The 105,574-nt window shown below is 48.5% G+C and overlaps 2 protein-coding genes and 1 pseudogene across 4 annotated transcripts; 2 read left to right on the forward strand and 1 right to left on the reverse strand.

Moving 5' to 3' along the window:
* The first annotated feature begins 1,458 nt into the window (after positions 1-1,458).
* On the forward strand, positions 1,459-28,072 carry LOC144142675 (uncharacterized). 2 transcript variants are annotated; one of them, XM_077674333.1, is made up of 4 exons: positions 1,462-2,237; positions 23,713-23,906; positions 25,349-25,620; positions 27,776-28,072. In XM_077674333.1, the coding sequence occupies exons 1-3, from the start codon at positions 1,520-1,522 to the stop codon at positions 25,586-25,588; spliced, it is 1,152 nt and encodes a 383-aa protein (XP_077530459.1). In that variant the 5' UTR covers positions 1,462-1,519; the 3' UTR covers positions 25,589-25,620; positions 27,776-28,072. The 2 variants fall into 2 exon arrangements, with proteins under 2 accessions (XP_077530458.1, XP_077530459.1); XM_077674332.1 differs by lacking the exons at positions 23,713-23,906; positions 25,349-25,620; positions 27,776-28,072 and adding an exon at positions 10,052-11,328 and having other exon boundaries at positions 1,459-2,237.
* A 3,201-nt stretch (positions 28,073-31,273) lies between these two features.
* Positions 31,274-57,444, forward strand: LOC144143017 (uncharacterized; annotated as a pseudogene). Its single transcript, XR_013317076.1, has 4 exons — positions 31,274-31,285; positions 51,834-51,943; positions 55,102-55,191; positions 56,172-57,444. The product of XR_013317076.1 is annotated as an uncharacterized LOC144143017 (transcript).
* Positions 57,445-67,281: 9,837 nt separating this feature from the next.
* LOC144142676 (uncharacterized) lies at positions 67,282-103,216 on the reverse strand. Its single transcript, XM_077674334.1, has 5 exons — positions 101,659-103,216; positions 91,544-91,686; positions 83,734-83,996; positions 82,255-82,467; positions 67,282-67,611 (listed from the first exon to the last, which is right to left on the reverse strand). Exons 1-5 carry the CDS (start codon positions 103,199-103,201, stop codon positions 67,383-67,385), a joined length of 2,391 nt encoding a protein of 796 aa, XP_077530460.1. The 5' UTR covers positions 103,202-103,216; the 3' UTR covers positions 67,282-67,382.
* Positions 103,217-105,574: the final 2,358 nt, after the last annotated feature.

The raw sequence follows: 105,574 nt of genomic DNA on the forward strand, positions 1-105,574 counted from the left end.
GGTTAAACGTGTCCCTTTGTAGGAATTTTTTTAGAAAATTGGAATGACAGGGTACAAAATTTGTTCTCCCTGAGTGTCAATAGCCGTAACGAAAAAGGAGGGATACGCAGCCATTGACGCTACTGAAAGTAGGAAAACGAGACCACTTGGAGAGTTAGAGTGAAAAGCAGCAGCGCTGGGGCTCCTTTCAAGGGCCGTGCGAAAGCTGACATATTACAATCTAAAGCTGGACGGGGTGTGTATGCATAAGGCAGAGCCGCAAATTCACATGGGAGGGGTTGAGAGCTTTACGCATTCAAATTCCACCAGCGAAATATTGATTCTGTTTTATTCGTTGCAGGATGAAAGGTTTGCTTCATGCGTACTACCATTGCTACGTTTTTGGTTTGAAACAAATTATTAGACACTCGTCTTACGGCTTTCCTTGCGTGAACACAAAGTTGGATAGAGCTGCAGCCACCCGAAGCAGGGCACAAGCTGCACAAGCTTGGGCCACCTTGCACAAGCTTGGGTCATTCAACCTTCTTAACCGCAACAAACTCAATAAAGCCTCTCTCCCGCTCCCTCGCTCTCTTTCTCTATCTCTCTCTCACCATAAAACTATTGGCATCCTTCGAAATAACATCACCATAAAACTATTGGCGTAATTTCTAAAAATCATCTTGGCCGTTTGCTGGATATCGTTCTTACTTCTAGGAGAAAGGAAAACACTAAACACAGAAAATAATTTAGCACTTTCGTTAAAAATCATTCTGGCATAGTAATGTCTGGCTTCACCGCAGAAGCATGAGAAGTTGGGCGAGTTGGTGTTGTAACATTGTGTAAGTCATCAACCTCCTGTAAGTACGTCCCCGACTTGCCGCACCGTCATCAACATCAAGATAGTCATCATAGTTGCTCAGAACCCATCAAGCGCCGCCGTTTTGTCCGCAATCAGGGGCGGTATTCTCGTGTTCTCTCCGTTTTGTGTCCTTTTCAAACGTGTCCGTTTTGAGCAAGCCCTGATTGGCTAAAATCGAACACCCGGCTGTGACGCCATGCAAGCACGGCGGAGCAATGAGCCGCGGCTTCTCGGAGCAGACGATTTTTTCTCGCCTCATTGTTGGTTCGCTGGCGGAACAATAAACACATAAAAGATAGTTTGAAATATATTTAGTCGTTGAAGATGTGTTTACAAGAACAGCTGCGCAAAAGTCAACCCAAACCAACCCCGCCTACAACTGAAAGTACGTCACAGCAAAACGGACTCGAAACAGACGTTTTCAAAAAGGACAAACGCGAGAATACCACCCCAGGCTCTGCCGTTTCGCCTACGGGTTCAGCCGCCCTACTCCTATACGCATGGAGTCAGGATTGCCGCCTTCGAGATATATTTGAGTTGGAACTCAGCAGACGGCGGCACCCGTCAGCCCTGGCGACACTATTACGCAACCTCTCACTGCAACAGAGAGAGAGCGCGTCGCGCGCTCTTTCTGCTTGCGCGTTCCGCAGAAAGGCGGAGACAGCACTCTCGGAGAAGATGGCCGGTACCCTCGGCAAGCTGCCAGAGTTCAACCCCGACGGGGGAAACTTCGAGGTGTTCCTCGAACGCTTCGAGACGTTCGCATCGGTCAACGGTATCTCAGACGACCAGAAGCGGAAGCTCTTTTTGACGACAATAGGTGAAGACGTCTACGTGACGCTCAAGAGCCTGCTTTTTCCGAAGACGCCCATCGACGCATCGTTCCTAGAAGTCTCGAGCGCGCTAAAAAATCACTACTCACCGAGGCGCTCCGTGGTTTCCGAAAGGTACCGGTTCAACCAACGAAAGCAGGAGCCGGATGAGACCATTACGGACTTTATCGTCGCAATCAGGGAAATAGCTGCTCAATGCGAGTTCGGCGGTTTTCTCCAGGATGCCCTGCGAGACCGGCTCGTCGCTGGTCTTCGAACCGAAGCCATCCGGCGTCGCCTCTTGGCGATGCCCGACGAGGAAGCCTCCTGGGATCGAGCCTGTCGCGTAGCAAAAGAAATCGAAGCCGAAACTCAGGAAGACGTGAAATATGCGTCTCCGAAGAATGGTTCTGCGGGGCCTTCGACGAGTGGCGCCAACAGCCCGTGGAAACGCCCGGCAACCAGTGTCAAGGTTGAAACGCCTCGACCTCCCAACCCCAAAGTGCCAAAGACAGTACCACCAAAAGTAACTAAGCCAGCGACTCAAACTGGCGGAAGCCAACAGCAACGGGTGGGCGTTTCAGGTACGCCATCATGAAATTCCCCCTTTGCTTTACTAGGCGCAATGCCACTCTGAATCGCATTGAGCGTGTCTAGGGCATGCGATTTCGGTAATGCTAGAGTTTTAACGGGAATGCTGCGTTGTGCTGGAGTCAGTTTTTTAATCTCGCTTACACGCTGGTGTTGAGACAAATTAGGACGGCGCATGCGCGGGAGGGGGCGTGTCATGTAAACCACAGCTATGCCGGTGGTTCAGTGTGATAATCCTAAACAATACTAACAGCTAACTTTACAATATCTGGAACTCGGCATTCTTGGGCGAGTTCACCGTGCGCCTATAGTAGCATTCACTTAAACACCTACGTTAGTCCGAGTGGAAGTTTTGACTCCCCAAGTAGACTTTCTGACTGCTGTAGCTGTTTACAATTCGCGCACTGTCTGACCTTTGGAGAATCCAGTGGGATTGGCTGGAGAATCACGCATTACGCACGTGCTAGGGAGGCATTCTAAACCGAAACTATGCGGTTGCCTTGCGTTGCTAAATCGGAACTATACAACTGCGCTTCTTATTTTCCTGTTTTGCCATGCCCTCTAGGGTAGTTGGAAGGTCAGTGTAAAACACTAGCCTAGATTGCAACTAGGATTCTAACCCGAAAACCTCTATCTATGGAAGGCGGAACTAATGTTTCTTACGTGGTAATCCAGCACGGCTGAACCTGTCAGAGGCTTACGAAACTGAAACTGTGATGTCGCTTCTACGTACTTTAGCAAATAAATATGCGGTACTTTCAATGCCTGTTCCACTTTCAGAGTCCATCGCGAAGTGCGAATATTCGGAGTTCTCGAATGTATACGCAACACATATTGAAAGTCTATTCGCGTCCGATTCCACAACATGATATTTGCTATGCGGATATAAGCAGTTCCAGCTTAATAGCCAGCATAACACGGCTTTTAGTGATTGTGGTTTTGCGGAGCGAAAATCTCGAAGGCTCGCGGCAGATTCCGGGAAGCAATTAATGGCTGGAAATTTGATTGATTGTAGGGTTGAACGCGCCGACGCAACGCAGGCGATGAGGCGCGCCGTAGTCGAGGGCTCCGGATTAATTTTGACCACCTGGGGATCTTTAACGTGCGCCGAAATCTCGTACACACGGACGTTTTTGCTTTTCGCCTCCATCAGAAAAACGGCCGCCGCGGCCGGGAATCGAACCCGCGACCTCGTGCTCAGCAGCGCAATGCCTTAGCCACTGAGCCACCGCGGCGGGTAATGGCTGGAAATTTGCCCGTTCTGTTGCGCCAAAGTATCCGACTATGCTGCGGGCACTGTCCAGTTTTTTGTTAAACATATAGCGGTATTTTGCCGAAAAATATTGTGTATAGCCGGAATACTAAAACAAGTTCGAAGTTCGTAGGTGCCGTCGAAATATTATGGCGACCTAGAAGAATTTCCATTGAGCTCAATGACAATGGGAAACAGAGTCACATCTGAGTGTTGCTATGGCGTGGTAATACTGGCCCCAGAGAAACCCTAATGTATTACGAAGTGGCTTTGATAATGTTGAGACATTTTTTTTTTCGATCTGTTCACAGAGGAAACCAAAATTAAACTCAAATTAATGCAGCGAGGTCGATCGCTTTGCTAATAGTGAGGCTGTTGTGGGTCGTGTTCACAGACATGATCGCGTCGAGTGACGTGGACAACACCACACCATAAATAGTTGATCAACCAAGAAACAGTAAAACAGTCTCCAGTGGTAGCACAGATACCGCGAAATGTGTGTAACGTCAACACCTGCTTGATTAAAGTAGGATTTGCTTTTGGCGAAAGAAAAGCGCCAAGGGACGGGCAGAACGACAGAGAAGCTGACCAACACTGGTGGAGTCACGTAAGATTGTATGCTGCTGGTTAAATTAATGGTGTTCGCAGTAATGTTAGCTGTTTAGCATCTAAATAAAAAAATGTACCATGGAGATAACGTTTTGCTTCCTTGAAGATAACCCTGTGAAGTTGAATAAATTTGCAAGCATTACGTTTTCGACGAAATGCTAGGAGTGTGAAGTTAACCTAGCTCAATGAATTAGGTTTTTGACGAACTCGTAGTTGAATGGAGTTCTCCTTACCTTTTACCGTTTGTGTACGGGTCATCGTTAAGGACGTTTCGTCGAAAGTGAACGACAGAATCCTTGGAAGGATATTAGTACTGCATCTAAGGTATCTTTCAGCGCCCGTTAAAGATCCCCAGGTGGTCAAAATTAATCCGGAATCCTCCACTACGGCGCGCCTCATCGCCTGCGTTGCGTCGGCGCGTTAAGCCCTACAATCAATCAATAAAACCGCGTTGCGCTGCTGAGCACGAGGTCGCGGGTTCGATTTCCGGCCGCGGCGGCCGCTTTTCTGATGGAGGCGAAAAGCAAAAACGCCCGTGTGCACGAGATTTCGGCGCACGTTAAACATCCCCAGGTGGTCAAAATTAATCCGGAGCCTTCCACTACGGCGCGCCTCATCGCCTGCGTTGCGTCGGCGCGTTAATCCCCACAATCAATCAATCAATCAATCAATAAAACCTACAATCAATCATCTAAGGTATCTGAAAAAGGAGACGCCTACATAGCTATCGGTAAAGCCATAGAAATCTTTCTTTGTGCACTCGATACAATTCCATATAAGTATTGAGTGGGCTTGTCTCAAATTATATGTGATATCGCTCGGGTTACGCAAAAGAAAGTAATCCCGGTGATGGATATATGGGGTGTGTGCAAGTGTGCGGGCGTGACTATGTGCTTGCTTGCGTGCGCGCACGATTGTCCGGAAATAAGTGGCTGCTCGCTATCAGCGAACAAGTGCTTGTGCCGATAACTCGCGGTGATAACTTCTTAGCAACCGACCTTTATGTTTGAATATAGCGCCAGATCAAGGGCATATGTAGATAAGTTAGAAATGTTCTACGAGGCGCGCCGTAGTGGAGGGCTCGCGATAATTTTCTGCCTACCTCGCGTCTTCACCGGGCTCTTCGTTTCTCGCCTTTATATGAAAAGCGGTGGCCGCTTTTAGGTGGAGTGAAAAAGAAAGAATGCCCGTGTGTTGAGACTTCGGCGCCGTTGAGGATCCCAGGTAGTCAGATAATTATCCGGAGCCCTCCACTATGGCCTCGGCTCGCAGCCCTAGTTAAACCGATAAAAAAAATGTATTTCTGTTTTCTCAGTATACTGCCTACTCCTTTTAAGTCAGTCGCGTTGGCCTACACAATAAGGCGACTTATACATCGATACACGGTTCACTACTTTGACCTATTCATAGGTAAACGAGAAGTGCCCCATCTGAAGGAAGATTAAGTCCTTTCTGAGTAATGCAATGTCATATGTCCTAAGCCTCGTCAAGGATCTTCGCATCCGGGCTTCGTATCGGCACCTCACGGGCAAAGGAGGTCACACTTTTCTCTATCGTTGGCTCATGCCTTCACAACACGTTCTTCAAAACGTACCCTCGACAAGCAGCTTCTTGAAAATCTGTGCACTATTGCTACAATTGGTTGCCGTATACAAGGAACATGGCGGCGGGTGCTCCGCCATCCTTCGCAACATATTCTGACATTCTCGATACTTAGAAGAGACCCGATGTGCTGCCCATTGCGTTTTTTTGTGGGGTTAACCGACCGCTTAGCGCTGTTTCGCTCTGTGGAGTCTGGACTTCGCTGGCGTAAGTTGACTTCGAACTTGTCTTTGGATACCGTTGCTCTGCCCTACAGGTGTGAACACTAACTTTTTCGGCCCCGTGCTAACCGTCCCTAATCTTCTGGAGAGAGAGAGAGAGAGAGACTTGTAGCGGGCGAAAGTAGGTTAAAAGAGCGGGTTGGCTACCGACGCGAGTCTGGCGGCGACAGCAGCAGCTCTGCCCACGAGTGAGCCTTGGACACCCGGGTCAGAGCTACCCAGCGCTGCCTCCCACTGCTCGTCAGAGGTGATTGAAAGGAAAGGGTCAGGTGGTCAGACCCACAAGAGTGGGGGACTGTGGCACGGATACCACACGCGGGGAACCGTTAACTCCGCACGGTCTTGGCAGGATGTTACCAGGCCACGCCCCTGTCGACTACGGCCATGCTTCACACTCGTTATAAATCTGCGAAGCCACACCCCATGGTTACGTCGTCTTTAAAAGCGGGGGCCCGTTGGTGGCACAGGTCAATGTCCCCCAGTGAAGCTTACTCATCCCAGGAGTTTCAGGCGCCTCAACGGAAGCAATTTCTCGTTTCCCAACACCGACATCTAGACAAGCACTCCGTTGCGAAGTGGGCGTGCCACCGTCAACACGGGCGACCGCTTTCCACGCGTCGTCCTGACGCGATGCCAAGCAACACGCCGCCTCCGGCTGCTCACTCCGACGGGCCTTCTTAGACAGCGCCTTTTCGTTGCTGCACTTGGCACCTCCTATTGTACATCACTCGATGCTCCCGACAGGAGTCCCAACTCCTCCCATACGATAGCGGCACTGTCCTCGCACTGTCCTCTAGAACGCAGACACTCCTTGCGAGCGGGACTTTGCACCCGCGTTTCAGCAGCTTCAGAATTTTACCTTTCACCCCCGACTCCTGACTGAGGTTCACCGCCGCCGTCGTGGACTTATAAGGCTTTCTTCTGCACGCCTGAGCTAAGCCCGTCGCCGACGGCGTCGCCCACCGTCAGGACCAGCGTGTGCACTAATGCTTGGTGCAGTCATCTACTCCACTTCGAGGAAAGGAAAACGCTGGCGTAGAACAGCGTGGACGCGTCGCTGAACACCGCTCTTGATGCACCAGCCCGTCTACTTACCCCCTTAAGTCAGAATCGTCGCTGCTGCACGCCTCAGTTGGATGTAGGGGCCGTTCGTACGTCTGCCAGCACGTCCTCTCCACAGCTAGCCTACCGGGCTGTCCTTTCACGTGAAGCTACCACAAGCTCGAGGCACCCTCGTGTTCTTTACCTGGATTTCTTTACCCGGAGGCACCCTCGTGTCCTTTACCCGGCCCAGCGGGACTTTTTAAAGCATGTCCTCCACTCACGGGGACATAGTCGTCATCGTGGTCACACCCGCCGCGGTGGCTCAGTGGCTAAGGCGTTGCGCTGCTGAGCACGAGGTCGCGGGTTCGATTCCCGGCCGCGGCGGCCGCTTTTCTGATGGAGGCGAAAAGCAAAAACGCCCGTGTGTACGAGATTTCGGCGCACGATAAAGATCCCCAGGTGGTCAAAATTAATCCGGAGCCCTCCACTACGGCGCGCCTCATCGCCAGCGTTGCGTCGGCGCGTTAAATCCCACAATCAATCAATCAATCATCGTGGTCACCTGGCCAGGAAAAGGAGGATGTGCGGAATTGCAAGGAATTCAGTTTTTCCAATTGTGTTCTGCAGTCCGACGTAACAGCTGGCATTACGACGCCAGCACACAAACACACAATAAGGCATCGCCGTATATCTAGCATCATGAACACCTCCTCACTCGAGATTTGTAGAACCAGGAAATTCCACGTAATTTAATGAAAGTCCAACAAATTGCAAGGATTTATATGATGTCCCAAGTGATTTCAACTAGTCACAGGCAATTATGTGGGTAACTCTTTCAAGCCAAACAATATTTCGCTATAAACAATTATTGAATATTAGTTTCATCTGTTTTTTTAACAAAGTGGTGAAAATACCAGCAGAAATCGTAACGTGGCCGTTATTTTGAGAGAACGCTGTGGTTGGCGTTTTTTTAAAGATGGTAGTCTTTTTTTGGGCTATTAAAATGCAAACGTTCTTGTCGGTCACTCTGAGTTACTTTCGGTGTCTAACTCGGGAATGCTTGAACAAGAAGTTGCAAACTTGCAACTACTAAGACTGATGACGTGGCTCATTCATGTCAAGAGTGTTCAACAGAAAGCAAACACTAATCATATTTGAGGGTGAACGAAAAGCACATAATTTCAAGTTGCAGGGACTCTTTTAATCAAAAAGAGACGTGGTATTAGTTTTTAAGTTCGCAAAAACAACACGCTAAAAATGGTGCCGAAGTGAGGCTATATAGATAAACGTAAACACACACCAAAAAGTGTTTAATTCAACCGTTCTAAGGACAGTAGAAATGAAGGGCTCAAAAGAATGCGCATGCGCAGCGAGACAATTGAACATACTTCAGTTGGCTTTCATCCACTTTTCCGCGTGCTTTGTACGCCGCCCCGTGTTTCAGGGTGTCAGTGCTCCTCAAGCTGTTATGACAACTTTGGCCTGTCCTATTCGTAACATTTATTCGTTGCGTAAGAAATTTGAAATTCAAATTCTAATCATGGGAGGAGCACCTGAGGAGGGAGAGAGGTCGAAGGGAGAGAGGGGAAGAGAAGGAGGGAGTTACGTGGCAGGGGCGGCAGAAGACTCGTCTTTCGACGACATTCGCAGTGAAGGAAGCGGATATGCCACCGTTTTTAACACGAAAGTGTTTTATTCCCGGATACACGAAGATTTCGCTGACGTCATATCCGTCACGGAAGTGACGCCAGTACAGCGAAGCAAGCGGCGTGTAAAGGCTGCACCCCTGCGCACAGGGTATTCTCGCGGGGAAGCAACCAACCTTTAGTACCAAAGAGTACGTTATACTTAGGGTTGTTCGTTTTCGGGTTTTATATTTTAACATGAAAGTGTTTTCTGCCGGGATGCACCAAGATTTCTCTGACGTCATATCCGTAACAGAAATGACGCCAGTACACCTTTGCCGAAGCGACCCGCCAGCAAGACGTCGCTCGCCAAGCACACCCACAAAACAGCCGCCGACCCGCAAATCATGTTCATCTGCAGATTTCGCTGCACATTTCACTTTCGTGTTTTACTGATTCCTATGACAGAGGAGTCAACCACAGTTTTTTTTGGAGAGTGTCATAGCGAAGAGCCTTTGGGCACATTAGGTGGCTGGGTGCACATTAGCATAGTTCGCAGCACAGTAACCGTCCAGTAACTTCGGGGTTTCCTTCTCTTCCATGTTTCCGTGTTGCTTGTTAGGTGTACTTAATTTTATCTCACTCTTGCCTGCCGTATACCCCTCGTATCCTACGCATAAAATTTAGCTGTCTTAGCAAAAGCGGTGATTGTGTGTCGAATGCCTTAATTGCTCTTTCTGCTCCGTTTAGGAGTCCTCAACCCTTCATGTTCAAACAGCAGCGACGCAGCACAGGCTACCATATAATATTTTCCTTGCTGCATGCTTCCAGCAGTTGCATGTGTCTTCATGATTGCGGTGACTGGAACAGCTATGCTCGTTTCATAATCAGCGCCGTGTCAACTCAAATGCTTTGTTGACAAGCTTGTTTGCATACAACCGCGCACTCTTCAGCTTTTATCGTTTCAAAAACAAAAACGAGGTTTTCTCGAAGCTAGGAAATGCGGGATTGTTTTTGTTTGTCTAGCGTTAACATTTTAGCTGTCTTTTATTATAGGCCATGGTACGAGAAACTAAGCCTAAGCTGGTCATTCCAGCGATCGATCATCTTAGGTTATCACGGAAATATGGACCGTGTTTCTTTCGATCCATGGACGTAAGTGGACATCGTTGCGTACTGGGTACATCATCGGTAATTGGCCATGGCGTGTATTATGTATTTGGTATGCCAGTTTTTCATCCATCGCGTATCGTCAGGGTCGACACCTTCAGTTCTCTGACTGAGCGTCCGTTGGACAGCCTCTTGAGATTATTATGTGCTTTTTCTTTCATCTCGTAAAAGTCGGAATCGCGTCCGTTTCTTGTTGCTCGTTGAAATTTTTGATGGCGTTTCGTGAGTTTGGTGGCTTTCGCTAGTTCGGACACCGTGTAACAACATTATTGTTGCACTTCCAGGGCGGAATTGCTTCGGGACCACTGGATCTCTACCGTTGAACGGCAAAGTCGACACCCTTAACAGGAACAGTTCTGTGATCGCGCTCGCTCACGAGCCTCTGCCGCACAGCTCCCATAATAACGTGGACGGATTGCCCGGTAGCTGTTCGCGGTGCAACACATTCTACGAAACGTTTGTCAAGCTATCCGAAAGAGCTGCAGCATTCTTAGAACTGAACACCAGGAGCCAGAATAACGCCCTGTGGTCTGTGGCAAGGCGCTTGAGGGTTACCTCGTCCAATGTAAAAAGAATCCCGAAAAAGGACTCTACCCAGGGCGAAAATGCAGTGAATGCAATCATTAATCCAACCTTCGCGGGAACTGAAGCCACACGACATGGCCTAAATTACGAAGCAGTCGCTCGTGAGCAGTTCACGAAAAACACAGGACTCCGCGTGATGCCCTGCGGCATTTTTGTATCACCAGAAGCTCCTTGGTTGGCCGCATCACCCGACGGCATTCTAACCTCTGCTGACGCAATTTTAGAAGTGAAATGCCCACACGTGACGGACTGCCTGGAGCTCATCAGGGGAGGAAAGTACGACGTGAGGCTGGAAGCAGACAACTACGTTCTCTTGGAGAACGGTCCCAACGGCTACTATCACCAAGTGCAGTTCGCCATGTTTTGCGCGGGAAAGATGTTGTGCTATTTTTACGTCTGGAGCGCAAGAAATGACATCCTGGTGGAGGTGCCCTTCGCGCCAGACTTTGTAGCTGCCTGCATGCCCAGGCTACGAAAGTTCTACTTCACCGAACTCCTGCCGGCACTAGACCAACAGCACCGCGAAGGAGCATTGCAAATTTGTGAAGAGTACAAGGATCTTCCCAAGGTGTGAAGAATCCAACGGACTAAATGCATCGTGTTAGCTGGTATCTGCAGCAAGAACAAAACCGAGGGCTGCAATTTCAAAACGCCCCAAGGTCTTACTATGCATGACGAAGCAGTTCTACATTGCATGCGACTGAATGCCACCTGCACAAGACACTTGCTTTTCAAGCTACAACACACCACTTCCTCACTGTGTCTACTTTGTGACGTGCGCGAACCTCAGGCCATCTCATTTTTGACTGTGCGTGAATCCTTGCGCCCACAATGTATCTGAGTGTATATAGGAAGTGAGTGACATGTTCTGTCCCTGGTTGTGACCTAAGCGAGACCACCGTGTGGCCAAAGCTGTACTACTTTTCCTAAAATGTACAAGACCGGACCAGTGTATATAAATACCTTTCTGCAAGTATGCGGATTATCGTCATCACCGTCGACTTATTTTATATTATCATAGTTCTTTTAACCATCTGGCGTAGCAAGACACGCGTCCTCGCCAGGGTAACATCGCCAGTGATGCTAAAGGCACCGCTCTCTCTTCCACAACTGTAAGGTATAAAATAATATGCGATGCCAAAATACCAGGATGCTTGCTTGTGGTATTCGTTTTTCAGTGGCACATTTCGACGTAAAAAATTTATCATTAAATCTCGCGCTGTTTCCGAAGTTGCTTTTTTCGTACACTGTAAAATTATTTACACCTATTTTGTTCATAACCAACGCCCTTAAAGCCTACCAAAAAACAGAGAAAAAGTTGGAAAGGGTGTAATTTACGATAAAACTCCCTTTAAAAGGGTGTTTTCTTGTGTTTTTGCTAGGGTGTAAGGGTGCTTTAAATGACAAAACACCTTACAGGGTGTTTTCCTTTTTTTGCTAGGCTGTTATGGCCAGTGATTTACACTTTTAGGTGTGTAAATCTTGTTAAAGTTTACGGTTTTCCGGATTTATGCTCACCTGGATGAATGAACAACCAAGCAGCCCGATGTTAACAATTATTACTCGTAAATCACGTGATAATATCCGAAAAAAAAAATAAATGCTTCATAGCTAGAAATCAGCGTCGTCATCATCAGGTAATATTTGATGGAACATGACTAATTTTAGTACGATTGTAAGGCGGAGAAACGAACGCTGCTTAGAAAGGCACCAGAGTCTGTTGTGCGGAACGAAATATCTTTCTAATAAAACAACGAATGCGCAACGCTCTTAATTTCGAATTTGTCATTAAGTTAAGTGGGGCATCTGATACCTCATGTGGGATTGTGCGGTCCTCGGTGTCCGGAGCGCCAGGCGACTGCCCTCTTACGGCGAGTGGACAACGCCCGCGAATCCCAGTTATGCCAAGCAGATCGGTGTTCGGATACCGGGATCAGGGCACTAGATTCAGTTACCTTGGAAGTCGGAGCCATCCCACAGTAGGTGGACGGTAAGCTGGGTAGTTTTAGACTCGTGATGACAAAAATTAGCGGAGGCTTAGCTCGGCTATGCCAGGATATACGTAGCGTGAGCTAAGGTTCAGCTGGTTAATCTTAGCTTTCCTGGTGGTCTAGGATTAGCTTATCGTACTTCAATGACACACACACGGTATGAACATTACGTGAAACATGTGTATTTATTTTTGCTCAACGTCTGGTTGCTTCTCTTTTGCCACAAAGACGGCAGGCGGCTCCGGCGCAGCGTCGGACTTCGCTACTGCGCAACCGAGGCGCACAGCTGGGCACGCGCCGGCGCCAGTGCGCCTGGCGCGGCTATGACGTCACTCATCTGGAATGCGCAGACCGGCGAGGCGCGCGCAGCGGCTCCGGAGCGCCAGCTGTGCGCCCTGAGACGTCACTGCGCCTCGCGCATGCGCAGCAAGGCTCTGGAGGAGCAACGCGAAACTGCTCAGCCTCAGCCAGTGTAGCGCACGCTACAAAAACCGCGCAAAGTAAATAACGAGAGCAGAAACAGGAACGCCGCGCTGTCGTTCCTCTCTCTACTGTCGTTGCTTACTTTGTGCTGTTTTCGTCATCGTGAACCACAGATCCTCCACAGTAGGTGATCTGTAGTCTGCCTGACACTGGTCGTCCACCCTGGGTCCGGCTTTCCCATGTTTCGAACACCTGTTCTGGTGTTGGGCTCTCTTGCGCTCGTAGTTACGCCGTTTGAGACGTTTGAGATGACATCTTCCCCAAACGTTGCTCCAGTACGCCTCCTGTGTAGCGAAATTTCTAAGCATTCGGGCAATGGCACAAATTTGCGGGGTCTCAGTTGTCGCAACCAACGCCGATCTTGCGGTCTGCAAGCACCTTCTTGCCCAGTCAAGTGTGTTCAGATCCGGGGGCGCCAGAGGAACCGATATTTCCGGTTTGGATATTCCGGTGCATATTTCCGGTTTGGATATTGCGAATGGTTCCGTACCCAATATCGCCTAGGTTTTCCGGGAACCACTCAACGCGCGCATCGTCGAGTGTAGTCTTACTCAAATCAGAGCACACAGATTCGTGATGGTTTGGCAGACGGCGCCTTCAATGGTGATTTTTCTTGGACGAGCAGGTGCTTCTTCGCAGTCGATGCTGATGGCGGTGTGGCTGCTTATGCTGGCTACGCCGTGCGTGTACAAATAATCCGATAATTCTATTTTAATGCGAAAGCATTAGGCGCCGAATTGTGCCAAAAAGAAATTGTTTGATTATGGGGTTTAACGCGGTTATGGGGTTTTAAGGCGTTGAGGCGCGCCGCAGTGGAGGGCTCCGGTTTAATTTTGACCACCTGGGGATATTTAACGTGCGCCGAAATCTCGTACACAGGGGCGTTTTTGGGTTTAACGCGGTTATGGGGTTTTAAGGCGTTGAGGCGCGCCGCAGTGGAGGGCTCCGGTTTAATTTTGACCACCTGGGGATATTTAACGTGCGCCGAAATCTCGTACACAGGGGCGTTTTTGCTTTTCGTCTCCATTAGAAAAGCGGCCGCTGTGCCCGGGAATCGAACCCGCGACCTCGTGCTCAGCAGTGCAACGCCTTAGCCACTGAGCCACCGCGGCGGGTTGTGCGAAAAAGTGGCGTTGGCGCTGTTGTCCGGTGCAGAAAATCACCGACGCTGTGAAGAACAGAAGCGCGAAATGGGATTGGAAAAACATTTATTGTGCCTTCGGTTGAAGTCCAAGTTAAGACTTCCGGCTTGGCCAATGTCGTCCTCGCTGTCGCCACCAGGGTTAGAGGTCCCTCCCCCGTTACAGCGGCTGCGAAGACTTCTGCCTGGCCAACGCCACGATGACCCGCTGGACGGCCTCGAGTTGGAGGTCTTGGTTGTAAGATCACTTCGCCTCTTCAAAGGCGGGCGGAAGTCTTCCTGATGTAGAATCTTGTGGGAAGTTCAGACAGTCCCAGACGATGTGCTCAAGAGTCGCGGGGTCGTTGTGACACACCCTGCACGTACCGTCGGTGTGTGCCTCCGGGAAAATCTTGTGCATGAAACCGGGCTCATGACCGTTCGTGTTTGGAGCTGCCTATATGTGACTGCCTGCTCCCTGCTCAGCCCTTTACAGGGCGGCGGGAGCACGCGTCTGGCGAGCCGATAGGCCTTGGTGATCTCGTTGAAGCTGGTCATTCGGTTTGTGCTGAACCACAAGTGATCACCGCTCGACCCGGCGCAGTCAAAAAAAGTTGGGTATGTTGCAGTTCGTATGAGAAACGAACCCGGGTATCCAAAGAAGGAGCCACCATATCGCGTGACTGTTTAACGTGACGGCACGGGTACATGACGGCGTGTGAAGAGAACAACTGCATCCCGGCCACCTAGAGCCCCGATTCTGGGGAATTAGCGCTCGCATTAAGAGAAAGCGAACTGACTCCCGCCTTGTCAATGCTCTTGCAGCGCTCGTATGAGCGTGTGTAATGGATCCTGCAGCGTCCACTTCAGCGGCACCGGTTACATTCTTCAGCATTTACACACGTAACCAATCTTAAGTGTCTTTCTGAATGTTTTTTTTTTGCTTTTAAAATAAGAATCTCATGTAGCACAATTCAAAATCAGTGTACTTGAGACCAAAGTGAGTGAGTGATGTATTTTATTGCTGCGTGATCACACTAATGTGTATACAGCCTTGAAAGTCCCCTCCATTGCAGCGTCTGCGAGGGGTTACCATGTAATTCTAGGTGGTCGATACAAAAACCTGATGCGTGGCGTCTTCGATGCTATACCGAAATCCGTGATGATGACACCGTGGCGCGTTGCTAGTGGTACCGTATGCGCGGCAATACATCAATCCAACGCTGTCTCAAAGACAACTATGTTGCATGGAAACGAACGTCGCCCTGTCAAACATGCCTGTCTCAGGACGTGTAGAGCAGCGACACCGCGGAGCATATTTTCAGGACGCAGGTGAGAACGACTTAAATGATCGCCAAGGGAGATGCCTAGTAGTTAAGCCTAAGTCATACAAAAAACTTACAGCCGAGCACAGGCCTGGCTCGAGAGAGAGAGAGAGAGAGAGAGAGAGAGAGAGGGAGAGAGAGGGAGAGAGAGAGACAAACATTTATTGTACTGGTGAGCAGGAGGTTGTTCTTTGGGCCTCCACCCAGTGAGAGGCATCCTTATTCCAAGATGCCTTCGGAACTGGTCAGCTGCTCCACCCACTGCTCTCGAGCACCATATGCCGTTACAGAGTGGCATACCTCAAACATTCCGACGTAAAATGGTTCACACCAGTGTGGAGGACTTGAGTGCCACCTTTACGTTCTGTGCTCTGGAAAAGTTCCCGGAATAAATGACCTTACGCCAAGAATGCAGAGGGCGGAAAGTCCGGAAATCATATTTCCAGCTAAGACGGTGCACGACTGTACCACTAAAAGGGGCCGTGGTGGCTCTGTGGCTAAGGCGTTGTGCTGTGGAGCCCGAGGACGGCAGTTAAATTTTGGCCACGGTGTCTGCTTTTTAAATGGAAGTGAAAACGCCGGTGTGTCGAGATTTCGGCGCATGTTGAAGATCCCCGTGGGGTCAAAATTAATCCGCAGCCCTCTACTACGGAGCCCTGGTGTAGTTTCGGAGCATTAAACTCCCTAATTGAATTTTTTGGTGCCATGGTAACGGGTTTGGGAAGCTGGAGAGACAGCCGCGTCGCTTTTGTACTATCGTGGTCACACTTAGTGGGAACACGGGAGTGCGTGGCCCGAGCTACTACTTGAGCTTCCTAGCGGCGCCGCGCGGAAACATCACGCATGCGCGTTGTGAGAGTCTGGAGAATACAGGGCTCATCAGGCGCATCGCGTCACCGGGCGGCAGCGCGTCGTCTGCTATATGCAAGCTGCCGGCGCTAAACGAGCAGCAGACGTTGCCAGCGGCCGTCTGCTGGCACGAACTTTGTTTGAAGGTAAATACATTTTGTGTGCTTTTCAAGGCGAAAAGGTATCAGCGACGTGCTTATCGCTGACGCGAGCGCGCAAATTATTTGGCATGGTAATGCCAGTAACAAAGGTGCTGTAAAGTAAATGGCCTAGAGAAACACTTTTTTTCAAGCTTTTATAATGAAAGACGGTGGTCTGGGCAGTTAAAAAATAATAAGGAACTAGTTGAGACGCCCTTACTAGTGCGTCATGTCGTCGTTGACTTCGACGCCAGCAGACATTCTTGACGGAAGCGATTCGTAGAGCGCTGTCACAAGTGAGGTGTCGCTTGCCAGCAGCTGTCATTCAGCGAGCATTGCGGCCTACAGCTCGTCCTCAGTAGCCGAAGGCATGGGGTTCCGGTTCAGCGCCACTTTCATGCGACCCCGAACATTCTCGATGATGTTGTGGTCGGCTCCCTTCGGCACCCCCCATGCCAGCTGCTCGATGCCGGTCTGCTGAGGGTGTGCCTGCACCCAGCGGGCCGTATGGACGGGGGCCAGAGCCAACCCCCGGGCAGGGTGGCCTCGAGGTGCGTCCCGGATACGGCCTTCGTAGCGGTATGCTTGGACAATCCTATGCACCGTATGCAGCGGCCTACTCACGAGTTCCCTGATTTGTACCTGGGGGTAGCCCTTCTTCGACAATGCGACGATCCGGCGCCTGTCTTCTTCAGGAACTCTTGACATGTTGAGATGCTACGGCCCTTCCGTCACCGGCGCGATTTTGTGCGCATTTTATAGCGTCTCTTAGCCCAAAGAACTTCCGGAAAGCGGTGGTAGTTATATATATATGCATGGATCCTTACATCACTGGCGTAAAACGTATTTCAACATGACCGGCGTTTCGGGCATATTTACGCCCACAAAGATAAAACTTCCCTAAAAGATGACACCCCTACAGACGATGCGAGCAGTGGGCGCACATAGCCAGTGTGGTCACGCATCAAATATTCATGAGCTCGCGGTGACAATGTTTGCTTGTGAACGCCAAGGCGACAGAATAGCGGTGCGCATCTGAGGAACGAACCGCCATGTGATCTTGATTTCCAGCAACAAATTGCTGCGTATCTGCAAATGCGGTTCACGGCCGCTAGCAACGCCTGCTGCTCGTTTAGCGCCGGCAGCTCGCATGTAGCAGACGACGCGCTGCCGCCCGGTGACGCGATGCGCGAGATGAGCTCTGTACTCTCCGGACCCTCACAACGCGCATGCGTGCTGTTTCCGCGCGGCGCCGTTAGGAAGCTCAAGTAGTAGCTCGCGCCACGCGCTCCCGTGTTCCCACTAAGTGTGACCGCGATAGTACGCGCCAAGCGTTCTACGAGTGTCGTCTCAGCTTCTCAACATTTATCATTATATTTCGACTGCCTGATAATTTGCCTAGTGCCACACCTGATATGGTATGCCACTTGTTTGGTAGGGGGAGGATGGGCGTTCGTCTAGGTGACACGCCGAGTCGAACGACAGACACAGAATCCCCTCTCAGTCCAGTGTAGCTTCTCTGACTGGACACACTGTACAATCCGCCAAAAGTGTTCCGGGAAAGAGCTGGATCATTTTAAACTGCGATTTGGTTCTGCCTACACGTATGCTCACTAATAACTGCATGCAGAGAAGCAGACAAGTAGAAGTAAATTCGAAAAAAAATCGACGGTTTTGGGTGTCTGCAATGGTTCAGCCATCGATGTGTTGTTCGTTAACATGCATAGCTCAGCCTCACCTGAGGACGCATGGGTATTTTTCAAATAAATGTTGATCAAGACCCACTAAAATAATCTTTTCTCACCCCTCTCTAACGGCTTCTCAGCACGCAATGAACCCTACATTATAACCACCTCTCAAAGGTACCCTAGGGAACAATGCGTATTGTGGCTGAAAAAATACAGAACGCTGCAACGGGCGTGAGCGCAAGATAAGACGAGTGCTCACTCCCGGCCAATCTATCCGTAGGAGCCGCAAGGTAGGCCATATCGAAGGCGTGCGATATCAATGCGGTAAGCCACGTAGCCAACGGTTGATTCCCAAAGCCGTGTCGCACAGAGTGATAGCTGTGGGTGTTGCGAACAGATCGGCTGAACAAAAGGAATTCGCTAGTCCTTGAGGACACCTGTACGGATATTGCTAACACAATGTCTACCTCTACGCCTCTTATCTGAAAACCCACCAGAAGGCCCTGAGCTACGCTGTTGAAGCTTTTTTTTATCTGAACACATTTCTGGCACGCCTGGGGAAAGAGATTTTTGAGTAACTGTTTATTTTCCTGCCAATCGTGGTTCTTTGCGCCTGCCTTAGCTAGGAGGCCTACTTGCTGCGGTATAATCCGTACTATACTCGATTACAACTCAAGAACGGCTCCACCTCATGTAGTGTATCACTCCGCTAAAGCGCCGAACCCGTGACGTTAGTGCGCGCGCGTTTTGAAAGGGGTTTGCTATGAATGCGTGATATCGTCTGCCTTGTCTCACGCGGTTTGTTTGTCGTCACTAGAGTCGTTTATAAGCATATTAAGTCCAAACAATCACGGGAACGACTCACGCCATGTTCAAAATATTCTCAGTAACGCCCTACTTGCGCCGCGCGGAGAAACTCCGGCTACGGTGATAAGGCACAGCGGCATCTTCCGGTGCCGTTCTTAAGTTGTCACCGAGTATAGTGTCACTACATACGGTATAAGACTACCGCCACTCATGCACGCATGGCAGCAACGGCGGCCATTTTGGTGTTTATCAGTGTTGCGAGATCGCCGCCTCTATGGTCTCGCCGCTAACTTATACCGGGTCGTTTGTTAACAACACTGCCGAAGATGCAGCACAACGGCGTCTTCGAACACACTTCTCTGTCTGAAATGCTGCTACGCGCGTTATCATTGATTCGCGTTTGGAAGGACGTGAGTCGTGCGCAGCCGCAGAGTTGGAGAAACAACCTAAGTCTACCATACTTTACCTACTGAAAACGCGCAAGCAGCAAAATGGCAGTGCCCGTGCACCGTTGCACTGTAACGAATGTCACGTGATGCCAACTGACCACTGATCATGGCGGCTGCACGGAACAATAGGAGAAAAAAGTGCCGATACTCTGCAACCTTATGTAGTTACACTAATCCATACAGCATTGAGATATTGAGCGTATTCGTTTTATTTAGGAAAATGAGGGGAAATGTGTACTTTACAGAACGTCGCTGCTTAATTTTTCTGGCAGCTGCTGGAATTGAAAACACGGCTCATAAGACGAAGCACTAGTTAGGTTCATGAAAAAGCTGCTTTGGACCGATAACAATTACACAAATTTTAAAGCAAAACTTCAAATAAATAAGCTAGATATTAAAACAGATAATGGGTGGGCCCCGACGCTTCAGGGGGAAAGGTGTTGGTTTGCTGGTGCTTTGATCAGTAGTTTTCTTTAGATGTCGGTCATCAGGGCAACCCCAACCTGTATCACCCCACCGATCCCTTACCTACTCTTATCACACCACTGTATGCACAGGCACCTTCCAACACTATGAGCTCTTACGAGGGTACTGCTCGCCACCCCACCACATCGATGCCACCACCACAACAAAGACTGTATAGCCATCGAGAGAGTCTAAACAAGACTTCTGCAAATGTAACCAGTTTACATAAAATGACCCCATTCACTTTTCACACCACTGTGCAAATCCTGCAGACATTTTGCAACATGACGAACATCGTCTAAACTTTTCACACCACTGTGCAAATCCTGCAGACATTTTGCAACATTGACGCACATCGCCTAAATTTGAACTTCGTACCCACACTTGCCCCCTAGCCCTCTCATGAGCAGTGGGACAGGACACTGTCTAGCTATTAACCTCCTGCTAGGCCTGGCTAGAAGGGCTGCTTAGGCCCAATACTACTCGGACTAGGGCACTCGCCAGAGGAAGAAGACAACAATCTCTCCATCAAATGAAATTTATTCCTCTCACAAGCCTGTTGAAGCTATCTCATCGGAAGAATTCCCACACCTGCCGTCAAGATTCTAAAGCCTTAGCATTCCCACCTAACATGGGACCGCTGGTCAGGCTTCCCTCCCCGGAACGCCGCAGCACACTCTGCGGTTCCCAAAGTCTCGCACCGGGAACTCCCGACGTGACTGTACGACTCGCCCACCACGACAGGCTCGTTGAACCCATTGCCAGCAACCTACTCCAACATCTTGTCCCCTACCGACATACCCGCTGAGAATACCCTCCTCAACACCCCGCACTCACCAGCGAAGAAACGCACATCGTGCGACGTCTACCAACTAATAACCATCCTGTCCTACATCTCCCACAGCCGTTTCATCTATAACTGCCCTGAATGCAACACCCCAGCCACTGCCCTCCCGTCGTATTCCTTCACCCCCACCATCCCACCCTATGTTCCTCCCCTACTCCCCAGCTGTGGGAATGCACACCGATCAGCTCGCAACCGCAGGACTCCTGAAGCCTCATTGAGTTCCCCTACCCCTGAGAAGTGGGATCACGTGACTACCTGGAATAAGGAGGCCGCCCAGCTGCTCTAGATCTAGAACAAATAAATATTAATTATTCCTCCTCCTCCGGACACTGAAAATAATTTCTCGGCAATTACAATAACTTTGCATCATGTGCAAACAAAAATTTTAGCACTGGTTTCGCTTTTGGTTTGCACAAAAATGGCGTTTGACAATTGTTGCAAGCACCGAATCCACATCAGTTTCCGATTTTCAAAAACAATCCGACGGTATCCTTACCCACACCGGCACAGTCATTTTCAGAATTTCCGGGCGGAGATACGATTCCTCCAATAGCTACCTAGTGCGCCTACTTCTAACTAGGTTAGAACGCGTACTTTTTAAACTGAGGTTAGCCCACTCTAAACCTGTATTTTATATCATGGCGAGCACGTTGGTGCAATAGACTCCTGTATTTTATGGACTCCATATTTTTTAAATGTCCCTGGAGTTCGAGTTGTGGAAGCGTCCCAATCAGCAGAAAGTGCCAAGCGCGAGCATGGAAAATCGTCAGTGGCCAGTGTTTCCGAGCTTGCCACTACCTCGGCCGCCATTATTGGCTGGCGTGTTGGAAAGGTGACAAGCATCAACTTTCGGAAGCAATTACGTTACTTCCCAAAAACAAATGAGCAGCATAACACAGCAGATCTCTTTGATTATTTTTTATGATGCGCATCACATTTACAACGAGAAACCCGACTGAACAGTGGAAAGAATACGAAACACGTTTGTTCAAAACTTAAATAAGAAAGCAAAACACAGACGCAAAAGTAGACAAAAAAATGAAAAAGCTCATGAAGCGCGAACCGATCCCTGCTTCGTTTAGCTGTTTGAGGTGCCTACAAAACAGAAGCATCCAGGTAAACGAAAACAAGGCCATTGTCTTCGGTAATTCGCCGATCTGCCAAGATCACAATATGCAGTTCTACAGCGCTGTTGTAGAATAGTCCAGCTTGGAAGACTTGTTCTCTCTGCTGCATCCGCCACTTGTCCAACGGAAGCACTTTTACGTTGTAGCGCCTGAAATAAGTAAAAACATTCTTCGCCACAATGGTAAATGCACGCTCCTTACCAAATGCATCCCCTAGCACCATCGTTGTAACGCATGCACGCGTGAAAATATTCGGCCTAAGCTTTTAGCTTGTTAACAAGCGCTCTCATACATGATATGTAGTGCACTTACTGCTATTTATTTTTCAATACTGTGCCTTGTGATAGCAGTTGCTTGGCTCGTTTTTCAGAAAACAGTGCGCAATTTCAACGAAAAACTGCTTCAAACTGTGGCAGTTGCACAAGGGAAAAAAGTTTAAGAGACAGAGCAACACGCCAGCCGCTGCGGGAAATTTTGTTGTGCTTACCGTAGTCACACAAACAATCGCAACAGGCAGAAATGTCGTGCCGTCAATGTTTTATTAGCGCAAGTTTTGTTTCATGACAACGCGGGATCAGAGACTACAAGGAAACTCACTACACAATAGATTGAAAACGCACGAACTTTTGTTTTTTCGCGAGACATCTTTGCCAACCTAGAGCTAGATGAGGTGCCCTGTGACCTATTAATGAGTTGTGTTTATAAGGGGTAATCAAATAAAGCGACAATTCCAAGTGACGCTACAAACTTAACTGGATTGTTTATTAAACTGGTTACAATGTAGCTGTCGCCGTCGCTCACTTCTGCCTCGTCCGACGTGCCAGAAGTGAACGGAACCGGCGGAGAAGCCCAGCAGCAGTGCAAGTACTTTGTCGCATGGCAATATTTTTACGTGGCTCACGAAAACAATTTATAGCTAGTGTTTAGTGATGCAAGCTTAATACATCCGTAACTCTACACGAGTCTTGCTTCGACGCATGCTGGACGTCGTGAACTTGCAGTTGGATCACGGCTGCTTGTTCGATAAACAGAAAGCCGGAAAGGGGTAGCTAGAACTGGCGTCCCACAAATAGAAGCAGATGTACGTGACCGCCTAATTCTTCGCAAGAACCAACAACACTAAGCAGCACTCAAGGGCGTCAAGAGTTATAAACCACAGGTGAAGTTTAGGCAGGAACGAGCGCGAGCTCTCGCGTACCGCGCACTGAAAATTGAAATGGTGACTCAGGTTTCCAGCTGCCGGTCCCAATAGGCAAGCAGTGTTATTCTACCAGAGAGATATACTTCAAACACAGTCAACGGCACCAAAATACACCTCACAGACACCTACCTACATGAGTACTACGGCGTTTTGAATGCTACACAACATACACAACCATCACAGCGACGCGTCCGCCCGGTTCGAAGCCGTGGAAACAAAGGGTGCGCGCGGGAGCGCACATCGAAGTAGTCCACCGGGAACCGTTGCGTTAGGACACACAAATGACGCATTTCTACAAAACCTGAAGCACTATCTCGCACGCTATTTTGAATACGCTGCCCTCTAGTTTCAGTTGGCGTTGTTTCGTGACACGGTGCTGTGGATCTTTCGGTAATTACTTTGTGCTGTGTTGTTGCCTGTTCACCGCGCTAACCGCCATGTTTACACATGCCACGTACACGGCATGCGCCTGGCCGGGAACCGCTTTTATCGGTTTGCAAAAGCTTGACCGCCGGTAAGCTTTCCGTGTGACGCCGCTTCCGGTCGTCGTTAGCTTGGCGTTTGATCAATCTTTCATACGAGTTACCGATGGGTGGCCGATAGCTCGGGAGCCATCGGGTTTCCAAACATTGGCAATCGGCCACTGCCATTTGGGATGGCCTACGGCGACATTGAAATTTAAAACGTCACACATGGCTTGTTCCTGGGAATATTGCCAGGATCATTGGCGATGAATTGATTCAGTCTTACTTATTCACATACAACTTCAGCCCTAAATTGAACCTTGAAATACAAATCCAAGTCCTCGTAAGTGTCGTTCGCAGAAGTCCTGCTGGTAATTTTACATGTTCGCGTATTTTTCATGCAGCCTCCGATGTAGTGTTGGCCCTGATGTCCCCCACCGAAAAAAGCAAGTCACAGCCTCAACAAGGAAGGGATGTTCCTGACCAAACGGGTTTCTCGTGCGATCAGTGCAACTCCAGCTACAAACACGAGAGCAGCCTTCGGGCGCACGTCTGGTCATCACACAGTACCGATGGCCAGAATCCGTTCACGTGTCGGGTGAGTTTCTGTGGTTTCTTTAGGTGTGTGAAAGGAATACTTCTGAGTAGTGTAACTCATACATAAGGCGAATCGTCCGATGGCAGTAAATACTTTCGTTAATGCGGCCGCCCTATACAATCTTAAATAGCTACTGCTATACATTGACGTGTCTCAACCTTAGGCCCAACGTTTTCGAACGGCCGCGGACCACTTTGGTGTTTGCCATGCCACTGAACTACACGCAACAACTTTTCTACGCAGAATAAAGGGAATACGATCACGCAGTGCTTGACACCCAAAGGGCGCACGGTGTTTCTTCAGCGCACTGTGGGGATATTATAAGCGCACATTTAAGCGCACTGTGGGCACATAAATCCTAGACATATCGGCGCTCGCGTGCACATCAATCCTGAACATCTCTGCGCGCTGTGTCACATAAATCCCCCACATCTCAAAGAAATGTGTGCACATCAATTACAAGCATCTCGGCGTAGTGTGTGCACATCAAGTGTTTTATTTAGTAGCAATCGCCATCATCCCTTTCGTCGTCGTCTGCCGAAGTCACAGCCGTGTAGGGCAAACCCTCTTGTAGCGCGTCCTCGCCTCGATAGACCTTCACGTGTTCGTCAGCTGGTCCAGTGGCCGTCTCCACGTGTGTATTGTAAAGGATGGCTTGACAGAGTCGTCGTCATCGTCTGCGGAGTTTCGGACCCGTGGTGTGCGGTCGCTACACGACGATGACGATGAAGGCGGGAGATCCTCAGATCGCGCAAGCCCAGACGCAACCCCGGACGACGTTGAGCGGTCTCCCCGAGGCACGAACTCACGTGCGCTCGGTATTTTTTGCTGATCCACTGCACGAAGGTTGTTCCCGTCGCCTCGAGACGGGGGCACCGGGCAGCCGCCGCGAGGGATGGGCTCACGTCCTCTCGGGGTCTTCTGCCTACGCCGGACAGATTCGTGTCGGCCTAAACAGCATTGCCGTTAAAATATTTGCCATTGCTGGTGTTCGAACCCTGCGCGTTTGCTCAAAAACCCAGAATTGTATCCGTAGGCTAGTAAGGCAACAATGGCAGAGTGCTTTAAACGGTTGCTTAAAGGGATGGCAGGATTGTTGTAAGCGAACCAACAGATGGCGTTGGGTGCGGGCAGGAAGTACCCGACATGTACGAACATGGGAACCAAATCTCGCATATTGAAGGGAAATCTTGCACCAAGCAAAACGAAACTACCCCTCTGTTTCACTCGCATGCCAATGTATGTGTCAATTAACCACGCTGGGGATTGGCCGAAAATAAGATCAGCAGACATTGCCATGCCAGGAACACTAAGCTTGCATGTTTGCTTGCTTCTTCCATAGCTTTTTTGCTCAGCGAGAACCTTGCCCGACCACATGGTCCATGTCCGCGTATCATTAGCTTGGCAAGTGTCTCATGAAAGGACGTTTTCTCCTTTTACAGATTTGTCATCAAATGTGCGTTAATCTGGATAGGCTTTCGGCCCATATTCGGACCCACACCGGAGAACGTCCGTTCGAGTGTCCCCAGTGCGATGAAAGATTCGCGCACCAAAACACACTCAGGAATCACAGGCTTAACTTTCACCTGGATTCTTTTGGCTACATTTGCAAAAAGTGTAACAAGGGCTATGAAAGTGACAGGGCCCTGGAAAAGCATTTCCAGGCTGTTCACGGCTGTTGACAAATGGAACACGAGGTTCCCAAGTAGCCCGGGTAAGTGTAGTTCGGCTTTCTTGAGTGCACAATTATTGGTGTGATCGCGGGCTTAGGCTGGCAGGCGCTGCTTTTGTAAATACACGACTGCTGTGCTTTATTCTCCTTTGGAAGAACGGATACGAAGCATATTTCTGTTCACTTGGATGGACCTTTCTACCAGACAACATTGCAACGACTGAAAGACGTGGTTTAAGCGCAAAGAGATATCATTCAGAGCTTGATTACTCGGCTGTTGCAACATTAAGTGCAAGTTAAACCACTCTGTTGCAATCTTTAATTTACTTCTGTTCGCGGCCATCCTAACTATACCCTGGCTTATGTCAATTGTGAGCTGTGGGGCCGTTCAGATTTTCTGATCGATAAAGCCAAGTTAATTTTCACATTTTTCAACACAGGCTCTGCTTTTGAATTAAATTCATCTCTATGCCCCATTCCCAGCAACGTTATAGATAAGGAGATAACTTCCACAGAAATAGAGAGCTTCGAGGCCCGCTCTGTCGCTTTAATAAAAGAGAAAATCCCCTACTCAGACTACATCACGGCTAGAGGGCTGAACGACCCGAAAGCTAGAGAATCGTCTTTTCACCAGAGCCGCTGTATTTCACCATAGCCCGGTGTCGGTGATTAGTAGGGGTGAGTCACGTGAAAAAGGTAGAAGTGTTTTGAAGACGAAAGTATTTTTTAACTACTCAAACGCGACAATCTTGATGTCTGTCTGTCTGTCTGTCTGTCTGTCTGTCTGTCTGTCTGTCTGTCTGTCTGTCATACAGCCGGCCCAGCAGGGCTAGTCTGGACCGGCACTGAGCTTGGTCAGCGAGAAACGTGGCAGTCGTGGTGTCTGTGTAAGGCTCTTTGGCTTCGCCTTCCGACAATGCTGGACCCGCGTTATGCGTGACACCTTTTCGCGATGCAAGTGAACCAGGCCTTCACTGAAGACGCCGTGCATTACACGAGGCAGTCAATGGGTGTGAAGGAGGCCACATTTTGTTTCTCACCCCATCTCCTCTACAAAGGAGTGATGCAAATGATGATATCCATCTTGTCCGGACCGCACAACAGTCCCACTACGATCTCCGGCTTTAACGTGCGCGTGAAATGGTCAGTAACTGAGCGCAGAAATTTTGTGCTGCCCAACGTTCTGCAAAATAAAATAAAAGGGCAATTCAACTTTCCCAGCGTACAATATCCCTTCGTGACAGTGAAATTACTTTATCCAAAGATGCAATTACGTAAAAATTGTTGACGGCCCCAACAGCAGTGAAGAGATACAAATAACCATGCACCCTTTGAACGAAGTACTTCCTATAACGAAGTCGGTTTCCTTTCCGGGAGACTTCGCTATAACAAGGGATTAGTCTGTTACAAATATTAAAGCAACAGCAGGCCAACATTACCTATTTCGCCCAGCCTATTTCGCCCAATGGCCCAGCGTAGTCCATCCCATCGAGGTATTCGGTCGTACAAATAAATATCGTGAAGATGTCACCATTTTGCCCTAAATAGCCTTGAAATATAGGCTGCGTACGCAAGTTCTATGGGCGCAACTATTCCATCCGCCAGTACAGATTATGCACTGTTATGGAGCGGACGCCGATACAAATATGCGAGGCTGGAGCTCCCCCCGAAACCCACTTCTGTAGCAGCAAAACCGAAGGGGTAACCAAGTTAGGATTATATTTGGTCACTTGGCACAAATGGGAATTTTCGAAAAATAAAGCCCTATGGTGGAGGCTCAATTGTAGGTCTCTAACTTTCCATCTGAAATTTTTCTTGCTATATTACTTAGAGAAATGCTGTGTTAGCACCTTATACGTCAATCGTGGTCTTCCAACACGACCACATGCTTGCCTTTCAATTCTCCACTGAAAATAGACGTACATCATTTCTTGGCCATTCACTTCCAACGCATCAACCCAACACACCATGGAACTATATGGAATTCGTAGCCGTAGGCAGCATATACAAGTAACTGAACCTCTACAGAGTGTTGGCACATGTCTCAACCCGTTTGAAATTACTGTTTCTACTGGGTGCCTTCTAGTATTTCATGTTCATAGAATGTACGCACTTGATATCCTGCTGTAATTTGTAAGCGCGGTGACATCCACTTCTCATGAGCGGTTAAATAGATGCTTCTTGATTTATTTTTCAGCTGCGATGACGACTGGTGAAGGGTATCATAAATCAACTAGATGCGGAACAACAGCCACAATACTACGCAAACTGTGTCACAGAAGAATCCTGATGAGCGCATGCTCATCTCCAACTATCTTCGGCTGTGTAACATCTGGTCCACCGTAGCGGCCGGCAACGACGCTTACCTCACAAGAACTTTACTTTAACGGACACCCTTTTTCACCATGGTGGCCCCATTCGATCCTCTTAATGCCTTCATTCAAGCTCTTGGTTCTGACCAATAAATAGGTTGCGCAAAATGCTGCCAACTCTGCTTTGCTCCGTCTTCATACAGCCTGGCATCGCACTCGAAACGTGGTTTTTAAGCACTGTGAAAAATCTAATAATTGTCGTGGACCATTTTAAGGTTCACATGGCTGCACGTAGGACTTTTTATTTTTGTTGTTTTTTTACATTGCGATAGAATTTCCCTTAGCATAAAAACTAGCTATTTACAGGTTGAGATGGGCACCCGTCTCTAGGAGGAAGACAAGAAGGGAGCGGTGGTGCGGTCCCCAGAGCCACTGCTGAAGGTCTGGGAGTCTTCCAGGGTGGAGGCCTGTGCCCCTCAGGTGTCGCTTTCTGGCTGAGTTCAGTGCAGGACCCTCCCATATTAGGTGGTCCGCATCAGCTTGTGCGGCAGGAGCTGTGCAGAAGGGGCAGGTGTCATCAAACGGGGCATGGTAGCATGGTGGCCACGCCCGGGTCACCGCAGGTGAAAGCGCCACTCCAACGCAAAGCCTTCGCAGCAAAACCTCTTCCCAGCGAGCAAGCCTACCGGGGAGGTCTGCTCCACACGGCGGAATGAGGGCACGTGTGGCGTGACGCAGATCGTCCTTCCGTTGGAGAAAGTTTTCTATTGGACCGGTTGTTAACATTGGCAGCGGCCGAGGAATAGACGTAGGGTGACAAGCCCTATCCGCTGAAATGTGAGCGCGGAGGGTATTCCGCCGAACCCACAACAGCCGGATAGGGCAGGGGTACGTGTCTAGTAGTGTGTGGATGTTCGTTAAAATAGCGCGATTGTTGGATACTCGGCGTAAATCCCGTGTCGCCGCCGTGGAGTCCGTATAAAGATGCGGGATGGAACCCACTGGGGCACGCTGTAAGCCCGGCTTTAGTGCCTGGAGGCCATCCTGGATGGCTGTGAACTCTGCCAGTCGAGATGGCAGGGTGCGAATGGTTTGATAGAAGCAAGTTTGAAAGGCGTCAGGGTAGACTGGACATTGCATCACAGTGGATAAAACGCCATCCTGGGCCCCAGCGTCCAGGAAGGCCTCTACCGCCTCGTGCTGGGACTCCGCCGTCAGTAGTGATGCTCTCGCACATGCGTTTCCGGTAGATCGAGTGTGAAGTCGAGTCAGTGGTCGATTGTCGGTAACCTGGTGATACAGCCATGGCGGCGTGGTTACAGCTCGATCTAATGAAGCAGGTAGGGAACAGCCCATATAATTTGCTAAGGCCGCAGCTTCTGCAGCAGAAGTACGTTTGTGCATACGGGCTGAGCGACGTTCGACCAGTTCGTCAAGCGTGTTCAGCTGAGCCTCAGATTGGAGCGATGGTATCGGGGTCATTCTAGGGAGGCAGGTGATGGTACGCATTGCGGCTCTGTTATAGCCTCAAGTCGGGTCCACTCTGTCTGAGGCATGTACTGGAATCGGGCCTGATAAACCTGTCGAGGCTGCAGTTCTAACCTCACCAGGAGCCCAGACATCTCGGAGCAGGAGCCAGCAGACTTCTGCGAGATGCGTTATATCAGGTGAAGCATCTGGCCTGCTTTTTGTCGGGCAGATCGAAGCCACATGGCAGCCGACCCAGACGAAGAAATTTCAAACTCTAGCATGCAAAGAGATGTGGCAGTGCGTACGAGTTAGCCGAAAAGTTGGAGTGTGAGGGGAGAAATCGCCAGTTTGCGACGGCCCCAAGCATTGGCCGCAGGCATAACGGCTGTTTTATCCACTGAAAGTGCCAGTCCAGCGTATTAGCACAATGTCTGCGTGTTTGTCAGGGCTTGTTGAAGGCACACGCTTTGGCGATGCAGGTCTGGGTGGACGGTCCATACCGTTATGTCGTCCGCGTAGACGAGGAAATGCAGGTCTGGTATAGAGCCCAGATGCCAGGCAAGCGGCAACATAATATTAAAAAGGAGGGGCGAAATAACCGACCCCTGAGGTACTCCGCGAAGTGGTGTGAAGTGGCCATAGCTTGCCCTGCCGATTTGTATAGAAAAGATCTTTCAGTAAGATAGGTCTCGATGAAAGCGCACACCTTCTATGGTAGACAAAGGCTTCGGAAAGTTTCCAGGATTGCCCCGTGGCTGACGTTATCGTAGGCCTTGTGGATGTCCATGGCAAGGTCTGTCCGCACTTTGTGTGAACGACCGCCTACTAGCACCATTGACGACAAATGGCCTAGCCCATCCTCTGTACCCAGACGAGGTTTAAACCCGATCAGGGCTGGGTGGTGCCATTGGAAGGTGTCCAACCACCATTGAAGGCGGGCCGCCAGCATGCGCTCCAAGAGCTTGCAAATCATGGATGTCAAGGCGATTGGGCGCAAATTGAGAAGATGGTTGGGTGGCTTTCCTGGCTTTGGTGTAGGCACAATATCGGCGTGAAGCCACGACCCTGGTATTTCGACAGATAGCCAAACCTCGTTGATGTAGTCGAGGAGATGGATAAGCGCTGGTTCATCGAGGCTCTTGTACACCTCATATATAATGCCGTCCGGTCCCGGAGTCATCCGAAGTTTTGCGTGGTCAATCGCAGCTAGGAACTCAGCCGTGGTAAAAGCAGATTGAATTCCATGAGCCGCGTCGTCAGAGGGCGGTGAACCAACCTGGTATGACAGAGAAAACGGGCACGGGAGGATGTCACAGGCTGGAAGGATGTCATAGGCAGGGTACAAAGCGCGGGCAACATCCGTTACGAATTGGTCGGGAGTCTTGCCTGATGCCAGACATGCACTGGCTGCCGCATCCGGAGTGCGGCCTCCACTTTCCATCGCACGAAAGGTGCGCCAGATGAATGATGTAGCCGCCGATGGGCCGAGTGATTCACACCAGCTCATCCATCGCTGCCTTGACAGACGCTTCTCATGACGCCTGGCAGCCGCAGTCAAACGTAAGCGTATTCGAGCCTCCACAGACGAGGTATCTTGGGAGGCAGCCACTTCAGCTTGCTTGCGCTGGGCCCATAGCTGCAAAAGTCGGAGGTCAGGTTTTGGCCGGGACTCCTCTACCCACGTTTTCTGAGAGGCATCATTCAGGGCATGCCTAATAACAGCGATGAGATCAGGGCTGAGCGCCGTGAGGTTTGTGTTTGTTTTACCTCGCATGTCATCCCAATTGACCACCGTGCAGCTACGCCGAAGGCGACGCGTCGAGTTTGGGGTAATGCCAATCCTAATGGAGCGATGGTCACTGCCCCAGCAGTCAGCTCCTCGCTGCCATGATACCGGATCACCCTAAGCCACCATGTTAAGTCAGGTGAGTACGGTGGCATTCGAGGATGAATACATCGGAGCGTAGGGCACAAAATGTCATGTAAAATTAGCATCACTGAAGTGGTCTAGTAGCACACGCCCGCGTTCACTTGAGGTGGGGTGTCCCCAGTCAAAATGAGGAGCATTAAAGTCCCCAGTCACAACTATGGGACAGGCTGCGTTCGAACGGCGCAGAGAGGATAGCCAGCCCAACCGTAGCCGAGGTGCACGTCCGCTGTGTGGGCGCACATAACACGACACAAGAATCACAGCGCACCGGGACGGGGGAAAAGAGGAAAAAACTTTATTCAAACGCAACATTAAGCGTCGAGAATGTCTCGGGCCAGGTTCACCAACGCCAGCTGGTCCGAGAGCTGGTCCGAGTCTAGCCAAGTCCGCCACGTTGAAGGAGGTGGGTGAGGAAAATGTGGGGATTGAATTGCAATGGTGCAGGCGAAAATGCAGTGTTCTAAATTAGCGTATGGTTCGGGACAATTGGGACATGCTGGTGAGTGTCGGATACGGTAGAGGAAGGAACGAGCAGGTGTAAGGATGGTATTTAACTGTACGCGTCGAAGAATTCGTAGTTGCGTGGTTGTTAGAGATTTGTCTGGAACAGGAAGTGTACGAAGAGTTTCTCTGATGTTCTTGTAGTGAAGCTTTATTTCTTGTTTGTAGTGGAGAGTAGTGTCCCACGTCGGTGGATAAGGCCAGGGAATCCCAGGCGCCCGGTGCAGAAGTTCGCGGGCGAGGTTATGCACAACCTCATTGCCTGGGATTCCAGCGTGACCAGGAATCCACCTCAGTGTGACAGTGTGGGGACGTAGCTTTGTTAAGGCTTTGCGTAGATCATACTGCAGTTCTTTGGGAATCCTGCCCATGTGAATGGCGCGAATAGCTTGCATTGAATCAGTGTATATGGTATATCCTGAGGGGTTAGGGGGCCGTAATGAGAGGTCCTGGATACTGGTGATTATTGGGAGAGTCTCTAGAGTCGCTGTAGGTGGGGGATTAGTGAAAGGACCAAGGGTGTGTGTCACTACTTCATTGCCACTTGCGATGGAATATGCGGCTGCTCCGACGTGCGTCCGGGATGCATCCGAGTAGACTATCGTAGAATCAATTGGATGGACATGATTGACAACGCGAGCACATCGTCTCCCTGGATTGGTATCAGCTGCAACGTTTTTTGGGATGGGAGCTATCCTGAGGTTATCTGGGAGCGGCGCAGGAGGTGTGATGACAGGCAAGTCAATAGGCTTGAGAGCAACTTGGTGAAGGATCCAGTGTCCTTGTTTTGTGCTAGAAAGACGCGCCATTTGCCGGTCTTTATGTTGTTGTATAAGATCTCACAGAGGCAAGAACAGCCCCGTAGAGTATAGGCGCTGAGTGGACGTATTAATGGGAACGTTGAGGGCGGTCTTATACAGTATATAAAGTGCAACCTCAATCTGATGTCTTTGGTGACAAGTCAGAGAAAGATATGGAATTGTATAAAGACGTTTACTTAGAGCTAAGGCATGTACTAGCTGCCTAACTTGACCCTCATGTAGCCCCGCGTGCTTGTTGACAATGCGGCGCACTAAATGGGTAAGCTGATGGCAAACTTTAACTGTTGTAGCCACATTAGCCTGATTAGATGATTCATGGATATCAAGTCCAAGAATTCGGCAGGATATTACGCGAGGGATGGGGTGACCTACCATTGTGAAAGTGATCACGTGATTGTGTTCTCGCTGATAGCGAGCTTTCGAAATGAGCAGCAATTCGGACTTTTCAGGTGCGGGAGACAGGCCTACAGTGTCGAGATACCTAGTGACTGCATCGATACCTTGCTGCAAGGTGTCCTGCACTGACCCAGGAGACCCAGATGTGCACCAAAGAGTAAGGTCGTCTGCGTAGAATGTATGTTTGAGGTTCGGGATCGATGCTAAAATACGGGACAGGGGCGCCATTCCGAGGTTAAAAAGGGTGGGTGAGAGAATAGCACCCTGTGGAGTACCACGCGTGATGGGGAAAGGATCGGAGACTGAATCAGGGAGACGGAACTTGGCCGTGCGGTCGCGCAGAAATGCAGCAATGTAACCGTACATTTTCGGCCCACAGCCGGTAGAAGCAAGTATATTTAGGAGAGGATCATGGGCAAGGTTACCGAAGGCTTTGCGCACATCCAGGGTCACTATGGCTTGTATCTGGGAAGGAGGAGGAGGGTCAAAGTCATGAGCTAGGAGGAAAAAGAGGTCTTGGGTAGACACACCCTTGCGGAAACCAATTTGTTGAGGAGGAAAGAAATCTGTGGACTCAAAATAGGCCTCTCCCCCACCGGGACAGTTGCCCCTTAACGGCAACCACTTCTTGTCATGCCGTGCACCACGTGTGTAAGGGGATCGGTGTTTGCGGTAAAGACGTGAGTGCATAAATGGCGGCTTTGCCTGGCTCCTTCGGTTGCACAAGCTTTCAGTTTTTATTCTATATTTCCGCATTTCCAAAAGTATGATTTATTGGCAATAAAAAAATTAAAGACCTGCCTCATAATTTTGTTCCAACCAATTGGAAGAAATAAGATCTAATTTTTTATGCTGCAGACGTTATTGTGGTCATTTTTATGATTGCAACAAAATTCTTCCAATGGCGTCGAAGTGCCTTTCCTTGGAGCGCCGCAGTGAGGTACAGGTACGTTCCTCATCTAGCTTCTTTAAATATCGCCAATATAAATAATTGCAACGGTCACCACTGCTCACACGTTTTGGGTTCCTCGGTAAAGGCTACAATTGAACATGGGCTTACTTCTGAATATGTGACGTGAAAATAAGGACAAAGTCTGTATTCACGGGGCAACTAGTACTTACCTGCATGTATGCCATCACATGTTTCTTTCAAAACCATTTCCCTCCTTGCAGGTGAAACTCGCAACTCGATGATACCAGTATGCTCTCTATCGAGGAAATTCTATCCCCACTATAAAGTTCATATAATCAAGGGTTCGACGAAAGTCCGTCAGGTCAGACACCGCAGGAAGAGCGAGTAATGCGGTCACCGACCAGCTCAAAAGTTGAAAGAGGTTTTTGAACCCAAATGAGTGTTCTTTGAACAAGAAACCCGCGCGGGTTTCGAAACGCTTTTTAACTTTTTTGACTTACCTGTGACTACATTACTGTTTCTTCAAAATGAATATAAAATTGATGGGTTCAAGTGGGTGATTCCACGAGAGAACGAACATGCGTGTACGTGCGCATTTTTGTTTTTTCACATATTTTCATGAGTTATGCGCAAGCTAGAGATTAGCTTTAAACTGTAATACGTTTTTTTTTTTCTAGCGCGCGCACTTTGCGAGAAAACAGACTGCAAAGGTTACGCTGGCGATGCGCGATTTCCGGCGGCGGCAGTTTTTTCCAACATTGGGGCTTTGCACACGGCAACGTTTGATCGTTCGGACTAAAATTTGTTTTAAAACAAAAACTACGCCAAAATGACCAGCATTTCAAAACATGTTTTACGTTCTGCTGTAAACACAAAAATTAGAAGAAAAATTGTCGATTCGCGCCGACGCCAGATTGTCGGTAACTTTGACGCCCTCATCTCCGTATCTCTAGTTGTGACCCACTTGTAAGTCACTGGCAATGTCGACCAGATAAATATAAAGATGTCTGTAAAATATCGCTTGTCTATAGGAAAGAAATAAAAGCACACGCAGAAAAGCATTGACTGCTGTGCTTTTTTATAAAAATGTGTAACTTTACAGAAAAACCCGGTCTCTATTTCCTTTAAAATTCGAGGAAGGAGACTCAAGAGGGTCAACAGTACTGCTGAAATACAGGTCGCGTCATTTTGTTCGTTACGAAGTCATAAGCGGACGAAATCACACGTTCGAGACGCGTCTCTGTGGCGTGTGGTCCGCCGATCCCGCGGCTTTTCTGTCTTCGCGCTAGGATAAAAAATTAAAACCGTTCCACTCAACGTTGAAGCTGTCGGAAGTGCAGAGCAGTGATTCGCCATAATTGGCTGTGGCGCCGTTATCTGCTCACTGCTACCACCCATCACGCTCTTCGCCGCCCTGTCTCACTCCTCTCCTGATTAATTCAACGGAGGTTTGTCCAACGCATTGAAAATTCCCAGCCTTCGCCATGCTTGCATGCCCCCTGCCTGAAACTGCGCCAGCAGGAGTGTTCTTTTTGTGCTTGCTTTTTATTCCGCACGTGCAGGCGCCTTACTGCGCAGTTGGCAACGCGCCATTTTTTTCTTGCACTACCATTTTTTTTCCGCTTCACTGTAAAACCAACCCAACGAGCGTTCCTAACTAAATGAACTCGGGGGCTTCCGGTTAATTACATGTATTTTGCCTCAATTGGGCCTGCAGTTTTGTTTACGTGTAACAACGGGGATATGCATGACAAGCGCCAGCGGTTCACGAGTTTCGAATGGTTATGATTATATAAACCGCTTGTTTTTCGATGCTTGCGTGGAACGCCGTGATGACGGTACGCCGTGGGGCTAGCTACGATGACAAGGCGAGCCCCTAAAGTGCTCTGCACTTAAAAAATTCACGCATCTCCACGAAAAGAATCAAGACGAGTGGGTGAAGCACTGGGGATCGTTCTTAGCGTAAATGTCCCGTGGCATTGCCCACTCGCGCATGTAAATGACTGACAACGCATGTAAATGACTGACAACGTAGAGTATATACAATTCCAATCCAGTCCAATGCGATACAATTCAATTTAATCCAATCCAAATCCAATCCAGTCTAATCCAATGCTCCTCGCGCATGTGCAACACTGTGTACGCGGACGCCCTTGGACAAGCCACGGACAAAGGCAGGTCCTATAAGGTGTTTCGCCCCTAAATATGCCTGTTCGCATTCTGCGGCTACACCAGGGACTTTTCAATCTTTGACGTCCTTGTAAAGATAAATGCGGCTTTTTATTCTATTTCATTTGCCATTTTTTTCTGAATAGGCGCTGCACAGCTACGCCTTTGGCGAAGGCACGCCAAAATGTGTGCCTTTGCCGGCGGAACTTTTCTATTTGCAAGAAACAAAATAGCAATGTACTAAACAAAGAGTTCTCTCGGTGTAGCGACTGCCGTAACTGACCCCAAACCGGCCACTTGTTAAAAAGGGGGCCCTTGTTTAAAAAATATAGAACTTGTTTGAATAATGGGAAAATACAAAAAAAAACTGCAGTTGATTTTTATTTTTAGTTATGACATACTGCAGACCCCACAAGGGGTCCAAGCAGGAGGGGCAGAAAAACACCAACGTCTACCAGGACCCGCCTACAGCGTGCAAAAGCCTACTGTGCAATTTAGTTATAACAGTGTTTCGGTGACAGCACGAGTAAACTGACAGAAAAAGTTGTATGCGCGAGAGTTTTGGCACGATTAAAGGGAAATAACGCGGACGCCTGGTAATTCGCTGGATGACGTGGCTGTGATTCGAAAATTTTCGTTTCTATTTAAACATCTCAGAAGACATGATCATAACCATAAAATAAAGTGAAATGCTTATAACATTTTTGTTACAACTTCCACGTTCGCGCTTTCAAACACAGCACAGCGAAATTTCTTGTAAGGGGCATTTAAAATGTCCGCCTTGTTGTGGGGCTATGTAACCGAAAAAAAATTAACGAAAAATGTAACCGAAAAAATCACCCGTGAGTGGGCTTACTGCTGCTAAAGCGATTTCCAGTCCAATCCAATCCAATACAATTCAAATTAATCCAATTCTATCCATTCCATTTCAATTCAATCCAAATCCAATTCCATCCACTCCAATCCAATGCTCCTCGCGCATGTGCAGCACGGCTCTTCAGGAGCACTCTCTCCCTCCCTCTCTCTAAAACCTTTTGTGACTCTTCATTTTGTTGTTCACAGATGGTTCGATTTACACGGTGTCTGTGCCGTGAGCACGGACGCCGGTCAAGCCCCGGCCTTAAGGTGCTTCGCTCCTAAAATGGACAGGGCTGCATCCTGAAGACTACGAAACAAATTTTAGACAGCTGAACGTGTTAGGTCCTTTATTATAACCGACCCTTTACCTAGCCTCACAATAAGTTCACGCGCTCGCGGCCTCTCCTCCCAGTATCGGCGCGTAACAGCCTTAGAGTACTCTTCTTAGTAGGTATACTAGAGAGGAAACTTGATGTGGGAATCCATGGCGTCGTGGGGGGTTATAGGAAGACAACAGTTCTTGACATGGGCTTGGCAGGAAAATTGAATTCTTAAGCGGTTTTGGGGATTTGATTTCTTCACTATGCATTAACACGTCTACGAGGTAGCCGAAATCCTCCCTGTTCTGTGGTAGCTGTGAGCCGTGACAACTTTGTAGTCGGTAAAAGAGCCGGCAGTGCATGATCGTACCTAACGTTGGTGATGCCGGAGTCGAAGGAACGTATGACTGAGAGGGTAATATTCCGCCGGGGAAGTTGTAGCTGACAGAAAAAGGAACCAAATGCGCTTTGACGAAGACAAGATACGACAGATACGGGCGCCTTTATCCGTCCTATCTTGTCATCATCCACGACTGTTTAACGCCACGTTTTCTTTTTCCTTCAAGTATGAACCAACCCGCTCCGCAGCAAGTTTTTCTTAAACTGTAGCTGACGGTCGGTGCAGCGGTTCACCACTAAGGCGACGTTTCCATAGGCACGATCAAAAACAGTTGTAAGCTCTTCCAACAACTTATTATTTGAAATAATGGTAAAATTAATAAAATAAGCGTCTCTAAGGGGTTTCCCCCAAAATATTAACATTGTTGTTAACTTCCAACTTGGACTGCAGAATAGCAGGCACAACCGTTCCGGCGAAATTACGCTTTACTTCCTTTTTCCTTAATTTTAAAAGAACCTGTTCTATTTTCCACTTACCGTATTTACCCGATTCTAACGCGCCCCCGATTCTAACGCGCACCCGATTTTCCTGGCAAGAAAACCGAAAAAACTTTCACCTCGGATTGTAACGCGCACGGGACTTTGTGACCCAGACAAACGAATGCGAGAGAAACGGGCTATTTATTTCCTGAAGTAATCTCACTCATCTCACTCCTCGTCGCTCTCCGCTGACCACAACATCTCGGCCTGAGTGCCTTCAAGCGCGTTCGCGATGCCACACTTCTGAACGAACGTTCAACCATGGTCTATGGGATCGTGGCCCACGCCTCGCCAACACCACCTCGACTTTTTTTTTCAAGCAGTCTAGGTGGTGTTGGCCTCGCACGCCCATCCCGAGAGCCGACCGCTCGTTTTGAACGCGTGGGAGCCGATGCTGCCATTGCTGTTATCAAGCGCGCAAATGAAACGATTTGACGATTTAAGTGAAATCCGATAACAAAGCCTAGGCACCTAGGCTTGCTGCGTCCGAAAAATCGTTGCTAAAAGCTTTGGCGCCATCTTGAGATGGCGATGGCGATGGGTGGGACGAAATTTCTGCTGTTTCGGCAGTTACGGTTTTGTATCCGATTCTAACGCGCATGCGATTTTTCGGCCTATTTTTTCGGAAAAAAAGTGCGCGTTAGAATCGGGTAAATACGGTACATAATGACACACCATTCTTTGTCTGTTTTTGTGGGGCTGTGTTCGAATGTACGGTCACTAAGACGCTTCAGTACAAGTGAATGACGAAGCTAAGGCGCGCGCACGGTATAATGGCGGCCCATGACGACATAGACTGCCTTGATATGAGCCGCATAGACGCTACCGCCATGTTACTCTCTAGTGTGTATTATAAGAAACTTTATAGTCGCAGCCGCTGCTGGAATCATGGTTGTCCAAACGCAGAAGCTCGCTATCGTATCGGTTATTTCAATAGTCGGTATATTTGTACCCTTGGTGAAGAGAGATGTTATTGCTTTACTGGAGCGAATCCAACTTGCGTCGCCTGCGGAAATGCGCCCGTTGCGGAGAAGTGAGTTTTAAGTGCAGAGCACTTCAGGCGCTCGCCTTGTCATCGTAGCTCGCTCGCTGGACCCAAGTAGAGCAACAGGGCGTTGCGTCGTAACGCTGTCGTTCGCGGCGTATCCCAGAGGCGTCGAAAGACAAGCGGTTTATATAGTCATAAGTGTTCGAAACTCGTGAACCACAGGCGCTTGTCCTACATCTCCCCGTTGGTTAGGGCAAAAAAAACTACAGTAATACCTGGTTAACTCGAACTCGCATATCTCGAAAAATCGGCTAAGACGAAATTTTCCGGGGCACCGAACATTTTCCTATACGTCCCATGTATATTTTCCCCTTTATCTCGAAGAATTTTTGGGTCGGATTGCGGATAACTCGAAATATTGACTGGGAGTGGAACGAAAACTCCGCCGCCGGACCATTTCACAAGAATCGCGCGATGCTGCCACGCCTGAAGTCCGTCAATTTTTTTTCTTATTTAGCCGCGCTCAAACGGCTCAAACGGCCACTAAACGAGCGAGCTCAAAACGGCTCGTTTGAACGATCTCAAAACGGCTCGTTCAAACGGCCACTAACGTAGGGGACGGCGGAGACGACGGCGATGACGAACCACCTCGAGAGGTGCCGACATCTTCTGAGACGAGAAATTTGCTGCGCTTGCTTCGAAAAAAGGTCGAGTGCAGCGGCGGGGAAGATCGACTGATGCGATGCGTCAAGCAGCTGGAGGACGCCTTCCTAGGCCCGAGTACGACCGCAAAGCAGACGAGCATTAGGCAGTTTTTATCTGCTAAATAAAATGGCAGTGCGGCAAAAACCAATTCTCTTGTATGTTATTTTTTTTCTCTTTGTACGACCGCAAAGCAGACGAGCATTAGGCAGTTTTTATCTGCTAAATAAAATGGCAGTGCGGCAAAAACCCAAGTCTCTTGTATGTTATTTTTTTCTTTTTTAAACCTGCACGAGAAGAAAGATTAGAAACTGCCGCTGAAGAGCCGGTAAGTAGTAGTGATTTTTCTGAAGAGCGCTCATTTTTCCCGGCGATTAGCGCAACTTTGCTTATCTCGAAAATCCGTTTATCTCAAAATTTTCCCTGGTTTTTACGACTTCGAGTTAACGAGGTATTACTGTATATGTACATTTGAGGCGAAATATACGAAATCAACCAGCAGCACCCGTGTTCATTTAGTTAGGAACACTCGTTGGGTTGATTTTTAGAACCAAGCGGCCGCGCAAGCAAAGGCTCGTTCAAAATGACGCAGAAAGGCTCCACGCGCAAGAAGAAAATAGCGCGTTCGAAATGGCACAAAACAGTTTCCGCATAAATTAAAGCAAGCAGAAAAAGAACAAAACTCCCGCTGGGGCAAGTTGAGGCTGGGGCGCGCGAGCTCTGCAACGGCTGGAAATTTTAATTGCATGGGGTGGTAACAGTGAGCTAATAACGATGGTACAGCCCATTATGGTGAATCATTGCTCTGCACTTCCGACAGCTTTCACATTGAGTAGAAGTGCTTTAGTTGTTTTTTGTTTTTTTTCACTGTTGTTACCATTGGGAGATCAATGCGCCCCCTTTGTTGCCCTTCCCGGCCATGGGTCAGTTACGGCAGTCGTCAACCAAGAAAACTATGTTTTATGACCCTGCTTGTTGTTTTTTTGCTTAAAGAAAAATTACGCCGGCAAAGACGCGCTTTTTGGCGGGACTTTGCCACAGGCGTACCTGTGCTAACCCCTATACATAGCTTGCACTGATGCCGCGATCGCTGCCAGTTGGTGAACCGCGTGGACAGCGAAAGGCAGGGAACTTATCTGGCGCTCTTATCTCGAACGGCACTAAGCAAGCTGGGAGCAGCGCACAAGAAAGGGCGGTGGTGACGTCACGTGCAAGCTATGTATTCAGTAAAACATCCCAAATAACAAGATTAAAAAGTCGGATTTATCCTTAGAAGGACGTCAAAGGTTGAAAAGTCCTGGTGTAGCCGCAGAAGGTGAAAAGGCACTTCTTTATCAAAGCGCGAAGCAAGAAAAGAAGCGGGAGTAATCGATCTCACGGCGCGGAGGCGCGTCTCGACCGCGTGATTTCAGCCGCCTTGATTTTGTTCGTAGCGATTTCATCGCTACAAACAAAACGATGCAACATGTTTTCCAGCAGTATTGTAGATCCTCCTGAGGAGTATCTTTTGACCAATTTTGAAGACAATCGAGACCGGGATTTTGCAGCGTGAGCTACACTGGCCGAGGTTGAGCAGTTTTGCGTGGCTCCTGGAGAGCCGTGCTGCGCATGCGCGAGGAACAGCGACGTCTCACGGCGCTCAGAACGTTGCTCGCTGCCCGGCGTCTCTCACACACCCCCCGCGCACAGCGCCTTCGCCGACTTCCGTTGCGCACGTGGTGGTCCGGTCCACTTGATGATCATGCGAGGGGTGGCCGGGTGTGCAACCGATAGCTCGTGCGCCGCAACAATACAGGGCGCGCGCCTGTGGAGCCTGCTTAGCTCTGGGGCGATTGGTGACGCTGCGCCGGAGCCGCTTGATAAACATACATGTGTCACACAATTCGTATACCGTGTGTGCGTCATTGAAGCAGCAGTAAGCATGATAATCAAGCTAATCCTAGACAACGAGGAAAGCTAAGAATAACCAGCTGAACCTTGGCTCACGCTTCGTATATCCTGGCATAGCCGAGGTAAGCCACTGCTAATTTTTTTTTATTTTAAAGTTACGCTGTGTTAGAAAAAGCACAGCAGTCAATGTTTCTTTTTTGCGTGTGCTTGTATTTTTCCAAGACAGGCGATATTTACAGGTATGTTATACTTATCTGGTCGATATTACCTCTTACTTACAAGTTGGTCACAATTACAGATACGGAGATTGGGGGCGTCAAAGTTAGCGACAATCTGGCGTCTGGCGCTATTTCACAATTTTAGGTGCGGAGTACCTCAGGACCGCACAATGTCCGTCCACGTCCGTGCACATAGCATTTACAATCATGAAAAATTACACAGGCACCGGCAGGATTTGAGCATGTGTCTGGTAGACTAGACAGAGTTAGTGTCAGTCGACTTACCCATTGGGCTACGACCGTGAGTTAGAACCCGAGAGTCAAACGGCTTACTCCCTCGCCTGTAACGGTGTAGAGTACATTTGGACCTCCCAAACTCCGTCCGCGTCCGTGCGAGCACACACCACCATCACGCGAAAATCAAGCGAAATTCGATTTGAGCCTTGAGTTGCAGTTTCATTTAGGGAATAATCAAGGTGGAAGTCATGGCTCAAATCGAATGACGGCAAGGCGCAACTTGGATGTCATTTCGAGTCCCCGTACTCCGCACCCTCTCCATCATCCAGGGAGTGGAGATGCTGCCATTTTTTCTTCAAATTTGTTCACGCCAGAGCGTAAAATTTTTTTTCACCTGTTAGTAATTTTGGCGTAGTTTAAGTTTTAAAACAAATTTAAGTCAGAATGATCAAAACTTGCTGTGCGCAAAGCCCCAAGATTGGAAAAAATTGCAGCTGCTGGAAATCGCGCGCCGCCGGCCCACCTTTGCAATTCGTTTTCTCGAAAAGTGGGCATGGTGAAAAAAACGGATTGCAGTTTTACGCCATTCTCTAGCTTGTGCATAACTCACAGGAATATGCAATCGCCCATGGAATATGGAATCGCTCGTGGAATCACCCATGTGCTTTTGCATTTTTATTTATTTCCAATAGCATGCCCGTTGGCATAAAAATAACGCATTTTCAGTATAGTAAACCAGTTAAACTACGCGGTGTGCTCCAGTTTTTGAATTAATTTTGTTCTATCTGCATAGCCGTTCCTACAAGAGCCCTGAAAAAAGGCTGCAGTGTGTATAAATAAGATAAAGCGCTAAATCTTTCAGCTGACGGAGGCTACTAGAAGAAAAAAATGCACGCAACTCCACGAATTAAATCATGACGAGTGGACGAAGCACTGGGGATCGTTCTTACCGTAAATCACCCACGAGAGTGCTTACTGCTGCTAAAACGATTTCCAATCCAATCCCATTCAATACCATCCAATTTATAGTAATCCAATCCACTACAATCCAATCCATTTCAATCCAATCCAATCCAAGTCAATCCAATCCAACGCTCCTCGCGCATGCGCGGCCCGGCTCCCCAGAAGCGCTCTCTCTCTCCCTCTCTTACCTTTTGTCAACCGTATATTTTGTTCTTGTTCACCTTTTGTGAACCTTTTATTCACAAATGTTTCGATTTACATGGTACGGTGCTGTCTCTCTCTCTCCCTCCCTCCCTCTCTTTTTCTCTCACTCTCTAACCTTTTGTTAACCTTTTTATTTTGTTCTTGTTAACCTTTTGTCAACCTTTTGTTCACAGATGTTTCGATTTACACGGTGCTGAACGTCACTTTTTCCCTCTCTATCTTTCTCTCGCTCTAGCCTTTTGTGAACCTTTTACTTTGTGCTTGTCAACCTTTTGTGAACCTTTTATTTTGTTCTGGTTCACCTTTTGTGAACCTTTTCTCCCCAGATGTTTCGATTTACACGGTATGGTGCTTTCCCTCTTCCCCCTCTCTCTCTAACCTTTTGTGAACTTTCTTTGTTCTTGTTAACCATTTGTGAACCTTTTGTTCAGAGATGTTTCGATTTACACGGTGCTGTGCGTCTCGCTCACCCTCTCTCTAACCATTAGTGAATCTTTTATTTTGTTCTTGTTGACCTTTCGGGAACACTTTGTTCACAGATGTTTCGATTTACACGGTGCTGTGCACCTCTCTCTCCCTCTCTCTCTCTCTCTTTCCCTGTATCTCTCTCACTCTCTCTCTCTCTCTAACCTTTTTTGAACCTTATATTCTTGTTAACCTTTTGTGAACCTTTCGTTCCCAGATGTTTCGATTTACATGGTACGGAACTGTTTCTCTCTCTCTCCCTCTCTCTCACTCTCTCTAAGCTTTCGTGAACCTTTTTTTGTTCCTGTTAACCTTTTGTGAACCTTTTGTTCCCAGATGTTTCGATTTACATGGTGCAGTGATGTCTCTCTCTCTCGCTCTCTCTCTCTCTCTAACCTTTTGTGAACCTTTTATTTTGTTCTTGGGAACCTTTTGCTCACAGATGTTTCGATTTGCACGGTACGGTCTGGTCTCTCTCTCTCTCTCACTCTCTCTCTCTCTCTCTCTCCAACTTTTTGTGAACCTTTTATTTGGTTCTTATTTACCCTTTGTGAACCTTTTGTTCACAGATGTTTCGATGTACACGGTGCTGCGTCTCTCTCTCTCTCTCTCTCTCTGACCTTTTGTGAACCATTTATTTTGTTCTTGCTAACCTTTTGTTAACCTTTTGTTCACAGATGTTTCGATTTACACGGTATGGTGCTGTCTCTCTCTCTCCCCTCTCTCTCCCTTTCTAACCTTTTGTGAACATTTTTTGTTCTTGTTAACCTTCCGTGAACCTTTTGTTACAGATGTTTCGAGTTACACGGTGCTCTCTCTCTCTCTCTCTTTCTCTCTCTCTCTCTCTCTCTGTAACCTTTTGTGAACATTTTATTTTTTTCTTGTTAACCTTTTCTGAACCTTTTGGTCACAGATGTTTCAATTTACACAGTGCTGTGCCGTGAGCTCGGATGCCGGACGCCGGACAATCCTCGGCCTTAAGGTGCTTCTCCCCTAAAAGAAAATAGCTATGAGAGTTACACGAAGGCCTGAAGGGGGATAGTTGCAGAAGCTTCCGAGTGTCTCGAAAGGTCAAGGATCAGTTACTCATAAGCGTACCCACCCTGAATCTGGAAACTAGAACTGGTTTTAGTTCAGCTGCGCAGCATCTGATACGAGCCGGCCGCGTTTGCCAAAGCGACCGCCCGGCGCGTGCAAAATGCATGCAAGAAAGAATAACCTTGAGATAAAGCGATACAGCACGTAAGACGTGGCGGGAAGGAAAGCAAGCGAACGCCTGCGCTTCAAGTTTTTGTCTACTTTTTGTCTACTTGTCTTCCCATCCCGCCAAACGCGCTGTCGCTATCTGACGCAATGTCGCCGTTGTGAGGCAACCGGGACACCTCTACACTGTGTGGTTTAGTGTTGCTTGCACAGAGCTACTCCACCCGAAGGAGAAACGGCTCCAACAACCACTGCAGTAGCTTAATAAAATGTGTTCCTCCTCCCGCTTTAAAAAATGGTATATGAAGGCTTGTTAAAATAACGTGTAGAATGTACTGTCAGTCGTGAAAGCAAATGTCTAAGAAAGGACGTGCTTTCTGCTCGTGGCAGCGTGTCGCCGACATAAGTTTTGCTCATCTCGGTTTTCCGCTAAGCTGCGGAAAACTGCGTGCCACGCAGTCCGTGTGGCTAAGGTTGACCACGACATAAAAAAAAAGGAAGACGTTTCAAACTTCGTGGCGTATACACGCAGAGGTCCAGAGCCCGGAATATCGAAACATTTCCAGCCTACATTTTAATCCGTAGCATTCTTTGCAACGTATCCCCACAGCCGGGACCCTGTAACGCCCTGCATTTCCACAAAAGTGCATATTGGGTGGAAGTTCCACCCTCATTTGTTATAATTGCGCAAATGGAGATGATTGGTCGGACAAACTTCTGAAAAAGCAAAGAAACTAAGCAATAGTAGAAGTAAAATTTTAGGGAGAATGATCTTACAAAATAAAAAAATATTGATCTTATTTATCTTTCCCCAAACCCGAAGAATAAACGGAAAAAGTCTACAAAAAGCGTTCAAAACACGAAAATAAAATGGCGAAAGAGGCGAGAAACCGTGTAACGCCTTGCAGTGCCTCAAAAATGCAGAATAAGAAAAATAGAAAAACAAAGGTTTTAGCAAAATGATCTAACAAAATAAAAAATACCCACCTTTACATCTGACCCCAGAACCGAAGAATCAACGAGGAAAGTCCGAAAAATAACGTTGGAAATAGGAAATAAAAAATGGCATCAACGGACCCACTCTGCAGTATGCCTTGGACATGCGAAAAAAAAAACGTAATTAGCGAAGCAAAGACCTTGACCGCTGTAATGGTATAAATTTACATCATTGGCGAAATTAAACAAAAGAAAACTTTGAAGGACCTAAAATAATATGCCTTTCGATACTCGTAGCCGTATCTGGCTTAAAGAACTGAAACTCTAGACAAGCGGCATAAGAGTGCTACGCATTAGTAGACAATTCACTGAATTTCTGCAATTTTTTCTGTGTCAGCTGTGCAATAATAACGGCTCGAAAAGGCACAGGCCGGATTTTGGGAACGTACATATCGTACATTGTTGGAAACGCACGTTTCTCCATTAACGAGAGGTAAGTGTAGCCGAAATGTTTAGCCCCAATTAAAAGTGTGTAACTCTAAAGTATATACATTAAAGGGACGCCGAAGTGTAGTTGCCAAACTTCTGTTTTTGTATGCATTCCATGACTGGCTCAAATGAACACACTTATCATCGTTGGTCCAATTAATAGAGCAGTATTTAATCCATAAAGCCTGAAAGAAGAAACAAAACTATGCGACATTTGCGGCGGCGGCAACAACTAACAGTAGCGACGCGCATACGAGATACGAATGGGATTGGACGATGTCCCAGATGTCCGAAACCAGATTGGACGATGTCCGAAACTGAAGCCAGTTGCGGTTTCAATTCTGTGGAAAAACATGCTTGGCATTCGCGTTATCACTGGATGGAACTTCTTGATATCTCACTAATTGGCACACCGCGCTTTTGCATGTTGTCGGCTGTAAAATGCGTCAGATAAGCGCGACAGCACGGCTTGAAATCGTAACGATCGTACACAGTGGTATACACGCACAAGTCGTACACAGTGGATGAATGCCCTCCGCATCACCGGAGAGGCTCAAATGCGATGAAGTTTGTTACAACCTTTGGACCTTACCTGGGTCGTGTCTGTATCGCAAGAGGCGTGTTCGCACCAAGCAAAGGATCGGCTGATTCGGCACTGCACCCGCAAGCAGTCGGTGCTTAGAGCAACACCACGCCAAGGAGACGTCCCGAGCGCGTCAGCGTCAGTCTGCACGCGTTCTGCGAACTCACTCGTGGAGCAATAAACGTTACAGCACAAAATGGTGAATCTAGTATAGAAAACATTACCCCAAAACAAATAAATTAGCTTAGAAACATGCTCTTTTGGGGATTTCCAAAACAAATAAATTAGCTTAGAAACATGCTCTTTTGGGGATTTCAGCTTGCGAATCGCAAAATAATGCACTTCCTGCTCCGGACCACTCTACCATTATCCAGCGCTGTCACGAACGGAAATATAAGGCAGATATCGTATAGTACGTTTACATTTTTTAAGTTTTAGCATCCCAAGCTGCTTACTAGACAATTTCTCAAATAATGTTCGTGCTTGTTGGGCGGGAGAATGTTGAGACTTTCGATAGCGAAGACGACGACGCAGGCACCTAGTTAAACAGACGCATAGGAAGAAGACGAAGACGACCAGGTGAGGCGACGAGATGGCTGCATGAAAGACGGTTCCCTTCACATAGTGTAAATATATTTGCCTTTTCTATTGACGACGGCCTCCTCCTTCTCCTCCCTGGACATTTTCCACATGGTGCCAAAACCCGGGACGTCTAGCGACACGACGAGGTGAGCCATGCAGCGGAATTCAATTCTTCGACCGCCATGCTCACCCCGAAGCGAGGAGGAGGCGTCCAGACAGCGGAACCGGATCGGGATTGTTCAGAAAAACCTGCTCGACTTCAACCGGAAGCCCATCACCGAATTGACGCCAACTCTGAAGCAAACACAAGATGTTGAGGCCGCAGTTTCCATAGCAAGGCTCCAGCACAGTGCCGACCGACTTGCTGCTATCAGTGAGAAGCTGGATGCCCTTGCATGCGTAACTAGCGTCGACGGCCAACACGACGACGCTCTAGAGTCTGTCAAAGAAGCACACAGAATCGTTGGCTCACTTCAACGAAGGCTTTACGGAGGAAAAGCACTTTCCCCTAAGGAGCTACATCTCAGAAAAGAAGACAGAAGGCCACACCGACCGATAGATGAGTCCACTAGTACAAGTGAAAGCAAGGGACACGGTGAGAATAGCGAAACCCTTTACCCACAAATTATTTCAAAGGCATCGGTGGACATTCCGATAACCGTTCTTCGAACCCAAGGATCTTCAAACATGATTGTCTCACCTGTAACAGCGACGGCACGCGCCTTTCTGAGAGACGTGATTGATGATTCGCTAGAGATACGCCATACAACTTTGCACCCTCCGCAAAGACCTCAAGACGCCATGATACCGCGTTCGCCCTATCCACAGCAAAGAGAATGTCATAAAGTCTCGCAGCTACCTGTGTCGGTGGCATTAGCGCCAGAAGAGTATATCGTGGGCGACGATCACGCTCCAGCTTCGGAAGGTATCCCGCCGAACCCTACGTGCAAGGAGGGCTTGAGATCTTCCCTGCCACTAGAAGGTATTTTGCAGACTTTATCATAAAGGACCTTTATGAGGGGGTATTTGTGCGACTACATGGCGATGGGCTAAGCGAAACAGTCGAGGCAACTTCAACGGACGAGAATAGAGAAACACCACCACGAGGCAACCCTGACCATGTTTCGACTCAGCAGCTACTACCCCACGATGGCAGGGCCGCAAGATACGAACTTCTCGAACGCACTGCTCATAATGATTTCGACCTCTCGACAGCCGCAAACCGTGAAAACGAATTGAGGAACCCTACAAAACACCACACTTTCGCTCCTCCAAGAAAGAGGCCAGGCAAACATGCTGCCGCCAGCATGATGACATCGACGATTACGGAGGCGACTAGATGTGTTCACAAAACGAAGAAACCCGGGCAGCGTTATCCTGAGAAGGTTCACTCAGAACAAGATGTAAATTTCCACGGTTTCAACCAGGCCACCGGGTGTAAAGGCAAGATGTCAAGTAAACTACATCCTCAGTCAGTGCCTAGTCTGAACTGCACAGGAAATACTACTGCGCCCAGTCGCCTGACGCAGACATCAAAAGAAAACATAGGGCAAAAGTGAGAAAGAAAGGCAAATTCTAGGAGAAAACGACGGCCTAAGGTGAGAAAAAAGGATGACTCGAATACCGGCTGGACATGAACGGTAGACTCAACCCATATGGCACGGGACTGACACACAATATTCCCTAATGTAGGCTAGTAGTACCTGCATCGATATAGTTATTCCCGTTTGCTTAATTCTTGTCGGGCGGGAGAATGTTGATACTTTCGATATCGAAGAAGACGACGCAGGCACCTAGTTCAACAGACGCATAGGAAGAAGACGAAGACGACCAGGCGAGGCATGAAAGATGGTTCCCTGTACATAGTGTCAATATATTTGCCTTTTCTATTGACGACGGCCTCCTCCTTTGCATCCCTCAACGTTTTCCACAAGCATCCCTCAAATTCCCTCAAATGTCTCACCTCTAGTGACTACGTTCTTTAGGCAGAAAAGCAATCGCAAGTGTGTGGTTATGCTCCTGACCGCTGTGCTATTTCTGCCAGCGCAAAAGTGCTTTCCACACCTTTTTTTTACGCTGTAAAGTAAAAGCTCTCGTCGATTTAAATTCCTTAGTACTTATATTGACCTAGCTGACACCTCTCCTGCCTGTAATTGGCATTAAATGTTTCTACTAGCGTACCACTCAGTGAAGCGTCGCATCTGCGCTTGTGTGAAGCTACGTACACTTAAAGCTTGATACAGTCTACAAACTAACAAACAAAAGGCACATCATTCAAGGCAATAATCCTATCGGGGCTTAATTTCAACCGGTCGAACGAATTGCGACGACCAGCCGGCGGCCGGCCGAGTAGAGGCTGGGCCGACCATTCTGACACGAGTCGTACCTTTTCTATACGAATCGGCAAGGAACAAGTAGGGCATTTCTCCTCTGAGCGGGGAGTACCTTAGGGCTCTGTGTTGGTACCAGTGTTGTTTAATGTGACACCCCTTCACCTCGCGTGGCAGGTAGCTACCATTCCGGATATATTCCTTCTCATGTGCGCCGATGACATTACAATCTGGTGAGTACATGCAAATTTTAACAGACAGCAGGCAGGCCTCCAGACGGCCCTACACAAAACGGAGCATTGGTGTTCCACGATCGGCTTGACACTTTCGTCTGCAAACACGAGCTCCATGTCGATCACAAATAGGCTGGGCCGACATCGTCCTTCGCAGACGCAGCTAACCTGGGCCTTAAACGGCCGTGCCCTCAATATCGCGTCGTCAATGCGAGTGCTTGTAGTTGGACTAGAAGCCTCTAGGTCCGCGGCTCCATGGATCCGCTCCATGTGCGGTAAAGCCTCCAAGACGCTGGATCTCTTCGGACGGATATCCCAGAGGACCGGCGGTGCCTGTAGTCGCATGGCACGCATCCTAGTTCGATCGGTATTGCAACACCGGCTTCAATAGCAAGACAAGTTTCAGCATCTTACACGAAGGGAGTGGGACCTACAGGAAAGTGTAAACCTGATAGGCTTTACGAATTGTCGTAGGCCTCCCTCGACTGACCCCAATTGCGAGGCTACAAGCGGAGGCCCAGCTGAACACCATAGACGAACTTGTTGAACAGAAGAGGAGGGCACGTGGCCTAAAACTTCACACTTCCTATTGTTGCGGCGTTGGCTCACTACTTCGATTCCAGGTCACCTGTTATATTACAAAAATCGCCTGACCTTCACCCTTGGAGCCGAAGCCAATCTACAGACAACCGGCCACTGACCTGGATACGTCGTTTTTATAACCAGACACTCCAGCCGAACCCCTTTCTCTCGGAGTCGGATGGCACAGCCGATGCAATGCACGTGTACCTCGACGCAGGAATGGCCCAAAATCTCCTACACACCAGCCCTGTGTGCCCCACTCATCCGGACGTGCAGAAGAAAGAACTTGGCCCAAATTCTTGCGAATCGTGGCAGAACGTCTGGCGATCCGGGATTGGTTATCCTCATTAGAGTCTCGCCTACGCCGTCGTGCCTTCACTTGTACACAGACTCCACACAGACAGTCCGGGAACTCCGACGCGTCGCCAAGTCGCTCGACTTGACCTGCGATGTGAATCGCATTGGTAACTCATTTCCGTGCCCCGCGGGAGTTCTGTGGAATCGACGTTCGACACCTGCCCACACTGACGCTGACGCGACCGGCCATCCTCAGAGGGTGACTAGGCCGCTACCCCTGCTCCAATTGTCGCAGAGTGACACCCTGATTATTCACAAGGAGTCTCCCCGGCGCTCTACGCTTGCCCTTCTTCCGAAGGCGTTGGACTAGGCTAGTTGGTACATGTTTGAATGGAATAAAACCAGCGCTAAACACAGGACACAGAAGAAAACGACGGGACAAGCTGGGACAAGCTGGCAGTCCCAACTTGTCCCGTTGTTTTCTTCTGTGCCCTGTGTTTACCGCTGGTTTTAATTTCATTCAAATATTGCCCTTCTTCCTCCGCGTGGGTCGGACATTCCTGGCTGTTTAACCGCCGCGAGGAGGTGGCACGTCGGAGAATCCGCATGGGCGCAGCTTCGACCCCGGCGATAAGGGCCTCATAGAGGACGCAATTTCCCCCAGAAACATGCCCCTTCTGTAAAGCCCCTGCCACTGAAGCGACCCTAGGCCACCTCCTGGGGACATGCCGGGGTCTCCAGGCAGCACGAGTTCGTCAAGTGAGGGCCCTCGGGAACCACCCAGGACGCCCACCTGACCTTCGCCGCTGGACGCACGGTCCCCAATACCCGACCCTTCCTGGACTTCATTGTGGAGACGGGACTGCTGGACCACGAGTACGGATTCCTGGTCCAGTTGGTGTTGCAGTGAAGAAAAATTCATAGCGCATTCGGACGAGGACAAGGAAAGAGAACAGAGACACCACGAAGCGGTACTTTCAAGGCGTTTTTATTGGAAAGACACATCCAGACATGTCCACACTTTCCACCCTCTTACTGCCACTGCCCACGTGTTGCAGCCATGCAAAGAAAAGCCAGCTCCTTATCTGTTAAACCGAACGATGACACGCTCACACACGTCGACCCCGTTCTCACAGTCAATTCTGCCTCCATAATCTCTCGTACCGACTGCTATTTATGTTTCGCTCGGACAACGCATGACTCAAACAGTGGCACGCAGCCGCAGTCGGGGCAGTGAACAGACAAGTGACCATCCCGGTGGTTGCTAACGTTTTGTCTGTGCTCTCTCAAGCGGTCGTTGAGACATCGGTCGATCTGCCCGATATATTGCTTTCCACACGACAGCGGAACTTCATATAAACCACCCCTAGCGCGCATTCTACAAAGAAAGGGCGTATTATGCAGTTTTTCACGTATTACAGGCTTTTTGCGGTAGGGGCTGGTCATTTTGATGAGCTGATTCGTTTTGATAGGGGCAGACACAACTACTTTTACATTTATTCGACTGGCAACCTTTTTTAGACGCTGGGACGTCTTACGCAAATATGGAATCACTGCTACTTTCTTGTTGTCAGCTTTCTCTGACGGGCATGTTTCAGCCTTTATGTTCTTGAGTGTGCTATCGGCTACGGAAACAAGTACACCCGAAGGGTACCCAGCTGCAAGCAGGCGTTCTGATTGCTTGCTAGAGCTAGATTGCATAAAATGATGGCTCAATTTTTGAAGGGCATTTCTAAAACACATACTAGTAATGCCTCTCGTGGTTAGTTTTGAATGAGCCGAATGGTAGGGTAACAGTGGCTTGTTCGCCCACGGTTGGTACGACCAACACACATGATCCTCAGAAAGGGTCAGTGTGAGGTCAAGGAATGGCACCACATTGCTTTCCGGAACTTCATGTGTTGATTCCAGCGGTTTAAAACAATTTCGAAACAGGGCTAGAATCTTATCGACAGCCAGGGGGAAATTAGAAACACTGCTGCCTATAAAAACTAGGAAATCATCAACATACCTAAAATTTTTTACAACATTAGAGCATTCCAGGCGGGCTGGTGGACATCTGTCAAGGTGGGCTAAAAACAAATTACTTATGACCTGCGCCAAACACCGCCCGATACACACTCCTTGTTTTTGAAAATGGTAGTTCCCATCCCATTCCACGAAGGTTGACCGCAAATAAAACTCTAATAGCTCCAGAAAACCATCCACCAGGACATTTACAGAATTTCGAAATCGCATGGCTATAAAACAATCAATGCTTTCCGCGACACACTTAAGGAGCTCTTCGCGGGGCAAAAAAAAATAAATGTTTTTTTATATCTACTGAGCATGCTTGAAAGCCTTTGTCATAATTTTCCTGCATGAAACCTATTATTTATTCAGTATTCTTCAGCCAGAATGGGTCGTCAACAGTTAACAGGTTCGATGTTTCTTGCAGAAAAAGTGCAATTGTTTTCTGCCATGTGTTAGTTTCCGCAATAATCACCCTGAATGGGCATCAACCTTACGGCTTTTAGCACTAAACATGACTTGCAACTAGCCTCATTTGCTTTTTCGTATGCTGTTTGCTAAGCGGCTCTGATTTAGTTTGTTACATAGCTTCTGGCCTTTTGATTTGAGCTTACTTAACGAAACTTTTGCGCGCGGTTGCAGAACTGAAGTGAGAGCTTGAAGGGCTTTTTCGTCAAAATGCGCTTGCGTCAAGAAAAGAAACCCACCTTCCTTATCGGAGGGAGAACAGCAAGACCACCGTCACGCAGTGTCGCCGCCACCTTCCGTATAGGTACACGAGAAACTTGTTCGTGTACCTTGAGAAACTGAGAAACTTGTCTTGAGAAACACCTGTACTTGAGAAACTTGTCTCAAGGTGTGCTCCAGAAGCGGAAGCCGACAGATGCATTTCAGAAGGCGTAGACGTGCTATATATGAGCAGTAATGTTGTTCAATAGACCAAATGTAGGACCCTGGAAGTGAGCGGGACAAACAGAAAGGCTAACCGCACCGTTTGGCCCCGATGATGATGATGCTTAGCGGCTTACATTTCTAACGGGGTCGTGTTGCACACCCACCTTAGTCGTAACGCCAGTGCACAATTACCCTGCTATAAAAGACCTTTGTGTTATTACAATAGGATAAAGAGTTGGGCGAGTAGATAAAACGACATGGTAGGTTGGAAACAGCGCGGTAAAACGGGATCACAAAGAAAAGAACCGCAGAAAAGAACGGCAAAAGAAAAGAGCAGAATTATTCTGTATGGTGGATTGAACAGTGAACGGTTAAACAGTAAAGGAACCAAATGGAGAAGGACGAACAGTTGGTAGTCTGACCGTTATTCCAAAAAAGAGCTAATGCTAGTGGCAACACATTTAGTCCCCTAAAGGACTAATGCCGATACCATGTTAGTCCGTTTTGGCTTATAGTGTAGCCGCTATGCTAAAATTCTATAATTGCAAATTTCAGCATGGCGGCTGCGTTATCGACGGTGGGTTTGGGACCGGACTGCGCATGCGCGCGCGGGAACAGGGAGGCGGGTCAACCCTCAATGAAACGAATGCGTGGGCACGGAAAGGCGGGCCGCCCATTATCACAGCTATACGCCGCCATACCGTAACGAATGCGTACATGTCCAGTTGGGCCACGATATCCGGCGACCGTAGCGTGCGCTAACGCTACGGGAGCGGGTTACCGGAACCAGACTGCACATGTGTGCTGGGATGGCGAGGGCGTCCATCCTATACGGAATGAATTGGTGGGCTTGGCGAGGCATGGGTGCCCGTCCCCGCAGAACGAATGATCACCTGCCCAAATATGTACCGGCACCCGCCGCATTATCGTTAGCGTACGCTAGCCGCTTTGCTAAAACTTTATGTGATGTCGACTGGACGCGAGAGTCCTTCGAAAACGAGCAGGGCTACGTCTGCCCTTGGAGAAAAAGACACGGCTCACTCTCACTGTCGGTACGCTCTCCGAACACCCCTTGCTCGTCTAGCCCGCAATGCACGCCTTGCTCTTTCTTAATTGTTTCTCTTTTTTCTCCTTTTCCCAAATCGAAGGTGTTCCACACAGAGAGAGGAAGGAAGCATCTTCGCTGTCAATCTTGCTGTAGGTCGCGGGAAGAGTACCGAGACGCCAGTTGGACCCCGGTAAGCATTTTCTAGGCCCCACCGTCGGCTGTTCCAGTTGTGTGTACATGTCACGTACAAAAGTTTGCACATAAAGTGTACGCGCTTTGGACTCGGAGTTTGCCTCGTCTCTCACGGCGGTACGAAATACGGCGGTGCATTCCTCAAGTAGTATAAAAACTGAAAAGTCCTCCTTTCATTGCCGATTATTACCACGTTCACGAGAAGCCGTTTTGCAGCAACCGTTATACGCTTTCCTCAGGTCTGCCTCCAATGGTGGTTTCACAGAATCCTCGGTTGGCGCTATTTAAAACCGTTTATCCGCCTTTCAATACCATGAATTACTAAGACGACTTGTTTGCGCTCAGTTGCTCTCAACCAACTGTCGTTAGATTTTCACATGTGCCCAACTTATAGATGTACGCACCAATGGCTCTGTTAATGAGTCCAGGTCAACTGCGGCTGTGAGGATTCCAAGCATGGGTGTCACTCGACCTTTTACTTTTAAGACCACACGACAACCTCAACAACACCATGTCAAGCACTAGCACACTGTGTAGTTAGAAGAAGAAGGAAAGAGGGAACCAGTCAGGAACGTAATTAAGGCCATACGACTCCGGAAAGAATTTTAGCGCTTAAAATTCCACCGCTTGACACTTTGGCTGCTTGCTTTTCTCAGTATCAAGACTGGAAAACTAGAAGGATGAGAGATGGTGGCCTTGGGAAAAGCCTGCGAACATCTTGTCTGTGCTCTGCTAACCTGCACTGTAAAATGATTTGCACCCTTAAGGTTGTTTTTTGCTGTCTCCCACCTTCAACCCTAGCAAAACAGGAAAAAAGAACACCCTTTAATGTCGTTGATAACAACCTTACACCCTAGCAAAAATACAAGACTGCACCCGTTAAAGGCATTTTATCGTCAGTGGTGGGCTCGGTAGCTGTTCGCCTTCATGATGCAAGTACATCACCATGTCTTCAAAGATTTTCCTGTTGCCCCTCAGGCCTGGCTTCATCGGAGTGTCACCAATTCCCTCAGCCTTTCACAACGGCATTCCAAAGTGGCATCTTGCTATCATCGCACCGTCTCGGGCTACAGCGCCGCCATTGGAAACCTTGACCTTGAAACGGACATCATCCGCAGCCACCACTACAAAAGAGCAAACCCTGTCCGCGCCTCATTGTGGGCTCGGTAGCTGTGCGAATTCGCAGCCTGATCCGTTCGCCCTCATCATGCAGGTCAGTAACAGAAAGGCTGTTCTTGCTAAGGAATCGAGTAAATATTTTTTTAGTTCAGCTGCCGAGCCCACGTGCTGGGCTGTGATCATTGTCGAATGTGCGCAGGTCATACGCTCTTTGTAGCTTTTGGCGGGGGATGTCGAAACTAACCCGGGGCCTCACACTGCTGAAGAATTGCTTACTGAAATGCAAAAGCTATCTGCTGGCCAGAATAAACTTATTTCCGACATTCAGGATATTAAAAACCAACTAACAATGACGGACGCAACACTGGCAGATGTGTGCAAATACATCCCTGACCTTGAAAAACATTGCACTGCCTTTTCATCCATGCGCACAGAGCTAAATGGCCTAAACACGCCAACAACCGAAATTGCAGACAAGATCTGCAATATGAAACCCGTGTAGATGACAGCGAGAACCACTCATGACGCAACAATCATATATCGCATTCCGGAGAGACTACTCTGAACTAAAACGTTTTCAGACTCGGAAGGAATAATCAATCATCACTGCTATGACACACTCAACCTAAATATTTTTCCCTTACAGATTGAGCGTGCGCACCCCCTCGAGCGCTTTTCAGAAGACCGCATTTGACCCATTATTGTAAAGTTTCAGTCATCTGAGACCAAAGAACTCCTCCTTTCTAACAGCCAAAAATTCAAGGAAACAGACTTTACCTTGGGTGATGATATCTCCCTTACCGTACGTAATGCCCGCAAACACCTAACTGCTTTTGCCAGCACGAAGTCAACAGCTTTCACTGTGCGTTTCAAACCCCTTTTGTTTTCGGCACTAAACAACTTCATCTTTGACGATTCATCGCAGTCAGTGAAAGAATTAAAATAGCAACCAACCCGTCCTCGACCAAAGCCAACCTCCCCCAAATTGTCCCCGAATCAGCTTTTTCATTTCCCGTGGGATTTTTACTAACATTATAAGTAACATTTCGAAACCATTTCTTATTTCTAATCTGGTTTTCTCATCTAACAGCGCCTTGCTTATAATTAACAGAAACATGTTTAAGTGAGAGCGCCTCTGATCAAGAGGTCTTGGCCGATTTGCCTAATTTTTAACTATTTCGAAAGGATCGGAAAGATAAGAGGGAGAGGGGCTCTTATTGCCATAAGCCCGAAAATATCTTGCTCGATGGTGGCCCTGTCATCTGACCTTGAAATAATTTGGATTCTTTGTTCTGCTAAGCGCCAGTCAATATTACTTAGCGTCTGTTATAGGTCGCCGAATAGCTGTCCTTACTTTCCTATCAACCTTAACGACGTATTAGACGAAGTTACAAATAAGTATCCCAATGCCCCCCTACTTCTGTTCGGTGATTTTAATTTTCCGAGTATTAATTGGCTTAACCAAGCCACGCCGTCACAAGACCAAGGTGAAGCAGGGGCTTTCCTGGACGTTTGTTTAAACTTTAACCTTTCACAAATGGTAACTGCGCCAACCAGCGTAATTCAAGAGTGCGAAAATATTTTGTACTTGATACTATACCAGTCATCCTGAGCACATGCTCTCGATTACTTATCTCCCCAAAAACCAGTCACCACAAGGTTATGAATGCCGACTGTGCATTTACAACTACAATTCGTCAAATCACTCATAAAACCATTCGGCGTTGCAAGGTAAATTATGCAGCAATAAATTAGGAGCTTAACGTATTCTTATCTGGTTGGGAAACAAATTTCTATTCCATGTCTATCGAAAGAAACTGGATACTGTTTAATGGCACGGTCAATAAATTGGCTGACAAATTTATTCCGAAATCCCATTTCCGCGCAAATTGCCGAAATACATGGTTCACTAAAACTTAAAAGATTAGAAAACAAGCAAAAAAGTGTGTTTCGGTTGTCAAACAGACAAGGATACCCGCAAAACTGGCAAAAATACTACGCAGCCGAAAAAGCATATTTATGTGCAGTACAAGACGCAAAGAATTGTTTTTCAACATTGACCTACCAAACATGCCACCAACCATAAAAAAATTTGGTAGGTTTTTAACCACCCCGCATCCACCCAGTTACTCTTACCATGTAAATCGGGTCACGTAATGACTGCTAGTGAATGAGCTAACATGTTCAACTTTGTTTTCTCATTGGTAAGTACCAAAGCAGGTGACGTATCATTCACAGCACAACCCACTGGTAAAGAATTTGCTGTCACCCGTATCGTTTGCTGCTAATGGAATTTTGTGCTTAATCGACAAGTTAGAACTTTCCTCCTCATCCGACATTGATGAAATCAACTCTAATTTCCTAAAGAATACAAAATATCTTTGAGCATCTTTCCTATGCTTGCTGTTCTCAGAGTCACCTTTAATAGAACACCTACCAGAGGACTGGGAGAACGGGAAGGTCGCTCCAATTCTCAAGTCAGGTAACAAAAATTCGCCATTAAACTATCATCTCATATGTCTAACCAGCGGGCCCTGTAAAACCATGGAACACGTCATCTACACGCATACCATAAACTTTCTTGATTGAAACAGCTTTTTTCAACCCGCGCACCACGAGCTCCCCAGAGATTTCTCTTCTGAAACGCAACTGGGCTTAATTGTGCATGACATGCATGCTAACCTGGACTGTAACTTACGTGCGTGTGCGTGGGTGCGTGCGTGCGTACGTGCGTGCGTGTGTGTGTGCGCGCGCGCGCGCGTGTGCGCGCTTCACTGTATGGGTGCGCTACACTGTACACTGTGTGTATGGTGCTACACTGTACCTCGTGATTCCCTGCACTTCGCATACAGTATCCATACTTCATTATTTCCTCTGTGTGGTGCCCTTTACTTCTAGCGTACCACCAAAGAAGGGCTAGTGGTGTTTGTGGGCGCTCCCAAATAAAGAAATAAATAAATAAACTGATGCCGTATTCTGAGATTTTGCCAAAGCGTTTGACAAAATATCCCATTATCAACTGTTATTAAAATTCTCAGTTAAATCTTCACCCTAACCTCTTATATTGGATTAAAGAATTCCTTACCAACCGCTCCCTGTGTGTTAATATCACCAACCTTACTTCTGTTATTTATTTTTTATTTTTATTTATTTATTTAGTTATTATTTATTTATTTATTTATTTATTTATTTATTATTTATTTATTTATTTATTTATTTATTTATTTATTTACAGGTTACTGCTTGCCTGGATGCCAGGCTTTGAGCAGGTGTGGGCGATACAACAGAGAGAGAAAAAAGGGATACTATAGAAGCATAAAAATACACTTCTATGGGTACAACACTTTGAACCAGAAAAAAAACTGTACTAGTACAATCAGTAGCATCACAAACCACGCAAAAAGAATACATCTTGCTGAACTCAACAAGGCACGAAGAAATGATGGTTCATCAGGGCATTGCACAACATCGGTAGATAACACATTCCACTCATGGCACGTACGGGGAAAAAAGAAATTTTACGTGGGGAGCACCTCAGGACCGCACAATGTCCGTCCGCGTCCGTGCGCATAGCATTCACAATCGCAAAACATCACACAGGCACCGGCAGGATTCGAGCCTGCGTCTGGTAGACCAGACAGAATTAGTGTCGGTCCCATAGGGCTACGACCGTGAGTTCGCACACGAGAGGCAAACGGCTTACTCCCTCGCCTATAACGGTGCGGAGTACCTTTGGACCTTCCAGTGTCCATCCCCATATATCCGCGCGCGCACCACCATCAGGCGAAAATCAAGCGAAATTTATTTTTTCAGCTGTGAGTTTCAGTTTCATTTAGGAAATAATCAAGGTTCAATTCACGGCTCAAATCGAATGACGGTCAGGGCGCAAATCGGATGTCACTCCGGGCGCAACATGGATGTCATTTCGAGTCCCCGTACTCATAAACTAGAATAAACTAGAATAGGCATCGCCCATTTGGGACCCTCAACAATCTCATCATCCACATGCCATCGAATAGCTTCGAAACCGGGCCGCTAGATTTATTCCCTGTTCATACTCTTCCACTGTCAGCATATCAGGGATCGCTTGCACGAACACACATGCTTATTGGCAGTCTTATTCACCGTCTAGTCTTTTTCACGGACCTGAATAAGTCCGCGAATAAGATTTGCACTAGTTCGCTTGCTCGAAAGCACTCAGACCAGGCTACAGAGTGGTCTTATCGAAGACTATATGTCAGCGGGTACCTAGACGAGCACGAGGGAGACCGCTATGGAAAATCGGGGAATATGCCACAAAACTGTTTGTTGCCGTCGCCGGCGTTGGGCAAGCGTTTATTACGAACCATGATTCGATAAATTCAAGAAATGCTGACCATCATGCGGTGAATTTGGGCCTTTCCACAAACATGTTGCAATGATCCGCCATCCTTGGTAGGCCAACTCACGCCACCGGGCCGCGTATTCCCAAACCATATCCCGTAGGGGCCCAGGCCGACCACACCCCCTAAGCAGCGACGCAGCCAAGAATGTTAAAATTTTTTTTTTATCCTCCTTGGACGCAGCACCGTGACTTCACTTCCTATATGTGCGCGACTTCACGCGAGGTAGATTTTTTTTCCCTCCCCTTGTTTCGGCTGCTTTGCGGGCGGCCGATGGTTTCGCTCCGTGGGCGGGGCTGGCCTGCAAAGCTGGGGAAGCTGACGCACATGTGGTAGAAGTTAACATTTTGTACCTGATCCCCTGATCTCTCCGCGCTCTTCTTGCGCGCCTCCAAGTTGATGCTGACCTCTGATCGTGTTCCTAGATAAGCGCTCGGCTCGGTGCTCGAAGTGCGCGCGCGCGGATGGACGCTTTCACGTACATGTGACAATTATACACGTTCCGGAAAGCAAACACTCTCATAAAAATGAAGACAAAAATTTGTTTGATCTGTTGTGATCGCGCTGCTTCGCGGCGGCAGATGGTTTCGCTCCGAGCGCAAGCCTGGCGTACGCGCTGGGAAGATGAAGCTCGCTCTCCGCGCTTTCATGCGCGCCGTCAGTCGCTCGTCTCCCATGCTGTTCCTAGTTAAGCTAGCGCTCGGCGCGTTGCTCAAAGTGCGCGCGCGGATGGATGCTTTTGCACGTACATATGTAGTTATTGTGTACGTTCCGGAAAGCAAGCACGCCCAATAAAGTGAAGGCAAAAATATATATATATTTTTTTGGTCTTGGGTGCTTCTTTGGACTCCCTACCGAAGCGCAGAACGTTTGCTCTCGTTCGGTCCAAAGAACACGCGTACGTCGGTCGCTCGTCTGCTGCGAACATCAGCGAGCGTGTTATTCGCCATACTCGTCTGTGCCTCTCACTCGCGCAGAACTGGCCATCACGAGGTGCGTTCTCATAATTGTGTGCGCCACGCGTGTCTCCCGCACATTCACGCGATGGTCGCGAAGCTTATAACTTCTGCTTCATGGATAAGCACGAGCAGCCGCTCGAGGTCGTCAGAAATGACCTCGCGTACAAATCATGGGTCTGTGTTCCGCTCTAACCTGCCTGACGAACTAGCAGTCAACGCCTTCATGGGCACGTAGAGCGGGTGCACCAACAATACTTGGATTGTCCAAAAGGTCCAGAAACGGGGCGAAAGGTATGTTTTTCGATACGAAGCGTTGTAGTACGGGAGGCGGCGTTTTGCAACTTGTGTTGTAGTATTTATATTTTTATTCTTGTTATTTCTTGTTTATACATTTCTATACTTTTTTGCGTGTATGTGGCTTACAGTTGAAGCGCGAGCTATGACGCAAGGCGCGCGAATTAAAAGGCCAGACACTACAGAAATCTATGTATGTGGTAGCTAAAAATGCATCGCAGGAAACAGACACAAACTGCTCATCTATACCCATAAGTGGATCTCGAAAAGTGAGATTTTTTGCCGCTCTTTGGACTCCCAGATCACTATCCCAAAAATAGTGCGCCTAGGAGATAACTTTTTTTTATTTAGTTTCATCTCTGCTGTGACTACCGTGACTTCAAGCTCACGCGCAACTACTCATCAGTCCAAGCGAAAATAATATACGTATTTGAGTGAACGAAACACTTTATTAAATGAGAGGCCATGGGGCCCTGGGGGGAGCAAGGATGTGGGGAAAAGGGGAAGGTCACAACTCGCACAATGAACACAGTTGCAGTCTTGGGGTCCTAATCGCAAAATGAACACATTAAAATCAGTCAGCGGCAGCAAAACTCACAGTTCACACTTATATGTACAGTTCACACTGCAGACAATGCGGTTCACACTGAAAACAGTGCCCGCTGCAGACAGTTCACATTGTAGACCGAACGGGGAAAACGGCCAGGCTGCTACACCAATTTGTAGAGTCCGTTTTCAAGGGCGTACTCGGTAATTGCTTCTAGTGCGCTGGGATCGTCACGGACCCGACTAACATGTTCCTGTTCTGTCGCAGGGGCGGGACCTAGATTTAAAAGCTGGTGGCGATTACGGTCGGATAATGGACAGAGCCAAATTAAGTTGTAACGATTTGGTATGCCTTCCCGACTACAGGGGGGGCATCAGCGCCATTCGGATCCTGCTGGAGCTGTCTATTTATAAATAACGTATCTTATGCAGCAAAATCTGTGTGTTCATGAAGCACAAACTGTTAAAAATAACTAATCGACATTGGCAACCGTGTGAGTGGTAGCACGCATGATTACTAATATCAAACTGCACCCTGATGGCTTCAGTGATGAGACGGTTGTCAATAGCCCTGTACAGAAGATATATATCAAACTCCTTGAGTACTTCAGAAGCTGTACAATCCAGCTATTACTTAGCCCTTGGTTGGTATAAATTTTCGATATTGTTTCCCTAAATTGTTATGAACAGCAGTGCAAATTATGCAGCATTCATGACCGAGTGTAAAACGTGTACGTTTGAGATGGTGTAATTCTTATCAACGTATCACCCTTGCAAGAACGATTCACACCTTCCGTAGCTGTTAACAAAATGTCAATGTTTTAGTGACACTGTTCCTCATAAAGAATTAATGCAATGAAGTTCATGTTGACGAAATTCAATGTAATAGTGCTTATGAAAGTGCCAAAATGTAGCAGCTCATGCAGCTGTAATATTTCGCAAGGGTAGGACAGTTTCTAAATATAGTCATGGGTAATTGGCTGCCTTTCTTGTAATCCTTACCTGCAGCACCGAGTCGTGTTTTGAGGTGTGTATATAGTGAAAGAGCACCCAACTCAATTGTATACCCTTCTGTGTGTTGTAGAATGAGCTTTCAATTAGGGTGTTTGCTTTCTGGAACGTGTATAATTGCCACATGTACGTGAAAGCGTCCATCCGCGTGCGCGCACTTAGAGCACCGAGCCGTGCGCTTATCTAGGAACACCATCAGAGGTCAGTACCGAGCCCAGCGCCTATCTACGAACACGATCAGAGGTCAGCGTCAACTTGCAGGCGCGCAAGAAGACATAGGAGAGATCAGGGGCTCAGGTACAAAAGGTTAACTTCTACCACATGTTCGTCAGCTTCCCCAGCGCCGCAGGCCAGCCCCGCCCACGGAGCGAAACCATCGCCCGCCCGCCAAGCAGCCGAAACGAGGGGAGAGGGAAAAAAGAAAAAATCCACCACGCGTGAAGTCGCGCACATAGAGGAAGTGACTTCACGGTGCTGCGTCCAAGGAGGTTAAAAAAATTGCATTTTTTTAACCTCATTCTCTGCGTCACTGCTTAGGGGGTGTGGTCGGGCTGGGCCTCTACGGGATATGGTTTGGGAATACGCCGCCGGGCCCCGCTCGCCCGGCCGCGTAAGCGAAGTCATAAACAAAGATCGTCTGCTGTGAAGCGTTGGCCCGAGAAACCCACTGTGTTGACGCGAAAAGCAGCGACGTTGTCTCACGTTGTCGCAACACGAGTCGTGTTTTTCGCTTCGCCGTGAAAGACAATTGCGAATTGGCTTCGGGTTCATCGTCGTAGACTCAGATGCAACGAGCACTCCAGCGGCTCACACCATCTGGAACGGCGACACGATCGCAATAACCCGCTGTCTAGCCGACAGCTCGCTTAGCGAGTGCTGCAGCTGTAAAAAATCGCGCTGTAGAATATAGCCGAATGCTGATGTCATGCATTCTGCTTTTCCGCGCAACAGATCCCAGTTGCTCAAGCAGAGTGCGCAATCAAAGTACAAACCCAAACAATTAAGCTTCGTAACCGCCACTTTCGAAGGGACTGATGGAAAGACGCTTCTCCTTGAAAACGCGATTTTATTTAACGCTCTCGGGCGTTAAATCAGTAGTATAACTCTATGGGCGGAGGTATTGCAGGCTGCTAGCATTTTGCTGTTGTGTATAATTTTGTTGTCACATTTCAGTTCTATTGTGAACGCCAATTCGAGATTTCTGAGTTATTGGGTAAGATTTTATAAAACAATACATTTGTTCCGTCCTTTCCGTGCGGCCTTTTCGTAGCTACTGTGACGACAGCTGGCATAGCAGACGATCACACATTCACACCGCGCGCTTGGCCGCCCGATGTCTGCTCGGGACTAATATCGGGTCGCAGACTATCATTCCTGTCCATCCTTGTTTGACGTGACGGAGAAAAAAAGCCGCGCTACCCGGGAAACACAAGCACACGCCCATAGCGCACAGCTAAATTGGAAAACGGTGGTTGGCTGCAGCCATCGGTGCCACCTCAAAGTAGGTACGCCTTGCGACTTCCGGCGCCGGCTCCATACCGGCGCCGGCTCCATACCCTTTCCACCCTCTCTCCCGACGGCGTTTCCAACGGCGTCGATCTCCTCCGAACAGGCATTTATTTGTTCTAAGCAGACGGTCGAACGGCCGCCGCTCGGTATCGTTCACCACTTCTATGGCTACTGCACTCGTTCTTCACGGTATGGAGGTCAATCTTTGTGACGAAATGACCGACCACGTCAGCATAAGACTGTGAATAAGACTGCTCGGAGCAGGCTTAATCACACTCTTATTGCGTTTTTATTTAGAGTCTTATTCGCTGTCTTATAAGTTTCCAGAAATCGTCTTATAGCCTAGGGAACATAAGACCACGAATAAGACTGCCAATAATATTAGACTGCGAATAAGACTGTCTTACTTGGCTTCGAGCAAGCGGGCCCTGGTTTAACGCATCTAGCACTTCCCCGTCGTACTTCCGCGCTTTCTTTGTTCCACAATATTTTTCACAGTCCCTTGCATGCCCCACCTTATATAATTCCCGCAACGCGCATATGTCACCGCACGAGCCATTCGCTTCAAGTTGCTCGGCCACATACACGGACCTCTAATTTTTCTGCCTCGTTTTTTCCTCGTACAGCACAAGATTGCAACGGCCTTCCCAGCGAAATCGCAACCATTACCTGCTCATTATCTTTCATAGAAAACGTCAATAAGTTTTTTCTCTGTTAAATCCTTCGATTCTAAGTTTGTTACTTTTGTTACCCACCCCTTAAAGACGCCCTGGGGGTCTTTAAGGAAATAAAATTAAATGAATGAAATGAAATTACACCCAATGAAATGTTGTTTTTCTTTGTTTTTGACAAGATGTAAGGGTGTTATTATAGACAATAAGGATGCAAATCATTTTACAGTATTTCTTTTGCTAGGGTACACTGGTGGGAGTGATAGACAGCAAAAAAAACAATCCTAATGGTGTAAATCATTTCACAGTGTAGAGCAGTCCCACATAAAGGATATCCTGTCATTAATTACGCCGCAACGTGGACATTCCAGCCGCGAAAGCACTGCGACCCTACATTGCAAAATATTTTACACCCTTAAGGCTGTGGGTCACCGTCTATAACTAAGGCTCTTACATGCTAGCACAAAAATAAAGAACACCCTGTAGGGTGCTTTCTCGTTTATAACACCCCTACACCCAGCAAAACCACAAAAATACACCATTTTAAAAGCTGTTTTATAGTTAACTACCCAATTTTGAAGGTGCTTTTTTTTCGGTTACCCTGTAAAATGATTTAAATACTTTTCGTCTATAACTAACACCTTTGCACACTATAAAAACAAGAAACACATTTGAAAGTGTGTAATTAACCATAAAACACCATTTAAAAGGGTGTATTATTTTGTTTTTGCTATGGTGTAAGGGTGTTACAAACAACAAAACATTCTTAAAGGGTATTTTTCTTTGTTTTTCTGCTAGGTGTTAAGACAGATATAGACCGTGATTTGCACATTTACCCGCCGCAGTGGCTCAGTGGCTAAGGCATTGCGCCGCTGTCCACGTGGTCGCGGGTTCGATTCCCGGCCGCGGCGGCCGCTTTTCTGATGGAGGCGAAAAGCGCAAACGCCCGTGTATATGAGATTTCGGGGGGCGTTAATGATCCCCAGGTGGTCAAAATTAATCCGGAGCCCTCCACTATGGCGCGCCTCATCACCTGCGTTGCGTCGGCGCGTTAATTAAACCATACAATCAATCAATCAATTATTTGCACATCTACACCATTAAGGGTGTAAATTATGACGATGATGATGATGTTTGCTTAATTTTAATAGCCCAAGGCCAACAGCGCAAAGAGCGCCAAAGACAAATTTATTTGACAAAGGGTGTAAAGACAAAACAAAGAAAGGAGAAGCACAAGAGGTGTAAATCGTTTTACACTGCGTGGGGTAAAAAGTCCTTCAGAGCAGGGGCATATCCAGAGGAGGGGGGGGGGGGCGGAAGTGTTTCGGTATCAGGACACCCCCAAAAATTTTCTGAGCGCCGCATCCCTCCCTACCCTTTCCTTTCGCCCCTTTTTCCGCCTCTGCTATTTACATGCCGAATCTATGCACCATATGTGCAAACAAAAATAAGGAGGGTGGCGGTTTATTCACACCGAAAAATGACCAAACTTTTCTTGGAACTCTAGTATCTCTTTTTTGTTTTTTAACGGGAGAGTATAACACCCCCGAAAAATATTTCTGGCTACACCTCTTCTTTAGGGTGGAAGCCAATTTTGCGGTTAGAGTGGTCGTCGGCGGCTTTGCTGGAGCGGGAACACAGCCGCAAAAGGTGTGTGCGAGATGAATGTGTTTCTTCTGAATTCTTCTCTGACAAAGTTTACCCGGTATAATCACCCAGTTGATGCATGGTGTAATCGGAGTCGTAGGAATCGTCATCGTTGCGTTCGTCGGAGTAGTCATCGTTGGAGTCGTTGGACTCGTCATCGTTGGAGTCGCCATCGTAGGAGTAGTCATCGTCGTCATCGTTGGATTCGTTGGAGTCGTCATCGGGCCAGGAGTCGTCATTGCGGGAGGAGTCATCACCAAGAGGGTATTCGGACGAGGATCTGAAAAATTGAATCAGGAAACAAAGGCTTAAACAATCATGCAGGTTGAGGCCTCACCGAACACACGCACCAACTAGAGATCTACTGCGCACATTCTTTGAGCATGAAATTCTAGTATACACCTACCAGAAAGAGTATTTCTCAAACTGGTTGAGATATATTCCCCGCGCAAAGCCACTACACTACGGTTGCTGCATCATGTTCGTAGCTGACGAATAGGTAAATAATAAAGGAGTAGGTATATGTCTGCTTGCACTAAAGAATGGAGAGCCCAACATATTGTGCTCTTGTAAAACCACCGTTAATATACGATGATATCTAACACAGCCGTGATTACATACAAGGCAGGTTTCAGATAGAGTTAGAAGCGAACCATTCGGTATCAGATCAGGGGCTTTATTTAGAGAGAAGTTTGCCAGCCACGTAATTGAATACCAGCCAGCTGTGGTTAGATATTCACATTTACTCCTGCAGGTGATGAGCTTCAGCCCTGAATGCCTCATTCTTGTAGCACCCACTCCGCAAGCTACCCTTGCGGGTGGTGTACCGCTACCCCATACCGCTAGCATCACCAACCTACACGTTTGGACATAACGTTGGACAATGGTGAGCAGGCAAACATAATTTATTTGCTACCACCAAAGCGTTTAATAAAGTAAATCATTCATGCTAAGCTGTCAAAAAACTAAAGCCAGTTCCACCCAGCGGGCAATCGGATGAAACAGCGGAGCTGGGGTTCTCCTGTGTCGCTTACGACGTCAACCAGCGCTCGCCCGAGAACAGCAGCGCCGTCGACGCGCAAACTATGGGGTTCGCGCGAAGTAATCGGCAGCTAAACGTCAGCGGCTACAGGCTTGCTCCCCCCTAGCGGGAGGGGGAAAAACCCGCCCTGCGAGACCACTGCGCATTGTGTCGGTGGGCCTGAGAACCCCGATTTCTGCTAGGACTCCGGCGGGTCTGCGAACTTGCTTGTACCAATGCGTGACGCAAGGCCTTGAGCAGACGGATGAAAAGGCTCAACCTACCTTACCTCCGCAGTTAAAAGCACGTTCTGTTGAGCAGTACCGAAGTGGATAAAGTTACTACTAAACGATATTTTCAGTGTCACGAATGTTTTTTGGCTATCCAAGTTCTTATCGGATTTATTTCTTCATACATATTTTCGTCACGATATAATTTTGCCTTTTACTACATTCATGATTTGTAATTCATTTTCCAAATGCATGAATTGGCATTCGATGTTTTTTTCTGATGATGTCAAAATAGTGCCAATAGACACGATGTACAGTGCCTTACTATAGTATAGCAAGCGGTGTTTGCAATCGGGAACAGGTGTACGAGATTGGATTGGATTGGCGTAAACTTTATTCGTGTTTCCAGATCGGTGTTTTTGCGCGCCGTGACAGCGTGGTCCTAGAGGTTAGCCGTTACTCGGTCCGAGTCATCCGCTCGCTGTTGCCGCCTCGCGATTCTCGTGCCTTTCGAGCGTCCTCAGGACCTGCTGGGCGGCCAGGAGTTGATGTTCGCGGTCGTATAGCTCTTCGCGGCTGCTTCCAGCCGCGGCGCGGTGGTTCTCGATGCCGCTTCCTCCGGTTGTTTTGAGCAGTCCCACAGGATATGACCGGTACTGGTCGGCCGTCTCCCTACGGCAGACCTTGCACCTGTCGGTCGGGTACGCTTCTGTATACATTCGACGCATCAAGGGTGGGTAGCGATCCGGTCTGTAGCAGTCTTAGAAGTACCGCCTCCGCCCGGCTCAGCCCCGGTTGCGGGGGTGGAAGAGCTCTTTGAGCCAGCGGTAGGCCCTCGTGATCTCTCCCTAGTCCGTCATGCGGTCTTTGGCTCCTAACCACGCGGGATGGTCGGTCGCGGGGTCGCGGTTTGTTAGACCTCGTGCCGCCACGTGTGCCGTCTCGTTGTGCTTTGCGTTTGTCGCCGACGCACACTCTCCCGCATACGCCAGGAACCACTTGATCCTCACTGTTTTTTCTTGCAGTTCGACTCCACGCAGCACGCACGCGGCCTCTTCACAGATGCGTCCTTTGGCGTAGTTGTGCACCGCCGTTCTCGAATCACTCAGCACCGTGCGGCAGTCGGTTCCGGCGATGTCCAGGGCGACGGCGACCTCCTCCGCGTGCTTAGCCTTGGTGCATCTGACGCTCGCCGCCGTCCGCACGGCACCCGTGGAGGCTTCGATGACAGCAGCGGTGAAAGTCTCGCGCTGATATTCGGCCGCTTCCACGTACCGCGCGTGTCCGTCATTGGCGTGTAGGTGAACGAGGGCCTTGGCTCTCGCATTCTTTCTTCCCTTGTTGTATCCGGGGTTCATGTTTCTCCGTAAGGGGACGTTAAAGGAGTACCGACACAAAATTTCAAAGCTCAGATAACTATGTAGAACGCTTCCTTTTTATCAGGAGATATCTCCCAGCAAGTTTCAACAGCAACCGTACAGCAAAAAACCCATTTTAATCTTCGCCCGCACGAGTAAGTACAGAGCGGACCGACATGACATCATCTGCTATTTGCCCCAAACTGCCGACGTCGGGGCTCCCGTGACGAAGCCGACGCGCTGGCTGTGGTTGGCGCGCGTTGCTCGGGCGTGTCTACACGTCATGGTTTTGGAACTGGTGTCATGCTGCCCATACCTGTGGGGACGGCGAAGACGTCGGCCGGTCTGGGCGCACACGTGCGCTCGCTGGCACGCGCTTCCGGAGGGGCAGCGATACGGCAAGAATGGTGACGTCACGTGATACCTCCTGTCATGGCGGCCGCTCGACGTTCGTTTTGTTGTAACCGAAACTGAGACGAATAAACGACGCCGTAAATTAATCTTTACGCTGCACTCGACCGTCTAATCTGTCATTCTAGGATTAGTGGGCTGGTAGGCACGCATAGCAGCGAAAAAAAAACATAACAACAAAATTTTGTGTCAGTACTCCTATAGGTTTGGGCCCCTCACTTAAATAATTAAAACCGCCCGGCAACTAGATATCTTCCGCTGGGGTTAGCTTGTTTACCTGTATTGTCACGCCGGCCGAACTGACTTGGCCGTGAGGGGCGTAAGCAGGCACCGCGGAGGCTTCTTTGTTATTCGCCGCGCTTTTGTGTCCACCTGACGAGCGGGCCCGGAGACGACGCATACAAACGAGTGGGCCACTCCATAAAAGCTGAAAACGATGTCAGCTTTCGAAAGGAGGATTTCCTTGCGTTCATCTGAGAAGTCGGCGGAGGGGGACCGTTCATATTTAACTACCGCGATTACCGCCACGAGAATCCCCGAACCGGACGGGAGCTGAAGGTCGGTCAAGGGGTCAAACCTTGGTCACCAGACGTTCAATCTATGACAGTTGCACTGCTCCAAGTTACTGGGCGAAGTTGCCATTCGTCACGCGTTGAGCCTGGTGACTTGGCAGCTGGGATGCGTCGTTGGGTAGACGGCCAGGCTTTGTTAGGCGCCCCACGAGTTAAAGGGGTCCTGAAATACCTTCCGCCGATGCGTGGATGTACATGTAACCAAATAAAGCAATGTATTAGCAATCTCCTCCCGCAAGAACTTTGTTGAAGCGATGAGTATTAGCTGAGAAATCGGAAATAAAAAACCGCGCATTATCGTCGCGCCGCGTTTCCTCCTCCTTTCAACGTACTATCCGCTGTTGACGGCGAGCGAGCCTTCCCTCCCATGATGCTACGCTCCCCGGCGGTGACGTACTTCCGCTATTGCGCTGCTCACACAGCCGCATGCACAGCCGTCTGCTACGGGCAAGCTTTGTTGACACCATGGATCTCGCACTCCGCTCAAGGCTGGAAAAGCGAACGAAAAATCTGGCCCCATGTGTGCGGCCGCCTGGCCTTGCCCTTTCGCGGTGTACGTTGCTGCAGAACTTTGCTATCGGCGGCACGCGACTTATTATCGGCGGCGAACTCGCAGCCGCACGGGGAGGATCCTGCGCTCGCTCCCTTGGATGCACAGCGCACTGTTTATCCAAAAAGCGCCGTATCAGATGTGGCCCCGCTGGTGCCGGGTCTTATTTTGTGGCGGTGGTAATTCCTGCCGGCGGCATGTGAAAAATACATTTTAAACCGATACAGAACCCGTGCACAAAACGCCACTTCAGCTTGGGGCGACGCGTGGTGGAGAGCGGCAACGTTGGCAAAACATGCTCCACCGCGGCTCTGAGCTTTCTAGCGCTGGAGCGAGCACCATTTCTTTGACAATATCAAACATCGGTTGCCCTGGCAACAAGGCACAAACCGCTCTAGAAGTCAGTTACGGTTGCGTGATCCCGGTTCAGCTTGGGGCCCCACCTCGCGGCATATGGGCACTGCAGGCATACTACTCACTAACATTTGGAAGTGCGAGATGCGTTTGGCATTACAGGAGGCGATGGTGTGTGTGTGTTGTGGACGCCTTTGTTTCGCAATGAAATGCGACGTTGTGCTTCTGCCCGTGGATAGTGCTTCCCATGGTCTGGATTATCTTTCTCAAGCGGCGTACGACTCAACCTCGCATGGGGTATGTGCAGTGTGCGTGGCTAAAAGCCATCTCAGCTTGTGCGCCAGAGTTAAGTGACTTGCTGTTCGTTCCCGCAAACCGCGCGCGAGGTGAGTGCCGAATTTATCACGGGCAGGAGGAGGCAACCCATCGTCTGTCAATCGCGGTTCGGACTTGCAACGCATGTTGTGACGTTGTGTTCGTTCGAAACGCGTCTCTGGATTGTTTGGAAGTTGAATAAAATCTATGCGTCAAACCCGCGCATTCGGCCCAGGGCGTTCTCTGCGATTGCAAGAAAGAAGTGCCACGGGGCTTCAACGCTTTCTTTATGGAACGTACTCAAGTAAGAGAATATTCATGTCGTGTTATGGCCCTGTTGCATTCAATACAAACGGTTAAGCGTTTGTTTACACTTGTTTCGTTTGTCGTAAAATGTCCAAGCACTCCGGCACTCCGCTGGTAGATCAGCCGGCGAGCCGACGCTGAGCAGACGACTCATCTCTTTGCCGGAAGTGCGTGAAAAAGCCGCCCAATAGCAGGATGTCTAGCTCATGACGAACATCTGGGAATCGATGATGTAGACATGTGAAGATGGCGGCGTCCAAAAACACGAAGGAAAGGGTGAGAAAAAAGCGACAAACTTTGCAACAAAAGTGTGAGCTTTCCGCTGCGCGTAAAAGAGTAATACTTGGCACAGATGATGTTGACGACCCAATCCAACGATTGCGCTAGTCAATTTAGTGTGCTCAAAACGCCTTTCAGGGCCCTTTTAACAAAGGTTAGGAATTCTGGCGGCGCGGAGCACAAACACAGGCGTGCACGGTATGCCAATACTTTAAGACGTGCCGCCCAAGAAGCGATTCCTGTCGTTAGGTCAGCTTTATGTCGGTTGGTTTTAGACATTTATGTTTTGCGGAATACTTTTGGGTTTTTGTATGAGAGTGAGAGGTGGGTCACGTGACTATTTTGTACCCCCTAGGTTTGTTTGTCACGGTGGCCAATCAGTGGCCTACTGTGGGCTAATGAATGAGCCAACCTCACTCTCAAGCTGTGACGTCCCGTTTGTGGGCGGGGTTTAGTGGTAAAACCGAGGAATTTGATGTTTTGAGGGGGACCAGAGCATTGAGAGGGGAGTGGGGAGCGGCGAGCTCCCGCTCGACGCCGCTCTTCCCCGACCTCTTGCTTGCGATCACGAGCCCTGAGTTGTAAATAAGTAAGGTAAATAAAGTGTGCAAATTGTACATTTTGAGTTTACTTTGAGTACACCGTCGTCGGCTATGTGCGGTCGGCCAACGAGCCAGCAAGTCGTCGTTTCATCGGATCATCGATCATCGACGTCGGCGACCGATCCCCCTATTTTGACTGGGGTCTACACTGATCTTGCTCCGGCTCTCGTCGGGGATGAAGAATGTGGCGTCCTCGTCTTCCTGACGTCCGAGACACAGGGCTTCGAGTATCTTCCTCGCGGCCTTAGCGTTTCACAGGCGCTCGAGTTGAGCCTCCGCGATCTCTTCATGCGTATTGTGTACTCCTAGATTCAAGAATCGGAGCGTGCTGGTGGACTCGAACAAGCCCGGCGCCGACTTGCATGCTTTTCGAATGATAGCGTTGACTTATTCCGTTCCTGTTGTACCCAGTTCTGCTAGGCCGCTACGTACGCGATGTAGCTGACGACGAAGGACTTAACGAGCCTGATCAGGCTGTCCTCCTTCATGCCGGCTTTTTGGAACGTGACTCTCCTGACGAGACGCATCGCGTCGGCTGCCTTAGCGGTGAGATGGGCGACGGTCTCGCCGTTTCTTCTGTGCTTCTCGATGACCATGCCGAGGACTCTGATCTTGCCGACCTCGGGGATCCTCTGTCCGGAACGCGTTACGATTTCGATCTTTTCGTTCTCTCGCCGCTGACTGTTTTTGGTCTTGCATCTTCGTGGTGGTATTATCAGGAGCACCGACTGGCTTGGCGAGTAGACGAGGCCGGAGCCGTACAGATGGTCCTCGATGGCGTTGACGGCCTCCTGCAGCTTGGCCTCGATCTGGGAGTCCATGCCGTCGGTCGTGCATATCGTTATGTCGTCGGCGTAGATGGTGTGCCGGACACCCACTTTCACGACCCTGTCGGCCACTCATATAATTACCAAGTTGAACAGTAGCGGCGAGATCACGGACCCTTGCGGTGTGCCGGTGCTCCCGAGCTTCCTGTCTTGCAGTTGTATGTCGCCAGCTCGCAGCTCGGCGGTCCTGTCCGTCAGGAAGTCATTGATGTAACTGTAACTCCTTTCGCCCATGTTGAGCTCGGAGACTTGCGACAGAATCGTCGAGTGTTTCCCTTAATCAAAGGTGCTCTGCAGGTCGAGCCGCAGGATGGTCTTGTTGTCTCTCGAGATGCTGATGTCGTCCACGATCACGTTCTTGAGCTGCAGCATCGCGTCTTGTGTGCTCAGGCGCTGTCTGAAGCCAATCATTGTGGTGGGGTACAGTCCTTCCCTCTCCAGGTAGTCCTGCCACCGGTTCATCAAAACGTGCTCCAGCACCTTGCCCATGCAAGACGTGAGCGAGATGGGCCGGAGGTTGTCCGTGCCGGGTGGCTTGCCCGGCTTGGCGATCAGGATTACCTTAGCCTTCTCCCAATGCTGCGGCAGCGTCCCCATTTTCCAGCATTTGTCCTAGTAGCGTGAGACTTTTGACAGATTTGTCGTCGAGGTTCTTGAGAGCCTTATTGGTGACGCGGTCTGGTCCGGCCGCTGACCTGCTTTTGATGTCCTTCAGCGCTGTGCGAACCTCTTCTACGTCTATGGCCCTGTCGAGGCGCTGGTTGGGTAGCCTCCGTACGTCCCGTGGTGTTCCGTGGACGTAGTCGGCAGGTATCCGTCACTGATGTGATTGGTCACCTTGTCGGCTCCGTGTTTCGTGACTTCCGGACGGATGACTGTCGCCAGTCGGCCCCTCTGGTGCGACTTACTTTTAGTTTCGTCGAGCAGATGCTTAAGCAAGTTACAATTTTTTTCATTGTGCGTTAGGACATCAGCGGCGTTGCATATCTCATTCCGCAGCTGTGCGCATACCATGCGACAGTGTTCCTAGATTGCTTTCTTGAGTTGTGCGACTTTTTTCCGTAGCCTACCATTGAGCCATTGCTTTTTCCATTTGTTGAGAATGGACTGCTTGGCCTTTCCTGAATCCTCTCAAAAAACAAAAACACTGTCTCCTTTTTCTTCAAAAAAGAGGAAGAGGTTTTTCTGTATCGGTTAAATTTCCATTTCTCGAGTTGGGGATATCGTGGCGTCCACTTCATCACCATAAGCGCCACTCTCATCATCTGAAACGACATTCCGCACGCTTCGCGCATGCCTCGCCGCCGCACATTGCACCTTCTTCACCATCGGCGTCACCCCCTGCCACAAGTTTCGGGCCGCTGGCCCCCCCCCCCCCCCTCCAGCGCTGCAGCCGCACCATCAGCGACAAATCTTGCCACTGACGTCATCGCGGATGCCCACCAACCACAGCCTGCCTCGTCCGCTACTACTACACCACCAGAAGGCGCTGGTGATCCCCAGAGCACTGAGGCGGCAACCTCTCTTCCTCCTCAGTTGACGCCACCGCGATCTACGCCCACTGTGAGCACTTCTCTGACATGACTCCACGACGTGTGCTCCGCAACGCTACCACCTCAATGCCATACACGTCAGATACAGTGCACCACGGATGAGACTCACATCGACGCACCAACAATCTGCCGCTTTGACAGCACGTCTCCCGTCTTGGTGTAGGCGCAGAAGCAACGTGACTCTTTCGAGCAAGCCGTTCTCAGCAGCAACAGCATTATGGACACAACTGATTTGCCTCCAAGCGACCTACTCAACAAGGAAACATTTTCTTGCGGGTATTATAATTTTGAAATCGGAATAGCCGCATAAGAACTCATGTGTCCCCAAGAAGTGTCATATATGGTCCCTACTACTAATTTGATTGGATTGGAACAACTATATTTGCCACTGCAGTTGGGCGCTTGCGCACCATGACGAGGGTCTACGTCGCCTTCGAGGTTGCCGTAACTCGGCACGGGTGCCTGCTCGCTGTTGTCAGCTCGCTGGGTCCCTGACTTTCTAACGCCTCGAGGACCTGCTGGATGGCCCAGAGCTGTTGGTCTTTGTCAGGGCTCTTCGCTGCTGCCTCGAGCTACGGCGGGATGGTTCTTGATCTTGCTTCGTGTGGGTCTTTGATGCAGTCCCACAAAAAGTTCATGTGGTCTGCCGTCTCCCTCCAGCAGACATTGCACTTGTCGGTTGGGTATGTCTCGGGGTACATGCGGTGCATCAATAACGGGCCCGGTAGTGATCCGGTCTAGAGCGGTCTCAGTACTACCGCCTCCGATCGACTCAGCCTTCGGTGCGGAGGTGCGAGAATCGTGCGAGCCAGGCGGTAGGCCTTCGTGATATCGTTGTAGTCCGTCATGCGGTCCTTGGCTTCGAACCACGCCGGAAGGTAGGTCGTCGGGACGCGGTTCATTAGCGCTGGTGCCATTGCGTGTGCCGTCTCCTTCCGGTTGTCGTTCCGTTCCGACGTGTCGCCCGCGTGCGCCGGGATTCACTTGATTCACACTTTTCTGCCGCTCGCAATATGCGCTCGGCCGTCCTGCAGCTTTGGCCTTTGCCAATGTTTCGCACCACCTGTCTCGTGTCACTCAGCACCATGTGGGAGTTTGCGTCCCAGGGCGATGGCCACCTCCTCTGCGTGTTCCTCTCCGGCACATCTCACTGTCGCTGCCGTTCTCGTGGCACCGGTTGACGCATCGATGACGACAGCCGTGAAGGCGTTCCGTTGCTATTCGTTATTCGTTGGCGTGCCAGTCGATGAGACAGAGCCTTGGCCCTCGCCGCTCTTCTTCCCTTGAACCTGGGATTCATGCTGTTTTGGTATGGGGTCGATTCGGGTCTGGCGTCAAACCTCTTTGGGGGCGGGAAGCTTCGTCTCCCCCTCATCCGAGCGTCCTATTCCCAGGCCGTATAGTATCTCCTCCCTGCTTTAGTCATGTACGGCGGCTCCAGTTGAGCGGTCCGTTGCGCTTCGGTTTTTTTCTTCGAGCATGTTATGTATCTGCAGTTGTAAGAAGCTGGTCGTGGACGTGGGCTTGAACAGGCCCAGTGCCATCTTCTACGCTCTTCTGATGATGGTGTTGACTTTGTTGCTTTCGAGTTTCAGCTATCTGTGGTAGGCATCAACTTACGCGACGTGGATGATGATGAAAGAGTGTACGAGCCTCATTCTGGGACATGACTCGTTTGAGGAGTCGCGTCGCATTGGCCGCTTTTGCCGAGATTGGAACATGGTTTCGCCGTTTCTTACATGCTCTTCAAAGACCATGTGTAGCATCCTGATTTTTAGGACGTCTGGGATCACGCTGCCGGATTTGGTTAAGATACGCGTTGTCGAGTATTGCCTCTGCCTTTGTTGGTAGGTGGGAATATTAGGAGCTCCGATGTGCTCGGCGAATATCTCAGTCCGATGCCTTACATCTGGTCTTCTAAAGCGTCGAAGACGGCTTGCAGCGCGCCCTCTATGTGGGAGTCCGTGCCGCCGGTCACCCACAGCGTGATATTGTCCGCGTAGATTGTATGCCTGACGCCTTCGATGTCCGCGAGCTTCTCGGCCACTCCGATCATTACCAAGTTGAACAGCATCGGCCAGATGATAGACCATTGCGGTAAGCGGGTGCTCCCGAGCTTCTTATCTTGCGTATGTAGGTGGCCTGCTCGGAGCTCGGCGGTCCTATCTGTGAGGAAGTCCTTGATGTAGTTCTAGTAACTTTCGCCCATGTTGAGCTTGGAGACTTTGGACAGGACCGTCGAGTACTTCACTTTGTTGAAGGCACTCCGCAGGTCAACCCCAGGATTGTTTTGTTGTCGTGGGCGCTTCCGCTGTCATCGATTATTTGATGTTTGAGCTGCACCATCGCACCCTGCGTGCTCACGTGCTCTCTGAAGCCGATCACCATGGCCGGGTACAGCCCTTCTCATTCCAGGTAATCTTGTCATCTGTTCAGCAGCACGTGCTCCAGCACCTTAACCCCCCAGGACGTGAGCGAGATGGCCTTGAGGTTTTCCGTGTCCGGTGGCTTCCCAGGCTCGGGGATCTGGATGGACATGGCTGTCTTGCACTTCTTTGGCAGCCCACCGGCTCTCCAGCACTTTCTGAAGTATTTTTCTAGGTTCTCAAGCCGTCGTCTAGGCTCTTCCGTGCCTTGTTCGTCCTAGGTTATGTTCCTGGTATTTCCTTAAACAAGCAGGCGTACCTATGTTTTGCATTGACAGTGACAAATTTCTAGGAGTGACCTTTGACAACAACATGACGTGGTCTCCACATATACGGAAACTGAAACACAAGCTTGAGGTGTATGCATCGATCTTCCGTATGATCTCCAGCAGCGCGGGAGGGTGTTCGGTGGCGTCTTTCATCAGAGTCTACAATGCACTCTGAGGGATTGCTTCACTACAGTCTACCTGCCCTCGAGCCTCTCACAAAAACAAACTCACAGCTCCTAGAAGGCGTACAAGCCAAGGTGCTTCGTGTGTGACTAGGGGTGCCTAAAATATTTCAACCCTTGGCACTCTCCGGGAGAGTAGGCGCCTGTCTCCAATGGTTCTCTGCCAGCAAGAACTCCTTCGTGCACGCTTGCGGTTTGTGAAGAGGACTCTCGACCATCCGCTGGCTCGTGACTCGGAAGCCGAGGTATGTGCCATATTACCGGCAGTGTATCAGAGCCCACCACAGTATACGAAGCCACCATGGACATTTTCCTGCTGGAAAATTACACTAACCACTTCCGGCATCCAAAGCAAACCTAAGTTGCCTCTGCCTGCTCTGAAATTCTTTTCATTGGAGCACATTGCTACTACCTATCAAAACTACACTCACATTTGACGGATGGATCGGTGATGGATACGTCATCTGCCACCAGAATATGGATCCCATCAACCCGCACAAAAATTACCGGAAAACTAGGTAACAAAACTTCGTCGATGGTTACTGAACTGAGGGCCCTGTGTGCTGCATTGCAACAAATTTTAAGTGCTCCAGTTCCGGCATGGGCAATCTTCACCGACTCTCGAGCAGCCCTTCAGCACCTCATGGTGCTGCCACACGAAAAGCTTGCTCAAGAAATTAATGACCTGCACACGCAGGCAATAAACAACCACCATGTCGTTGTTCTGCAGTGGCTTCCTTCTCACTGCAGTGTGGCTGGCAACAAGGAAGCCGACAGAGCTGCTGTATCAGGTTTTTCAGCCCAATTATTACTCCAGTGCTTTTCACAAGACGTGAAGGAGCGACTCTGGTGTCCTCGGTTGCCAAGAGCTCTCAGCTATTGCTGAGGGCTGACCCAAATAAAACCTACGTGCGGTTGGACACAATAGACCCAGAGTGCCGATTTCGGATGCCAAGCGGTCTGTGCAAGCGAGATGAAGCTGTCCTGCATCGCATCCGGTCAACGTGGCTTACACTAAGCATTTTCTTCGCCAGGCTTCCTCAGCACTGTTCCTGATCTGTGCAGTTCGAGAGGACTTGAGACACATTCTTTGCGCATGTCCTTATTACGAACATGAGCGTACCACGGTTAAGCCTTCTCTGTGCCTGCCCGCGTCTGCACAAATCTCTACGAAGCATCTCCTTGGGCCTTGGCCTACAGCAGGCATGTCACGTCGCGCAACAAAGGCGCTCTTAACGTTCCTCCGGAGCCCAGGACTTCACAGTGAGCTATGAACTCTCGGGCAAATGACTATTGCACCTTATTGTCTGTGTGTATTCGTATGCATCTGTGTGTTTGAGTATTCATGTGCATGTAGGAGTTCTTTTCATATATTTTAATCACAACTTCATGCTGATTTGGTGTAACAAGTCGGGTAGCAAGTTTGTAGCAAGTTTTGTGTAGCACCTCACTTGCCCATTAGAGATGCTTCGGTCTTCTCTCTGGCCCGGCCGCCGACCGGCTGTTGAGGTCGTGCAGGGCCGCGAGGACCTCCTCGACGTCGATGTCCCGATCGAGCTTCGCGTTGGGTAGGCCTCCGTACAACGCTTGTATTCGCCGTACTCGCCCGATATATGTGCTTGGCGAGTCTTTCCCTTTGGGGAAACCTGGTCTTGGTTTCGTCGAGGAGGTGGCTCAGCAGGTTATGTCTTTCCGTGGTGCATCTGCCCGTCGGCCGCTTTGCAGGTCTCGTTCCACTGTTGCGCACATAGAACGCGGAAGTGATCCTCAATCACTCGGTTGAGCTCCGCCACCCTCTTTTGCGTCTCTGATTGAGCTGTTGTTTCTTCCATCGATTGAGTTCGAACTGTTTGGCTTCGATGAGATGGGCTATCCGGCTGTCTACTTTGTCGATGCCCGTGTCCGCTTCAATTTCTTTGCTTACGACTTCACGTCTTCATCTCCACCTGTCGTCTGGTTTCTGGCGTCTCGGAAGGCATTCCAGTCTATCCATCTGTGTGTTCTGGTGCAGGTGTAGTTGTGTTCCGGTATGCCGATTTCCACGATTGTGTTGTCGCTGCCGAGATCGGCCACCCCGTTTCTCGAGGTCATCGCTCTTCTGACGTCCTTCTTGATAAACGTGAGGTCTTGAGCGGTGTGATGGGCCACAGAGTTACCGATTCCGGTCGGATGCATCAGGTCCTTGATGAGGGAGAAGTCAAGTCCCGTGACGTCTTGGCCCAGGTCGCGGGGTTTTGCTGTGTACTTGTTGTAGCCATAGACTGGGTTCATTGCGTTGAAGTCGCCGCATGCCGTCAGCGTGTTGCGTCCCAATACGGTGCTGCGTCTGTGCGGTAATGTTTTGAATCTGTTTTCTCTGCGATGTGGTGCCGTAAACGTTGAGCAGAAATATGCTCAATTTTCTATTCTTGCCCAGGATAATTTCGGTGAATGTGTGCTCGCTCTTGATGTTGTTGCTTGCAGCTCGTATTCGAGGAACTTCCGCTCCTTCACGAGCAGGGTGCACAGGCCTCTGCCGTCGGTCGGGCTCTTGTGCACTCTGTAACCTGGGAGGGACGGTGCGTCGGTGCTTTTCTCTTGTAGTAGCGTCCCGTCCGGCTTGCTCACGGCGTGCGTGGTGTGCTGTTGGATGACTGCCTTGTTCCTTCCAAGGCCGGTATAGTTGCACTGCCACTTCGTTACGCCTGCTGCTGCTTCGTTGGCGGCCATCATTGCGTTAGAGGGGTTCCTATTGTGACGGGTATCTTTTAAACACCTGTCCACCCATCAATCATGTTACCACGAGGTTTTAGTGTGCTTAATCGTTCTTACTCCACCATAACGAATTTTAATTCACCTTAGTCTATCCTTGTCAACCTTCCTACCACCCTACTAATTGTTACTAGGAATCATCAATTCATTTTAATTAACTTTAATCTGTCTGAATCCCCCTTCATCCTAGCGAAATCCCAAGTACTAATCGTTACTTGCAAACTTAATTTGATCATTAATAAATTTGGAAATCATTGATCGTCAATCACATAGGGTTAGCATGCTTTGGTTCGCTTCTGTCCTTGCTTGGGTTTTTGTACCATGTGTGTCAACGCCGGGATCATTCTTGGTCGCCTTCCGACGAGACGAATAAGCCCGTACATTGAAGGCGGCCATAAAGACACAATACAAGGTTTGGTTAATTAGAAAATTCCTTCGCCCCGAATAAAAATGATAGAAAGTTTATTGCAAACTTCGAAGAAAACAATCAAGATATTAAAGAAGGCGCAAAGCAATGGCAACACCCTACCCCCTTTCCGGCCAGTTTTTCATGACGTCACAGGATCTTTTTATGTGCGATTGAAGGCCGCCGCCTCAAGCCACCGCCAAAAAACGTGACTGGGACATTGTAGTAGGGATTCGAGTTCCGTTTGATCTCATCAGTACAATACTAACGCTCCGTTAACACACCTATGAAAATGTTTTTGGTGACGGCTCATAACACGTCACTGTGCCCATATAGCGTCACTATGGCGTGAAATTTCAAAGTTTTTGAGTGTTTCTTGCGTTTCTTCGGTTAAAAAGTGTCTGTCGTGGTTGGAATGGCTCAGAGTCAGCTACCAAAGTCTAAACCTTTAAAAACAACGACGCTGTATTTTGTCATCATGGCCCCTTTAATAGAGACGGAATCCACTCACCGGGACCGCTTGAGAGCCTTGCGATGGCGGCCAGTAGAAATATCAGAAGATGGGTGAGTAGCAAGATGCTTTCTCATCTGCCGATTAGGGTCGTAGCCCCTCTTACATGTTTTGCAATAGAATGGCCAGTTTTCCAGGTGACCCTCGTTCCTGTGTTTCCGCAGCGAGCTTCGACGCCGAAATTTCTCCTTGCAAAAAGGGCACTTGACATACCTAGAAAAAGACGTAGACATAGATAGAACTAGCATACCCAGACAAATCATAGAAAACATAGATTATAAATAATACGCATTTAAATCTTGCTTAGTGCTAATAATTCTTAGGACCAAAATTGAACACAGAGATTTCAAACGCTGGACGTTTAAAATTTGTTTAATTATAATTATAGTATGTAAAAGCGTCAGCTGCGAGCCCAAGCCCTACATCACACATCACTAGGTCACAAGAAAGTTTCTCAGGGGACTTAAGTCTGCTCAAAATTGCTTTAAGGTGAACACCTTGCGTACTATTCTGACGGGTATCTTTTCAATGCACCTCTACCCGTCGACACACACGCCATGCTGTTTTCCTGTCGTTAATATATCCTATACCATCATAATTATTTTAATCCACCGTAATTTATCTTAATCAACCTTACTTCCACCCTCTTAATTATTACTGTGAATCATCAATTCACCTTATTCATTTTAACTCGACTGAATCCACCCTCTGCTTGGCTAAATCTCACCTTACTGTCAATGAATGATTGATCGTTAATAAATTTGACAATCATTAATCGTCAATTGCACAAAATTTGGTTCGCTTCTACCCTTGCCTGGGCATTTGCACGGTCCGTGTCGACGACGGCGTCAATCAAGGCCACCTTCCAACAAGACCAAAATACCTTGTACCTTGACCAAAATACAAACACAAAATACCAAAATACAAGACCAAATACCGTACCCTAAAGGGTACCATAAAGACAAAATACAAGTCTTGGTTAATTAGAAAAAACCCTTTGTCCCAAATAACAATACCGCTTTTATTGCAAAATTCGAACCAATAATCAATATATTAAAGAAAACATATAAAGCAGTGGCACACTCCTCGCCCACTTTCCTGTAACTTTCTTATGACGTCACAGGATCTTTTTACGTGCGATTGACGACCGCTGACCCAAGTTACCGCAAAAAATTGCGACTGGGACATTTTAGTGGGTATTCGAGTTCCGTTTGATCTCATCAGGTGAATAATAATGCTCAGTTAACACACCCATGAAAATGTTTTTGGTGCCGGTTTATAACACGTCAACTCCTGCCATATTATGTCTCTATGGCGCGAAATTTCAAAGGTTTTCAGTGTTTCTTGCGTTTCTTCGGTTAAAAAGCAACTTCCGCAGCTGGAATGGATCAGAGTGAGGTTGTAAAGCGTATATCTTTCAATGGTAACGACGTTGTATTTTGTCTTCATGCCCCTTTAAGAGAGCTGGAATCCACTCACGAGGGTCGCTCAAGGGACTTGTGTTTCTCGTCAGTAGACCTATCGAGATGCTTTATCAGCTGCTCATAAGTGTCGTAGCCACTCTCACATATGTCGCAATACCGTTTCCAGTTTTTCGGGTGACGTTCGTTCCTGTGTCTCCGCAGCGAGTTTGGCTGCCCGAATTTCTCCTTGCAAAAGGGGCACTTGAAGGGGCGCTCTCCGGTGTGCGTCCGAACATGCGCCTCGAACTTGTTTCGAGCTGAGCAAATCTTCTCGCAGAACTGTGAAAAAAAATGGCACTTGACACATTTGCGAGAAAGTTGCCGAGAGCATGAAATCTAGAGATGAATCTTGCGCTTGAGCAAGAACAATTGAGCAAGCTAAGGCTTGTCTTTATACCATTATACCCGCCGCGGTGGCTCAGTGGCTAAGGCATTGCGCTGCTGAGCCCGACGTCGCAGGTTCGATTCCCAGCCGCGGCGGCCGCTTTTCTGATGGAGGCGAAAAGCAAAAACGCCCGTGTGTACGAGATTTCGGCGCACGTTAAAGACCCCCAGGTGGTCAAAATTAATCCCGAGCCCTCCACTACGGCGCGCCTCATCGCCTGCGTGGCGTCAGCGCGTTAAACCCTACAATCACTCAATCAATCAAGCTTTATACAATTTTATTTGTGAGCAGGTTTTCAAGCTAATTATGAAAAAAGATGTGCTCTATTTCAACTATTCTATGGTCTCTCCTGTTTCTTTACCTTCGCTGCACTTTATTTCTTGTGTGTTTTCATTCGTTCGCGACGGCTCTCTTTCTTAGACCTTGGCTGGTGTACGTATCGGGCTTGCTCTATCTACATCATGGATGTTGGCAATTTGCTCCGCGCGGCCCGCTTAAGGCCCGAGGGGAAGTATTATGCCGCCCGGGCACGACGTTGTGACTCCTCCCCTTGTCACTTCGTACCTGAAGGCTAACATGGCAGCTTCAAGCTCAAATGGGGTTAGACAGGAACAAAGAAAGATCGCTTGTCTTCCTTTCATATTCAAAATTTAACTGCGCGAAAGACATACAAGAAAGGACACGGACGAGCGCAGCCCGTGTCTGCCTTTCCTTTTTTTCACCCGTCCAAAGAATCTCCCCCTCTCCCGATTTGCCGCCCGGCCCTTGCTGTGTCGGGTTCATGCAACTCCCTCTCCATCTCGAAAGGTTGCCGGCCCCTGATATATACAAATTTTATTTCTTGCTCAGCCAGGCCCGCTCTTCAGAGGTCTTTATACTGCGGATTTTCAAATCCAAGCTTTCTTAAAAATTGGCAGCGTCTCTTCTCACGTCCGTGCCAATGTTGTCGAAAGACGATACTTTTCTGCCGAATCTGCCGCGTTAATGCCTCTCTTTTCTTTCCCACCCACCTCTACCCCTCTCCCCTCTAGTCTCGCTTCTCCCACGGTAAGCACGGCGCAGGTTTGCTAAAGTCAATTCAATTTTTCCGCGTTCCGCTGCTCACGCGTCATAGCCCGGGAGCAGCGCGCATCTATCTATTTACAGTTGACAGAACAGCGCTAGAAGCAGTTATGTCTTGATGGTTTGTCTCAAATATGCCTAATGACTCATTTTTGATCACCAATGTTGACAAGTATAAAGTATGATACAAGGTTTAGTGGTTTGTAAATGTTTTGTCTGTGTAGGCTTATTGTTTCAGATTTCTTTTATATTTTGGCAAGTAGGCTGAATGGAGGAACAGACCGACACACTAAAATTTTCGGCTTTAAGTAGCGCAAGAAAGGCTTTCCTCTTTAAAATTGTTCTGTAGGGGAGCCTGTTTACCTTTTTTTTTAATCTTTCCAACACCTTATGCCTTTCTTTTTCATTTTTGAATGTTTATGTCAAACGTGAAATGAATCTGATGAAGCTATCGATCAAGCAAACAAACAATTTTAGGGTTCTTGGAGGAATACGAGTAGTTACATATTGCTTTGCACGATCCCTCCTCGATGGGTTAGCAGCACTCCGTCGATTGACTTATACATACTCGGCCTACTCCCGCACAAGGATGGGGACCCGACAGTTTTAGATGCAAAACATCTCTTGCTCGGGGCTATGTCCGGCGTCCTTCCGTTGTCCGCACCTCTCCCCCTACACTATAAAAAAAAATTTCCCCGCATTTCCCCGAGGGGAAGAATGTGAAAGTGCGAATGCAGGAGTTGAATTTGCGCGGTTCGTTAATGTTCGCGAAAGAGAGATCACACACACACACACACACACACAACTACAAAGAAAGAAAGATGCATTTATTCACAGACACCTATTTGTGTTGCCGTTGTACTTGATTGCTAGAGCGGATCTCAGCTTTGAAATTTCGTGTCAGTACTCCTTTAAGCGGGTGCATTAGCCCTTCTCACGCCCGATTCTTGGCCAATCGCCCTAAGTGGGTATGTGGTGCGGACGGACGGACGACGGTGGACGCGTGATTCAGATTACTTGGCCAATCGCCCTAAGTGGGTATGTGCTAAAGAAATTAGGAACTCTTCTTGGCCAATCGCCCTAAGTGGGTATGTGGTGCGGACGGACGGACGGACGGTGGTGGACGCGTGATTCAGGGTCGCTTAAGAAGTGCATTCGCACTTAAAAAGAAATATTTCTCGGCGCCCGGTTTCGAGCCCACGCTCTCTGGTCGCAACGGGAGGTACGCGGCGCTCTTCCCACTGCGCTGGAAAACCGAGGCAGATGCAAGATATACGAACGCGCCTTATGTCCTTGACTCATTAAACTACGTCGAGAAGCTACTGATACAACGAAGTCACGCGAAGCTGAAGGTCAACGGAAACGACGAACGGAAAACTTTAGAGGAGGATATTAGTGTCTCTTGCCCGGGGGGATGTCCCGCGTCCGTGCCCCGTCCGCAGCGCCTCTGGTGATGATTGTGGCAGGATGCCCCTAGGGACTGGCCAACCAAACAATCCATCACGAGATAGCTTCGCGTTCAACCACAGTCATCATCTTCCCGTAGGGGAACCGCTGACGAAGAAGGAGAAGTAGACAAAGCTGCGAAGACGAGGGCGTGTACGTTGCTTTCAGCCGGTGCACCAACGTCAACAACCTTTACCTCACCAACGTTGACGGAGACTACCGATTCTACCACAGAGACGACATTATCGACAAGAACATGATGGACAAGTTTCGGCGCCTCCATCACCACATGCATCACCACATGCTTTGCATCATCACATAGTTCCCTTCGGGAGATGGTGCAATTTCTTTTTCCTTAACTGCCCAACGTATTGCAGATCCATCTGACACCGCAACCTTCGAGACGAGGCGCATTCTGCAAACCACCTGAATTCCTAACTGCACCTGGTCATAACTAATGTTTCGCAAGTAGTGGCTCCTGGTTCAGTGGTAAGTTTCGACGTGCGTGTTTCCCGTTTCACATCAGGCACACAAACGGCCACGATTGGTTTATCACGTAGTCTGAGTGACTTACACGGACTGACACTTACCCCAAACTGGAACATCGTCCAATATGTGCACATGAAGTGACACTGAGTGACCGGACTGTGTGCACTCTGTAAATAGGGCCTAATGACTGGCGGAGTTCCTACTGGGAGACCTGGGACACTCGCCCCCATACCTACTTTCCACCAGGCCATCGTGGACTCCAGTTAACGAAATTTTAGATGCAACCGCATCTCATTCACCCGCCTTGTCCCTGCATCCGGCGTCGTCGTCGTCGGCGTCCGCTCCTCCCCCATTCTCCCCGCCACGCCAGCTGTGCTCTCCGCCGCTCACCCCCTCTCCTCTCCGATAGCGAACACTCTCTCGCGAGGGGCATTGGATTGGATTCGATTAGATTGGCTTGGATTGGCTTGGCCTGGCTTGGCTTGGCTTAGATTGGATTAGATTGGATTGGATTTGGATTGGATTGGATTAAAGTGGATTGTGTTGGATTGTGTTGCGTCATAGCCGCGGCAGACGCACTGGCGCCGGCGCGTCCCCTCAGCGTTATGCGCGCTATAAACGCGGTGCCTGCGCCGCCCCGCTCCATCGTTCCAGCGCCGTTCCTCCGCTGTCCAACGCTGCAACGTGAACCCCCTATGCGTCGCATCTACACAGGGCTTCCCCCGAGGGGAGGTGGGAGATTTTTTCAGCACACTCAACCTAAGCGATATTTCGTTCCGAGATAGGTACAGTCGTTTACAGGCTTAGCTATAGCAACACTTTACCCACTTATCGTTTCCTCCAGCTTTGGTATAAAGTAGTTTAGTCACAATTGTTGCATTTCTGTCAAGTTTAAGGGGCTCTTGAGCTCTCCACAGTCGTTTGAACAGTTGTTTTAGGAGTTTTTGAGTTATTCAGCGCAAAGTTAAATGTGATGCTCCAGCTAATCCCGTGGACGACTGTACAAGCGAAGCCCTCCCGGTGCGACGCAGTAAGGTAGTTAAACGGGTTGATATGCCGCGCCCGACCCAAGACCACCCAAAAGATACCAGACCATCCTATTTACGGAAGGAATGGGTAGAATTTATCCCAAAAGAAGGTTTTTCAACTTGAAAAAATCACTCGGCCTTGCAAAATTTGGCTCTCCTGGGGCACATACCTACAGGCATGGACACTACAAACTAATGTTTGTGCCAAAAACAGCAAATCAATGTAGAATAGACATACAGTCAAACCCGTTTATAGCGAACTGCAATATGCACCGCGATTAGTTCGATATATCCAATAGTTCGATATAGCCGAACCCGCCTATAACGAGCTTGTTGTTACGAGTTCGCAATCCACGGGAGCCCCCCCGCCCCCCCTCCCCTCACCAACTCCGCCATCCGCGTGTGCAGAAAAGAACACAGTACAGTAGCCATTAGCATACCAAAATAATCCATTTATTGCAAGTAATAAAGCTACTTTCCGCCTTCACTGGCCACGTTGCAAAAAAAAAAAAGCGGTGATTTTTGTTTTCACTTTCGTTTTGGCGGTTTCAACTAGCATAGCATTCTCTACACGAAACATTGTTTGCACCAGTTCGAGTCCGCGTCCTCAAAATTCTAAGAAGCATTGGCGGAGCACATCGACGGCCGAAAGCGTTATAAGCGTCGGACGGATTTCACTGGCGACATCATCGGGAACGCTGGCGAGCTCTTCCCACAGTTCACCGATGCTACTGTCTTGGTCCGGACAGGCTGACTAAGCGGGTTTCGTCGCGAGTCCCGCGCGTCTGAAACAGTTACGGAAACTATTGGGCGTCACGTCGCTCCGTGCGAGGCGCAATGTCTCAGTCGCGGCTCTTGCTCCGTGGTCGCGGCCAATCCACATCTCAATCGCCGCTCCGAGATCATGCATTTCGGCGGCAATTCTAGGCGCCCAGAGTTCGATATATGGGATGTGAACTTCGTTATAAGGAATATGTTTCCCATGTATTTCCGTAACTGAATTATTTTTGTTCGATATATAGCATAATTCACTCTATCGGGGTTCGTTATAGCCGGGTTTGACTGTACATATACGTCTTGCATGCGTACCACTACAATATTCATAAGCTGTATCACTAAGGTAACATCCCGTAAACAGTAAATAAAAGTACCATGAAAGGTGCTTTTTAACGCTATCCTTTGCGTGATTTGGATCTATTTTTGTAGTTGTAGCAACATTGAATATCTGTAATTTCGACCCCAACCATACGTCTGTCTCCTGGACGTCTGCAATTTCGATTGCATACATCTTCTGGATATGTGCAGCATGTAGCGCGGTTTGCTGGGTAGAGTGTTGGCGCATTAATCCCGCTTTCTACCCTTTAGTCTCTAAGGCAGAACAGGGAGGGTGCTTTACCAGTTACTCAAAACAATACAATGAGTGTTCCAAGCAAGCCAGTAGATGGCACTGTGCGCGTACGGGGAGTGGCTGGCTTGTCTAACCACCGGGAAATGGAATTTCCCCACGCACGCATTCGAAAGTGGGCTGGATAGAGATAATAACTTTCGTATCTAATAAATTGTAGTTCGCCAAGAGGATGTATCCCTTCAGCCGTCGGAGAATGGAGCTTTATTCTGGATATTGGTATTGAAAGCCCTGCTATCGCAGAGCCCCGTCAACCATAGCTGCTCCAGCTGTTCCGCCGTTCTCGAACCCGGCGCCACTTCAACCATATCTCTTGAAACACATGTAAAGTCACCATTAGCGCACTACGAGATGGTGCTCCTTGAGAGGTTATTTCAAAAACGTATTTGTAGCATCGCAAAAACGGCAACGGTATCAAGGCTGACACGCCCCCACACACACCAAAACTAAGTTTATTATGAGACCTTGACACACGCGGTGTTTGGAAAATTTGTAAGAGCAGTGTTTTCAATGAAAACTTTCTTAAGTGAGCCCCGATGAGTAGTTCGTAGAGATGTGGTTCGTACAGACTTGGGCTCTTGGCTTCTTAAGAAAACCACGAAGACAAACTGCAAGTTTCGCTTATAAAAGAGTGCTCTGTCCCACAGAGTTTCATACTAACATATACTGGAGGGAAATCTGGCGCCACTGGCTAGGACAGCCGCGCTTCAGCGAGCGTTCCGTCATGTCACGAGGAGACACGTTCCCCTTCTCCTTGGCATAACTCATGAACAGCCTGAAACGTTTTCCGTGACTTCAAAAAAGCAACAATATTATTGTAAAAAGATTATTTCAATTTAGTGAATTTTTATAAAAATAAAGTGCAAACAAGGTTCACTTGTCAAGAAATTTTAAAAGCGTTATGCTGAAGGAGCAACAAAAAATGCTACAATTGTGCTTCATTTTGGCTTCAAGTTCTAAAAGAAGCCATGTGGCTAGCCAAGCCAAGTAGGCAAGGACAGTCGCTCGCTCCTATGGCAGCGCCCACGGCGGTGCGCGGCTACAGCGACAGATTTCCTTCTGCTATATATTTATTATATATATATATATAGCTGTATGCTCTGTCCTTATAACAATAATACCAATTTTATCGAAAACTTCAAACAAATAGTAGCGATATTGAAGAAGACATGCGAAGTTTGCGTAACTCTGACCACTTCTCTCTATGACGTTACGGAATCTTGCCTGTTGCAATGGCAGCCGCCGACCAACGCCACCCTAAAGAAACATGATTGTAGTGGGATCTTTGGTTCAGTTTGGTTTGCACCACTTCATTGATAACGTACAGTGAACACACTGATAGATATGTTTTTAATGAGTGTCTTCGATGTTCGGTCTCGGCCTCTCCAAAATCTCCTCGGGCGGGAAGCAATCCGGCATTCTTCTTATCTTTTGCATGTATTTCTATGGAGTGTCAGTGAATCCTCGGACTACCCACGCACGATCCGCGGATAGTGCGAGACTGTAAGACGAAGAGCCCCACTATCCCCCTTTTTTATGCCACTGTTGACGTCCCGCAGTGCGAAATTTGAAGGTTTTAATTACCTCTTTCGTTAGGTTCAAGTTGAAAATTGCCTTTTGCGGGTGAAATACAGTGAGCTAGTTACCAAAGAGTAGTTCTTTAAAACTGACCAAGGTAGTCCTTCGTTTTCGTGGCACTTTTAGGTAGATGTGGCCCTCATATTTTGTCTAGCCATAAATTCCCTTTATACGTCTGCGCGGTGTCCCCCATGAACGAATAAACATTTGCAGTGAGCCCGGAAGATTCCCGTTTGTGCCATCCGGGTTGCAAGTGTTAATTATGTTCCTTGCATACCTTGTTTTCTCGTCTATAGATTAGTTCACTCTCGCAGTTCAGAGGCTTGGTTAAGCAAAAAAAATGTGGTACGCCACTGTCCGAAAACCTTGAATCTTGAAGGCAAGAAGCGTCGACGTACATCTGGAACCTTAAGTAATCAGGGGAAATAAGTACCTGACAAATGTAGCGTTTGCGTGTGGGATGCTGGGTGTAGTTGCGCCGGTCGAAAGCAATACCCTTTTGGTCATGCACATCTTGCTTGGAGCTGTGACTGGCATCTTCAGGTACGGAAAATCTGACCTTCTTTCTGTGCAGTGCTGAAATAAAAAATACGTGAGCGATTATAAAGGACCCACAGAACACCTCTGAAAGATTGTAACTTCTATTGGCTCGTGCATTATGTTTCTAAATTGAACACCTAGGTTGTATGTGAAGAGAAACTTGGCTCCGTGTCTGCTCACTTTGCATCAAAATTCCTCTAAAGCTGATAGCCTTCTGCCGCCCTGTCATGTATATGTCTCTCTTCTTTCCCCCGCCCAAACTTCATTTTCTTCTCCCATTTCAGTCGTTCCGTTATTGATGCAATGGAAATTTTCTCTGTTAAAGCAGAACGTTGTGCTAGTTGATTTTCCCGTATTGCATGTCACCCGTGAGAAAAGTGACGAGGAGTACGAATAAGAAGCACACAGGAGGCTCGCTGGGAGAGGGGGGTGCACCCCGCTACCTTCAGTGACGTTGCTCATGTGCTCTCATTCCGCATGCGAGGCTCTTTCTTCAGAAACTGTTAATCCTACGCTTAAAATATTTTGTTATTGCATCCTCACTCATTTGCGGGAAATTAGGCTTTTTTGGCGGCCTGGCCACTCTAAATTAGCCGTCAATGAAGCCGCTGATAAGTAGCTAAACTGGCATTGGATCTACTGATTGTACAGGTGCTTCCCACATTCGCTTGCGTGTTGCTAGCTCGTTATCGCCAATACTTGTTGACCGAAGCCATGTCTGATCACGGGCTCCACAGTTCTCCTGAACTCGAACACCTCAGGTTCTGCTAGAAAAGAAGTCTCTTAAACTCTCTCGTGCGAAGTATCCCTGACCTCTTTTCGCTGTGGTATCCCCTCCCCACCCACTTAATCGATAGCTATATCGGGAAGGCCCCTAAACTTCTCCCTTGTGCCACTTTTGCCACGAAATTGAATCTAATGAACTTTTTTTTCTTTTTTTCCCGCCGATTTCCTAATTATCGAAGTAGGTTGCTGGAGACTCCCCTGCGATGGCTTGGACTGCCATTGACTCTGCCAGGGCTTTTATCGTTTGGGGGCACAAAGCTAAGCCACTGCCACAGGGAGGTTCGTCACACCATCCATTCATTCATTTCGGAGACGGCTCGTCTGCCGTGCTAGAACTATTCCGATGAGGCTTACTTTTATTTTATTTTCTCTTATCTATTTCGGCCTTTTTTCCCTATCTCTCTTGAATCTCCGCACAAAATCCTTGCTTCTGCTTTACTTTTTAGCCTCGTGTAATTCATTTTCATCAAAAAACATATTGTTCTTGTCCAATCCTACTAAGTTGGTATGCGTATTTTTGATAAGCCATACCACCACCACCATCTGGCCGACCACGTAAGTGGTGCCCTGGGTACGTCCCAGTGTTTAACGGCAAAATGTGTTAGGGTATGAAAGTGACCAAACCCTACAGGAGATTAACGATGCTTATAATATCTACAGCGAAGAAGCAAACAATGGACTACCCAAGAGTTCACGAGCGCTCGTATTAATGCTCTGGACCCACACCTTCAGCGTCCTCTTCAATTAGGCTTCCCACGGACTGATGCAACCATTCTTTGCCATCTCTGGCTGGGACTCGCCTTTACAAATGCTTACTCGTATTTGATCGGAATAGCAAACAGTGAGGCGTATGAAGTCTGTGAAAAACCGGAGACCAAACGCTATGTTTTTTGCGAGTGTCCACGTTTTTCATCAGCAAGAAGGCAATACTCCTCAACTTCACAGAAGCTGGATTCTCGGCGGCCTTTCTCTGAGGAGAAAAGCCTGGACGACTGGCCTTCTCCGTAATCAACGCACAAGGGGACAAAAGCGTTCTTGTGCTGCGAAAAAACAACCAACCTGCACAGAAGACTGTGCAGAAAAGACTACTCTATATGAAGTCAATGAACTCTATCATCTATAGTCTCGAAACACTGGGCACACCTCTGTACGCTCTGTCCTTACCTTACCCTTCTTTTACTAATTTCATGTTTTTTTTTATTGCTCCCCTTCCCCGCGTGTAGGATAGTAAACTAGGCCACAGCCTGGTTGAAATTCCTGCCTTTCCTTTACCTTTGTTCCTTTTTTCCTTCAGACAATTGTGTGAGCATGCCTTCGATGGTTCCCACAGAAAAGCAGTTATGCTTTTTACGAGGGCGCATGCCTGATAGATAGCTTAGCGGATGTGCTGTGGTGAGTAGAAGCATTGAAGGACTGTCGTAGCGGTGACGGGAAAATGTTTTTATGTTATCTTTCTATGTTGAATGACCGTAAAGTAAAATTTCAGTTTGTATCTAGCTGTAGCGTCTTGTGTGCTTAGTCGTCATCCTCGTTCTTTTTTTTTTCGTAGTAAAATGCAGTGAGATTTTCCCACTTTACCCTGACGCTGCTCGCGACCTATCTGGTAGTTCTTTTTCACATATTTTCTTTCCTCTTCCGTTGTTTTCTTCACTTGACTGCGTAAAAACAAATCCAACGTGTCCTGTTAGTAAAACGAACGCTGCTACTCTTGGCTGTGTACCGATATCTGTTGCCTCAGACATACCCGAGGTTTTATTGGACCTGCATAATGGGGACACTTACGCACTCTTAACAGAAATGCGAGTCAAAAAGGCTGTAACGGGTTGTATTTAATAACTCCTCAGAAAGTTTACTACCCCACATAACGGTACGTAGGTACTGCCAGTCGGTATGGACATAAATGCTATTGTCACTAGTCTAGACCGTGCACTTAGTTACTAACTCTTGTTGGATACTAACATTCATTGATACTAACACAATTCTGACTTATTAAACGTAATAACTTCATCACTATTCCTACTCCACCTGACGATAAAAACTTTTTGCAAATCCATATGCTGACTCAAATATGCTGAAAACTTCTGTGTCCGACCTCCGTCGTGAAGAACGTGCTGTTGGGTTGTCCTCGGGTACGACTTCGTAGCGTTCCCTTCGTAGCTTCGCCATCTGACACATGGCGAAGAACACGAAAAGGCCCAGAGTATCGCCGAAGCAGCTTCTCCGAAAGTCCTTGGCGGAGAATCGGCGTCCGAACCCACACAAGGTCGCCTGGTCGATACTCGACGTTACGGCGTTGTTGTACTTCTTGGCATCGATTTCTTGTTGGTGTCGAATTGGGACGCGTGCGAGCTGGTGTGCTTCCTCCGCCCATTTGGTAAAAGCCTTGGCATTGGTGCTGGTCCCGTTGTTTTCATCAACAGGCAACATTTCATCTAAAGTTGTCGTTACAATATGCATAATTCCAAAATAATCGCTCAAATGTTTCATTTTTGAGACAAGCCAACCGACCTATCAGAGAACTTTCCGCTACTGGCTATGAAAGCAAGAGCAGATGTGTTTCTAAGGTAATCAAGTTACATTCGCTCTCCCCGTGCATTCCGTTGATTTTCTTGCTCAATCTATTTGTTGTCCAAGTGTGATAAGTGCATTTCGTATTATATCTGTGTCGTGCCGCGGTGCCCACATTCTTTCTTTCGGGTATTCACGAGCGCACTCTATTTTAGTTAACACAGTGTTGTACGGAACGCCGTTCCAAGGAACGGCGTTCCTGGAACTAGTTCCTTTTTGGAGGAACGGAGGAACACCGTCGTTCCATGAAGGGTGGGTGGAACTGTAAAGGTAACTCGTTATGTTTATGAAGGAACGGCAGGAACGGCGCTCCTTCTGCAAACATTACATTGCTAGGATTTGGCTTTTTTTGATGCCAAGGCTCGAGCATAAAAATCCACAAGTCGCTATTGTCGTTCTCTTCCTAAAAGCTGGCCAGTGTGCCTGCGCCCTTCAGCGGAACGTCCTTCCTCGAACGTCGTGGGCCGCAGCTTGTGCTTGCTTTCATGCCGGTTGAGCTTACGCGGCGTTCAACGGGTGAATAGCGCAGCAGCGAGAATGCTTTTTACCTTCCATTGTCTATCTGGACAGGTCAGGATGCGCGTCTTGGCGATGGAATTGTTCCCTGCCGGGCGGCGCTGCAGGTCCCTTGTGAACCCACCGTATCTGTATATTGTCAGGTGTAATTACCGCATTAGTGCGCACGAGGCGCGGGTGCGTTGCTGTCTTGGGACTTGCGCTCACGGTGAGGTGATTCGAAGGGTCACCGGCTATCAACAGGGCTGGGCACGCCGCAGTGTCTCGGGATGCTGTGCTGCTCGAAGTTACAGAGTGCGCACGCAGTTCGTCGTGGCGCGTTGTGTCGCCCACCTGGCGGGAAGGGGTCCAGGTCCTTTTGTATTGCACGCGTCGTGTTGACGAAGGACAGGAGTTTCGTCATTGTTGGGCATAATTTCGTTGCGTGCCGTATGGACAATACCTGAGAGAGGCCGCCCGAACGTGGACGGCCAGCCTTCAGAGGTTCTTTAGTGTGTCGGTTTCAACCTGTGCTTTTATCATTTTTAGTGTAAATGTTTTTTTTTACGCGCGGGATCAGGCTCCGCGTTATTTATTGTACGTATTTCTAACCAAAGCAACTTATTTGTGCGTCGTGTCCACATATGCCCCGGATACGTATTCCCAAACCATATCCCGTAGGGGCCCAGGCCGACCACACCCCCTAAGCAGGGGCGCAGCCGGAGAGGTTAAAAAAATTGCAATTTTTTAACCTCCTTGGACGCAGCACCATGACGTCTCTACCTATATGTGGGCGACTTCATGCGAGGTGGATCTTTTCTTTTTCCCCCTCCCCTCGTTTCGACTGCTTGGCAGGCGGCCGGTGGTTTCGCTCCGTGGGCGGGACTGGCCTGCGGCGCTGGGGAAGCTGCCGCACATGTGGTAGAAACTAACCTTTTGTACCTGAGCCCCTGATCTCTCCGCGCTCTTCTTGCGCACCTGCAAGTTGACGCTGACCTACGATCGTGTTCCTAGATAAGCGCTCGACTCGGTGCTCGAAGTGCGCGAGGGCGGATGGACGCTTTCACGCGCATGTGGCAATTATACACGGTCTGCAAAGCAAACACCCTCATTGAAAGCTCATTCTACAGCACACAGAAGGGTATACAATTGAGTTGGGTGCTCTTTCACTATATACACTCCTCAAAACACGATTCGGTGCTGCAGGTAAGGATTACAAGAAAGGCAGCCAATTACCCATGACTACATTTACAAACTGTCCTACTCTTGAGAAATATTACAGCTGCATGAACTGCTACATTTTGGCACTTTCATAAGCACTATTACATTGAATTTCGTTAACATTAACTTCGTTGCATTATTCTTTATCAGGAACAGTGCCACTAAGGAACACATTGACATTTTGTTAACAGCAATGAAAGGTGTGAATCGTTCTTGCAAGGGTGATACATTGATAAGAAAGACACCAGCTCAAACGTGCACGTTTTACACTCGGTCATGACTTCTGCATAATTTGCACTGCTGTTCATTAAAATTTAGGGAAACAATATCGAAAATATATACCAACCGAGGGCTAAGTAATAGTTGGATTGTACAGCAACTGAAGTACTCGAGGAGTTTGATATATGTCTTCTGTACAGGGCTATTGACCACAGTCTCTTCACTGAAGCCATCAGGCCGAGTTTGATATTAGTAATGATGCGTGCTACCACTCACGCTGTTGCCAATGTCGATTAGTTATTTTTAACAATTTGTGCTTCATGCACACAGAGATTTTGCTGCATAAGATACGTTATTTATAAATACACAGCACCAGCAGGATCCGAATGGCGCTGATGCCCCCCCCCCCCTGTTATCTGGAAGGCACACCAAATCGTTACCACTTAATTTGGCTCTGTCCATTATTCGACCGTAATCGCCACCAGCTTTTAACTCTAGGTCCCGCCCCTGCGACTGCACAGGAACATGTTAGTCGGGTCCGTGACGATCCCACCGCACTAGAAGCAATTACCGATTACGCCCTTGAAAACAGACTCTACAAATTGGTGTAGCAGCCTGGCCGACTTCCCCGTTCGGTATACAATGTGAACTGTCTGCATCGTGCACTGTTTTCAGTGTGAACCGCATTGTCCACAGTGGGAACTGTACATTTAAGTGTGAACTGTGCGTTTTGCTGCCACTGACTGACTTTAATGTGTTCATTTTGCGATTAGGACCCCAAGACTGCAACTGTGTTCATTGTGCGAGTTGTGACCTTCCCCTTTTCTCCTCATCCTTGCTCCCCCACGGCCCCATGGCCTCTCATTTAATGCAATGTTACACTCACTCAGATACGTATATTCTTTTCGCTGGGACTAATGAGTAGTTGCCCGTGAGCTTGAAGTCACGGTAGTCGCAGCAGATATAAAACTAAGTAAAAAAGTTATCTCCTTGGCGCAGTATTTTTGCGATAGTTATCTGGGAGTCCAAATAGCGGCAAAAAATTGTCACTTTTAGAGATCCACTGATGGGTATAGATGAGCAGTTTGTGTCTGTTTCCTGCGACGCATTTTTAGCTACCACACATATATATTTCTGTAGTGTCTGCACTTTTAATTCGCCAGCATTGTGTCACAGCTCGTGCCTCAACTGTAAGCCACACACACGCAAAAAACTATACAAATGTATAAACAAGAGATAGCAGGAATAAAAATATAAATAGTACTACACAAGTTTCCCACAGAGCGAAACCATCTGCCGCCCGCAAAGCAGCCGAAACGAGGGGAGGGGTAAAAAAGAAAAAATCCACCTCGCATGAAGTCGCGCACATATAGGTAGAGATGTCACAGTGCTGCGACCAAGGAGGTTAAAAAATTATTGGCTGCGCCCTTGCTTAGGAAGTGTGGTCGGCCTGGGCCCCTACGGGATATGGTTTGGGAATACGCGCCCCGGATACATGAACTCGACGATAAAGGGTCGAGTCGACTGGCGGGTCCAGCTTCCTCGACCACTCCCGCGTTTATATGAACCCCGTCCAACGAATTGAGGTGAGGGGAGCGGCGGGGTTCCCGAAAAGGAGTTACCGTATTTTCACGATTCTAACACGCACCCTCTTTTGCTAAAAGGTTGCCTTAAGATTTGTTTGTGTGCGCGTTACAATCGGGCTCAAAACCGAATAGGCATTAAAGAGGCCAGCAGCATTGCCATACGGAACGAAAACGAAGTCCCCAAAAATCCACCTCTATCCAATAAAATCAACCCGTGAATACCACGTGAGTGAATATAGGCGCAATAATTCCTGAATGGCATGACGCATACCTTGGTCAGCTGTTGCACATTTTCTTGTGCTGCTGCAATTAGCCCGTAACGCTTAGAATTATGAAGATCAAATCACTTGAAATCGCAAACAGCTTAAATTTTTCCCTATAACTTTATCTCCAGCAGCAGCTGGATAACAAATCTTATTATTTGGCTTCCACAGCTGCATACGTCAAATAAAATATCCGTCGTCCAGGTACGTGGTGCCATGTCTTTTTCATCTGCGCCGTACAGTAAGTATCAAATTGTTTTTTTTTTCGAATTTTCCGGCGCGAACATACCCGCGCGGTACAATTGGAGGCGCGTTAGAACCGCACAAATACGGTATTCTTCTCCCCGCGGCCCGCCAACTCAGCGCGACGAACGAGCCAACCTACCCCCTTCCTCCGAGTCGACTGGACTCGCCGCGGCGGCTGTGCGACCCAGCCCCCTCCGCTTATACATGGGGAGTTGAGTCCAAAAATCCTGTTTACATTTCGACTCAACGCGGCCTCGTCGGGTCAACGTACAGGGGGTATATTTGGCTATCTTTGGTTGTTCCCTTCATCTACTACCCTGATTGTGTTCAGTATACCTTCTAATTCTTTCGCGTAGATTTCATATGTGACTACGCTGTTTACCTTTTTTTTGTTATCGCCTTCCGACTTAAAATTGTATTGCGAACCACGTAGCCGTTATAGCCATTACTTGTTGTGCCGTGTTTTGTTACTCGCCAATTTGTGCTTTACGATCCGCAAAGCTTCACTTTTGCAACCCCCTTACTCAATTCACTGCAAAGGGCCTGTGAAATATTTTAAATAAACTGCAATATTGAATAACCATTCATTATACGCCTGTCTATTGTTCCTTTCGACATGGTTTCTTAAGCAAGAAATCTAATTATGTTCCTGCATGTGAGTAATTTTCTATCTACACATCTGAAGCGCAGTAACATTACTGCGCATTTGTAAGACCGAAGTGGAACGTGCTCTATGTATTGCACCCATAATAGACGAGCACCATAATCGCAGTTAGACATGTCTGGAGTTCATCCGGTGCTCCCTCAAAAAAATTCGTCTAGGAGCGTTTCTTTGGATTCTATTTATCTTCAGATAATCTGTTGTCATCGGTGTTCCTATTTGTATAACATGCGTATTTCGGTGTGAGTTTTAGATTTCTCACTATATTCGCCTCAGGATTATCCGACACCACATTTTAATTTAAAAAAAATGAACTGTAACGTTAATGTAACAACACGTTCCCTATTTCGAGGTGGAACTGGAACGCACTCCTTTCACAATAAAGGAACTTGTAACGGGAACTCGTTTCAAAATTGGGAAGGAACGAGGAACGAGCTTTCGTTCCTGTTTTACAGGAACGTGTGCAACACTGAGTTAACACACCTTTTAAAGGTGTGTGTCATGGGTCACTATTTTCACGCCCTTCTCGGCCAAAAGAGTGTCAAAAAAGCTTAGTGTGTACATATTAGATTAAGCACGCGCTTGTTACTATATTATGCAATGCCAGTTAGTAAAAGCAAGTAGATAAGGGCAGTGTTACTCACTAGGACAATCCTGCTGAAGGTAGTACTGCGCACTATCTGCTTCAGTTATTCAACTTACTAGTGCTACACTTACTACCTCCTGTTACTAACTACCTGGTGGATGATGTGACAGGTAATAGGTTAGTGTTCCGTTAGTAAACGCCCCCACCTTTTTTAAGAGTGTGGGCCATGCCAGATGTTTTCGCAGTTTGTACACGGTTTTGCCTATATGTACTTCACCTTAAATCTTTGTGTCAACTTTTGGCAGGCAGTTGACTGGAGTGACAGACAGACAGACAGACAGCAGACAGAAAAAATTAAGACATTTTAAGACCTTTCGACAGACCAAAGTAGACCTAAGCTTTCCCCAATTCATTGGTAACTATCCTCTTAAGATCCCCAGGAAAGCTGCCCGTAGGATGTCGCAAATCGAGGAGCTGCCTTACACGTCTCAATACATCGTGTTTCTGCAAGTATCATCCCAGAGTCATGTATAAAATATTGTTACGAGGCAATAAAAATATACTTGCATTATTCCCAAGACAACCTGCTGGGTCGCCGCTAGCACACACAAAGGATTATGCAAAAACCTCAACCCGCCATCTTCTTTTAGTTGAACCCCTCAAAATCGCTTTTTCAAACAATGGCAGGTCCCCTCCCCCACTAACCACATAGTTTGCTGCTGCTTCTTAGCTGTGCGCCTTGGCGAAATCGAAATCGAATCGAACTCCAAATCCAACTCCAATGGCTATCTCTAAACAATAAATAAAATGCACCATTCTCCACCTCTGTCATCGGACAGCGTTACCGACCATAACGCGGTCTGTGACGCTTCCTTCAGCACCGTGAAAAACGATGAAAATCGACTGGCACCCCCCATGGCCACGCTTCCAACCGTCCGTAGACTCAGTCAGCTACATCGACATAAAAATAAACACCACAAAGCTAAACAACAATCCACAAGCTGCCTGTGGTCTTAGTAATTCAAATATTTCAACTCAACAACTCCCTTCTCCCGCCGCCCGTGCACCGTGCTGAATGGAGTGAATATCAGCGAGTAGGCGAGGTTAAAAGTAATGCTCTTGTACCCGGCAGCAGCATCATTTTTAAAAGTAACAAATCACTAAAGATTCTCCTGCCCCTGACACTCTCAGTGCGATGCGGCTCCACGCACATTTTTTTTTCGTCTCAAAAACCGGTCCTAAAGCCTTCATGGGTGCTCCTCATCGCTTGCAGACCAGTTTCCGGAGAGAGAAAACACATGCGGAAACGCGTCGTTCACCGCGCGTGGTTGGAACTTCACGACTGTGCTGGCGAAATAGAGAAAAATTTTCCCTTACGCGTATCTGGGGCGCTGGCACTCAGCCGGTGTTTCCCACGTGGTTCTATCGTTTGCGTATTTCCGACAGACATTGTCTTTAGCACCTTTGGCTTGGACGCTGTCGGTGTTTCAACCTTGAAACTGGTGTCCGACCGTTCTCCACCTTGTTCAGTCGTTTGCTTAGTTCCGTGAGGCATTGTCATTGGCACCTTCGGCTTGGTAGTTGTAGGTGTTCCAACCTTGACACTGATGTCCGACCGTGCTCCACCTTGTTCAGTCGTTTGCTTAGTTCCGTGAGGCATTGTCATTGGCACCTTCGGCTTGGTAGTTGTAGGTGTTCCAACCTTGACACTGATGTCCGACCGTGCTCCACCTTGTTCAGTCGTTTGCTGAGTTCCGTAAGGCATTGTCATTGGCACCTTCGGCTTGGTAGCTGTCGGTGTTCCAACCTTGACACTGGTGTCCGACCGTGCTCCACCTTGTTCAGTCGTTTGCTTAGTTCCGTGAAGTATTGTCATTGGCACCTCCGGCATGGCAGCTGTATCCGTTTTACCCTTGACAGTGTAGTCCGACCGTGCTCCAACTTCTTCAGTCATTTGCTTAGTTCCGCCAGGCATTGTCATTGGCACCTCCGGCATGACAGCTGTAGGCGTTTCACCCTTGACAGTGGTCTCCGACCATGCTCCATCTTGTTCAGTCGTTTGCTTAGTTCCGTGAAGTATTGTCATTGGCACCTCCGGCATGGCAGCTGTATCCGTTTCACCCTTGACAGTGGTGTCCGACCGTGCTCCACCTTCTTCAGTCATTTGCTTAGTTCCGCCAGACATTGTCATTGGCACCTCCGGCATGACAGCTGTAGGCGTTTCACCCTTGACAGTGGTGTCCGACCGTGCTCCACCTTCTTCAGTCATTTGCTTAGTTCCGTGAGGCATTGTCATTGGCACCTTCGCCTTGGAAGCTGTAGGTGTTTCACCCTTGACACTGGTGTCCGACTGTGGTGCCGCGATATTGGCGGTAGTAGTCGAAGTCCGCGCAGGACTACTTAGCGGCTGAACACCCACGGCTTCCATTTCTTTCGCTATGTGACAGGCTTTTTCCCAAGAGGCTTCCTCGTCAGGCATCACCAAGAGGCGATCTCGAATGCTTTTGTTTCGAAGACCAACGATAAGCCTGTCCCGCAAGGCATCCTGTAGAAAACCGCCGAACTTGCAATGGGCAGCTATTTCCCTCATTGCGATGATGAAATCCGTAATGGTCTCGCTTGGATGCTGCTTTCGTTTGTTGAACCGGTACCTTGCAGACACTACGGAACCCCTCGGGCTGTAAAAAGTTTTTAGTGCGCTTGAAACCTCTTCGAAGGATGCTTGACGGTGTGTCTTCGGAAAAAGCAGGGCCTGAAGCGTGGGGTAGACTTCCGCGGGGAGTGCAGTCAAGAAAACAGCTCGCTTCTGGTCGCCCGTGACGTCGTTAGCCTCGGCGTACGTCTCGAAGCGCTCCAGAAACACATCGAAATTTCCGCCATCGGGGTTGAATTCAGGGAGCTTGCCGTGGGTAGCGGCCATACCATTGCAGCGCTGAGACTGCTGTCGGCGGTCCTATTGTTCCCGCTCAGAACGCAAGAGCGGGTGAGCGTGACGCACCCTATCTCTGCTGCGGTGAGAGGTTGTGTAAAAATTGGCCGCGTATCTGCTCCTTTCGTTACAAATGTCGACGCACGACGATAGTCGCCTGGCGTCCCTGGGAAGTAAATGCCTCCCTTCTCTTTTCCACTTACTACTCATGCTGCTCCTCTCCCGTGTCGTTTCTTCCAAGATTTCATTTTCCATATTGTTGTGTAAATATGCGTGAATTGTCTCGTCTGTTCTTTTTACCTGTATATAATTATGTGACGCCGAACCAATGCGTTCAAGCTCGCTATACAAGTATTTTATTGTTTTTATTTTTTTCGTGATGTTTATCAGCCTTCTCAAAGGTACTGTTATGCTGTATTCCTTGTTTTAATCGCATTGTACAGTCGTCATTGAGCTGCCAATTTGGCTCCCTGGCCCCGAAAAGCTGTAGCAACAGCTTTCTTGCCAGGGAGACCATCGACATTGTATTATGTTGAGAGAACAAAAATAAAATTGAATTTGAATTTGAATAACACGCTAGAGGTTTGCTCAAGTCAGTTAAAATTCACCGCGTTCCACTGCTCCAAACCGGGTGCCTCGATGCCAGCGCTGCCGCACAGCGGAGACACGCGTGAATCGAGGCGTCCTACTACAACATTTATAGAACCACGTTGCCCCACTCAACGAGCGTTCCCAGCGGAACGCGAAACCTATCGAGTGGATCATTTGTTGCTGTGGCCGTTCGATTTTTTAGAATTGCGCTAGGTAGCGCGGGCAACAGCAGGCTGCAGTTGATGTAGTATTTCATTTGCTATCGCTAAAACCAAGCGTCCGTGAATTTTTAATAAAGGAACGCTCCAAATATCACTCATGTGTTGATATTCTGCCCTATATTTGCGTAATCTCCTGTTCTTGTTCAACAGTGTTGACAAGTATGAAAAGTAAAAATAGACTGAGCTGGTGGGTGTCGGACTGGGCCTGGACCTGCTGCTGGAGGTGGAGCCCTTGCCCGAGCGCTGTGCCCTGCTGTGCGACTCCCGGGTGGCCCTGGCGCGTCTACGGGACGGCGACTCGTACTCCCAGTTGGTGCGGGGCATCCGGGAGAAAGCGGCGCAGCTGGCGGACCGGGGCACTCGGCTGTGCCTGCAGTGGGTCCCCGCCCACATCGGGCTGGACGGAAACGAGCGGGCGGACGAGCTGGCCATCGGGGCACACGCGCTGCCTCCCTCGGACATGTTGGCCGAGGCGGCTGCGGACGACGCCCGCCTGCTCATCCAGCGACACATCCGCACCAGGCATCCAGACCCGCGGCTGCAGGTCGGGGGGGGGGGGGGGGGGGGGGTCTGCCGCCTGTGCGGGCATCACGCCTGCCTCATCGACTGCGCTCGGCCGTCCTGTGCCTCCACGTGGGGGCCGCGTGGACGAAAGAGCGGAAGCACCGACTGGGGCGGGTGGCCAGTCCCGCATGCACTCTCTGCCGAGCGCCCGTGCAGTCCCTGCCGCATGTACTGTACAAGTTTCCGGCAGGGCGAGCGAAGCTTCTGGCCGTGCTCCGAGGGGTGCGGCCACTCGAGGAACTGCTTTGGCCCCCAGGAAGTGCCAGGGAGCGGGACAAAGTGCTCGAGGCCCTGGGAGCATACCTGGGGGCCTCGGGGCTCCACAGCGCACTACGCCACAACTTCACATAACTGCCCGGGTCGCAGTGGAGTGTAGCTGCTAGTGTATAATTCCTGTGTGTGTATTTGTGCGTGTTTGTGTGTATGTGTGCAGGTGTCCTTTTTTGCTACTCTGTTGTGTCCTGTATTTTGATATTTATTTATATGTCTAATGTTTCGTTTTTTCGTTTTTTTTCTTTCACCTAACGTTGTATATACGTTATTCTTGCCCATGTGTTATATATTTATGTTAGCCCTCTACCCTATCCCCCTATCCCCCTATTTCTATGTACTCTTTCCTCCCTGTCCCACCTCCCCTACACCAGCAGGCGTTCCGGTGTCCACCCCTCGGTGAGACAATTTACTCCTGTTGGTGGACCTTCCTTTCTTTCTTTTGTGCAATAAATACATACATACATACTTAGACGTTTAGATTTTGCTGTGAGTATATAAGACTATTGCACAGTAATTGTTTCTCTTCGGCCGGCTGGCTGAATCGAGTGACAGACAGACAGACCAAAATTTTCCCGTTGAACTAGCCCAAAAAAGACTATCGTCTAAAAAAAGTTGCGAGTGCTGACGCGTGTCGCCAGCTACGTAGTTCCCAATCAGATATATCCGACGGCTACCCTGGATGAAAAGTCGTAAAGGTGTACTAAACACCCTTCAT

Source organism: Haemaphysalis longicornis, unplaced genomic scaffold, assembly GCF_048455015.1.
Source record: "Haemaphysalis longicornis isolate Haplotype H1 unplaced genomic scaffold, Haemaphysalis longicornis Haplotype H1 scaffold_6, whole genome shotgun sequence".
Classification (NCBI taxonomy): domain Eukaryota; kingdom Metazoa; phylum Arthropoda; class Arachnida; order Ixodida; family Ixodidae; genus Haemaphysalis; species Haemaphysalis longicornis.

Coding starts and splice junctions, on each gene's coding strand:
- LOC144142675 (XM_077674332.1), top strand. CDS start 1,520: ATGGCCGGTACCCTCGGCAAGCTGCCAGAGTTCAACCCCGACGGGGGA. Junction 2,238..10,051: donor GCAACGGGTGGGCGTTTCAG/GTACGCCATCAT, acceptor TTGCACTTCCAG/GGCGGAATTGCTTCGGGACC.
- LOC144142676 (XM_077674334.1), bottom strand. CDS start 103,201: ATGGCCGCTACCCACGGCAAGCTCCCTGAATTCAACCCCGATGGCGGA. Junction 82,468..83,733: donor AAGTCCCTTGAGCGACCCTC/GTGAGTGGATTC, acceptor GTCTTTTTCTAG/GTATGTCAAGTGCCCTTTTT. Junction 67,612..82,254: donor AAGGCTCTCAAGCGGTCCCG/GTGAGTGGATTC, acceptor TCAATTTTTCAG/ATCCTCGTCCGAATACCCTC.